The following is a 144179-nucleotide window of genomic DNA, read 5'->3' on the forward strand; positions in this document are numbered from 1 at the left end:
CTTGAAGCTGGCTGTATTTCGGAATCATTTGAATTTCTTTCAACTGAAGATTTCTGGGCCCCACATCAGACTTCATAATCAGAATATCCAAGATGGAAGCTCTAAATATATGTCCTTTATAAACTCCCCAGGCAATTCAGATGGGCAACCAGCATTGGGAACCACCCATAACATTGAACTCTAAGCTGTCATTCCAGATGGAATTTCTGCTCCAGATGCCTACAACAGTAACAGTAATACCTTCATCATCAGATCTGTTTCTTTTTCTGTGCCTGAGCTTTGCTTTCCTTGGTCTTGGCTTTACTTTCAGCCAGACTCTCTCCAAGGGGTGGTAAACCGACAACTAACAGCTCCAGGCTAGTCCCTTCCAAGTAATACTCATTTGCCAAAATCTTATGTTTTGCATAATATAGATGCATGAAACTAGGAAGAAATTTAGGGGATTATGTGCTATTAACCCACAATTATATGAAAGTTTGCTTCCTTACAGAAAGGGAACAGCTGGTCTCATTTCCTCCTGAGAACAACACAAGATAAAATGAGTTGGGTTTAGACACAAAGACAAGTACCTCGTCACTGAAGGTCATCTAACTGCAACTATGTTACTGAGGACAGACACAAATATTCCCTTCCAGGAATCTCTGGAAACCATATGGGTTTCTCCATGCTCAAGAGGGCTAAGTCCTGCCTACAGGTCAGATGCTCCAACAGCACTAGATTCTATATTAACTTTCGGCCCCCATATGCATCTGCAATTTAGACTGCTTCCTCAGGTCTGACTTCAGTGTCTCTCTAGGATAGGGTGTGGCTGTGTCTGGCAGCAGAGATTGTTATAGTGGTGGCCAAGGGCCTGGCTTTAATTTTCACATATAAAAAATTGTTTTTGTCTTTCTTTGAAATCGGGGAACAGGGAGGTGATTGGACTTCATAGTTGTTTTGTTCATTTATTACCTAACTCCCCTGCCTGGAATGAGACAGAACTAATTTGATTGGGTCAAGGATATATTCCCCAATGCCTAGAACTTTCATCGAATAAATAGAAAATAACTGGATTTAAAGCTGGGAAGAGAAGGTAAATATGTGACTAGCCTGTGGCTGCTTCTCACGAGACTTGGAATGTGGAGTGAATGCAGCACCTGACCCAGCATAAGGTCCCCTCCCCTCCCCACCAGAGCAATGAGCACCAAGTAGAGTTGGTGGTCTGCGAGCTATGCTCGCCTTGTGGAGAGGTCACTTGGTTCAGCCTCAAACTGAGTCACAGGCCACTGTGTATCATCCATATGAGGAAGCTGGGAAGGTGGTAGGGAAGAGCGGATGGTGGGCCAGTGCCAGGTAGGGTAGGGCTCTTCACTACACAGCAAGTAGGTGCTTCATGCAGTGTCCAGAGCTCCATGCTGTCAAGTCAGGGAACCAAAGATAGACATTTATTAAGCCAGTGTCAGTGCAATGTGACTTCCTGGGCTAATTGATCAAAAGCCTGCTTGTCTTCTCTTCCTCCTTTTGCTTCTCATTGATCTCTAATAACACTCTCATCTTCGGACAGATCAATGTTACAAATGAAAAGCAGCTATTTTCCCTATAGAAATCCAAATTCACTGGACCTTCCTTGGCCCTTTCTAAGATTGTATTTGACAGAGAATGCCCTGTCTTCATGGCAATCAGTTACAAGAGTGATTGAGGTAGAGACTTGAGTGCCAGGATGGGGATGGTTTGAAGATCTATTCCACAGGTAATCTGTCTTCCCTTGGGAGTGGTCAGCTAGTCTTGACCATGCCCAGCAGAAAAGTTTTTGTAAACAATCTCTTACAATTTACACTTAGGAGACAATGGAGTGGATATCTTGGTTTTTTTTTAACCTAGAATTTTTTGCCACCCACTGTCTAAACATGAAAGACCAAATCTTCTGAAGTGTTTAACACCCACAGCCTGGCAACTTGGAGTAGAAAAACTCACGCACAATATACACTTTCAAGAGTATTTTTAGTTTATTCCATGAAGTGACTTATTTTATTCTTGTAAAAACCATTTAACTGTCAGCAATGGTTCATGTCTGCTAAGTTCTGCAATTCCCACGAGCAACTCAGTTCAAGACAATGAACAGCTTCATCTGAATTTGTTTGTCTCAGTCATAGCAGGCTCACAGACACCTGGTGGGTGTCCCTTGGTTTACCAAGGGAAGCAGTGGCATCTGCTCTCCTAGAATAAAAGTCCAAATCCTCCTCTAGACTAGAGTACATTTAGTTCTACCTGGTGTGGTATATTTGCCTGACATAATGTGTGGGATGTATCATTTTCTTTGGGGGGGAAAAGATGGCAGAGCTAAGCTGGGTAATTTGAAGAGTTTTAAAAACTACTCACAGTGATGTGGGCACAGTGTTAGGAACTAGAAGGAAATTCCCAGGGCTAGCAACAGCAGGGAGTCACTACTCTTGGTCAGAGGGGGGATGGAACAGTTACAGCACCCCAGGAAGAACGGCTGCAAGTGGAGCTGGCCTAGCCCAGAGCTCGCCCTCTGCCCACTCTCCAGTCTCCTGCCAGCAGCTCCTGTCAGCCAAACCCCATCAGAAGCCGGAAGGCAAGGGAGCCCGCTGAGGTAGCCTCCAGGGACACAGAGCAGGTTGGCCACAGCATCCCAAGGCAAGTGGAAGATATGCAGCAAGAGACGAGGATGGAGGGAGACAGGGGTGATCCACTAAATGCTCCCATTCATCTCTGTTCATTCCTTCATTCAGACATGTTACTTGCTAAACACCTTCTATAAGTGAAAGCACCTTGGAAGACACAGGTGAAGCATGGTAAATGGTCCCTTCTTTCAGGGTGCCCTTAATTGAATGGGAAGACAAGGCATCACCACACAGAATGCCAAAATAAGCGCTAAGCTGCCAGGCAGAGCGCTGCAGAGCTCATCGGTGAGACAGGAGTTCGGAGGCAGGAGAAGGCAGTGTGGGCTCTGGAGGAAGGTGGGTGCAGGCGGGAGTGTAAGAGGATTTTAACAGGTCCCAGGTGGGGTGGCAGGAGAGTCCTGAACTCTTCAGTTCCTGCCTCAGCATCTCTGTGGAGTGAGGGACTGGCCTCGTGATTTTTTAATGAGTTCTAAGACTGTAGAAAAATTTTAAATACATATACCTTTTCACTGAGTATTTACAATGTGCCAGGTGATTTACTATAATCTTTTGTCAAGGCCTTACAGCACTGCCTTGATGGATGTTATTTCCTACATTTTATGGATGAGGACAAGTGAAACTCTCAGAGGCAGGGTGTTTTATCTAAGGTCACATCTAGTGGTACAGCAGCTTGGATTCAAAGCCAGTTGTTTCTGACATCAAATTCCAAGCTACTAACCTCCTTAAGGATAAAGGACAATTAGCAACAGTATCAGCCCTGGGTTGAAACATTTTTCTGATATCCTCATGTGCTCTCAGATGCCTGGCAGCTAGAACCTGGTCCCCATTTTAAGAAGCTGTCCAACTCGTAAAATTGGTTTCCACATGAGCTGCCTGCACTTAGGTGTAGTATTCACATCTGAGAAAGTCTGCATGGGCTGCTGTCTCTGTATTAGCCCTGTTTAAAGTCCCCTAATGACTTCTCATTTGCCTGGAAACCATGAACTGTATAGACAGACAATGGCCCCCTTCTTCCTCTGATATGATTTTCTACCATCCACCATGTTCTCACTCAGCCCCAGCCACACTGGCTTTTTCTTTGACAAGTTACATTCTTTCCCCCATAGGTTCTTTGCCCTAGGTCTTCCATCTGGAATCTTCTCCCTGTAGATCTTTACGGATTGGTTCCTGTTATTCACTCAACAGAAATGTCCGAGTCCTTTTTCTGATCATGCCCCATCATGGTTCCCCATTCAATCTCTGAATCACCACCTTGTCTTATTGTCACTGTAAGATTCATCACTGTCTGATATTTGTTATTGGTTTACTCTGTCCACATGAGGGCTGGAAACTTTTGCTGTCTTATGCAATGCTAGATAACTGTGCCTCAAGTAGTATCTGGATCCTTAAATGTTTTTCAAATGAATGAATTCATGGAGATGAAACCTGGCTCTGAAAAGTAGTAACAGTAGGGTATGTTCCTTATTTTATACTGGCCCATGTGTCAAGTGTTATTTGTACTTATATTTGAAGATGAGTAAAGTGAAGTTTAAAGATGTCCAAGGATGGGCATTTGTGTTGGTTCCAAGTCTTTGCTATTGTAAATAGTGCTGCAATAAACATATGTGTGGATGTGTCTTTATAGAAAGACTTATAATTCTTTCATATATACCCAGTAATGGGATTGCTGGGTCAAATGGTATTTCTGGTTCTGGATCCTTGAGGAATCACCACGAAGCTGCAAACCATCATTCTCAGCAAACTAACACAGGAACATAAAACCAAACACCACATGTTCTCACTCATAAGTGGGATTTGAACAATGAGAATATGTGGACACAGGGAGGGGAACATCACACACCAGGGCCTGGCGGGGGGTGTGGGGGGGGCAAGGGGCAAGGGGAGGGAGAGCATTAGGACAAGTATCTAATGCATGCGGGGCTTAAAACCTATGTGATGGACTGATAGGTGCAGCAAACCACCATGGCATATGTATACCTATGTAACAAACCTGCACATTCTGCACATGTATCCCAGAACTTAAAGATGTCCAAGGATATGCAAGCAACAGGACTATAACATACACCTCTTGAAGCTAAGTCATTGGCTTTACAAATCCACTATTGCTGCTTATATGTTTTATGGCTATGACTGGGAAGCTCCCGACCCCCACAAGTACAGTAGCTTAAATAAACACTTTTCTCTCACGTGTTTACAGAATTCAGTGTCCATCAGTCAGAAAGTGATGTCCATCCCTGGATCCAAGCTGGGTGTCCCAGTTGTTGGCATTTCCTAGCCAGTTGAAAGGGGGAAAGAGGGAGTAGAGAGCCCAAAGCTTCCTTAGGAAGACATGATGGGGAAGTTACATACACCGCCTTCACAAGAGATATAGGAGAAGCTAGTTTCGGGAATTTGTGCCCAATTAAAACTTGGTGAGTTTTGTTACGAGAAGGAAGAGAGTAGATGTAGGGGGCAATGAGCAGTCTGAGACTTTGTCACAAGCCATCAGATACAGGTTATCACTGTCTCCATTTTACATAGGAGAAACAGAGGCTCAAAGAAGTTCACCATTGGCCAGCCTTAATGAAATGGTTTTCACCATTAGTGAAAGAGCAGAAATCATAATATTCCACTTTAGTTCCCCATTTCATCATTTCACACACAGACACCAATTCATGTTCTGTGCTCAGATGAGATTTAGCCAATTTTAATCCTGCTACATCATTCAGCCTTGACCTCTTAGAAGTTTAAGAGTGATTAAAACACTCTTAAAAGTGTTTCAATCAAAATGGACAAGTAAGTAAGTAGAGGTGAGAGCCCAGAGGGCTGGGATCCTGTCTGACCCTTTGACAGCATAGCTTGCCTCCTTCTGTATACTGGGCTCCTGGGGAGACTGCCTTCAAAGGCCGTATACCCAAATAAGGTAGGACCCGGGTCTCAGGCAGATGGAATTGAGTGTACATTGGGGGCTTTGTAAATAATGAGAGTCAGGTTCTCTGGTTGCTGAGCAACAAACAGGTCATCAGTAGGTAGAGTAGCCACAGGTTCTTGTTTGCTGGGACAGTCCTTGTTTACAGCTGTTGTCACAGTGTAATCAAGAGCACCCCTCTCAAAACTGCACCAGTTTAAATAAGTTATAATGTACCCTACCGATAGGCCTATGTTACCACTGACACTCAGGCTTAAATGTTTTGGGGCAAAAACACTTTGGAAATGTTGAACAGCTAAGCAGGAGAGACGCCTGACATGCCTGTGGATTTGATTGCAATTGTGAAGTCCCAGTGAGAAATTGCTAGTTATTTCCTAGTTCAAATTAGTGGAAATTCTATTCTGCTGGGTAAACCCAAACAATCTAGTTAGAAAGGTAATTTTGTTATCTGTTCTTAGATTATCAAACAGCATGTCTTTGTTTTATACTGTAAAATTAATGATTAAAATATCTAGAAACAGAAGCATGCATAGTCACAAATTATCCAAACTACATAAGACTTTATAAAAATCTGAAAGACACATTCAATAAGTAACCTAGAATTCATCTATTTCCCATCTATGCCCTTTGGTTTCAATGACACTCACTTTTCTGAATACTGAGTTACACTGCACATGGAATTTCAGAAATGTTCTGAGTTAATCAAAATGTACTCAATTTGTAGCACAACAATTTCATTTCCCAGGGGTCATCACCACCACTCCATATCTAAGAACCTGATAAAAAATCCCAGAGATTTGTAAAATGAGTTCTCAAGGACCTTTGATTTGGGTTAAGAAAGATGTAGCTAAAGATCAACACATAAAAGCATCTGCTTCTTGAAGTTGGAATGAAACACAGGAAATATTCATTATCTAAGAATGGGTAAAAGAACAAAAGCTACTTAAGGTGAATTCACTTACAATAGCAACCAGAATTTCATAGTACGTGATGAAAACAAAGGTTTGATAGAATTAAAAAGCTAGATTTTTGTATAACTTTACAACAAAATTGTAGTTCATTCAGCATATACTATATTTTACTTAATGTTTGATTTTTTACAACATGACCAGAAAGAGGATGACTTAGCCTCACTTTTCAAAGCCTCAGCATGTGCAATTTTGAGCATTTCCATTCACTTCCATCAGACATCACTTCTATGAAATCCTGAATATTTCACAAGATTTACATTTTTATTTTGCAGATCAATTGACATTGTATTAACAGTGCATTGTTGAATATTCCAGACCACCAATCATACTGGAACCTAAATAAAGACACTGATATGATTGGTGGGAATCAACACTAAATGGAAAATATTTGAACAGGGAATAATTTCATGACTGTTCAGTCTATTAGATAATATCTTTCAAGTCCCTCATGTCAACAAGCAACAGCAGCAAGGCCGTAAGTAATGAACTCTGGACTTATCGAGGACACCCTATACTTTAGGCTTGAGTCCTAACTCCAACTTGCACTCTGGTCTTGAACAAGTCACTTTGTCCTCCAAGCCCAAGAAAACCAGATTATTTTTGTGGGATCCAAGGGGTTCTGTATAAACGCTTTAACGGACATGTTCTGAGGGTGTGTGCTCATACATTTCCTTAAATTCAAGAGTCCAAACCTTGAATCTAAGGTCTTTCATGTGGTTTCTAAAGTTGCTCTCAGCACTCACATTCTCTGGTTTCCGATCGAATTCTCAGTGGGGAATAAAAGTAGATTAGATTAAATGTGGGGTGCAGCGGGGGGAGGGCGGTACAGGGGAAGTCTTTGAACTGCTACCTGTAGTCAGTGTTGAAACGTAAGTAGGTAATCCATCTATTCTAATACACAATCTACTCTACAGAAACTCCTTGAAACTTGTTTTAAGGAAATACAGAGGCTGGGTGCAGTGGCTCCCAAAGTCCCAGCACTTTGGGAGGCTGAGGCAGGCAGATCACCTGAGGTTGGGAGTTCGAGAGCAGCCTGACCAACATGGAGAAATCTTGTCTCTACTAAAAATACAAAATTAGCCGAGTGTGGCGGCACATGCCTGTAATCCCAGCTACTTGGGAGGCTGAGGCAGGAGAATCGCTTGAACCTGGGAGGTGGAGGTTGCGGTGAGCCAAGATGGCACCATTGTACTACAGCCTGGGCAACAAGAGCAATACTCTGTATCAAAAAGAAAAAGAAAAGGAAAGGAAAAAAATGGAAAAGGAAAAAAATGGAAAAGGAAAAAAATGGAAAAGGAAAAAAATGGAAAAGGAAAAAAATGGAAAAGGAAAAAAATGGAAAAGGAAAAAATGGAAAAGGAAAAAAATGGAAAAGGAAAAAATGGAGAAGAAAAAATGGAAAAGAAAAAATGGAAAAGGAAAAATGGAAAAGGAAAAAATGGAAAAGGAAAAATTGGAAAAGGAAAAATTGGAAAAGGAAAAAATGGAAAAGAAAAAATAGAAAAGGAAAAAATAGAAAAGGAAAAATAGAAAAAAACAGAAAAGAAAAAAACAAAAGAAAAAAGAAAAAAGATTTTTTTGAGTTTATGGTTTCAGGGGAGTCAGGATGCTGTATGGAATACTTAATGATGTATATACAATTGCAAATCATTAGAAATACTGGGCACTCAGCTGAATCTATTTTTAAGGACTTAAAACATCACTAACTACTATCCTATATTAGTAATTATGACTAAAATATCATTGTACTCACCAGGCTAGGAAGACAAAAATAGCATGTACTATTGAATATGGGTAGAGTGAGTCGGCTTTCTGAGAACAGTAACTTGGCCTCTTATACAATTATTCCAAATCTTGGCATCATCATAGCTTTAACTTTATTAAAGACTAAATAGTAAACTAAGAAAACCTCAATGTGATATTCTTGTAATAGCAAATACAAGAAATAAATTGTTTTGATGGACCAGCTCCACTTTCAAGGCTCTTTAGAATCTCCTTTGATGGATTTACAAGATTTGAGTTGCATTTATTCATCATCCGCTCATCAGGAATGGAGGGACTCAAGATAGGGAAATCTGTCATGATAGTTCTACATTAGTGTATGGCTGAACTCATGAAAGCTTGAGTGACAAGGTTCAGTGGTGGATGGGCTAAAGCCAAGGGTTTTAGGAAGTTGTTATTTTTTATTTAGCACTCTTAGCCAAATAGAACCTGTCTGTCAGTGTGGGGTTTGAGAACTTTATGTAAAAACTTGAAGCAGGTTATGGAGACTGTTAATTCAAATAGAATCAGAGGCTAGGACATGGAAACTTGTTAAAGCAATTTACTGAGCTGATTTCTCAGAAATTTTTGGAATTTTAAAGGACTCCAGGAGATCAAGTTTGTTGGGCTCCTGAGCAGACCATACTTCATAACAGATGGTAAGAGACATGTGAATGATTGAAGCTGTATAGAAGAACAATGAGCAGGCCGGGCACGGTGGCTCACGCCTGTAATCCCAGCACTTTGGGAGGCGGAGAAGGGCAGATCACTTGAAGCCAGGAGTTCTAGACCAGCCTGGCCAACATGGTAAAACCCTGTCTCTACTAAAACTACAAAAATTAGCTAGGCGTGGTGGCACACACCTGTAATCCCAGCTACTCAGGAGACTGAGGCACGAGAATTGCTTTTACCTGGGCGACAGTGGGTGCAATGAGCTGAGATCATGCCAGTGCACTCCAGCTTGGGCAACAAAGTGAGACTGTCTCAAAAAAAAAAAAAAAAAAAGGTGGGGTGGGGGGTATCGTTTACCAATTCAAGTATGTGCCAGTATTTAGATTAAAACTGAACATAAAGTAACTAACAATAGGAATTACTTTCTATTGAACTGCCACGAGATTAAAATCAGATTTTCAAAAATTACACTGAAGTGAAAGTAAATTAACAGTCTCAGAAGACATCTGCAGGTTCTAATGGCTATGTAAGGATGGACATTTTTGTTACTTGCTTCCCCAGCATTTATTTCTCCCTTTTTAGTAGTAGCTCCCATTTTTAATTGGGATCCATCCCTTCTCCACTATCAGCCTATGGGACGCCATCCAAGGCTCCATGGGGTGGACTCTGCTCAAACACGCGACTCTGTATTTAATCACTCCAATCATGACACCATCTCCTTTTGGTTACAGTGACTCAAAGACTAATGGGTGTGACCAGAGTGGATGGTGAGTCACTGGACTTTCTGGGAGGCTACTGAAGAGACTTTCTAGAGCCAAACCTAGGAGGGTGTGAGGATGTAGCTGCTTTACTACCTTGAGAGCAGAACAAGGAGATTTCAGGCATCATCTGGAGAAGCCTGAGGATGAAGACAGTCAGACACTGAAGAGAAACTGAATACTAGAGGCCCCACTTAAGCCCCAAACCCAGCCATGCTGAATGCCAGGTGACCCCTGACTCTTCAGCTCTGTGAGGCAATCAATTCCCTGCTTAGTTCCAGCTTAGACTCAGTTTCTATCACTTAGAATAAAATAATCCCGATTAAATGTACTTGCCCTTGAGTTTTGAATATATTTCAGGATAAGCATATCAGGCAGCTGTCTCTTAGTTGACCAAATTTCAAAAACTGCTGAGAACAACTACAACCGGTGCTTGTGTTGCATGACTCCAGGGGTGCTGTTCAGAGATTCCCCAAATCCTAAGGAAGGTGCAAGAAGGTATGAACCCCAGTTCTCTGGAATCTAATTCCGGTCAATGAGGCTCTGAGAAATCTATCTTCCAAAAAAGCCACTAAAGTAAAATGGGAGAACCACCAGTGAACTAAACTTGGGATTAGAATTGAGGTGTATCCTGCCTGAAAAAGATCTTACAGTTCAAGAATATTTTGTAACCTAAGTATTACTATTTTCACTTAATCAAAACTAAACAACCAGCATGAAACCTCTAAGTGTATTTTTATGAAACTGTGAGACTTGTCTTATTATATGTAGTAAAAATATGAATTTTAGGTCATTGGCCCTCTACTTTAATATGGATAGTTTTGCCTTAGAAAATGCTGAAGGTAGACAATAGTAATGACAGATTTTTCTTTTTCTTTTTTGAGACAGGGTCTTGCTCTGTCACCCAGGCTGGAGTGCAGTGGCATGATCTCAGCTCACTGCAACCTCTGCCCCGCCAGGTTCAAGTGATTCTCGTGCCTCAGCCTCTGGAGTAGCTGGGTTTACAGGTGCATGCCACCATGACCGGCTTTTTTTTTTTGGGGGGCGGGGGGTAGAGATGGAGTTTCACCATGTTGGCCAGGCTGGTCTTAAACTCCTGACCTCAAGTGATCTGCCCCCTCGGCCTCCCAAAGTGCTGGGATTACAGGTGTGAGCCACCGCACCTGGCTGAATTTCTAAGATATATAAGTCCTCCCCATAAAAATCTCACAGATTTGATCCTAACTGGTAAGTTGAGAAAACTCATTGGAAGCTCAGGCTTCTTCAGGAGAGTTTACAAAGCTGGGTGGCAAGGTCTTCCCCATCATCATGCCAGTTACAGGATGACTGGTGGCTCAAATGGATGGCTGAGGACTCCTAGAACCTTCAACAGCTTTCTCCTAGTCCCCAACTACTACCACAAAATGTCCTCCCGATAATCCCCTAAAATGACATCACTTAGAGTTCCCTTTGTGTTGTTGAACAACTGCAGGTTCCTAGCCAGCCAAACTTGAATGTGGTTACTTTAGCCAGCTTGCTGAATCAAGCATGGAACTGGGGAAAGTGGGAGTAGGATATCAACGGAAAGCATGTTCCTCTTTGGACAGGATTAAATTGGTTGAGGGAAGGAATGGAAAAAGCAGCATGTATTCAACTTTCTCTTCTACCATTTAGAGGCACTTACATGTTATTTGATCTAACCTTTCATTCAGCCCTTTGAGGTAGGCATCATTAGCCGCCCCCACTTTTTTTTTTTTTTGAGACGGAGTTTTGCTCTTGTTGCCCAGGCTGAAGTGCAGTGGCGCAATCTCAGCTCACAGCAACCTCCGCCTCCCGCATTAACCCCATTTTTATAGATAACTCATCAGTCATGTAACCCATCAGTTATGTTTGTGTTTCACAGTGAGATATAACTACAGTGGCTTTCTACAAGAAAAGTGTTTATTTTCTCATGTAACCAGCACAGAGGTAGGAAGGCTAGATATAGCATCACCTGAACAAGACTGAAGTAAGAAAGAAGTGGTGAATGGAGAGTGGAGGTACTAGCAGTACCTAGCACAGCTGATTTGAAAGATTAAGTAGGATACTAAATGTGGACAGTCAGCAAAATAAATAAAGCCAGAATTTGAACCTTGGACCGAACCCAAAGTCAGTGTACCCCTGCCCATATTATAATGACTCTGGATGAGATCCTAAAACTGGAAGGCACCGATTACCTTATAAGCCATCAGCATGTAGGAGCAGTTACCAAAATAAGCTCTTCATTTCTACCTTCCTCCTCAGAGCTAATTACCACCGCCATCGCTTTCAGCACCTTATCTGCCCTTACATTGTGATTTTCCTCCGATTTGGTCTTGAGGCTGCTCTGGAGAGTGTCTGTAAACTCTAGCCCTGTCCTGAGGAGGCTCCAGGGGAAGTGGTTGTGCAGTGGCATGATCTTGGCTCACTGAAACCTCCCCGTCCTGGGCTCAAGCAATCCCCCCACCTCAGCCTTCCGAGTAGCTGGGACTACAGGCATGCGCCACCACTCCTGGCTAATTTTTTGTAATGAGGAAGTTTTGTCACATTGTCCAGGCTGGTCTCGAATTCCTGGGCTCAAGCAATCCACCTGCCTCAGCCTCCCAAAGTACTGGATTATAGGCACGAGCCACTGCACCCAGCCAGGATACTTCTTTATCCTCGTAGACGGCCTAATGCCTAAGTGTGACCCATGACCAGGTGCCCCTCTCACAGGAAACACTGGCAGAAGCCCTTGTGGCTCTTTTCTGGCCCGGGTCCAGTTTATTCCTACCAGGATAGTCACTCTCTGGGAGAGCCCTGAGCGGGAGAATTCGATTCGGTTATGTTGGTCAGGTGAGACACAGAGGGGGCCACAAAACAAAATATATGAAATGAGAGAAGCATTTTATTACTTACACATCCCTGAGAGCCGATGGGAAGTCCAGACAGCGGGGCGCTCGACCGGCAGGTGGGAAAGGAAAGTGAGGGCTTGAGACCAGGCCTCTATGAAGGCCCACGGGCTTTCCTCTGGGAGTTGTGGATTGGCCAGTTTAAATAAAACAAGTGTGTACCAGGGTGGGGGTGGGGGGGTGGCTCATTTACCTGACTCCGGTGTTGACCTTAGGTTTCCTCATGGTCAGCAGCTGTGGAGTGAGTTGCGCTTTGGGTTGGTGAGATGAGAAACACATGGGCTCCTCCAGGCATGGTGGCTCATGCCTGTAATCCCAGCACTTTGGGAGGCTGAGGTGAGTGGATCACTTGAGGTCAGGAGTTTGAGACCAGCCTGGCCAACATGGTAAAACCCCATCTCTGCTAAAAATACAAAAATTAGCTAGGCATGGTGGTGCATGCCTGTAGTCCCAGCTACTTGGGAGGCTGAGGCAGGAGAATTGCTTGAACCGGGAGGCGGAGGTTGCAGTGAGTCAAGATGGTGCCACTGCACTCCAGCCTGGATGACAGAGTGAGACTCCATCTCAAAAATAAAAAGAAAAAAAAGAAAAGAAACACACGGGCTCTATCGTGCCCCTCTAAGGAAGAGAAGTCACACCTAGACCAAAGGTGGCAGGGTGCAACTGGGTTTCACACAGCTAATGCTGTGTCTAAAAGTGGACGCTGAGGCAGCAGCTATAGTAGACAAGTGATTGACACCTTGAAGATGACGTTTCTAAAGTTTCTTCCTTCAAGAGAACACATGCGCATTGTCTTGTGCTCAGCACCAGCAGGTGTGGACACCAATCGCTCTTCTCACAAAAGCCATCTTTTTAGTTGCCATTGCCAGGGTTTTGGGGGAACTAGAAAGAAGGTCAGGAAGCTAATTAGGGGAGGGATGCACGCTTATGGAAGATAATCTCATGCTGAACACACGATGAAAATTTATCCCTTGAGTCCTTCTTTGAAGGGGGTTTTTGCTTTTCTAAGTGGTATTAACTTCATTGTATTTAGCCAACACTCTCAGGAAAGCATTACAAGAAAGGGTGGCTGTGATGTTTTTTCCCAGATTAAGTTGTCAACCTAATTTTACGTAAGTCAATAATAAGAAAATTCTGGCAGATGACTTCTATGAGCAGGTAACATTTCCTCTCCTAGTTATCAATATGGCCCAGGTTCAAAATTGCTAAATGTAGGATGGGAACAAGTGTAATGTGCTTCTAAGTTAATTGTTTTATTTTGAAATAATCACAAACTTACAGAAACATTATAAGTATGTTACAAATAACTCCTTTTTTCTGGATCCATTAGTAATTCAACAACCTGATTCCCATCACCTCTAAATACTTTAGTATGTATTTCCTACAAACAAGGACATTCTCCTGTAGAAACATGATCTAACTATCAAAATCAGAAAAGTAACCCTTACATATTGTTGCCATCTAAACCTCAGCCTTCCTTCTATTTTAGCCAATTGTCTCCTACAAGTCTTTTATGGCAAAAGGCTCCAGTTCCGAATCATGCACTGCATTTGTCACGTCCCTTAGGTCAACTTTAGTCTGAAACAGTTTCTCATTTTTGTGTTTTCTGACCTTGAATCTGTGAGGATTACAGGCTAGTTACCTTGCAGAGTGTTCCTCAGTTTGAGTTTTTCTGATGTTTCGTCACAGTCAGATTCAGGTGATGCATCTTTAGAGGGAACATCACAGAAGTCCTAAATGCCTCTTGTCAGGTGGCACAGGATTTCCATTTGATGGAAACATCATTGATGATGTTTCTTCACTTTGACATTTGAGTCAGGTGATGTCTGCCAGACATTCCCATTGTAAAGTTACTTTTCTCCTCTGTAATTAACAAGTGTTGGTGGAGAAATTGTTTGAAATTATGTAGGCATCCCATTTATCAAACTTTATTTTATTCACTTATTTATTTATATCTGAGTGGATTTACGTTTCCTATTTTGTTCAACGGGTTATAACCTTTCATTATTATTTAGTTTGTTGCACAAATTGTCCCGTTTGGCCAGTGAAGGCCCTTTCTAGCCAGCTTCTAGTCTTTGTGATATGTTTCCATCATTCTTTGATCACTTCCTTTTCTGGCTCAAGATGTCCTAGGCTCATCTTTTCTTTTCCCAACCCTGAAATCAGCTATTTCTCCAATAAGCCCTGGTTTCTTTTAGTGGAAGGTGATTTTTAGAGATCGAGATCTGGGTATTAGGATTATCACTACTCCTAGGAATCTCAGCTGACAAAGGTAGGCACTGGATCTGTGTTACAGTAGGTAGCTGTAACATGAGGCAGGCATGAGCAGGGCGGTGGAGGGCACCCCCTCAACACACACCAGGAGTGTCAGGCGACCATCAGGTGATGGTCAGGCGGTTGTTAACTGTTTCTCTGAATAATTGGTCACAGCCGGCGCCAGGGAGAGGCCGTCTCCTAATAGATAGAAAACATCTGAAACTGGTCAGCAGCTTCCCAATAAGATCTCAGGAGTGGGGCGAAGTAAAGCAAGATCCCGGAAGTATGCCAACATATAAAAGCCCTAAGTCAACAGGTCAGGCTGCACATTTGGTTTCTCAAATTGCTCGCTTGGCCCTCTTCCAAGCTGTACTTTCCTTTCCTCTCTGTTCTAAAGCTTTTTAATAAATTTTTACTCCCGCTCTGAAACTTGCCTTGACCTCTCCTTCTACCTTATGCCCCTCGGTCAAATTCTTTTTTCTGAGGAGGCAAGAACTGTGATTTGCCGCTGGTAACTTGGGGGTAACTTGGATACCTGCCACCACTAACATCTGTGTATACACACACATTTAGAGCTACGTTTATACATCTATGGATGCGGAAAACCATGGATTCACACTGATACATTGAATTCCCATTCAACACCGTGGCTTTTATCCCATTTTCTCCCTCTCCACATTTGTAACTCCCTTCACTAATGGCAAAAAATCTCAATTCCATATGATTAATATATTTTGTATTTTATCAAATTCCCTGGATGTAACCAACCTCCCACTGACCCATCGCCATGTGCTCCCCTGTACTCACCTCTTGTGGGTCCTAGCTTTCTATAACTGAGCTGCCCCTACAGGGATGCCTTCCTCACCCAGCTTGGCTCTGACACCCTGCAGCAACCCCCCCGACTTCCACCCTCTCCCTCCCACTGCCTGGCATCCTCAGCTTGGGGTTCGATTCCCTGTGCTGGGCCATTCTCTTCAGGGACACTGTCCATACTTACTTGGGCTCCAATACTCTGTAGGACTTGAACACACCATGCTGAGCGGCCCCTCTGCAGGACTGCCTCCTCACCCTGTCCTGATGCAGGCACTGCACTCTGTGCCACTGTGGTTTCCTTCACCTTGGTGCCCATACTGTCTTCGCTCTGCCCTACCTAATGGTTTTAGCACTGAATTGTTCAGGAAGGAAAGAGAATGATAAGTCATGATTTGGATTAAAATAAAATTTAGAAAATAGCTTTGGAACTCAAAATGAACCATGACCTTTGATTTGAAAGAAAGAAAAAGAGAAGGAATTTTGGAGGCCTCCAGGCCAGTGGTCATTTCCTCTGTTGAGGGCAGTGGATTAAGTGGTATTTATGTGTTTAAAGGAGCAGATCCCTGCATAGTAGAGGTGGTTTTCCCCCTAATAGGTAAAGGAGACAATAGGTCTAGAGAATGCCCACTGTTGGTCTAGCCTTGGAACAACAGAGGGGGTGCATCAGCTTAGTTTCTCAACACCAGCTGCACCCATAGTGGATGACCACGCACATCCTTCAGAGAGGCCTCAGGACCTCCTGGCCCATGGCTCTGGCTTCTGTGGCTGCCCTAGCAACTTGACCCTCAAAGATTCTTTTCTTCCGCTACATAAAAGATAATCTCATAGGAGGCTTCATCATTTATCTTCAAAGTTTTAAAAACAAATTTGGGCATCGTGTTTAGTGCACAACTTACATGAAACTGCCACTGTTTAGGAGAGTGGATTTAAGTATTATTCATGAATTCTGTGAGAATCTAGATGGTTGTTTTACACTAGGCAGAAATTTCAAATGATTATAAAGGAAAACATGAGTCTTTTAAAATAACTTGGTATGTTTATTTAGAAACACAAGAGGTAATGGAAGTTTGTATTAGTATGTTTTAGCAAAGCCTTATCAAGATGGACACTGGGAACTCCTGACAACACCATGGCACAATGACTGGCCTCTCAGGCTGTGTACCTGGCCTCTCGTCCTTAAGCAGAGCACAGCACAGCCTAACAGCCCCTCTCAAGAAATAGCAGTGAGGAAGGAGTTCATGCTATGTCTGCAAATTCCCCGGGGGAAAAGCCTTGGTTTGTTTTAGAAAACATATTTGCTTGTTTTTATATTTCTAGAAAAGATTAGCAAAATTCTTGCCCTTTAGAGTTTTTAAAAAGGTAAAATAGAATTGTAATTGGGGGAAATGTTAGCACTTAGTTTCTGTCTTGAGTAAAATCATAAAGCAAGATTCTCCAACCCATGGCCCACAGGCTGCATGCAGCCCAGGATAGCTTTGAATGTGGCCAAACACAAGTTCATAAGCTTTCTTAAAACATTATGAAATTTGTTTGCATTTTTTTTAAAGCTCATCAGCTATCATTAGTGTATTTTATGTGTGGCCTAAGACAATTTTCCTCCTTCCAATGTTGCCCAGGGAAGCCAAAAGACTGGACACCCTTGTAGGTCAGAACACTCCTCACCTCAGAGCGGCCTCCTTCCTGCAGTGCCAGCGAGGACCTGCGAGGCTCTTCTGGGACGCGGATGCAGACAGGCTGCCCCACCTCAGCCTCACTGCCTTGTGAGCCCTGAGGCCCAGGAACGTGCACGACTAGAGACTCCATTCTTAGTTTGAGGGCTGGAAGCAGTGGGATCATGAGTGGATATTTCCAGGTCCTATAATAATAGAGAATGAAGGAAAACTGAAGCCCTTCGGCCAGCCTCAGGACCCCAGCATCCTGTGTTCTCTGTTGTGATCAAAGAAACAAAGTAAAGTGTGTCCCGAAAAGTCACTCAGCCCTAATTATGGCAGGACTCAAAACAGAGGGAAAGAAAGTAGTGATCCTATGACAGGATAGCTTGCTTATAAGGTGGCTTTCTAAGCAAAAACTGAATAAATTATAATCGAAAATGTCTACACAAAAATCTTTGAGGATAAATGGAAATGTGTTCACTGAGCACTTAAAACACATACACATGAGGCATAATATTGGCAGATTAACTTTGCTTCAAGAAATAACATAGATCGTGCAAGTCCCTGTGTGGTTAAGATTTTTGGCAGAAAAATTAAGCAATCTTTGTCCAAACTTAAGTGTGTGTAAGAATCTCCCAGGAAACTGTTTATAATGCAGATTCCTCAGCTCCACCCCCAGAGATTGCTTCACATGTCCACGGAGCAAACTGTAGTAGACAACAAATTAGGGAGAAAAGAGGAAGGGTATCATAGTCAGCCAGGACTGTTTAGTGTGATGGAGACCTGGGAGCCCAAGTCCCTCACTGTTGAGCTGCAGATAGCCAGGAGAAAGGCATGGGTGTACCTCCTTTGAAAAGAACAAATTTACTAAATTATAAAAGTAATGTATTATATTCAGTTAGAGAAAAGAAACAACTAATACTATTATCCAATTACTCTAACATGTTAACTCTATTATTACCTCATTCCCATCTTTTTAACAGATGCCTAATTTTACACAATCACAGGACATGCATTTATAAATTGTCTCCTCCTTTCCTCTCTGTTTTATTGCACATAAGCCCTATTCCATGTCTCCTCCTGGTCTCCCTAAACATAATCGTAATGAGCTCCATGTTGTCCTATTGGTTTCAAGGTCACTTATTTTATTATCATCCAACTGTTGAATGTTTACTTTGCTTCCAGTGTTGCCATGTTGAATACCTTCATTCCTAGAACCTTTGACCTTCTGGTTCCAATCCGAAGGTAGATTCCCTTCATCCTTTGGATCTGTTTTTTTTTAACCCACTGAATGCTCTTCTCTTGTGATCTTCCTCTCAAGTCAGGGCCCAGGTACAGCCTACTGGCCTTGAGAGCAGTGCTGCAAAGGGCTGGGGGCAGTGGAATTTTCACTGTGTCCAACTACTGAAGGATGCTAAGAAGGAAGGGATTTTTTTTTTTTTTTCTGTGCTAGAGATTGTCCAGATCTCTGGAATAATTGTAAAAAACAAACAAACAAAAATAAACAAGAATCTCTCAGGGACCAAAGAAGAGCTTATAGAATTAAAGAAAGGAGGCTTTTTGGAATGAAAGGAAAGGAGAAAAATGGAAAATAAAACACAATCTGAAAGCTTGAAAAATGGTAACAGCTAATGCTTATTGAGTTCTTTTTTTGGGACTTTGAGGGATCTGAGGAAATGGTGTCCCTCTTTCCTGATCCGCTTCTAAACAGAGGAATAAGAGAAAGGAGTGGCAGATAGTGGCCAAAGCTGCACCTTTGTTACTGATACAGGCTGAGGAAGGAAACGGTTTATTTCTGTAGGCAAATGCTTTTCTCCAGGGCCACTTCTAGGGTGCACAAGGTCTTGGGAAAATATTTTTGTTGGGTTCCTGTCTACATAAACAATTTGACTTAAAAATATATTACAAAATTCATGAGCCCATGTGTGATACTGTGATTTGTCAATGAAGATTTAGATCAAATAATGAGTGAAGAAGTCCTTCTATGTGGAAGGAAACAACAGGAACGGGGAAAACGTGTTCCTACCCAACACTGACTATGTGCCAGATCCTAAGTACTTTACATATGTGAACTCACTCATAATAACCCTAGATAGAAAACCATCTGTCCATGTTTTATAGATGAGGCAACAGGTTCATGGAGGTTGAGTAAGCTGCTCAAGACTTCACAGCTAGAACGTGGTAGGACTAGGATTTAAGCTCAGCCTGGCTGATGAAGGAAAGAAGGAATGAAGGCGAGACAGGAGAGAGGGAAGAAGGGAAAAAGAAAAGTGAGAAAAGGCAAGTGCTTGTCACCTCTAGAGCAACTGGCAGGATTGTTTAGTTCCTTCCAACTTGGAGTCTGTAAATAAATATTGCCTCAGCTTCCCTCTTTTTAAACTCAAGAAAGTTTGCCCAGAACAACCCTAAATTTGTATTCCCATTTGATAGGAAAAAATATTCTTTTTAGGTGCAATCAAGCTTATCTTCACTTTTGTAGAGATCACCTCTGACATTAACAAGTTGCCAGAGAATGCTGTTACTCAATTTATAAGATAAAATGTTCCCTTCATTGTCTTTTTTTTTTTACCCAGCAGGTTTCCTACTTTAAGACCAGGAGGCAATTACCGGCTCCTAGTGATCATCAATCAGTGTTGTCATCCTTAAAGAGCTCAAAATTTCATCTTGTACTTCTATTTTCATAAAGTGCTGGCTGCAGAGCAAGCTCTCAGAAATGTCCCTGCTTCCCCATGCCAAGTTTTAGGTCTTGAAACTGACCCAAAACTGAAGCAGAGAAACTCACAAACAGAAGGCTTGCTCTGCTTATCCAAGTCATTATTTTCCCACTTTGCTGGTGGAAGGGTATCTGGGACAAAGCAGGTTGTAGGCAAACGCTACCTATTCAATGAAGGCCATTTTTTCTGACCTCACCGTAGCTGCTGCCTTGACTCACCAGAGAATTACAGTGAGTACAGGTGAAAGGAAAGCAGGAACAGTATTTGGCATAGTAGAGAAAACTGTTAGTAGTCAGAAGAACTAAATTCAAGTCCTAGCTCCAACACTGGTTGGCTGTGTATGATCTTGGGCAAGCCACTGTTTCTTCCTTAAGGGAGCTAATATAGTGGTTATTTAGATCATTAATTTTTTATTGATTCTCAGCACAAAGCAGTCAATGAACAGACAAGCATCTTTCGCCAAGTGGCTTTGGCAACACTCTCTCAGGCTCCTCTTAGGCGCCTGTTCCTAGAGATGATTAGGCTATGGGTATTCATTAACCAAAGGGATTAACCATCTGGGATAGAGACCAATTAGGACAGAACAAGATCATGTAGAGTGGATTTAGTGTGAGACACAGCATGGACCCGATGTTTATCCCTGGTCAATCACAACTTGCTTTCTACCCAGGCCTTACCAGTCTGTAGAAATACAACAGGCTTCCTTTGACCACATCATTGTTCTTACCTATTTACAGGTGCGGACAGTAGTCACTGATGACACTGTGGACACCACAGGGGCTGGCAAGAAAAAAAATGATGGAGGCAGAATTCTGTCTGCAGTGGATATAAAAGTAACATAAATTGCATCTGCTGAGATCAGGTTTTTTTTCCAGGTAAGAGAGTAAATCAATTTAATGTTCAGGCTCCTCTCCTTAACCTCTTCAGGCTTATTCTCTGTGATTGTTAATATAGATAATTACCAACTTCTAAGTTTTTTGATCCAAATGTTTAGTGTCTTCATCTCCGATGAAATAATTTTTAAAGGGTTATTGAGTTTACAAGGTTAGTCTGCAAGAACTATTAATGATGTCACTAAAATTTATTTTGTTTGTACTTACCTTGAGTATTAACTCACTCACCTATGCAGTAAGCAATATAACAAAGCAGTTAAGGGCATTGGGTTGGAATCCTGACTCCCTTACTTACTCGCTATGTGAGCCTTGGCAACTACTTAATCTTTTGATGTCTTTGGGGAATTATAATAGTGTTTACTTCTAAGTTTTATTAGGATTATATAAGGATTAACTAAGATGCTGCATGTAAAATGACCCAAAAATATTCCCAGCACATAGTATGCACTAAATAAATGTTAACTAGTTTACTGTCACTGTGCTGCAACATTATTTTGTATCTCTTCTGTTCTTTATAACCAAAGAGCTTACTTAACTAAAACAGAGGCTCACTCAAATTCTCTCCAGTACTGGCTTGTGTGTGCTGTTATAAGGATATCCATGTTTGGTGTGGGTGGCAGATCGGGATAGGAAGTAAAAAGATGCCTAAGGAAAGGAAGGAGCTATGTCTACTTCATTCTGGTGTTCCACTGGTCATGAGGCTCAGCTTCCTTCACTCCCACTGCAGTTGGCTTCCTCTTCAATCCTCTCTTAGGTATTTTCTCCCATTCAGTTTTTAACTGTTCTTAGTTTCTGCTTCCTCATCACTTCAGCATGTCATGATTCCTTACGACTTTAATATCCCTCCTCCTGCAACCCTTTTGCTTCACCTCCCCATTTCCTGTTAAGAATTCCCTATTTCCCAACATAAATTAGTGAGAGAAGCTGACAGACCTGCCTTATCTCCAGCACCGGGTCGCTGGTCAGCCTCTGAATGCAGGAGCCTTGAGTCAGGTGCCCAACAGTCCAATCACCTGTGGCTGGGAGGAGTGGGATTTTGAGGCCTATGTTGTCCCATCCCTTTAGCAGGGGCTATGGTGTTGAAACAATTCTTCCTCGATTTCTTGTATTTCTGCACATCTTCTGAGCAAGAAGCATGAACAGCTTTGTCCTGTCCTGTCTTTTCAAAGATGTTTGTCTAGCAAATAGTCTTAGGAGACAGATATATTTATTGTTCCCTCCTCTCCTCTCAGGTCAGAGGACAGATTTGTTTCCTGAGCAAAATGAGGATAATGTCTTGTCCTGGGGCAGATTTCTAGCAGTCCCCTAAGATTGGGGTTTCCTAAGCTCCAATTTCCTCAGCTGTGACACTAAACTCACCCTGTGTGTGTGCAGCACTCCCGAGGGACATTGGGGGGAAGACAAACTGATGTAATTATGAAACTCATGCTGTCCACTGTGCTATGAGAAATGAAGTCCTTTGTCTCTGATCCAGGGGTCTTGTATATACTCCTGGGACCTAGGAAACTTGTTAGCTTGCAAGCAGGGGAAAACCCTGAATCCTTTGCAGTCCTTGACAATGAGAAGGGATATTCTCCTTCAGGTAAAATGGTCCTTGCAGGCACTGTGGTAAATCCATCCAATGCAGCATTCTGTTCTGCTTCCCCTTCTACTGAGTTTCAGCTACATATAAATTAAGCCTTAGGCAGTTCTTCAGGGCCTTAGTTTTGGGAGAAAATGCATTATACAGTAATGGGGGTTGGGGAAAGAAGAACCCAAAGGGTTGTGCAACATTTCTGTCCTCCCTGAGTGAACCTCGGTTATGCTCAGATTTGGCACCTCTGCTATATCATAGTGCTGCTGCTAAGTTGAGAGGGAGGACTGCCTTAACATGGCTGTGCATCTGCATAGCATTTATTTCCCTTAATGTCCAGTGCACTTTAATTTGGCCCATTCAGCTTCTGTGAGAGTCACAATACAGCAAGTCTGACAATTTTATAATGATGCTTACTCCTTATTAAGCCCTTAGTAAGAGTTTGCAGCGTTCATTGTGTTAGTGTTGGTACACCAGCATAGTTACAAAAAAAATTATACAATATTTTGTATCAGAGCCTACATGACCAGCAGAAAAGCAGTGCTTCAGAATTGCCTGCTTTATGTTCTATTTTCTGGATAAAACCACACTGGATGCATATGTGTGAATGCTGTAGCACAGGGAGAAGAGAAAACAAGCAAAAATAAAGCACAGGATATAAGGTCAAACACTGGAGTTCTGGTTCTTCTATTCAACTCATCCCCATCTCTAGAAAATAAACTCTTGGCTGGCACTGGTGGCTCATGCCTGTAATCCCAGCACTTTGGGAGGCTTGAGGCAGGTGGATCACCTGAGGTCAGGGGTTTGAGACCAGCCTGACCAACATGGTGAAACCCCGTCTCTACTAAAAATACAAAAATTAGGGGGGGGCATGGTGGCACATGTCTGTAATCCCATCTACTCAGGAGGCTGAGGCAGGAGAATCGCTTGATCCGGGGAGGCATAGGTTGCAGTGAGCCGAGATCACACCATAGCACTCCAGCCTGGGTGAGACTGCATCTCAAAAAAAAAAAAAAAATCTTTTCAAATTTCCCTGGTTGTAAGACATCATAGCCTGCTGTGGTCCATACGGCACACGACCTCTTAGGAGATGGGTTCAACCCTTCAACCTATAACTATCTCAATATAGCTATAGATCCCTTGGGCTTGAGAGTAGGTGCTGGTAGCTAAAGTCACCTTAGGGGGCTCATTCTTTCCTTGCTTTTGTTTCTAGCTTGGGTAATCACAGAAGAGACACTTAGGCCCCGTGTGTCAGGCATTTCCCAAGCTAAGATGAAATCCTTTCTCCAGCTGTGCTGGGGGTGGGTACGTGTAACAGTCTCTTCATTACAACGGACACTTCAGGAGGCCAGGGATCTTGTCTATCTTGTTCACAGGTTTGTGAGAGTAGGCACTTTGTAAATATTAAATGGACAGCAGCTCAGGTTATACAAATATTTAATTTGTTGGGTTTAATGAAGGTGTTTTTCAGTGGATTGAGAAAGTATTCCCATTTTATATGTCCTAATATACTATTTTCATAAGCTCCCTAATTTGAAAATTTTTAAACATTTTCTTTCAGGTAGTATTTACTCATTTAGATGTGGATTGTAACCAAGGTGCTCACTTGTGAATAGCTTCGTCATCCAACTGAGGCTAGAGCTTGCTTCCCAGACAAGGTTGATCTTGTAAGCTCCTCATCCCTATCTTCATCTGCTTTAAAGGTCAATTTAAACGGAAATAAAAAGTCTAACATTCTAGAATGGCACCAAACCTAGAATACTGCAATACCAGGGTTGGGGGATCCTTGGTCCAGGTAAAGAGGAAGAATTATTTGTTGGGGCCAAAAGCCAGTCGGTATGATGGCATGCAGAGAAGCCCCTTTTAACAGCTGTCTGTAACACTTGGGTTCTCTTCACAAGTCATTGGGACTAGACTAATAGAACTAGGGCACAATGTAAACGGCTGGATTTTTAAAAGAATTCTTTAAAAAAGAATTTAAAATGGCATTTATTAAGGATTGAAATCAAAAGGAAAGCCCCTGTCAAGTGTCTCTTCCTACGAACAAAACAACTTGGGAGTAGGTTCTGTACTCTATGGAGTATTTGCAGTTGTGGAGGGCAGATGTCCATGGCTTCTAGAGGAACTGAAACCCAGACCTTTGGAAAGGGTAGCACAAATTGCTTGTAGAAAGATGTCTGCATAGTTAGCTCTCGATGGCTAAGAGACAACAGGATGCTATACACCTTTCAGGCCTGGGACAGTCTCTGCAGAACAGTTTAAGAATCCCAGATTACCAGGCAAAGGTAGGAAGTTCTCATTAGATCTTACTGGTGACTAAGAAACTTCACTAATCAGGGCCACATTAGAATCTGGGTCATCAGTACACAAATATCTTAACATGTTAGCAAAATAATATAGCAAGGAAAAAATATTTCTCAAAATTCTGAACAGATCCTAATTTTTTCTGATAAAACAAAACAAAAAAACAAAACAGACTGCATCTCAAGCAATGTACTTAAATAATAACACTGATAACACTGATCAGGTAAGCTGTTCCTACTCAGGAAGGCAGCATGAAGTAGACAGAACCCACAATATCTCCTTTAAGAACCAGGGCTCTTTGACCATGTCTGGGGCTCAATTTTTTTTTAATTTGTAAAGTTGAGACAATAAATCAACCCTGCAGACTTATTATGAACATGAGCTAAGACAGCCTACACTATGCCTAATATTTAGTGTTTCATAAGTAGAAACTATTATTATAATGTAAAAATGCATTTAAAAAATGAATCTTCATAAGAAGAAACATTGTTATAATCTAAGGAAATTACTGACAGTAAGAAGTAGTATCTTTCTAAAAAGACAAAGACCTCCTCCCTGTCAATGTTCACTATAAAAACTGTATATTGATTATATACTAAGACGCAATAAATTACCAACTATCTTTATTAGTGTGTTAGGTTTCATAATTAATATTATGAAAATTACATTTTATTTTGACTTAATAAAATGCCCCTGTCAAATTCTCAACTCTTGAAAGGTAATTAATATGTTTGTAAGAGTGTTTTATCTGAAATGTTCATCATTCTCCAAAAAGTGGTGCTATAAACAATGACGGAAACCAAGTATAACATATTTCCCTATGACTTTGCACATCAATGAAAAACATTTGTTTCAAACCCTTATTCATGCACAAATAGTGGTAGTACTGAACCTATAATTTAGATTCATTACTTAATAGAGAAAACAGAAGCAGGGTGATTACGTGACTTTGTCAAGGTCATGTTATTTCAAACACCACAATTTTGAGATGGGAAAAGGTGGACTCCAAAAATTACTAAAATGAGCTTGACATTGATCACTTAAATTCTAAGGCAGATTATTAAACAGATGGCATGTAAGGAGTTAGAAAAAGAGACAGTATGGTTTCACTAAGAATGAGGCGTTATCAGCTGACTTCATTTCCTTTCTTTAATATACTAGCACATTAGGCTACTTCCAAAGACAGTGCATAGTGCATCTGTCTGCCAAACACAACAAAATTTTTAGTGTCCTTTTTAGGAAAGATGAACAAACAAGGGCATATGAAGTGACTGGTAGTTACTGCAACAACTGTAACCAAATTACTAATTAACGGATCACTCACCTTAAGTGCAGTGTATAGTGGCATTCTAAAGAGGGTCTGTATTGCATTCCATTCAATTCAACAAGTATCAACAACTTAGACAAAGCCACTAAATACCAAAGGTATGCTTTATCAAAATGGGAACGGACACAAGGCTAAGACGAAAAACCTGAATTCACAAGAACCTTCACAAATCACATTCAGTAAGGATGAATGCTGTCCTTCAATTAGGTTAATAAGAGATTGTTTAAGTAAAGATTAGGCGGGGACTTGGCTTACCAGCAATACCTTTGAAGCTCAGCAAGAGACAGCAAACAGTATGACAGCCTGGCTAATAATGATGGTGGTAATAATAACATATACCAACCATAACAGCCACAGGAGAATCACTCTGAAGTTGGCAACAGTGCTCCTGAACCCTACCCTAGTTCGACCACAGAACTGTGTTTAATTCTGAGCAACATACTTTAAGAGAAGGAGTGAAAGAGCCAACTCTAGGCTGGTCTGGAATAGATACCATGTAAGATTTCAGAAAGTGTGAAGCCTGAAGAATGATATGAAGAGGTGACCACACAGGAGAAATAGGACTTTGTATCTAATTTCACGTGTGCTGTTTATAGAGAAATTTGGTGACAATCTTCCAACAATGAAATTCATCCCTTGCAGGGGTGCTGAATGGCTCCATCCGGCAGTGGCTGAATGAAAATGATGATGAAATTATAAAAACATCAACAGCAGAGGTATACCACTGATGTTTCCAGCTCTGAGACTATTTTTCTAGTACATATTTAATCTATTAGAGGAGAATCAGAATTCTAAACTTTCTAAGCATCTAAACAAAATTATTAGTTAGATTAGTTTTTATCTAACTATTAGTTAGATTAGTTTTTATCTAACTTTGTAAATTTTTTTGAGACAGGGTCTCACTATGTTGCCCAGGCTGCTCTTAAACTCCTGGGCTCAACCAATCCTCCTGCCTCAAGCCTCCTGAATAGCTGGGATTATAGGTGCACACCACCATGCCTGGCTAGTCTTTGTCTAATTGAATGGCATAATTTATCAGCACCCAATTGACCCTTCTGAAATGACTGAGTTCTCTGAACTGTTTGGGAACCACGAGGAATCTTGCTAAACAGTTAGATTTAATAATATTTCCATGCCTGATTTGGAGAAAACCACTGACGTGAGGTATGCTCCCTTCCTTATTAAGGGTTTCTGCAGTCCGGAGTCAGTGTGGAAATCTGGTTCTGCTGAAACGGGATAGCTAAGGATGTCAGGGAGGAGAGGGCAAGGACTCAGAGACCCTCCAGCAGTAGGAAGTCCATCAACTACTTCTGTCTGGCGCTTTCTTAAATTATAGTTCAAGGACTTTTAACATCACATGCTCAGTAGTGTTATCTGTCATTAACTCTAAATCCTTCAGGGATTACATTATAGAAGTGATACAATTACACAATGAAATATTAGAAATGACCACTGAGTATATCCTGTTTATTGTTTATGATTTACACAGAAAATGATGGGCTGGGGTTATAGAACAATAAACCAACCATTACATTTAGACCTGGGCTTTTGAAAAACTTGCATTCCATTTTAACAATTCGTATGTATCTAACAAATACATAAATCCAGATCACAAATAATCTTAAGAGTTAGAGATAAACAATTAAGAAACACAAAAGAATACCACATAGATCTACCTTTAAATATCAGCATTCATATTATAAGAAATAAGAAAATGTTAAAAAAATAAAATTAGGTTAAATCACAACATAAAATAGAGAAATAAGATAAATGCTATTTTATTAATATTCATACTTATTTCTAATTTACCTTCATATAGTCTTAGCTTTTTCAAAAGGATCCAAGATATGACCAAATAATATTTTAGTATCTGAACTTGCCAGCATTAGCTTATACCAGAGCTTGTTACCATGAAAATCCTAAAACCTCAATTTTCTTTTTCCTTTTTAAAATTTTAAGCCAACTCTTATTCAACTTTTCTCCTTCACAGCAGCTGTTTATAGATAGTAGGGAGCCAAGAATGAAGGACAGTAACAGATGGAAAGCAAAAAGTACAACAGCTATCTTAAGTTCAGCTCTCAATATTGCTGGTTGAGTTTGGAACCAAAACCTCTTAACAACTGGCAGATAATAGCTTAATCTTAACAGACAAAGAAGAAATATTTTCTTTGGGACAGCTGCTATCTAGAAGAAAACCAAGGTCCCTTAATATAGTCTAAATATAATGTGTGGCTTATTATAGAGAAATCTTTAGCAACGTAAGTTTAACCAGTAAGTGTCACAACTGATCAACAGTACTTAAAAGGAAACAAACAAAAATCACACTAGCCACAAATTTCCACCATATACACATGAAATTAATTTTAATCTGTTTTGACTCCTTGACACTAACTGATCATTAATGAAATATGATATGGAAAGATCACAGAGTAGAAAACAAGCAAAGATTAGTTTATACAACAGTGACTATATACATCAGAGGGAAAACATGCTAGCTAATGCAACATTAAGGCCTGAATGTAAGCATTTCCAAAGTCACAGAAGCCCCAAAGAACTCCTAAATTACAAATTCATCACATTACATGCATGCAATGTTCACTTTTGTTTTACCCATAAAAGGATACACAGTATTTTGCTGTAAATACCAGACACATTTACAATATATGCAAAAATTAGAATGCAAGTGTTATGTTTCTTATATTTAAGCCTCATATGTGCCAACAGTGAAAAGTCATTTATTTTTAAGAATGAAAAAAGGAGACGGGATATAAATACTCAGAAAAATTACACAAATAAGATGTAACTCTGCATTTGGGAAGCCATATAAATATTCCTTTTATGTGCCCAAACTAAATTATCAATGTACCAATTAGATGGACGTACACTCACTACGTGCTTTACTATTTTACTTGCTCAAATGTTCTAACAGTCATCATTCTCTAGTGTTAACATCAAATTACATTTGTAAGTGAACTATTATGTCCATGTTTGCACATACTCGTCTACTGTGTGTGATCACCTGGAGACACTGTGCATCTTAGTTTGGGGTTATATAATTAGAAAGATGACCCTGTGCAAGTTTTCAGACCTTCCAAAATACTGTAGAAGCAAAATTACCTTAAACTAACTATATCCAATATTAAACAACTGCGCCATGAGTGTTCTGGGCCTTCAAGTATAATTTTAACCAAGGAGAAACAGGTTGGGTAAGAGGTTAGAAAGAGTTTCATAAGGCCATCTAATTCAGCTCATTGTACCAAGCCCTGAGCATACTAGATTCTTTGTATGCTTTACTAACCTTACTTGTTAAGCACATCCACTGGTTTCCTTAAGGATTTTACTACATAACTTTATTTCAGGGGGAGTTATGTCTACGATTTAAAACTTCTGTGATGTTCTGGCCAAAATTTTAGCCTTCATTTGGCATTCTGAAAAGTCCTAATTTTAAACAAAAATGGACTTTCTGAAAAATTTCTCAGCATATGAACTAAGAGGTTATGATATAGCAAAACCAAAGGGACTAGTGAAAAAGCATACTTTAGAATTTGTTTCATTTCCAATGAAACCAAATTTTACTACTGTTGTGAACACAGTCTTTACATCTGATGCAAACAGGACAGCTTAATTATAATCACTTAGTGGCAGTATTACAGACAAAGCCAATAACATATGCCACACAGATGATTATTTATTCTGGAGAGAGTCAACTGATAAGCTTGGCTTTACAATTAATACAAACATATTCAACTAAAGAAAATGGATGCACTGTCTCAACATTCAGCTTGAAAATGCTTAATACTTTCTGCAAACCTAAATTTAGTTTAGAAAGGTTAATATTCTTTCTAAACTATGGCATATACTATATATAGCATTTTTAAATATATTTATATATAATTATTTGCACATGAGATTTAGAAGGAATTTGCAGATTTACTTCAATACACTGATCTCATTTCAACTGTCAAGGTTTAGGGCGCTTCTGCAATACTGTCATTTGAAGGTGGGGCATCAGGATCAGGCTCAGAGGAAGGAGCTGCAGATGCTTCAATAACCGCAGGTGGGAAATGACGGCGGCACACAGGGCATGTTCCCGACTGGAGAAAAAAAAAATGTTAAGAGCCACCAGAATCATCTTAACTGCCACACAAGTAACTTAATAAAGAAAAAACAGTATCATAATAAGAATCTTAACAACAAAAAACAAACGTCAAATCCACACAATGCAGAAAGACATAATTGTAATACCTTTTCCTCTGTGGCCAATCAGACTCTAGTTTCTTTGAGAGTAAACGATGCCTCTTATTCAGGTTCATATATTTAAGGTCATTCATCCTCCTTCATTTAGTGAGTTTGAATTAAGAGCTGCTAAACTCAGCAGTGATGCAATGGCAGAGGGTGAGCAAAGAATCACGGCACATGTCCACACGGAGGTCAGAGTTTAGCTCAACAATAATCTGAATTATCATTATTTAGTCTATTATGCGTTTATTAGAGAAACCACAGACCTACTTTAATTCACACCAAATCATTTATGATTTATTTATCATTTATGATTTGGTGTGAATTAAAGAAGGTCTACGATGAATTAACATAGGTCTATGGCAAATTAAAGCCTCATTTTAGGGTAGCACAGATATGTCAAAGCAGATGGACTTCAGACTTTCTTTCTAAGCCATGACATTTCTTTCCAAAAAGAGATGAGTGTTAGGTGCCTTCTAAATGACAAAACAATCAACCACAGACCTTGGAGAGAAGGTGGGAAGAGGAAAGCAGTTATACTAGGAGCACAACATTCTAGGACCAATGGACGATTATAGAGCTACATTATCTGATAACAGATTATCCCCTTGCAAATCTGGTCTTTTTCCCAAAGAGAACTCCCTGCTGGAAGGGAGGCTGAAGAGATCATGCTGTTGAAGGCAACAAAGAACTGTATCTTGGGAACATTCTCCCCAGAAAAAAAGCAGGAAAGGTTTCACACTAAGGTATTTCCTGACAGGAGAAAGACTGAAGAGACTGTTACCTTGTGTTACAGCAAAGTCTCAAGTATAATTCAAGGCTGTACAACATATATTACGTTTACCGTTTAAGAATCCATTTCAGGCCAGGCGCGGTGGCTCATGCCTGTAATCCCAGCACTTTGGGAGGCCGAGGTGGGCGGACTGCCTGAGCTCAGGAGTTCGCAACCAGCCTGGGCAACATGGTGAAACCCCGTCTCTACTAAAATACAAAAAATTAGCTGAGCGTGCCAGCGTGCGCCTGTAGTCCCAGCTACTCGGGAGGCTGAGGCAGGAGAATTGCTTGAACCCGGGAGGCAGAGGTTGTAGTGAGCCGAGACAGCGCCATTGTACTCCAGCCTGGGCGACAGAGTGAGACTCCGTCTCAAAAAAAAAAAAAAAAAAAAAAAAAAAATTCATTTCAGCAAACATTTATTGTGTACTTGCCATACAGATTGGGCCCCAACAGTAATATTTTAGAGTCAACTAGGTGAGTGTGGTCTTGGTGAACTACATACTAGCTATTTAAACTTAGACAAGTAACAATCATTAGAAAACAGGAATAAAGATACCAATAAGTCCTAAAGTACTGTGAGGATTAAAGGAGACATCATGAATCATTAAAGAGGAATCATCTAACAGTGACTGACACACAGCAGGCACACAAAACACTGCTTCTTAAGTCTCTGAAGCTATCGTGGGAGTTTAAAAACAGCATCTATTAAGGACAGAAAAGGTGGAATTTAAACTGCACCTACCTATATCATCTAATCTTACAGATGGTATAGGGAAAAATTATGCCAGACTTCAGGAGCAAATGCATAGAAACATGAGCAAGTGTACAGAAAAGTAAATCTGAAGAAACAGGTTGGGGTCTAAATCACAGAAGGCCTTGAATGTCAAGATTAAAACTTCAGATTATTCCACAGGGGACTGGAGGTCCCTCTCTTTCTTTTATGAGAAGGGAAGTACATTATCAGAACTACATTTCAGAAAATGCCTTTAATGATGGCATGATAGATAATGAAGATTTGGAAGAGTGAGGGGATAGGAAGGGGGGAAGATGATGAGAAATTAGTTAATGGGTATAATGTATGTTATCCAGGTGATGGGATATCCTAAAAGCCCTGACTTGACCACTACATAACCTATGCATGTAACAAAGTTGCATGTGTACCCCACAGATTTATGCAAATAAAAAAGAAATGAAAAGAAAGTACCTCTAAAGGAAGTAAGGAAATAAAGTAGGTCACTGCAATAGTAGTTAAGACAACAAGGGTTGAAGGTCTAATGTATAGGAGTAGAAATGAAATGAGGGAATGGACCTCACAGACTCAGCCATGCTCAAAAATCTTAAGAGTTGGTGGCTCTGCATTTTCTGGTTCCCCAATAATTGTAATAACACCTACTTCCACTACTACCACCATCATGTAGAGACAGTGAAAAAGTCATTTTCTACTGAATTCTAACTTTCATTAGTAATAAGTTTACCATTACTTTTCCTATACTATATGTTTACTATGTGCTAAACACTGTATTAAATTCATCACGGATTACCTACTTTAACTCTTATAAAAACACTAGAGGTTGGTATATTGTACAGCACAGCCATCTAGGCTGTATTAACAAAATGCCAGATAAACAGGTTAAGAAAAATCACCTAAAATATTATTTCCCAAATTACGTTCGGGGAGAAGGGAGAGAGCAAGGAAAGCAGTATTTTAAAACTAATTCGGAATCCAGCATTATACCTCAATCCAGAATACCAGGAAGTCTCATGAGACCTGAGACACACATGATCTCTATGCAGGCAATACTCCTCAAATAGTACACATTAGCACGTGCTGTTTACTGAAGACTGCTAGCTGGTCTTTGTAACTTGCAACGTAAGTTTGTATTTGTGATCTTGTTGTTAATAAAATAAAAACATCTCTAATTTCTAATAGCTTTCACCTGATATGATTTGTAAAATATTTACTGGGCACTTACTACCTGACAGGCACTATGGGTTATCTCATACAGAGATATTTTATAAAAGAACAGTGAACATTTCTAAACTGGATTTCAGAGATTTTAAGTGGAGTTTTGAGAAGAACGAAGTGGCAAATAGAAACAGAGGACAGCAAAGAAAGGAAAAGGAAAGAGAGGGAAGGAAAGAAAGGAATGGGAAAAGAGAAGGAGAAAAAAAGCACTGGTTATAGGGAAGAAAGGGAGTTGTATTCCTAAGTAGATAATTTGGGAAAGTGACTTGGGAATTCCTAGTGAGCTGGATGGTAAATATCCTTTATGCAAAAATAGAGTTCACAGAGAAGACTGAAATAAAACACTTCCTTTATTTAAATAATTCAAATATGCTTAAGACTTATTGGGTAAATATTTGAAGACAATATATAAAAACTGGAATAGGAGCTACCTGGTAGGTTATTAAATATCTCTCATATACATGTCAGAAACACCAACCTGTATTAGCGGAATAGCTGTATATTGTTATAGTACTTTGAGTAGTGCCAAAGGCTTCTCTGCTTTAGATACTTTTGAAAACACCAAATTTCAGGGTTATGATTAAAATTCTAATCAGCTTTATTCTAAAATGATCTTTCAGATATTTAATCACTTCCTAAAATGATTAAAAACATGTTATTATTGTCTATATTGTTTTTAGACAATGTTAGTAAAATAAAATATTTCCATATTATCCCTGATCTGTAATCATTAAATGCAACCAGTTTTTAACAATGAATTAAAAAGTACTACAAATTTGTGGCTAAATAAAACAGGTTTAAAAGATACTATTATTGGCTGGGTGTGGTGGCTCATGCCTGAAATCCCAGCACTTTGGGAGGCTGAGACAGGCGGATCACCTGAGGTCAGGAGTTCGAGACCAGCCTGACCAACATGGCGAAACTCTGTCTCTACTAAAAATACAAAAAATTAGCTGGGCTTGGTGGTGGGTGCCTGTAATCCCAGCTACTTGGGAGGCTGAGGCAGGAGAATCGCTTGAACCCTGGAGGCAGAGGTTGCCGTGAGCCAAGATCGAGCCACTGCACTCCAGCCTAGGTGACAAGAGCGAAACTCTGTCTCACAAAAAAAAACAACAAAAAAAAAAACACGAAAACAAAAAACAAAAAGACACTATTATTATTCAGTTGCAGAAGACACTATTAAGGTATTAATTTTTAAATGTTTAAATTAATTATTCTATCACTCACCTTTTGTAGCCAAATTGAGACACAAGGTTTGTGAAAGAAATGGTGACAGGGCAACTCTGTTGCTATATCATCCTTAATATACTCACTGCAACAGATTGGACAGCATTGTTCCTGACCAATAGCTGAAAACAACAAATAATTTAGATCAATCACATGTAGTTCAATTTTAATAAAACTGAAAAGCAACATATTATACTCATAGAAGATACCTCTGAAAGACGAAAGAGCCAGTCTTTGACCAGTTAATTGGCAGGCATTTCTGTCTAATACTTGGCAATTTGGAATCTAATAAATACCGCTTTGTAAAAAAGCTGACAGAGGAACATTTGTCTCAGCCTATCACTTGAAAATTAAAAACATTCTTGTACTAGGGGAAAGTTTGTAAGCATCTAGTTTCTATAAAAAAAATCTAGTGAAAGTTTCTAATAATCAAATATTTAATTATCTAGGTATATTGATAATATACTTAAATGTACAACGTGTTCTTCAACATTTGAGATCAACTTTGCCCTTACCAGTGTGATCTTCAAGAACAAGGGTCTCTGGAAGACCATCAATGCTTTCCTTACTGGCTGGTGGATTGGCCACCTCAACATCCACTGCAAGAGACTCTAAATGTGCCAGAGCAGTCTGAAAAACAAAAGGTACGGTTCTTTGTTAGAAATACTTTAAAACAGTAACAGAAAACTATTTTTTAGCGTATCTCCAAAATTATATCACCATTATTCTCTTTTTGTTAGTTTCTTTTGCTTTAGTGCTTTGCTCCTTTTGCCTCTTCAGAAGGAACTACCACCATCACCAACAAACCAAAACATTAAATATACACGCAGAGCCCAACTTTCTACATATGAAATAAAAATATACCTTGTCTCGGCCGGGCGCGATGGCTCATGCCTGTAATCCCAGCACTTTGGGAGGCCGAGGCGGGGTGGGTCACTTGAGGTCAGGAGTTCAAGACCAGCCTGACCAACATGGTGAAATCCCGTCTCTAGTAAAAAAAAAAAAAAAAAAAAAACAAAATTAGCAGGGTGTGGTGGCACATGCCTGTAATCCCAGCTACTTGGGAGGTTGAAGCAAGAGAATTGCTTGAACCCAGGAGGTAGAGGTTGTAATGAGCCAAGATCATGCCATTGCACTCCAGCCTGAGCAACAAGAACGAAACTCCATCTCAAAAAAAAAAAAAAAAAAAAAGCAGGTTGTGGTAGTGTGTGCCTATAATCCCAGCTACTGGGGAGACTGAGGCAGGAGAATCGCTTGATCCTGGGAGGCAGAGGTTGCAGTGAGCTGAGATCACCATGTACTCCAGCCTGGGTGACAGAGCGAGACTCTGTCTCCAAAAAAAAAAAAAAAAAAAAAAAAACTACCTTGTCTCAAAATAATCATCTACTTTTCTGTATTTGAAGGACTGGTTACTTTTTCCAACTACCGGTTCCTATGTGAGATCAATAACATGAAAGAAAGTAATAAACATTCTGGAAAGGTTCACTTCATGAAAGATAAAATGTGGCTGAGGCTACTAGAAGCTCCAAGTATGGAAGCAAATAATGCACTCCTGAATGGCTACATCTACTACTGGCATGGATTTGGCACACCCACATTACCAGCTCACAAGTATTACTAGGTTATCTGGGTTGTGAATTTCACTTACAGGTTCAAATATCTGTGTCAAATTACCATTCTAAGAAGGATGGAAAGAACATCAGATCATGTGATCATCTGGGATGCGTCATCCTCATCCTTTCTGGCTCTAATTAGACTAGAATGGCAGTTGAGACTTTGTCTTTTTGTCTGCAACCTGTACAATTATTTGCTCTTGGTGCACATGCTGCTTCCCCTGCCTGGTGCTTTCTGTCCATCCTTTAAGTCCTATCACTCCCTCAGGGACTGCATAAGTCCTGTTTCTTCCATGAAGCCTACGTCAGTGGTCCTAGACTGCACTAGTATCCTTCTGAACTGCTACTGTATTCAAAGAATTGGTATTACATAGTTTAATTATTACTTGTTAGTATTATATCCTAATTACAGCATCATAAGATCATGGAGCTATGAAAGACCTTGGCTTCTTTTTAGGGATGAAAAACTTGAAGGAAATTTGACAACTATCAAAATTGGGCCTCCCCTCCTGGTTGGAGTGCAGAATATTGCAGCTGCTACAGAAAACAGCCCAGCAATTCCTCAAAATTAAAAACAGAATTATCACATAATCCAGCAATTCTAGTTCTGGGTATATACCCAAAAAGAACTGAAAGCAGGGACTAAACCAAGTATCTATACACCCATGTTCACTGCAGCATTATTCACAAGAGCCAAAAGGTGGAAGCAAATCAACTGTTCATTGATGGATGGATGAATATGCAAAATGTGATGTACACATACAGTGAAATATTACTCCACCTTGAAAAGGAAGGAAATTCTAACACACGCCACAACATGGATGAACCTTGAAGACATTATGCTAAATGAAATAAGCCAGTCACAGAAGGATAAGTACTGTATGATTCTTATATGAGATACCTAAAGTAGTCAAATTCATTGAGACAGAAAACAGAATGGTGGTTGCCAGGGGCTGGAGAGACGGGAAAATGGGGAGTTACTGTTTACAGCAATGTGAATACACTTAATTACACTGAACTGTACACTTTAAAAAACTGTAGCAATAATAAATTTTATGTTATGTTTATTTTACCATAATAAAAAAAATGAACAAGCCGGGTTTCCCATATAGAAGAAGAATTCTGCCTGATAGCTTAGCTAACACTCTATTCTTTTGGATGGCAAACATAATATTTATACATGCCTAAGGTCCCTACCATAGATATTCCCAAAAAGAATTTGAGATGACTTATAATAGGGATTACAACTTGCCTTGGGCCAAGCCCAAAGCAAAATCAGGACTAAAAAAGGAAAAAGCAAAAGGGTTCACCAAGAGTTAATAAACACAGTTAATATTATTGAACACCAAATTTGACTCTGGATATGCAGAGAAACACTGCAAAAAGAAAGAAACATTGTTCCAGTAGTTGAATTATTGCTTCTCAGCTCCAAATACACCTTTCATTTCTGCCCTTTGAAAACAGATTTGGGCCTTTTAAATATTTTTTCCTTTTGTTAGCTGACATGATTTTAAGTTTTGTCAGTAGAAGGCGCTGGAGAGACACAAGGAAAGGACTTTGCTTCATGGTTCCCTTGGGCTTGCCCCTGCAGTGTGCCAGGCTTCCCTGTGCACAGATGGCTTCTCCACCATCAGGCTCCTCCAGTGTGGGCGGCTTCTCCAGTGCCTGGCTCTTGAAGCACATGCTGCTTATCCAGTAACTGGTAATTGCAGGACAAGGTTGCCAGCAGCTTCTCCTTGTACTCATCTTAGGTGGTCCTTGCAGCAGAGTACCTAGGGGCTTGGTCACATCACTGTGAAGTTTCTCTTGCCCCAGAGGGCAGATTTTTGCCAAGTTCCAGAAGGCAAATTTCCAGCAAGTTCTGCCAGCACAGTACCATAAATACTCCTCCATAAGCCATGGCTGTGTCCTTCCCAATAAGGTCTGGCTCTCAGCTTAGAGGGAAGGGAAGTAGAGTGCTCTATCTCAGCCCTAAAGCTGTTCCTTAAATCTGCTAATCCTATATTCTTTAGAGTTTGCTTTACTTCCTACTAGCCAATCCCTTGGTATTCTAAACTTCTGTTGTAGTTAATATTTACAGTAAATTTTCCCTGTTCAAATTACTGTATTTCTCACTCTTGGAACTGAACTCAGACTGGTATAGAATTCATATTAAGAGTGGTCCCAGGACACATAACTGCAAGAAAAGGATTTGGGCATTGGTTTGGTTACACCTGTTGAGCTTGAGCTCAGTGCTGAGCTCCTTGCCAATGAGAATGGGATGCTATTAATCCATAGTCTGTAGTGGCATCACAATTAATCAAGGTATCACTGTGGTTGAGTGACGAAGGTCCAACTGAAGCATGTGTCTTGACAGCCCAGATAGCTGCTATACTTGACCTTACGGCAACAATGATCTAACAGTAAAAATCGTGATGTGAGATGGATTATTAAGAGTGCCCTTGTGCACTTACAGAAAAAAATTACAAACTCAGGTCTCTTAAACCTCACAATAGGGTATGAGAGCCAGAAAGCATCCACGACAGCCCTAAAAGATGCTCTTGCTCCTAAAAATCAAACACAAAAGGTAATTGTGTGGATTGCTAAATGAAAATTAGAGTTGACTTCTTAGTCTCATCAAATTTCTCAAAAGTTTTACCATTGATTGGTTAAGGAATAAGATTCTGAAACCTGGAATGACATCTGATTGAACTCTGAGGAAACTGATAATTTTGAATCCCCAAGTCACTCTGAGCCTCCTGTTACCAGTGGAAATAGTGTGCCCTCCACAGACTAGGCTTCCTCTGCCTGAAAACCCTGTGATAATCTCACCTGGAGTGTGAATCTCTTACTGCTTTCATGCCCAACAGTAAAGTTACCAGAAAACTACAGCAGACAAAAAAAGAAAGAACAACTGAAGATATAAACAATGTAGGTCTGGGTTACTCTACCAAGTAAAGAATCCTAACCAGCTGAGTGAGCTTCTGGCTGAGGGCAGAGAAAATATGACTGGATCATGGAAGAAGGAAGTTATAGCTATCATTCACAGTCTCATGAGCAAATACAGAACAAGGATCAGTAATTTTGCATATTTTATGTGCTTGTTTTATGTATGTGCTTATTTGTATATGTTAACAGTTTACTTTTCCTCTTTCCCATTTCTATTTCAATATGCCAGTTGTTGGAAGTTAAATTTGCAATTTAGTCTTTATATAAGAGAATATTCAGTGTTACTATGAATGTGTGGAGTAATGCATAACTAGTGATGGATACAATGACTCTTGGAACTAGCCATCTGCTCATTCTGGGGAATGGGTGAAACTTCATTTGTAGTAATAGCTGTATTTTGTTGGGTGGAAATACAATTCTATTGATGGATGGAAATTTAAATGTGCATTGAAAGGTATATATGGAAGCCAAGTTATCAAAGTGCTGGAATGTTCCATTTGTGGAATTATTGCTCCACAAATCCAAATTCACTATTGTGTCAGCTCTGTGAAAATCTGGGCCATTTAAATACTTTCTCTCCTAACAGCTGGCATGATGCTAAGCTTTGTTCACAGAGGATGTTGAAGAACATTGCTGGAGGAAAGGGCCTTCCTTCTGTCCCAGTGTGCTTGTTTGACAGAGCACACTGGGACTAGAGTGATGCTCGTGGCTTTCTCTAGCACTAGACTCCTACAGTGCACACAGCTTCTCTAGCAGTCAGTTCCTGTAATGCACTTAGTAGGTGGCAGCCTCCCCCAGCATCCATGTTGGACAGTTCTGCAGCACAGCGCTTCCAGTTAGACACCTTCCTATGAATAGCTTTCCTCAGCACCCTAAGAGAGCTGACTTCCAGCAAGTTTCACCAGCACATACCAAAGTGACTTCTCTCTCATATAGCAAGCCACAGCTGTGCCATTTCCATCAAGGTGACCTCAGCCCTGAGACGGACTAGGGACTCTTCCTTGGGTTGTCCTAGCTTTGCCTGACAGGTGGTGGCTGCTCCTTATATGCGCTTTTGTCATATTCTTTGTAATTATCTTTATTTCCTCCTAGCCAATCCCTTGTTACTCTACTTCTTTGTTCTAGTTTAGAATGCTTTATATTGAACTTTCCCATTGCAAGATAGGAAATGGAAGGTAAGATCCTGTTATCAGTCCCTTTCCTTCTCACATAGCTATAATGATGAATCTCCTCCAATTCCCCATATGTACTACTCAAGGTAGAACCTGCTTGCAAGAACTCATTTGTGCTACACATAAACAAAGGATGTTATTTATAGTAACTTTCATTTGGGGAGGTTATTCCAGGCTAATTATGCTTTGATATATGTTTGTCCCAATGGGTTCATTATCTCTTTCTAATGATTATCTGCACATTTGCAGTGCTAATAACACCTGAAATTTCATATATGTAAAAATAACTTATTGCCTTGGTACTGTCATATATTTAAGATGATCCAGGATCACTTATAAGCAACACAGCAAAATATAGCATTTTAACCCACTGGTATGAAAACCTATAAAAATAAAAAAAAAACAACTATCTATACCTTTAGGCAGTACAATGTATTTACATAGTTAGTCCAAGAGGCAGAAAGACAACTAGCCTAAATCACCCAATCTAGAATACATGTAGGTTTAAAGTAGCATAATCCTTTATCAGCACAAAATTTTGTTCTAAAGAATAAAATACAATTCAGTTTTTAAAGAATGAAGATAGTAATACCGATTCTGAATGATCACCACTGAATCCAGATTTGTTCACTGATTACACCAGTTAGTTGACTACTGATTTGAATAAACCTATATGAATATACCATTTACTGAGAGCTTCCCAATACAACCAGGTATTTTGCTAAAGGCTTTAACACAATCTCACAATAAACCCATCAGGTAGATTTTATTGTTCCCATTTTGTATATGAGGAAGCTAAAGCTTAGAGAGGTTAAGTGAATTGTCCAAGGTCACACAGCCTAACTCTTTAACACAAAAGCCCACCTTCTTAACCTCCACATTACAGCCTTCCTAGTGCCTACACCTGGGTGTATACAGGTGCTATTGTGAGTATGTAAAGACTTTACAAGAGGCCCATGGGTATGGACAGTCTTAAGATAATCAGTTTCGATAAGCTTTCATAGGTAAAATCTTTCTTCAAACTGATCCACGTAAGAATGCACCTGCAGTATATCATGCTGGTTCTCTGTTCTAACATTCTGTTTATACTTGCCCTTCTTCCACTTTATAAATAAAAGCATACTTCTTACCCATTCAGAGGGACAATCTGAAGTACTGAGGTAGAACTGAACTCTAATGACTAAGTAACAAATCTTTTGGGTGGCTTCCAATCCTTTGCTTTAAAAAAAACGGAAGGAATCTAAAGAATATCTAGACAAGTTGATGTGATTCTGGGCAAATATCTAAAAAGAATTCAGTGACAATGCCATAATAAACTCCTTCCATTCCTATTAATTTATTTAGGTGAATAACGTTTTTCAACCTTACATTCATAAGATGAAAATCAGAAGTAAATTTATGCTGAAATATGTCTCATTCCGGTAATAAATAAAATTCACTCATAACTGGGAAAGGAAAATGCCTCCATCTCATTAGATTCACTTCCTACAAAATACTTATCAAAATTCATATTTTTGATTATTTGGATACTATTAATTGTAACTCAATTTAACCACTTCTTATATTAAAAATTTTAAACATTTTTCTAGCAAAGAAGTATGATAAAGTAACTAATACTACCTAGATTTATGCTGAAAAATTTTAGATGTCAACATAAACATGCAAGGGGATTTTTTCAAAATCCATTTTGAAAAGCAGAAAAGTTTCAAAAAGTTAAAGACGTTTAAGGTTTTACCCTCTCCTCACTCAAATTAGAGACACAGATAGAAGAAGACAAATACATATTGCCAGTATTTTCACCAAAAGCCACTACCTGAAAAGAATGACCAATCTAGTACTGGAAAAATAACAGAAATGAAAGCATCTACTTCCAAAAAGTTACAGGGCTGCTTGAGAAACAAACAAACAAAAACAAGCAGTTTGTTTTGTTTTTGTTTCATTTAAAGAGTGTTAGTGTTAAATATAAAAGAAATAATCATAAATTATTTTTGTTTCATTTTAAAAAATGATTAAATAAATGCATACTGAACACAGAAAAACAGATTTCTGGAGAGTGACAGGAAGACAACTGTATTGATTTTCTAGGAGTGAAACATCTCAATCAAATTCAAATAAATTAAATCAGAGCACTAAAATGTGAAGAAGCTGATAAGCTTTAGAGGAGAGAGATGCTTAAAGCCATTACCAGAGGCAGAAGTATAGACTGGTAGGAATAATGCCACTGAGTTCACTATTGGTAGAAGCCAACAATGTTTGAGACTGCAAGCTCTTGCTTGCCTTTTGTCTTAGTTCACTGCTAGTGCCTTTACCTAGCAAGACCTCTCAAGACCAGTCTCTCTGGCTCTTCTTTCAAGATACCAAATGTCACATTCCCCACTAGTAATAAATACTAAAACATTTTATTCTCACCACTTCTTTTTAAAGTTATCTCCATATTGTAGGAAATCATAAACCACTAGCATAAAATGAAAGACTAAATGTTGTGAAATCAGACCCTAGAACAGATCCCCCTCAAAGAGTTATTTAGTACAAGGAAATGAGTGATCCTTAATCTTTATATATTTCTGATGCAAGTTACCATGCTATACCATTATTTCTTATGTGTCAGAATTTGCCAAGGCAGGTTAAATAATTTGGCAAAAATCCTAAGTGTATCCTATCTCATGATGTTCTGACTTTTTTCGTAGTATAGAGTATTTCTGCTATGGTTACTTTGAGAAAAACATTCACCATAAAGCGTAATTGAAAGCAATCTCCATGGACAGTTACATATGTACAAAAAGTGATGACAAAGCAGAGCTAGCATAAATGTACGTGAACATGTATATGCATGCATGTGTGTGCACAGATGGACAGATATCTAATATCTATAGATATCTATATCAGATATCTGTATCTAATATCTATCGATATTAGATATATTAGATATGTTATATATCTAATATATAATATACAATATATTAGAGATAATTTAAAGACAAATTTAATAGATATATCTAATATATATTATACATTAGAGAGAGGTAATATATTAGATATATAAATATATTATTAAATATATCAATATTAGATAGGTACCTGCTATCTAATTTGTCAATCTAAACTAGACTTTCTGGCTGGGCACGGTGACTCATGTCTGTAATTCCAGTGCCATGGGAGGCCAAAGTGGGAGGACTGCTTCAGGGCAGGAGTTTGAGACCAGCCTGGGTAACATAATGAGACCCTATCTCTACCAAAAAACCCCACAAAAAACCCAAACCAGGTCTGATGGCCCATATCTGTAGTCCCCGCTACCTGGGACAGGCTAAGGTGGGCTGATCGCTTGAGCCCAGGAGTTCAGGGCTGTAGTAAGCTATGATTGCACCACTGCACTCCAGCTTGGGCGACAGAGTGAGATCTCGTCTCAAAAATAAATAAATACATAAACTGGACTTTCTAATCTCAGAAAATTTAAAGACAAAATATAATGCTCCTAAAAGTTCTTGCCAATTTTTCGTTCTCTCACCTGTGGCTCATTCACCAGTCATTTCTGTACCTATATTTTGGAAATCACTTTGGAAATAGTGATTTAAAAAGACTTCTTTTAATGAAATCCATTGGTACAGTAGTAGTTTCCAAACATGAAAATACTTGGGCTTTGAACTTAGGCGAATACATTTAAGAACAGGTTTTTCTGTTCTAGTTAAATAATGAAAAGAAGGCAAGAGAAACTTAGGCAGTAAATATGCCCCATTTATTAAAGTGTGTATATGTTTGTCGGGATAAGGAGGAGCAAATTTCCTAACTGCATTAGGCAGCCGGATAGTATTTAGAAGCCATGAGAAAAAAAGAAAGATTTGTAATATATCCTTAGCTTCGACTACATTTCACAAATATACCTGTGCATGTGTATATAAGATATTCACTCTCATACTTGTATAATTCAATAGAGAAAAAAGTATATTTTCTAAATGTAGGCAAAACATTTTCCATTCTGCAGTAAAAACTGAGAAATACTGAAATTTAAGGCAAACTAGCAGGACATCAAGTATAATTTGTATGCACATACTGGTGACAATTATTATTCAATAACTGTTACCAAACTGATGGGAAAAAGATTCACCTTTTCTTAAGAGTAGTCTAAAAATCCCTTTAAACCTTTATCATTTTGTATCCCATCAACTCATATATGGACATCAGAGTTATGAACATACCTCCATAGCCTGGGCTAAGCGTTCTTCTAGTGCCATGTAGGTAAGGAACTGAGGATCCACATATGAAATAGCTTCAGCAACTCCCAGTCCATCTGCAAAGCCATCAAATAGGCTGAAAAAAATAAAAAATAAGAAACAGAAAAAACTCACCACTATGATTTGGGAAATCTTATGCTGAGGACATAATTATATTAGCATAGTGACAAGCCAATAAACATGCTGTGAACAGAAGACCTTAAAATATTTTAATACCAACTTGTAGGGTTAGGGGCAGGAGGGACCCAACAGAAAAGTGAGGTGCTAAAGATGAGTAGTTAAGATACCACTACCTCATTCAACAGGCTGCCAAACTCAATGCACAGTTTGTAGAAAAATTCTCTTTTGTGTTTCTAGCTCTAATTCTAGAGACTGCTTAAAGGTACAGGTTGAGCATCCCAAATCTGAAAATCTGAAATCCAAAACGTGCCAATGAGTATTTCCTTTGTACGTCATACTGGCACTAAAAAGTTTCAGATTTTGAGCCATTTTAGATTTTGAATTTTCAAATTTGGAATGCTCAACTGGAAGTATATGTAAATATTCCAAAATCTAGGAAAAGAATCCCAAATCCCAAACACTTCTGGTACCAAACATTTCAGGTGAGGGATATAGTACATTTCCCCATCCGATTATTTCCCGCATTTCTCCTTCTGTTTTTCAGTTTCCAATCTGCATGTAGGTGAGAATATGATAAAGAAAATAACTATATTTATTTTAATTCTATCATTACTCACGGCCTCTTTTTTCTTTTCTCATTTTGTAATGCTTAATAACTCTGGATTTTAAAATATTTTATTATTTCAAGCCTTTCTCATTAATCTATCTTCTCCTCTTCTAAGATTAGGCCACCTCCATTATTATACAGCTTGAAAAATATCTAGCTCCTAACTGCTCATTTTTAATTATAATTTTCTCTAAAAAACCATTAAGCTCCTAGAAGAAAAACATGTCTCATTTTGGTCCTGCTCTCCTTCCTCCACCCCTGAACATATCGAGATTCCTCCTTTTCCTCTAGTCTTGGAAATACTAAGTATTTCAAAATTTGAAAACTGTAAGTATGTCCTTGGTCCTCTTCTCTCTAATCTTGCTCCCTTGGAAATTATTAATATATTCAAGCCCATTTTCTTCAATTATCCTCTCTGCAGGTAATTCCTAAATCTCTACCTAATTCTTAAACTTCCCCTGAAGCTCTTGACCTACATTTCTAGTTGTCTGGGGGCACCTTGAGTAGATGTACTCCTACCACCTCTTAAGTCCAAGAGATCCAATACTAAGCTTATTTTGTCTAAAGACAAACTTGTTGACTTCCATATCCTATTTGAATATCATAGTCCTAAACATCCACAAACAACCTAGCTCAAAAATAGTTTTTATGTCAACCCATGTGCCGTAATTAAAATTACCCATCTGTTGCCAAGAGACACAGAAACGGTTCTTAAAAAGAGTATGTTATAGTTTAGCAGCATCTGGAAATCAAGTATCACATGATACAAAGCAACAGACATGCACATATAATCACAGATTTTGGAATTAATATTAAGAATTACTGAATCCATCCACCCTTGAAATACTGAAACTCCCTCATCTAGCAGTAAGATGTAGCACAAAGAGAAAGAGCCTGTAACTGACTCTTCCTTCATCTATAAAACAAATTAAATGAGTAGGTGTGCAAAGGTGCCTGGCACAGAGATGGCACCACAGTAGACATTCAAGAAACAGAAGAAACATTCCTTCCATGCAGAAAATACACTGCTTTCTAAGGTGGTATGTACCAGTGCGGGAGAGCACTACTAGAAGTTTAAAACATATGAAGTATTCCTACTTGTAACTTTTGCTCTGTTGCTGTAATTCTGCCTGCTGAAACAACATAAATTGTGTCTTCCTTCTCTGCAAAAAAACTCTTCAAACGATTGAAGACAACTATCTCCCCATGATTCTTTTCTTCTCCAGGCTAAGCAAATGTAGACACTCAAAGCATAATATCCAGTTGTAATTTGGCCACTACAAATAATCAGTTAAAAATTCTAAGATCATGTACTTGGCAGTCACCATGGTAATAACTGTTTCAGGCCGGGTGTGGTGGCTGTAATCCCTGTTAGGAACAGGCCCCCCCAAAATCTGGCCATAAACTGGCCCCAAAACTGGCCATAAACAAAATCTCTGCAGCACTGTGACATGTTCATGATGGCCATGATGGCCATAACGCCCATGCTAGAAGGTTGTGGGTTTTACGTTTACCGGAATGAGGGCAAGGAACACCTGGCCCGCCCACAGAGGAGAACCGCTTAAAGGCGTTCTTAAACCACAAACAATAATAGCACGTGCCTTAAGGACATGCTTCTGCTGCAGATAACTAGCCCAACCCATCCCTTTATTTCCGCGCATCCCTTCGTTTCCCATAAAGGATACTTTTAGTTAATCTGTTATCTATAGAAACAATGCTAATGACTGGCTTGCTGTTAATAAATACGTGGGTAAATCTCTGTTTGGGGCTCTCAGCTCTGAAGGCTGTGAGACCCCTGATATCCCACTTCACACCTCTATATTTCTGTGTGTGTGTCTTTAATTGCTCTAGCACCACTGGGTTAGGGTCTCCCCAACCAAGCTGGTCTCAGCAAATCCCAGCACTTTGGGAGGCCGAGGTGGGTGGATCACTTTGAGCTCAGGAGTTCAAGACCAGCCTGGGCAACACAGCGAAAGCCCATATCTACAAAAAATACAAATATTAGCCAGGCATTGGTAGCTCATGCCTGTAGTCCCAGCTACTTGGGAGGCTGAGGCTGGAGAATGACTTGAGCCTGGGAAGCAGAGGCTGCAGTGAGTCAAGTTTGCGCCACTGCATTCCAGCTGAGGCAACAGAATGAGACCTTGTCTCAAAAAAAATATAAAACAAAAAACAAAAAATTGTTTCAGACAAGAACCACTAATAGGTGCTAAAACTAGTGGATGAAAGTTTGATAGTTTAAGAAGAAACAAGTTATTTACAGTCTCAAAGTATCTTCACGCTAGAAGCCTACTGACTATAGTTGACCCTTGAACAGGGGCTTGAGCTGGGTAGGTGGGTACCCTTAAACTCAGTTTTTTTTCCACCTCTGCCACCTCTGAGATAGCAAGACCAATCCCTCCTCTTCCTCCTCAGTTTACTACTCAACATGAAGACACCAAGGATGAAGACCTTTATGATGATCTACTTCCACTTAATGAAGAATAAATATATTTTCTCTCTTTATGATTTTCTTAACATTTTCTTTTCTCTAGCTTGCTTTATTGTAAGAATACAGTATATAATACATATCACATATAAAATATGTGGCAATCAACTGTTTATTTTATTATAAGGCTTCTGGTCAACAGTGGACTATCAGTAGTTAACCTTCTGAAGAGTCAAAAGTTATGCTTGGATTTTCTAGGGATCAGCACCCCTAACCCCTGTGTTGTTCAAGGGTCAGCTGTATAAAAGGATAAATGACAACTGTAAAGAAATCTGAAAGATAACACCATAACCAAATCAAATTTTATATCACCAGTAATGGGTTGGTTTGACACCATGTGTTTTCTGATATGTACTGCAAAGGACAAAACACCACTTCTAGGGTGTTTCTGCTAAAAATTCACAACTCAAATCTATTCATGACAGACAAATACAACCTAAGGGACATTCTAAAAAATAAATGACCTGTACTTTTTAAAAATGTCAGAGTTATGAAAAACAAAGACTGAGGAAATGTCCACATTAAAAGAGACTAAAGAAACTTGTTAACTAAATACAATGAAAGATCTAATACAAAGATTAGACCAGAAAAAAATTTCTCTAACAGCACTGGTGGAACAACTACGAACATCTAAATAAGGTCTGTAGATTAGATAATATTGTATCAGCATTAATTTGCTGACTTTGACAGTTTTACTGTGTTATATAAGAAAATGGTCTTGGATGTCGGAAATTCATTCTAGAATAATTACAAGTAAAGAAAGGGACATCATGCCTGCAACTTACTCATAAGTGGGTCAGAAAAAAACCTTACTATAAGTATAAAGAAAGGAAAGACAGAATGGTAACACAAATGTGGTTTTAAAATGTTAACATTTAGGAAACCTTAGTGAAGGATATTCTTGTACTATTTTTGCCATGTTTCTGTAAGTATAAAATTATATCAAAATTATTTTTAAATTCTATTAAGCCACAGTTATATCCACACAGAATTAACTTCTCACAATCTTATTAGATTAATAAAAACTCAATTTCTTATTGGAAGACAGAGGAGTTAAGGAGTTATTAAAGAATAAACAAATGGTAGAGTTCGGATTTGTCTGTATCTAAAACGATGATTTCTCTGTGTCATTTCCTACCACACCAAGCTATCAGGTACTCTTGAGTATTTTGAACACTAATGCAACTTCAATGAAAACAAGTAAACAAACTTGATAGAGGGCTTTTTCCATTTTCCTTTAAATTAAATTAAGGAACCAAAAGGCTTCACTTTTTTCCTAAGCAGTGGCAAAACAAAAAAAAGTGTGCCAAAGTTTGACTTTAGAGACAAGAACTGCTGCTCTTTGCCATGGCTTTCCCCATAGCATGCTATTTTAATATGGAAATGAAACCACATTTTCACCTTATCAACCTTTAGACACTGCCACATAAATTAATATAGTACCACATAAGCAAATAATGAGGTGTTGACATAGAGCAACCTTCAAAATTTGTGTCTTAAAATTAATGCTAAAATGTTTTCTATAATTTAAAAAAAACTACTTTGAAGCTCTGGACATTTTGGGACCACTAGTAAGGTTTCTAAAACCTTAACACAACAGCCATATCTAGAAAGATCATCAGTGAATTAGAACCTAAAGTAATAGTTTCTCAAATTTAAGTTCAAATTATATTCAGAGGCTGGGCATGGTGGCTCACACCTGTAATCCCAGCACTTTAGGAGGCCGAGGAGGGTGGATCACTTGAGGTCAGGAGTTCGAGACCAGCCTGGGCAACATGGTGAAACCCTGTCTGTACTGAAAATACAAAAATTAGCCAGGTATGGTGGCAGGCGCCTGTAATCCCAGCTACTTGGGAGGCTGGGGCAGGAAAATCACTTGAACCCGGGAGGCGGAGGTTGCAGTGAGCCGAGATCACACCACTGCACTCCAGCCTGGGCAACAGAACAAGACTCCATCTCAAACAAACTGTAAAACAAACAAATTACATTCAGTAAAGACTTCCATTATTCCTTCAAATATTTAGGTAAAAAACAACCTTTTTGGAAGTATTTGGAAATATGTATCCATACCTTGAAAAATACTACACATCTCAGTAATGTCACCTCCAATTATTTGTCCTAAAGGAAAAACCAGAAGTATAGAACAAGTTTTATGGAGGATGGGGAAGAAAAAGTTCACTGCACTATTTCAATGAGTCAATAATCCGTTAAATCTTAGTGCCCCTATAGGAAGAAGCATCTTCATAATGGAGCTGTAAAAAATTATTTTTAGAGTCTTGAAAATGTGCAACAGAAAACATTCCTTCATATGTAACCATAATTGCCTCCCAACATGCATAGATGATGCTAAACAGATGATTCTTTCAACTGCTGAACACTTTGAGGAATTACTTTGTATAATAGAGACAGAAGACTTCTGAATTAATAAGGAGTGCAGTAAAAAGGTAATGGGGAGACATAGAGAGGGAGGAAAAGAGAGAAGTATCAAGATCAGCAAGACTGGGACTAGGTAAAGCTACTTATTCTCCATAATGCATGGGAAACCAGAAAATGTGTTTTAGAGTATGAGAATGTTTAAGGTAGAATTACAAATTGCATGGCTGTAATGAAATCCCATTTCTATGTCCCCAAAATGGTGATAAAAGTCTGTTCTCCACACTTTTTTTCCCCCTTGGGGAGTAAGGATAGGAAAAGGCAAGGAAGATCTCAAGAAGATGTTCAGTTTCCCAGCTGGAACAATCTGGAGAAGTACAGAGAAGTAGCTAGCACACACAGAAAGAGAAATTAAAGACACAAAAGAGGCCTTAAAACATATGTTCTGGAAACCTGAAGAGATATCAGGAGATATAAATGAGTTTTTTCTTATTTATTTTTCTGAGTTTTCTGTAAAGGAATTTTAACTGGAAAAACAACACAAATTCTTAAAAATATATTTGCACAGAGAAAGAAACAAGTGTAAATACACCAAGATATCTTTTTTGCCCCAGAAAAAGTAAAAAAAAGGGATCAGTTAGGACATCCTTTCTACATCTCAATAGTTACCTGCTTTCAGTGAGCTACTATACACTTTAAAGAAAAACAGTTAAATTCTGAGCATTGTATCATAAGAAGTAACAATTCCACAATACACTTCACTTACATGTTACTTTCATTTGAAGCTGACTATTCTTTGTCAAGCATAAAGTAAATTAAATGCTTTCGACATCTCCTGGAAAGCAAAATTTTATCTTCCATATTTTACATACAGATAAGGAAAAGGAAGAACAGGGAAGGAAAACTATTCTTACGGTTTTCTGATTCAACCACAGGTTTTTAAATTGAAGTGGTATTCATTAAGAAGCTATTTTTGAAAGAATTATGCTAAGTGCTACAGGGCATATAAAGCAAAATTTTAAACGTCAGAAATCCAAAACTCAAAAAAAGTATATAAGTAACTAGGATGTAAGGTGAGCTTCAAGAGAGCTAAAGGTCAAAGGAAGAGGTCACTGACTGGAGGAAGTAGGAGAGGGTCCAACTAGGAAGGAACATTTGAAATGAGCTTTGAAGAAGAGGAGGACTAACAGATGGGAAAATTATAATATTTCTTAGCTAGCAGAGATTTAATTTTCATAAATTAGAATCATGAGCTCAAAGAGCCTAATTAAGCATCCTAATAAAATCTTGCTACATACCTCCAATCCACATCTAAGTCTTCACTCACACTGGAGTCATCCTCCAGGTTATTGTTACCATCCAACATGAAAGCTGGCTGTGCAAATTCATTGGCAGGTTCATTTCCCTCATCACTGCTGCTTTCATTGACTTCATTGTACTGTAACCAAGGAATTTCTCCCTCTTCCAAGGATGTCTGTTCCCTAGTACAAACATTTTAAAGTAAGAAAAAAATATTATTTTAAAACATACCATAACACTGTCTTTAATTCTATTCCATGCAAGTGGATTCTGTTGCGTTCTAAGGTCTTGGTACTTTTATAATTCTAAAAAACTGTCTTCCTTAACTGCAGAATTATGTAAAAAAGGAAAGAAATCAGTTATAGGGTCATATGTATACAGAAATAGTTCCTAATTACATAAGAACATATTTATTTGATTTACAAATTATCTATGCTGTTTTCTCCTTCTGTAGGAGAAACATAAGAAAAATCCATCCCTGACTACTTGAATTTTGAAACAATGCTCTTGAGTACTTTCCCTTCACAGTTAAAATCTGAATTCCTCAACCTGGCCTTCAAATTCCTACATAACACATGCTTTCTGCTCAGCCCACTTCTCCAACAGCATCTCTCATCACTCTTCCCCAGCTACTACGCTCCTACTGTTCTTTCTACTTTTGAAACACATGGAGATCATTTCTACCTTGGGGCCATTTCCTCTACCTAAAATGTTCTTGCACTGAATTTTTACTTTGCTACTTCCTTCTTGATGTTCATGTCAGATTATAAGTCACCTCCTCAGGGAGGCCTGTCTTGAACATTCAGTTTAAATAGCTCTCCAGTTACTAACTACCACATAACTCTGCTTATTTAAATTATAAAATTTATTTTTGTTTAACATTTTCTTATTTGTTTACTGTCAGTCTACTCCTACTAGCAACTAACTAAACAGGAACAGAGACACACAAATCAATGGTACAGATCAAGAAAATAAGGAGGAGATAAAGGAAGCATTTCAAAACAGGAAGAAAAAAAACGACTCATTAGGCTAGGTGCAGTGGCTCACCCCTATAATCCCAGCACTTTGGGAGTCCGAGGCAGGCAGATCACTTGAGGCCAGGAGTTTGAGACCAGCCTGGACAACATAGTGAAACGCTGTCTCTACTAAAAGTACAAAAAATTAGCTGGGTGCATGCCTAATTCCATCTACTCAGGAAGCTGAGGCATGAGAATTGCTTGAACTCAGGAGGCAGAGGTTGCAGTGAGCTGAGATCACACCACTGCACTCCAGCCTGGGCAACAGAGCGAGACTCTGTCTCCAAAAACAAAAACTAAAAAGGACTCATCAACAAAATGTACTGGGACAACTGGGTATTCACCCGCAGGGAGGTAGGTTAAATCCCTTAAATAAACTTTAGCTATACTTTTTTGAAGTACATGTGTATATGCACCCCCACCCTCACTTAAACAATGAGTACCAGAAGAGTCATGAGGAAATTTTATAAAAATTTCAGTGTCAGTCTAAGCATGACATAAAACCCTGAAGTCACAAACAGACTGATAAATTCTACAACGCTCACATTAAAGAAAACACTCATGGAAAAGTCAAAACACCAAAAATTTGGACACAAAACTCAAACTGAGAAAAGTGAACTATAATACAAGAGAGACAAACGGCTTTTCCTTAATAAATAGAAGCTTAAAATGTAAAAATAAACTGTAAGAAAAAGATCAATATATATCAACAGAAAGGAGGCAAAGGATATAATTAGTTGGCAGAAAAGGAAATTCAAATAGCCCTTAAATATATAAAGAGATGCTCTGCCTCATTTATAATAAGCAAAATGCAAATTAAAACAACTGAACTATGTTTCAACTATTAGCAAAAATAAAAAATTCTGATAATACCCTGTGTGTTGGTGAAGCTTTGAAGAAAGCTTTGAAGAAAGGCAATTCATATAGTGTTAGTAAGAAAGTGACTAATTTAAGTTCTTTGTAGAGAAACTGGCAATAGCTACAGATTAGGTTTATGCATACTCACTGACGTAGTGGTTTGGCTTCCAGTTATTTCTCCTAAACAAGTATGTACAATGTGTTTATTTTTTCTTCAGCATTACTCACAATAGCCAAAACTGTCTACCAAATGAAACTGGTATACTCATGTAGTATTATACAGTAAGTTCTGACTTAACTTTATACCAGCTTCTTAGAATCTGTGACTTTAAGCAAAACAAGGTAGAACTATGCAGACTTAAAATGAATAAAGGAAATCTATATGAATATGGAACAATCTAAAAAACCGATCTATAAACAAAACAAATAACAAAAGCAAGGTGTACACATATGTCTACACGATGTGCTACCAGTTGCATAAAAAAATGAAATGGAATGTGTACACATATATGCTTTTATGTGTACGGAAGATCTTTAGAAGTTCAAAAAGGAAGCTGGTTATAATGGTTTTTAATTGGTCTTTCCATACTGTCTAAACTCACTTTTTATTGTTGTACGAATCCTTATTTTTAAAACAACTGTAATTTCATCTGTTTATCAAGAGAAGTTCAACCAGAAATAGCTACCCAAGCAATAAACTGTTAGCAATTCATTAAATATTTCCAAAGCACTCAAACTTGTGTCATTAATCTGTATTCACTCTTACTGGTATTTCAGAAACCATCCCTTTAATTATGCAAAGTACAATAGTGAAAAGAATTTTTTTAGTTTCATGAGTCATGTGACCAATTATTGAGTCACACAGTTGTTTGTATATTTAGCCTAAAGATAGCTAAAACTAACAGATGTTTAGCGGATGCTTAACAAATTTTAAAACCTTGAAGGTTTTCTTAATTTCAACCAAAGTACAGGTTACTTTCTCCCTTTGGTCAAAGCTCTATTGGTATCTATCTAGACAACTCAAGCTTTTGAAAATGTACTAATTTATTCCCATTTTTTATTCTTCTTTCTGTTCCATCCCAGATATTAGAAGTTTTTTCGGCCTAGATTTAATTAGGTTGTCATAATTATGCAATTGACATTTGGTGTACTACATCATTCTGAATGAAATACGTCATTCTGAATGCAAAATATATTAATTGGAAAGAGACTTGTGATCTACACACATCATGGTAATAAAAAACTACCTTACTAAATAGTCTGAATCACTGTTAGAAAATAAAATCTAGGTTAGAGAAAATAAATATGTAATCATAGATTCATCAAAACAAGGCTGCTAGCCCTAAGAGCAAGTCTAAGGATGAAAAATGTGTGAGTAAAACCGTAATTTGGCACTACAGTAATGTAAAAGACTAATTTTTGAAAAACTGGGCTTCTTAAACTACCAACATTCAATATCTCTGCTCTTGCTTTTTCTTTTGCCTAGAAAGTTCTCTCTGAACCCTAATTCTCATCTTTAAGAACTTAGCTCAAAAGTCAATTCCAAAGAGACGTCATCAATGACCACTTTAATATCTTCATCATTTATCTTCTTTCACATTACTGTTCCCTTCACAGTAATCATCACATGTGTAATGTACTGGGTTTGTATCTTGGTTATCATCTGCCTTTCCTACTACAATGTAAGCTTCATGAAGGAATGTTATTTGTCTTTGTTTACTGATATAACGTCAATATCCAACACAATGCCTGGCACAAAGTAAATGCTCAATAAATATTTGCTGAGTGAGTAATTACTAACACAAATGACATATGAATAATTTATACTTAGTAAACTAAACTAACAGTGATTAAAGGCAATCATATATAAAATCATAAGCCAGGTGCGCTGGCTCACGCCTGTAATCCCAGCACTTTGGGAGGCCAAGGCAGGCAGATCACCTGAGGTCAGGAGTTCAAGACCAGCCTGGCCAACATGGTGAAACCCCGTCTCTACTAAATATACAAAAATTAGCCAGGCATGGTGGTGGGTACCTGTAGTCCCAGCTACTCAGGAGGCTGAGGCAGGACAATCTCTTGAACCTGGGAGATGGAGGTTTCAGTGAGCCGAGATGGTACCACTGCACTCCAGCCTGGGCGACAGAGAGCAAGACTCCATCTCAAAAAATATATATATATATTTATGATATATATATATCTCTCTCATGAAGAGGAAAAAAATGCCACCTCAACCTACCACTGTCGAAACCAATTATGTTTGTGAATTTCTTTCTTTATAGATTTTTCTATATATTTTATTCCTAGATTTTCTTATAGGATTAATCTCAAGCTGAAAATGTATATGCTTTGAGAAGTACAAGTTTTAATATTAGTCTAGACTGAAAAAGTTCTTTTTCTAAAAAAAAAAAAAACATAATTTACCAAAATAGTTTCCATGAGACTAAGAATTAGAACCAATTATCATAGAAAAAAATTAAATTATCAAAAAGATATTCTCCTATAATAAAACAAGAGGCCTAGATGGTTTCACAAGGGAATACTAACAAACTTTAAAGGAATAAATAAGCTATTTAAGCAACAGATGCAAAGGACAGAAAAAGAAAAAGCATACACATCCTTTTAGCAAAGCACGTACCAAACTGATATTGAAACAAAAAACTAAAAGACAATTTGCACCTAGGAATCTCAATATAAAAATCCCATGTAAAATATTAGAATCCAGCAGCCCATTAAAATAACAATAAACGATGACTGTGATCAGATTTGGTTTATTTCAAGGAGCAAGGGAAGCTGAACATTAGCAAATCTAATTATAGAATAATTCTTCATGATCAGGGCAAAAGTAAAAAACCATCATGATCATTTCCATTGATGCTGAAAAGACTTTAATAAAATTCAACAAACATTCTTGCTAGAAACCCATAAAATAGTAAAAGGTTGGAAGACAGCTATACCCATTCATTTACATCTTGTCTATGGCTACTTTTATACTGCAACAGTAGAGGTGAGTAGCTGCAACAAAGACTGGACACAAAGCCATAAATATTTATTATCTAGCCCTTCATGGTATGTTTAACAACCTTACAGTACTAGAGCTTTCCCATTAAAATGAGGAAAGAACAAAAATGTTTATCATCAATCACTGATATTTTGGAGATCTCATCCAATGCAATTAGACAAGAATATGAACACTAGCTTTTGCAACTAACTGTCTCCATTTCTGTGAATGAATCACTGATATCCCTCTTGAGGCTGTCCTTTCTCCCTTGAGCAATGACAGTGCTAATTCACCCATTCCTAACTTAACCAAAATGACATTTTAGGTGCCCAACTTTTCTTATTAAAGCAAAGTGGAGACATATATTGTATCTCAATAGAGGATACTGAAATTATCAGTATTTTCAACTTAATTGTTCTTTTTAAAATACCAAAAGCATAATGAAAAAATCAGGGGGGCCTATTGGTTCTACATAGGCTTATAAATACAATTAATGGCATATCCAACATTTGAATGTAATATATACCACTCTGGTACAATATACAGAAAAATAAATCTCACTGTTGAACATACCCTTCCTGAAGAGATAATTCTTGGTTTTCTTCTTCAGGGCCACTGCTATCACTCTGTAGCTCAGGTTCATTCTCATCTTTTCCTGGCAGAGTCTCCCAGCTTTCATCACTTGAGGATTGATCTTTTTCTGTACCAGAAAATCGATGAGGCAAAGAAGCAGACCATTCCCCATCACTGCATTCAGAACTGCAAATCAGAAGAGAAATAAACTATCATAATGTGTTCAGTTATTTTTATCATTTGGGGTGTTAACTAGATGATAGGTTTGGATCTGTGTCCCCACTAAATCTCATGTTGAACTGTAATCCAAAATGTTGGAGATGGAGCCTGGTGGGAGGTGACTGCATCATGGGGGTGGATCCTTCATGAAGAGTTTAGCATTATCCCCTTGGTACCGTTCTTGTGATATTGAGTTTTCACCAGATCTGGTTGTTTAAAAGTGTGTGGCACCTCCCCTCTCATTCTTTCTTACACCTGCTCCTGCCAAGTGAGAAGCCTTGTTCCTGCTCTGCCTTCCACCATGACTGAAAGCTTCCTGAGGCACCCCCAAGAAGCAGAAGCCACTATGCTTCCTGTACAGCCTGCTGAACTATGAGCCAATTAAACTTCTTTTCTTTATAAATTACCCAGTCTCAGGTGTTTATTTACAGCAATGCAAAGATGAACTAATACACCAGACATCATAGTATAGAGTGGAGTGTTGATGCTACATATGCTTTGTCAGGTGCTAATTCAATCTTCAGACTATTAAACAAATAAATGCATGCAGTAGAGTGTGACTCTTTGAAAAGAATATGGCATATGGCAAGTTATGGAATATATCACTTTACTTTTTCTTTCACTACATCCATAGTACCTAGATAGGGGCTTGTCATATTTTAGACATATTTCTAAATAAATTTTTAAATACAATTTGGTAATCTTAAATGCTACCTGGAATAAATGTAAGTAGACTTACTGCATATCTAACATGACTAAAACAACTTTCAAATTACATACGGACAACTAATGACATATTTTCTATGAATAAATTTCTACTATTACCATGTAATAAAAAGTTAACTGTCTTTTTCCTTCCTTTTTCCCAAAGAACTTTTCAAGAAGTGACATTCAAATGCATAAAAAGCAGTACCGGCAAAACTTTACTGTCCTTAGGTAGGACTATGAATACAAAATAAATTTCAGTTCAGGCCGGGCATGGTGGCTCACACCTATAAATCCCAGCACTTTGGGAGGCTGAGGTGGGCAGATCACCTGAGGTCGGGAGTTCGAGAGCAGCCTGACCAACATAGAGAAACCCCGTCTCTGCTAAAAATACAAAATTTGCTGGGCGTGGTGCTGCACGCCTGTAATCCCAGCTACTCTGGAGGCTGAGGCAGGAGTTCGGCTTGAACTTGGGAGGTGGAGGTTGCAGTGAGCAGAGATCGCGCCATCGCACTCCAGCCTGGGCAACAGGAGTGAAACTCCCTCTCAAAAAAAAAAGAAGCACAGAAAATTATTTTTGATTACATTTAGCTTTAGCCAATTTGGTTACAATTAACTACTCTTAGTTTTTAAAGAATTAGTCCTCTTATACTACCAAAGGCTAAAATATTACTTATCAATGTTGAAAATAAGTCTTAAATGCCCCCTCCAACCATATCAACCATTCTGGTTAAGAATCTCCTCAAAGATTTCTCTATGTTCACCAGACTTGGAAAATCAAAAATAACAATTTTAGTTTACATTTTTGAAATGAAGTGATAATTGGTAGGAAATTACATTTTTTAATGATTATTATGTCATTAATACACAGTTAGTGATTTCCTTTATTAACAGACGCACTCAAAAGATCAAAATGCTATTAACAAACAGTAGCACTAATCTAAGCTCTGAGAAGTTTACTAGAAGCAAAAATATAAAATCAACTGCCAATTTCCAGTAAACAATGGATGGCAGGGCACTAACATCCCGGAGAAGGAAAGCTATAAACCCTAGGCATAGAAACTAAAAGGTGTTCTTTCAGCTGGGTCTAAGCCAAAGTTCCTTGCATTCTGTACAATTTTCTGTGACCCAAAGAATAATCTAATATAAACAATTTCTAGACTTATATAAGTATTAAAATCCAACACAGAAAGTAGTTTTAAAGGAGCTTATTGAGCTAAGTTTCCTTGACTAAGAACCTTCTAAAATTCAAAGCTAAATTACCAACTCCTATTGTAATATGTCTTTAACAATTAGGGTAAGATTTCTATATAAATTTGTGGCAATTCTTAACATATATAAAAGAGAAGCTCAGTTTTAAAAAAAAAATTTTCACTCAGAATATGATCCTGTCCAAAGAGATAACATTAAAAAGTCCTCACTTTTCCATATTAATCAAATAACTCATGGAATATCTCTAAACTTCAATAAAAGAGGAATGTCTATGATCAATAATCAAGAAGCCTATGTTATGGATTGGGAAACTACTACAGGCTTGGGTTCAAACCTGACTCTGCTGCCTGTTTTTTAATGGTTTGTGAGCTAAAAATGGTTTTTACATGTTTATCTTTAATTTTGCCTCTTAGTCACCAAAGCCTAAAATATTTACCATCTGCTCCTTTAAGAAAAAGTTTGCAGACCCCAGGCCTATATCATTATTACTCATGATACCTAACCCTCAATGCTAAGGAGATAACTTTTAAATGTATATCCCCAGCCAGCCCCAACCATCACACTAAGCTTTCGCAATCACTAACTACTCTCTAAGCATTTTAAGATTTTTCACCTTCCTTGTCAAAAATTCCATTATAAAATTCATCTGTCAGATGAATCCCTCTCCTGATTTGTTATCTTTTAATGCTATCACCATGCTCTCATTCTGGAAACACTTATTTTTTGACTCTTCACAAACTCCCCACATTCAAATCCTTTCTTATTTCCATTCTTTCTCTGCACAATGGCTCTTGTAGTCTAGCTCCTTTTTCTCCGTTTCTCCTAAAATGTAAAACCCTAGTTCAAATGCTTTTCTCCAAATTAGACCTATATAGTCAATTATTAATTGGTGTTCCTAAATTTAATTCCACTCCCTCAAAATGCATTCTGAATACTACCATCACTTCAATTTACACATCAAACAGTATGTTTATAGTATTACTCCAAAAAACCTTCAACAGCTCTTTTTTCCTAATGCTACGGCCTTAGTTTCACAAAGAAGCCATTTGCCTATCACTCTCACAATTTTTGCTGCAGTTGCACATTAACCCTCTGTCTTAAGGTACAATAGTTGAGAATACAGGTCCTGGTCAGCTTGCCTGGATTTGAATCTACCACTTATAAGCTATGAAAACCTCTCTATGCCTTTTTAGCCTCACATATCAGGTGAATACAACAACGGTATTTAATAGTTCACTGGGTTCATGTAAAGAGTGAGTTAATATATATAAAACATTTTAACAATGCCTGATAAATAATGAGCCATCAATAACTGTTAGCAAATCTTTTTTTAACATTTTTTTAAACTCAAATACATTTAGTTAGGATAAGCAACAGCCATTAAGTCCTGAATTTGATGTGCTACCTATATTTTCTTAATTTCCATTAACATGAATACGTAATGATTAAATTAAAAACATTGTGTACCACTTAATATATTTTACCCACTTTGGAAATAGTGACCTATAGAATAAAAAGTTAAATGTCTTTGAATAACACTTATAATTTACTGCTATCTGATCCCAGTACTTTCTTGCATCCAACTCATGAATGCTCTATTTCAAATAGTGTCCTCCAAGTGGACATTCTTGCCATCAGGAATATCTTTACAATCACTTCACCTTTTCCCCACTTCCAAGCACAGATCAGACTCTATTTCTTTCAAGACCTTCCTATATAAAATCATTTTTTTTGTTTTTTAATTATTTCATGAACTAGACTTCTTGTTTACTCAGTGCAGCTCACTACAACACAGCTGCTTCTTTAACATTGCAATTATTTTTCATAATAGTGCAGAGAAATCAAAGAAAATGGGTACTGAGAAAAGACAAATGGATGTGGAAATTAGGAGGTCACCACTGACATTAAAGAATATAGGGCCGGGTACGGTGGCTCATGCCTGTAATCCCAGCACTTTGGGAGGTCGAGGCAGGTGGATCACCTGAGGTCGGGAGTTCGAGACCAGCCTAAGCAACATGGAGAAACCTGGTCTCTACTAAAAATACAAAATTAGCTGGGTGTGGTGGCGCATGCCTGTAATCCCAGCTACTCAGGAGGCTGAGGCAGGAGAATCGCTTGAACCTGGGAGGTGGAGGTTGCAGTGAGCCGAGATGGTGCCATTGCACTCCAGCCTTGGCAACTAGAGCAACACTCCGTCTCAAAAAAGAAAGAAAGAAAGAAAGAAAAAAAAATTAGCCAGGCATGGTGGTGCACACCTGTAGTCCCAGCTACTCAGCAGGCTGAGGCAGGAGAATCGCTTGAACCCAAGAGGTGGAGGATGCAGTGAGCTGAGATTGCACCGCTGCACTCCAGCCTAGGTGACAAAGCGAGACTCTGTCTCAATAAAAAATAATACAGAAATAATATTAGGAATTGGATTTCAAGGCAGTAAGAAGAGTGGGTAGTGACAGAATAGAGGCAGTGGGTATGGAAAACTTTTTCTTAAAATTCAGCAGTAGAAAAGAAAATACAAACAGGCAAATAAAAGAGTGAGAAAAAGTAAAAGTTTTCTTCAAGACTGAGAAAAACTCAAGGTTGAGAGAGGGAAGCAACCTATGAGTAAGGACAATTAGATGAAGTGTCAGAAATAACTAGAGGCACAGAATGAGAGGGGCTACCTCTCTTCATTGAATAGGAAATTAAAAATACAAATAAATACTACTATCCCCTAATATGGAGAAGAGGAAAATAAGAAAATTCACATTTACATATTTTTAACTTCTACAGGAAACTAAGAAACGAAGCTAACCACTAGGAGTGACAGGAGTACATGGAAGGAAAAACAAAAAGGGAAAAGATTTAAAACTTACTTTTTAAGGAGTAAGCAACAGAACAAATAGGACACAAAAATGATCATGGAATAGTGAAGATCCATTTGTTCTAGATTTTAAAAGCAGGTGAGTGACATATTTAAAAGTTCTCAAAGTAAAAACTAAATTAAGTACTACTTTGATCTTCATATGATCCTTCACTGGTACTGACCCCTTTTAGCACCTATGAGTTGTATTTAAAAAGCAGACAACTATAATTTACTCAAATGTTACACTCTACACATTCAATTGTGAACTAAAAAAACTTCATATACAGAATGAAATTATAGACAAAATTTATGTGCAAATCCTAGGCAGAAATAAGCTATGGAAACATAAAACCAACCAAAAGTAATCTCTCATTCCACAATTCCCCAAGGTACTTGTTAGTTTGTTCTTCCTGGCATTTATCACAGCCACAAGAAACTCAACTACAGGAGCCTAGGAAAAAGTGAAATTTTAACTATTTTGTTATCTGACATAATCTAAACATTCTGGAACTTTTTACCACTATTAACACTGAACTGTAATGTAATACAGTGATACGAATGGACTATGTCCAAATATTTAAGTCTGCTTAATTTCATTAAGATGGCTATGATTTTTGAATTGTGCCTGCCTTTTGTCACTTTCTGGTCTTTTTCCTTAGTATCAGGTTATTGTAATCCCATGAACTCCCTAGCATATCTGCAGAACAAACACATTTATACCTAATGTGCTCCTTCCAAACTTCTATGAACTTGAAAACAAGATAAAAAGGTTTGCTAAAATGTCAGCACATATGGTTTAAGATCTGTGCCTTGGCTGCATATAGATGTTTTATTTGTTGGGGGTAGTACCAAGTTCTCAGAGAAACTCTTTCTTTGTGGCTCTCAGGTAACCTACACAGAACAGGAAAGGCGCTTAATTCAGCCTCACAATAATAAATATGTATATTTTGTCTTCTTCATAAAGCTAGTGAACCTTGTGGGAACAGGGACCATTATGATTTGTATTAACAGGGCGCCTGGAACAAAGTCTGGCACTTAAGATTTCAACAAATCCTTTAATATATCATATTGAAGTCAACTAAATGGCTAACAATCACTTTATTTCCCAACAACATCAACAAAATAAGTTGTCCCAACATTTTACCTTAAGTAAGGTTTTTTAATTTTAAGCAAAGTTAAGTCCTAAGGCCACAAAAATTCTGCAAGAAACCTCAAATGCTATAAGGAACGGACAGTAGATGGCATGCCTCTCTTCAGAGCAGTTAGGCCCAAGGTTAAGATGTGCTAGTATTGCTGAAAGTTTTTTAAACTCAAGATCTTGTCCTCAAACAGTTACTAAACTTCTCAGGGTATATTTCAAAAGAGCAGGGTACTAACCTTAGCTCTTTGGTCTAATTCTAAGTCTGGTAATTATATGCTGCCTATTAAAATTCCCCTTGGAGTCCTAATTTAATAAGGTGGTGCTCAGTTCCTGTCAAACAGCTCAGAGCAATGCTACTGGCTACAATGTTTATCCCACAGAGTGTAACATTTCAGATGTGATTAAGTGATCATTTAGAATTTTTCAGGGAAGAAGGAAATCATGAATTCATTAAAATACTTTTCTACTTAAAAAGAATATATAATTCATATTTTTAAAAAGTAGCCAAAGTTCCTGTATCTAAAAATGCTGGCCGGGTGTAGTGGCTCATGCCTGTAATCTCAACACTCTGGGAGGCTGAGGCAGGTGGATCACTTGAGGTCACGGGTTCAAGACCAGCATGACCAACATGGTGAAACCCCGTCTCTACTAAAAATACAAAAATTAGCTGGACATGATGGCACGCCTGTGGTCCCAGTTACTCAGAAGGCTGAGGCAGAAGAATTGCTTGAACCTAGGAGGCGGAGGTTGCAGTGAGCCGAGATCACGCCACTGCACTCCAGCCTGGGCAACATAGAGAAACTCTGTCTCGAAATAAATAAATAAATAAATAATAAAAAAATAAAAATGCCACAATGAACTTTAGTTATATTCTTGATTAGTTCTACTTTGGCTATTATAAGCATGACAAAAAAACTTTTCAAGTATATCAACTTTTTAAGCTTTACAAAGAAAACTCAAAGTTCACAGACCCAAATTAAGCAGCAGCTCTTATACTTTCCATCCAAAACCTGAGAAGACTAGCATCACCATTTCTCCAATCTACTAATACAAGAACTAGGGAGGATGACAATGAAACATCAGGGAGATGAACAAGGGCAAAATGAAACTAAATAGGAGTGTACAGCTATTAAATTCCAACCTTTAGCTGGCACCATATTAAAAAGGCACCCTGGCAACTATAATCCTTTGCAGGGAATTAGGGTAGAGGAACAGGAAACGGCAGCATAGAAACAGAGTTTCTGTTCAGAAATAGAATAATCTGTACAGAAAACTGTACAGACAGTTTGAGATCCTAAAACATATCTTAAGGCTGTGGATAAAAATATAAGTACAGTCCTAGGTAGAACCATTATCCTTTAGAATTTTTTTTTTTTTTTTTGTGAAAGCCAATTTCTTTTATTATTATTATTATTATTATTATACTTTAGGTTTTATGGTACATGTGTGCAATGTGCAGGTAAGTTACATATGTATACATGTGCCATGCTGGTGCGCTGCACCCACTAACTCGTCATCTAGCATTAGGTGTATCTCCCAATGCTATCCCTCCCCCCTCCCCCCACCCCACAACAGTCCCCGAAGTGTGATGTTCCCCTTCCTGTGTCCATGTGTTCTCACTGTTCAATTCCCACCTATGAGTGAGAATATGCGGTGTTTGGTTTTTTGTTCTTGCGATAGTTTACTGAGAATGATGATTTCCAATTTCATCCATGTCCCTACAAAGGACGTGAACTCATCATTTTTTATGGCTGCATAGTATTCCATGGTGTATATGTGCCACATTTTCTTAATCCAGTCTATCATTGTTGGACATTTGGGTTGGTTCCAAGTCTTTGCTATTGTGAATAATGCCGCAATAAACATACGTGTGCATGTGTCTTTATATGATTCTTTAAAACAAAACGAAACAAGAAACTTTTAAGTGTTTCCAGCATTTCAATGTGTCTTAAAGAATGATCCTAAAGTAGTTCCATCATTTTGGCATACCCTAACCACAGGCTCTGTAGTCAATACATTACTAGCAATTTAAAAGGACAAAGTTTCTATTAACTGTAAATGTTTTTTCCCATTTATATATTGTGTTTGTAAAAAAAAAAAAAAAAAAAAAAAATCTATCATTGTTCAGAATATTGACATCACTTAAGAAAAAAATTAAAAATCAAGAATAAGAATTACAAATAACTAAGAAAATACCTTATAACTATCAAAAGTCCAGGGTCCTTCAAGGCAAAGAATACATTTCTACAACTGACCACCTCCAAAACAAAGAAAATCAATTTAAAATCAAGGAGCCAGGAAGACTACCTTTCTCTAGGGGTTGGCAAACAATGTAACAATTTCATCAACTTCATCATAAGACATTATAACTGACTATAAAAAGCAAACAGAAGAGAGGTATTTATTTTGCCCAAAATGACAAAGGTATAGCCAAATTAAATGATTCTCCTTAAAGAAGAAAAAGTTTAACTGGAGGAAAAAAATACAAGCACCTTACACTTTCAAAAAAAATAAATTATCGAAGACTGTAAGTTTTGTCTTTCTTAAAAAATAGTAACCTAGAGGTATAATATTAGAGACTTGCAATCTATTTCAAAATCTTAGGGCTAAATGTGTTTTGGAATTTTGATATATATTTCCCAGATTTAGAACTACTACTTAACAAACCCCAACGTGGTCCAGGCCAGCACACAGTAATCAAACATAACTGTATTTCTGCAGTAAAATATACAAATATTTGAAAAAATACCCTCATTTCAATTCAGATCCAGATCTGCTTATCCAGGAAGTTAACATCAGGTCAGGCTTTGTGGCCAATTTCTGTTTTTAAAGTGTGGATACTGAATAAAAGACTGTGGGCTTGAACTGAAAAAAACTTTACCCTTAGCTTAAAAACAGTATATCATACAAAAATTACTTACTAACCCTTAAAGTTTACAGACTTTGACAGAGCAGCAGAAATTATATTTTAAATATTTTGTATAATAAATTACACATTCTGTATTATAGTAGCTTAATTCATATGTCCAAAGAAAATCAAATGAATTGTTTTATGACATGAATTAAAATGCATTCATATTTAAAATGGTAAATTTCTTCGTTTATAGTACTTTCTAGCTAAAAAAAACCCACACAATTATTTCTACCAGCTAATAAAATCTTGCAATTGCACTGTAATTGAGCACTATCAGGGGTGCAACTAGCTTACAAGGACTCATGAAAATCTGGACACTGGAGTAATGGAAATTCAGCAACTGAACAAAGAAATTCTCCATTTTTTTCTTTTTCTGTTGTCTTATGGTTTGGAAAAAAAAAAAAGATACAGATTTGTAAGAGCAATCAGAATGCTTATTATAAGTTTTATGTTGTGTTGAAAATAGCAAAGAATAGTGGTGAACAGTCTCTGGAATACCCAATTAGGTACTCAAAGTCCAGCTCTACCATTAAGTTGCTCTGTGACCTTAGGAAGTTATATAATGCTCTGTGCCTCAGTTTCCTTATTTAGAAACGACGGAAATAATGAACCTACCACACACAGTTGTTAATGAGAATTGAATGCTAACAAAAAATAAGTAAAAAATAAACTTAGTGATAGGAAGAGCCACAGGAAGAACAGATAAAGAGGGAAACAAGTGATATTAGTAACTACTGGCAATGTTAATGAAGTATTACCAGTCAATAATTTGTGATATTAATCACTTTTTAAACCCAGACTGGCTTAATGTAGGTTTTTTAAAAATACAATAAATGTTTATCTTACATTTTATTAATTGAAATACCATGAACTACTATAACATCTCTATCCCTTTATAATAATAATCATTATCTGAACTTACTTCTGTAAACTACTAAAAATCTCAAAAACATTTTTTTGTGAAAAATTCTAATGAGTAGTTTGCATGTATGGTTAGCATTCAGTACATAAAAATATTTGGTAAGTCAAAATGTCTAATTCCCTGATCACATCAAATAGCCCAACCATCAAACATGGTTCTAGAAAGAAACCACTTCATTTACTACACAATCTGAAAAAGTACTGGATGTGACCTTACCTATCTTCATCTTTGTCATAGAGTTGGTAATAATCTCCACAGCCATTCCAGAAGGGGTTATCCACTTCTTGCCTTCCTGCTGTGGCTCCACTTTCTGGTGTCACTTGGTTATTTTCTGTTTCCCTTTGTGTAATAACTCTTGAGTATGGTGGATCCAAGAACATACAGTCATGCTCTCCATCATATTCTTCACATTTTATTAAGAGGTCATCTGAGCCACTTTCCTCAACTTCCAAAGCCTCCCTCCATCTTTGAACACTTCTTTGTTTCGCCTCATGCCTATTAAAACCTGTTTCTTGGTCCACCTGGCTTGAACTGATCAGTTTTCTAACTTTTGGCCTCACTACCTGTTCAGGAGAACTTCCATGGTTCTTTTCCCTATCATTGGTATTTTGTTCACTACAAATACGCCCTGGACCGCAGGCTGAATCTTCAGGTGAATGTTCTGTCTGTCTTTCCTGGCTAGTATTATTTTGTTGTTTCGTACTAACCATTTCATCTTGAGAAGACCTCTGAATTTCCTGGCTATTCTGATGGACAAACTCAGTATCACCAGCAGAACTTTTCACTAATGGTACAGAATCTAACCCTTCAAACTCATCTCTTACTTCACAGTTAAATGAGGGAACTGGTGGTGAAAGACCAGTGTATGCCTCTGCCTCTCTGTTTTCCAACTCAAATAATGTATTGCCTAATGATTCCTGGTATCTACTACCTTCCACGACTTCTGCAGAAAGTTGAAGACGGTCATTATCTTCTCCATGTTTGCCATCTGGATCATAAGAGTCTGTATGAACCAATGCAATTCCATTTTGGACACCTGAAGCATTACAAGCTCCTGGAGTATACTCTCCCTCAGAGTGATTATGAAGATTTGTACTGCTTCCTAAGGTATCCCTGCCTTCCTCACTATGATGTACTGCAACAAAGGATTGACTGCTCTCAGTGGTTTGATTCAATGCTGAACCACAAGTGGGAATTTCTGTTTCACTTTTTTCAAATATAGGTTCGTTGGGTAAAGAAGAATCAACTTGATCCAAAGGACTGGAACCTTCATAAAAAACAAAAGAAAACATATTTTGAAGGATTAACTTAGATAAAATTTTATGTAATAACTATCACTTAAGCGGAAACCATACCAATTATTACTACTTGAATATATGAGTAAATTTATTTACCAAGCACTTCTATGCTCCTTAACTGAGAATGCAGACTGATTACTCTATGAGTTCATTTATGTCAATGTATAGCCTTTCACTATCATCTCCCTCACATGTCTTTGGCAGTTTTCTATCTAAATCCTAATATCTAATGCCTTCTGCAAGACATATAAAGGAGAAGCTCTTGAGAGGCTGTACAATGGGAAGCCTCTCGTAAGTGGAGTCTAGGGTAACCAATCTGCTTCCCAGTGATTTCCAAACTCACCTTCTTTATTACATGCAGGTAAAAACAACAACAAAACGAAAAACCTTCAAAAGTACTTATGACAGATATAATAACTATAGTTACAGATTTAAGAGAAATTAGACCCTATTGTGTTTTGTTGGCAATTCACAAAATTATATCTCAGTATCTAGACAGATTATAATTGAATTGTTATAATACATTTGTAATAAGTTTACTTTAGATGTGTTATAGTTATGACTGAAAAACAACAGAGATCAATATGTTGATTCTTGTCATAATTTAATTGTGAGAATTCTGAAACATGAGTAAAATCATATCTATAAATTACTTTAAGCATAACTATCTTGCATCACCACTAATAATAAAAAATGAAGACATTTGAGATTTGCTGGAATAAAAATTCATGAATTGTAAAATAACTGAAGTTCGGCCATGATATATGGTACGAAGGGTTCTTTTTTTTTTTTTTTTTTTTTTTTTTGAGACGGAGTCTTGCTCTGTGGCCCAGGCTGGAGTGGAGTGGAGTGGCTTGATCACGGCTCACTGCAAGCTCCGCCTCCCAGGTTCACGCCATTCTCCTGCCTCAGCCTCCCGAGTAGCTGGGAACGAAGGGTTCTTCAATGGGATGACCTTAGCTAGTAATTCAGATTCTTACATATGACAGCAAAAATAATCTAGAAATGTCTTGTCAAGTTTGCTTAGAACAAGAGGAAGAAGACAAATCCAGTCCAAAAATGTGCAATTATGGTACATGGATAGCTGCAAAATACTTTTTCAAAACCACTGAATAACTAAGAAATTTTAATTGAATAAGCCTTCCTTGTCGTTTGCATTTTGTAAAATGATGAAAAAATAAACAAGCCAAGTTAAATTTAGGATAAAATTAAAAGAAGAAAAGTTGGCCGGGCACAATGGCCCATGCCTGTAATCCCAGCACTTTGGGAGGCTGAGCTGGACGGATCACTTGAGGTCAGGAGTTCGAGACCAGCCTGGGCAACATGGCAAAACCCCATCTCTACCAAAAAATACAAGAATTAGGTGTGGAGGAGCATGCCTGTAGTCCCAGCTACTTGGGAGGCTGAAGCAGGAGAACCACTTGAACCCAGGAGGTGGAGGCTGCAGGGAGCCAAGATCACGCCACTGCACACCAGCGTGGCTGACAAAGCAAGCCTCCAGCTCAAAAAAAAAAAGAAAAAGAATGCCAGGCGTGGTGACTCACACCTGTAGTCCCAGCACTTTGGGAAGCCAGCCAAGGCAGGTGGATCACTTGAGAGGTCAGGAGTTTGAGATCAGCCTGGCCAACGTGGTGAAACCCTGTCTCTACTAAAAATACAAAAATTAGCTGGGTGCGGTGACAAACACCTGTAGTCCCAGCTACTAGGGAGGCTGAGGCACAAGAATTGTTTGAACCTGGGAGATGGAGGTTGCAGTGAGCCAAGACTGCACTACTGCACTCCATCCTGGGCAACAGAACGTGACTCCATCTCAAAAGAAAAAAAAAGAAGAAGAAAAGTTATTAAATATTATATGCAGGGAAAAAATATCTCTACTTGATCCACATTTTTAAAAATTTCAAAAAATTTATTTTTGATTCAAAGATGATTTCCTTTGGCTGGAGGTTATGACAATGTAATCACTACTATGACAGTGTAGTTATATTTTAATGATTGGCTGTATTCCATTTTCTTCTACATTTAAATATATACATCATTAATATTAAATTCAATAAGACTTTCAAAATAGAATTTCTTGATAGGAAGTGTGCTGCATTTACACTCACAGACATGCATAATACCCACCCAAAAATTTAATTATAAGACCATTTCCTATATAACTATTAATAACCTTTAAATAATTATATGTTACACACCTGAGGAATTTTCCTTTGGAACATCATCTAGTTCCAACACTTCATAGTCATCACCAGCCCGACCTAAGCTTCTTTCATGCCTGGTCATACATGGTTTAAAACTGACATAAGCATGTCTTCTTCCATATCTCCTGCCTGTAATTGTCTGATACCCTCCTGCTGGTTTGGGCCAGACAGCCTTACCAGATTCTTGGTCCATTGCTGAAAAAAGAGTTAAAAAATTAAAACAGGAACAGCAATGAGCTTTATTCTGGCAACCTGTTGGGGAAAACTACTTCAGTTTATATTTTATTATTTATCAAATCATATGCTTCTGAACATGAAGTGTACCTTATTAGTACTATAAAACATTATTCTTCACACACTAGAAAATTAAATATGAAGTACTATATAATAAGAGTTAGTGGCCTCTTCCCTTCAAAAAATATGTTTTAAAATTTGGTTTCTTTAAGGTATTTCAGATTTTTATAATGAAACCTATCAAAAAATATTTTTCATATGCCAAATTATTATACTGCCAAAGCTCTTTACGGATTGGAGATCTTCCAAATTAAGTACCTTATATATTATATTAATATAAGTGCTCAATACATATTTGATGAGTCAGTTACTAGCATTATGATATGATGGTTTCAATTACTTTAAGCATGAAAACATTTATGTCAAAGATAACAAATAACCTCTTTAAATGGTATCTGTACCATGAAGAATCAACTAGACCACAATAAATATGTTCCAAAGATTAACGTCAGATAAAACTATCCAAAAGAAAACAGCAATGAGCCAGGTCAAACACATACTACCCTGCCTTCAAAACTACCAATAAATGGTATATGTTATGTTAAGAAAAGCCATCAACATTTACATGACTTGACTATTAGGTTTTGATGACTGAAGGGTATACAGTATTAAACAGCAGCAACTTTCACTAAGTAGTACATTATTATACACACACATATATATTAAGTGTAAGTTTGCTTAGTCAATTATATATTACATGTACTACACAGCAACTAAACAAAATATTTTCTCACAGCATATGGTATAGTCAATAAATACAACAGTTGCTGGGCATGGTGGCCCACGCCTGTAATCCCGGTACTTTGGGAGGCTGAGGCAGTCGGATCACTTGAGGCCAGGAGTTCGAGATCAGCCTAGCTAACATGGCGAAACCCCGTCTCTACTAAAAATACAAAAATTAGCCGGACGTGGTGGCACATGTCCATAATTCCAGCTACTCAGGAGGCTGAGGCATGAGAATCACTTGAACCCAGGAGGCGGAGGTTGGAGTGAGCCAAGACTGTGCCACTGCACTCCAGCTTGGGTGACAGTTCGAGACTCCATCTCAAAAAAAAATAAATAAATGAATGAATGAATGAATGAAACAGTTACATAATTTCTTAGTTGCATTAAAATAAGAAATGTAATCACTTCCAAGAAGGAAACAGAAACAAACATGTATTTATAATACACGCACATATCAAGTATAAATAATATCAAGTGTTACACTTATTTAATCCCGTCAGTAATCTTGAGGTGGATATTGTATTCTATTTTAAAAATTGAAAAATTAAAGTTAAAATTAAGTGTTGGATAACTTGTCTAATAATCCAGAAGTATGACTCCAGAACCAATGCCCTTAACAATTCTACCAAAAGAATAGTCTCCAAACTGGAAAGCATAAAGCTTTCCAAGCTAAATGGGTATGGAAAGAAAATACCAGAATTTCTATTTTTACCTATCAAAAACTAGAAACTAAGCTTTACAAATATTCAATATATGGATCAAAACCAGCCTTTAGTAAGACCACAGGTCAGATGATCACATGTCACTTACTGGTACTCAAGGTACCCAGAGGGAAAAACAAGATGTACCCAATGTAGAAGAACTGACTTTCCTTACCTGCTGGCTCCTTTTCAGTGTACTGTGACATATATGGCAGCGTCTGTGTGACCAGTTCAGTAGAATTATAGATGTGATTTAGTTTTTATTCACACTATGGATAAGCCGCAAAAGATTCCTACAAAGAAACAATGAATTGAACAATATATTATTAAAAGCACAAAAATAGCAAAACTGATACTTCTGCTCCTCTTAGTGAAGTCTTATATAAAACTTAGAAAAACACAATGTGATGTAGCCAGCATGGCGGCAAATGCCTGTGATCCACCCTAGATTACAGCACTTTGGCAGGTCAAGGCGAGCAAATCAGTTTGAGCTCAGGAATTCGAGACCAACCTGGCCAGCATGGTGAAAGCCTGTCTATGCAAGAAATACAAAAATTAGCTAGGCATGGTGGTGCACACCTGTAGTCCCTTGGGAGGCTGAGGTGGGAAGATTGCTTGAGCCCGGGAGGTGGAAGCTGCAGTGAGCCAAGATCATGCCACTGCACTCCAGGCCTGGGTGACAGAGTGAGATCCCGTCCCAAAAATAAATAAATAAAAACAAGAAAAATACAACATGATTTGACAAGCCAATCAAAAATCCTTAGAAATACCAAAATGGCTATGTGAAATACAGATTTACATCTGCTCTTGATAAACCTTGCTTAAGTATATATCATCCTTAAGACTGCCAATTACAACAACACATACATAATTTATAAGTAAACAAACAAAAATATTAGAAGTATTGACTCAGGTATGTAACCAAACTATCTGGGAGTCTACTACACTGTGCTATCATTGCTTCTCTGTCAAGCAGTAAAGTTCCTTTAGCCCTGGAACTGCTAAAAGGTAACTGTAAGAATACAAACTTCATTTTTTAAAAATGTGTAATGGCTTATAACAATTAATAATTAATGTGTGTAAATAATGATGTATTTATTCTTTGCAATAGTCAATTGATCAGATAATTTAATCCCAAATAAGAACTTATTTTCAATCAGGAAAAACTACAATTTATCATGGAACAAATACAAAAAGAACTTCTGTTTTGAAATTAATGCATTTATTTACTATTTGAAAAGTACTATTCGAGAAGTTGCAACCTGTGGTTCTTTTGAAAGTTTGGTTAAGTTTTTTATTTAAACATCTTATTTATTTAAACACTTGAGCTACTGCTGATTGCTCATCATTAATGCAATAGCTCTGCAAATGACTTTAATTGTATATGCTACCTGTCTAATCACAGACAGACATATATTAACATACGTAAGAGTACAAACCCACATTCACCCATATAAATTATAAATTCAGTAACAAGTTATGATCCTTTAAAGTATCTGAATCAAAAGAGGCTATTAGCAACAGCTAAAGAGAAAAAGAATATAAAAATAATAATAATTTTAACATACTGGCAAAAACATAGGGCTAATTAACAGTGTTTTAATTTTTTTTTTTTTTTTTTGAGACCGAGTCTTGCTCTGTCGCCGAGGCTGGAGTGCAGTGGCTTGATCTCGGCTCACCGCAACTTCCACCTCCCGGGTTCAAGTGATTCTCCTGCCTCAGCCTCCCAGTAGCTGGGACTATAGGCGCGTGCCACCATGCCCGGCTAATTTTTGTATTTTTAGTAGAGACAGGGTTTCATCATATTGGTCAGGCTGGTCTCAAACTCCTGACCGCGTGATCCACCCGCCTTGGCCTCCCAAAGTGCTGGGATTACAGGCATGAGCCACAGTGCCTGGCCGAAATGTGGGTTTTATTCTGAGATGGAAAACCATCGAAGTTCTGACCACAGAAGAGTTATTTGACTTCTGTTTTAAGAAGAACGCTCTGGCTACTGTGTTGAATAGCATGAAGGGGAATGAGGTCAAAAGCAGGGAGCACTGTTAAAAAGCTATCAAAATAATACTGGCAAGAGATCATAGTGGTTTGGACCAGGGTTAAAATAAAGATGGTAAGAAATGACCAGATTCTGGACATATTGTAAAAACAGATTCAACAAAATTTACTAATATAGGATATGAAAGAAGGTCAAGGTTGACTCCAGGTTTTACAGGCTGGACAATGGGAAAAATGGAGTAAATTTCAACTAATGTAGGAAAAATTGTGGAAGAGGCAGATTTGAAGAAAATATATTCAGTTCAGTTTTGGATGAATTAAGTTTGAGATATCTATTAGACATTCAAGTGGAAATATTAAATAGGAGTCTGGAGTTGACTGAAGAATTATGAGCTGTTAGTATAATTTGGGAGTTGTCAGTGTATAGATTATACCAAAACAGGTATGAACTTGGATGAGATCTCTAGGTGTACATGGAGAAGTAAAGTTAAGCCCTGAGAAAATCAAATATGAAGAGGCCAGGGAAAAAGAAGCAGAGATTGAGTATCCCTTTTCCAAAATGCTTGGAACCAGAAGTGTTTCGGATTTGGGATTTTTTCAAATCTTTGAATATTTGCATATACATAATGAGATATCGTGGGGATGACATCCAAGTCTAAACAGAAAATTCACGTGTTTCTTACACATCTTACACACACAGTCTGAAAGTAATTTTATACAATGCTTTTAATAATTGTGTGCATGAAACAAAGCTTCTGTTAAGTACTGATGTGTGGAATGTTAAACTTACAGTGTCATATTGGCAGTAAAAATGTTTCAGATTTTGGGGCCAGGTGCAGTTCCTCACACCTGTAATCCCAGCACTTTGGAAGGCCAAGGCAAGCAATCACCTGAGGTCAGTGAGACTCTGTCTCAAAAAAAAAAAAAAAGTTTCAGATTTTGGAGCATTTTTCAAATGTTAAATTTCTGAATTAGGGATGCTTAACCTATACCAGAAAAAATAACAGAGAGGGCAGTGAGAGAAAAGAAAAGTCCTGAAGTGTGAATGCCAGGTGAAGAAAGTGTTTTAGGCAGAACTGATCGTGCCAAAAGTTAAAGTATGATGAAGGCCTATCACTGACCACTTAGCAACATGGAGGATAATGGCGAATGGCGGCACCTTTGGTAGCATGGTTGGTGCAAATACCTGATAGGAATGCTGCTAAAGAGAGGAAAGGAATTGGAAACAGTACAGAAATCATGGAAATCACCCTGTTTCTTAAACTTTTCTTTAACATGATTCCACTTTTTTTCTTAAAGATACTCTTCGGAGCCGTCTAACATCCTGATGTAAATTTAGTCTACCTGTTTTCAAGGGCTATTACTCAGCTACTTCTGTGGAAATCTTTTGATTGTACTACCCGTTCAGGTAAGCACCCTACTTTGAATTCCATGTTTTTATCATTTTTTTTTTCCTTTACTGGAAGATCCTCAAATAATGGTTTCAACAAGTATATGTTGGAGGCAAACACTGAGTCCTCGGACATCTGAAAATACTATCTCCCTCATACTTTAGTACAGTTCAAGACAAAATCATTTTTTCTAAACTCTGAAAGGCACTGTGTCCTGTCTATTGATTTATCCTCATTCTGTAGAAACACCAAATTCTTCTGTCTGGAATATTTAGGGTCTTATCTAAATAGCTGGTATTCTATAATTTCACAAAGACTTGTTTGGGGCAGGCCATGTTTAAACTTTCCCTACACAGCATTGGAAGAGCTATTTTAATTTAGAGACTCTTGTACATGTCTCAAATACATCTTTTTCCTTACTACTTTTTCTTTATTTGGCCCAAATGGGTTAATCATTTGTCTATAAACTTTTCTTTCATATTTTCACTCTACAGACTGGGAGATTTCACTCATTTTTACTTCTTTCACTTAGCCTTTCCTTATTCTCTTAGCCTGTCATTACTCTCTGCAACAATCTTTTTAATTTCTCATACTTTCTTATTCTGTGATTCTTTATTATTTAATAGTGGTTCTTGTTTTATGAATATAGACTAGAATCTCTCTGTAGATACTAATTATTTCTATTTAATCCGAGACCTCTATATTCCATCTACCACAGTGTTATCTCATTTCTATCTCTAAGTATAAAAAATAAGAAAAAGAGCAAAACAGGGAAGAGATAAGTAGGGAATAAAGACCATAGCTAGGGTCAAGATTAAAATGATTAATCAGTCCAAATTTGTAGCTAAGGTAAATTGGGAACACCTAGTTTTTCTCTAAATAGACATTTCCTTTGCTGATTGGTTGTCTGCTCCGTGTACTATTCACCTAACATGTTTATAACAGACTTCTCTCTACTTGTGACAATTAGTCACTTCAAACAATTCGGGGTTTTTACATACTTCTTACTAATACTAAAACAAATATATAAACGTGTTGCTAAGAATTAAATGAGTCAATCAAGGATGTATTAATTTCTAGATCTCTCAATTATTAACCTAGAAGTAATCACTTTATCATTTCAACCAGGATATTATGCCAACAGCTCTGGACAGACAATAGGAATCATCTTTACAGAATGCAAGGAAGAACATGGACATGCGAGGTACACTTCTCACAGTAAACTAGTGAATTTAAAGACAAAGGCCTTGTTTATTTTTTATTTACATACACTTTGTCTAGTACATTGTCTGACAGTATATTTAAACAGTTACTGAACAAATGAATGAATGAATGAGATAATTCTGTGCTCCTTTCTCTGATGGAAATGTGGTCATATAATGGAAAAAGAGGGCTAAGTATTTGGGCACACATGGATTCAAACTTCATTTAGGCAAGTTAATAAACTGCTCTCAGTATTAGAGCCCTCTCTTGTGACTTGTTTCTAATGAAGACAGTGTGATGGATGTGACTGTGTGTGATGTGCAAGAATAGGGTAATAAAAGGAATGTGGCTTCCTTAATTTCCCTGCTCACTCTTTCTGGAAGAAACCAGCTGTCACATCATGATATCACTCAAGTAGACCCATGGAAAGCCCACATGGTGAAATACTGACTGTTCCTGACAAAATCCACAAAAAACTAAGGTCTTCCGGCAACAGCCACATGGATGAGCAACCTGGAAAGCAGGTATCTCAGCCCTAGTGCATCACCCTTCAGATGACTGCAGTCCCAGCCTACATTTGACTGCAACCTCTTGAGAGCCTTGAACCAAAATCAGCAACCAGGCTGCTCCTGAATTTCGAACCCATAGAGACTGTGTGATGATAAATTTCTGAGTTGCTATGTCCACTGCAGGACAAGAAGTTATTCTCTTATCCTGCAACAGGTAACAAATACAAACAATGTAAATTAAAATGAAGATTTAGGCACAAGGAGAGAAAAATCAGCTAAACTTCCAGAAGAAGGGTTTCAACTGATAGCGTGAATCTACACCCTTATGACTCATCTGCTGGGAGCCACAAATAACTCACTTTTAAAGTATCTTTTCTAGAAAAAAAAGGTTGAGAATCAAATACAATTTGATCCTTACTTGAAGGAGAAGTCTTGGTTACTCTTCCAAGTCCATTAGAATATTTATTTTTTATTCTCTCATATTTATATTTACATATATGCCTCTAAAATGCCCTAAAAACATTTAAAATTCCTCTTAAATCAGTCTTCTATAATTACCTACCCTGCATTTCCTTTTAGTGAATGAATTCCTTAGACACACGGAATTTTGATAATTTACACCTATTATCACAACTGAGATATAAATTAACAACTACAAACTTTATGACAAAATGCATTTATGACAAACTATGACAAATGTTATTAGAAAGCTATTTTACATTCCCCAAACAAATCCATGTTGGTCACAATACATTAACCCTTTTATATCTCATTAGATTATTCTTTTATCTATGTTCATGAGAAATATTGGCTTAAAATGGTCTTGTCATGCTTTTGTCAGGTTTTCCTATCAAGATTATACTAAAGTCATAAAATATGCAAATAAATCTTTCTATCTTCTTCTTGTTCTCTAGAAAAGTCTGTGTAAACCCAGGATTATATCTTACTTAAATGTGAGGCTGATTTGCCAGTGAAGCCATCGGGTCTAGGATTTTCTTTGTGGAAAGGTTTTTGATAAATTCAACTACCTTAATGGACACAGAACAACTCAGATTTTCTATTTCTTTATATGTCAGCTGAGTAAACTGTGTTTTTCAGGGATTATGATCTTTCATTCAAGGTGTCAAATGTATTATCAAGTTGTACATAATTCCCTTTCATTAACAATTTAATATAGAGAGGATCTGTAGTGATGTCTCTTTTTTTCATCCCTGTTACTAGTAATTTGTGTTTTCTCTCATTTTTCTTAATCAGGTCATTACAGGTTTTCATTTTTTAAAAGTTTTCTTAACTAATTGACTGTAAAACTGTCCTGTTTCATTGATTTCTTCTTTTATACTATTTCCTTCTTTTTACTTCCTTGGGTTTAATTCATTGCTCCCTTGAGATAAGAGCTTAGACTACTGATTGTTAACCTTTGTTCTTTACTAATTTATACATCTAAAGCATAAAGTTACCTCTAAGCATTGCTTCAGCTGTATTCCAAAAGTTCTGATATGTATTATTTTTATTATTTTTCAGTTAAAATGTTTTCTAATTTCCACAATGACTTTGTTTTTCATCCACAGGCTACTCAGAAGTGTCTTGCTTAATTTCCAAATATTTGCAGCCTATTTTTTTGTTGTTGTTATTGGGTTGTAATAGAATTCTACAGTGATCAGAAAACATGCATTGTATGATTTAAATTCTTTGAAGATTAATGATACTACTTTATGACCCAGAATATTTTTGCAAATGTCCCATATGCACTTAAAAATAATGTAAAACCTTCAGTTGTTGAACATAATGTTCTATAAATGTCAATTAGGTTAAGCTGATTAATCATACCATTCAAATTTCCTATTCCTTTACTAATACTTTTTTTAATCTTATTGTTCTACCAGTTACTTTGAATGTATTTAAAATCTCCAGTTAGGAATACAGATCTACCTTTCTTTTAGCTATTTTAGCTTCTGTCTTACATATTTGGAAGCTGTGTTACTATGTGAAAACGTATTTAGAATTATGTCTTCTTGATAAATTGGCCCACTTACCATGATTTTTTTTTCTCTTATCTCTCATAACACTTCTCTCCTTAAGTCTATTTTGGCTGGTATTAATATAGCCACATCAGCTTTCTTTTGGTATTTGCAACAATATTGATTCCATCTTTTCATTTTACCTGTGCCTTTACTTGTAAAGTGCTTTTCTTATAAACAGAATACAGGTAGGTCTTACTCACTTATATATAATGTCTGATAATCTTTCTCTTTTTGTTAGAATATTTAATCCATTCACATTTAACATAATTACCAATGTAGTCTGGTTTAAATCTACCATCTTGCTATTATTTTCAATCATCTCACCTGTCCTTTGTTCCTTTATTCCTCCTTTCTTGAATTCCTTGGTAATTATAATTTTTTTATTATTCCATTTCATCTGCTAGCTTTTTTGATACATCCTTTAAGATATCATTATCTTAGTGGTTTTCCTAGAAATTACAAAATGTATCCTTGATGTATGCTGGATGATATTTCCTAGAAGCTCTAAATAACTTACCTTTCTCTAATGAGTATTTTAAGTTTTCTTTTGGCAGGCAATTATATTGCAAGTAGATTGTCTTAACATCATAGAAGTCTGGTTTTGGTTTATGTTTGGGCAAGTCCATTTCAGCTTGTCCTTATATCAAAGTGTAACCTACACTCTTACTGTCTACTTCAAACTACAGATGCTCCTGGACTTACAATGGGGTTATGCCCTGACAAATCCACTGTAAAATGAAAATATCATTAAGTTGAAAATGCATTTAAGACCCTACTAAACCCATTGTAAAGTTGAAAAATCATAAACGAAACCAGTTGAGCACTGTCTGTAGTTCTTTTACCAGGTCCCAAAAAAGGCAAGAAACTCACATAACAGTTTAACTCCTCCATGTCCATGGTTGTTATCTTCATATAGCTCACCCTACATGTAAGCCCCACCAAACATTATCAAGACTGTTTCAAATACCCAATAATCTTCAATATCCCTTTCTGAAAATGTCTACTTATTCCATTTCTATGCCTCCAACTGTCTGATGTTCCTTTAGCCTAAATAACATATTTTAACATTTGTTATGAGTCTGCTGGTGACAACTTCCCTCTCTGCTTCTGTCTAAAACTGTCTTTGTTTTTGAAGGATATTCAAATGAGAATAGTATTCTACATTAGATGCCTTTTTTTTCTTTTTTGGAGCACTATAAAGATGTACCCCTATTGTTTCCTGGCTTCCACAGTTTCCATTAAGAAATCCATGTCATCTGAGCTGAATACACACATACTCAAACACCTACGAAGTGAGTGTGCTTGTCAGTGAATTAAAAATGAGAGAAAATAAAAAGTTTAAGAATTGGAAAGGAAGGAGAAATCTCATTATTCACAGATAACATGATTATATATGAAAAAAAAGGAAGAAAGTACCTACAAGTAAAGTTCTATAGTGATAAATTTTAGATGGTTGACAGATACAAAGTCAATATAAAAATGTATTATCACATTCCAACACATAACTAGAAAACTAAATTTATTACTAATATTACCTTAAAAGGATATCGTTTACAAGAGCAACCATAAACATCAAATCCCTAGAAATAAAACCAATGAAAGATGCAGAATATTACTCACAGAAATTTTAGAAGACATAACTAAGTGGAGAAAATCCCATACTCATTGGCTTGGAAGATTCAGTTTTATGAATTTCAATTCTCCTTAAATAATCTATGGGTTAAATGTAATCCTAATGAAATCCCAGCAGACTTTTTTTTTGGGGAAAATTGACAAGGTGATTCTACAATGTAAATAGGACTGTAAATGGCCAAGAATAACCAAAGTTATCATTAAAAAGAACAAGGTACAAAGAGGTAACTCTTTCAGAAGACAAACCTTAAAAACCTATGATAATAAGAGGCTTGTTAGGAAATAGGCAGACAAATATATCAATGGAATAGGATAGAAAAAGTGTCAAACAGACCGGGCATGGTGGCTCATGCCTGAAATCTCAGCAGTTTGGGAAGCCGAGGCAGGTGGATCACTTGAGGCCAGGAGGTGGAGACCAGCCTGGCCAGTATGGTGAAACCCTGTCTCTACTAAAAATACAAAAATTTGCCACGCATGGTGGTGCACACCTGTAGTCCCAGCTACTCGGGAGGCTGAGGCAGGAGAATCACTTGAACCCGGGAGGTGGAGGTTGCAGTGAGCCGAGACTGCCCCAATGCACTCCGGCCTGGGCAACAGAGCAAGACTCCATCTAAAAAAAAAAAAAAAAAAGGGTCAAACAATAGAACTTTCTGTGATGATGAAATTCTGCCGTGTTCAAGCCTATATTAATTTTAATCTTCAACAGCCACATGTGGCTAGTATCATATAGGACCAACACAGGAACAGAGTCCCGAAACAGATACACATTACATACAATTGACTTATGACAATGCCACATTACAGAGCTCTAGGGACAAGATATGTTTTTTCACTGAACACACTAGATTAATTGGATACTGATGCAGAAACGAAATCCGGCCTGTTTCCCACAAAACGCAAAACTCAATTCCAAAAGCACTGTAGATCTAAACGTACAAGGCAAAACGGTAAATCCAAAGAAAGGAGAAATCTTTATAATGTTGGAGTAAAGAAAGATTTTTTAAAGCAGGGAACAAAAACTAAAATTTCCTAAAGAAATAAGGGGCCAATGAACTGCAAAATGGAATTTAAAATTTCCATTCATGAAATGATACCATTCAGAGACTGAAAAGGAAAGCCACAAATGAGAAAAGAAATGTATATTACATACAAGTATCAAAGTGCTCTCATATAGAATATATAACATACTCTTAAATATAAAAAAGCATAAGATAATCCAAAAGAAATGTGATAACCTGCTGAGACACAGTCCAGAAAAGGTTACCCAAATGGCTAAGAAACATATGAAAAGGTATCAATTTCATAAACTGGCTGAAGTCATAAATTAGAACAAGTTACCATTACACACCAGAGATGAAAATTAAAATATTAACCATATCAAATGTTGGTGTGGATGTTAAGCAACTGGATGTTAGGCAATTTTCATATTACAGCTGTAAATATACATCTCTGCATTCATCTCGGAAAACTTTCTGGAAGCACCTAGTAAACCTGAACATATGCATATGATATGGTCAAGCAGTCCATCTTACAAATGCATACCAAGACATATAAAAATGTTCAGCTACAGTCCCACTTATATGGCAGGCTGTTGAGGGTGAATGCCCTAGCCCAGGAGTTCGAGGCTGCAGTGAGCTATCATCCTGGCACTGCATTCTAGCCTGGGCAACAAAGCAAGACCCCATCTCTAAAAAAATAAAGAAATTTAAAAAAATGTTCATAGAAGCAATGTCCATAATAATTCCAAACTGTAAGCAACCCAAATGTTCAACAGCAAAATGGGTGAATATAACAGAATATATTTGTAGGCAGAATACTATACAACAAAAACGAACTATAGCTACCCACAACAGGAATATTACAAACACAAATGGATCTCACAAAAATGAATGAAATGAAAAACAGCCAAATACAAAAAAATTCATGCTGTATGTTCCATTTTTATAAAAGTTCAAAAACAAGCAAAATTAATCTGTGGTGTTACATACCAAGAGAGAATAATTACCTTTTCTAGAGAGGAGGATGACAAAATGCTGAAGACAAAAAGACTAAGGTATTATAGCAGAAGGATGTCCTAGTAACATTCTAATTCTTTTCTTTTTTTTTTTTTTTTTGGAGACAGAGTCTCACTCTGTTGCCCAGGCTGGTGTGCAGTGGCGCAATCTTGGCTCACTGCAACATCCGCCTCCTGGGTTCAAGCAATTCTCCTGCCTCAGCCTCCTGAGTAGCTGGGATTATAGGTACCCGCCACCATGCCTGGATAATTTTTGTATTTTTAGTAGAGAGAGGGTTTCACCATGTTGGCCAGGCTGATCTCAAACTCCTGACCTTAAGTGATCCACCTGCCTCGGCCTCCCAAAGTGCTGGGATTACAGGTGTGAGCCGCCATGCCCAGCCACATGCTAGTTCTTGACTTGGTTGGTGTTTATATTGACTTCAGTCTGTGGTAATTTACTGAAATTACACACATTTGTATAAGCACACTGCAATAAAAAGTTTTAAAGTCACTGGAAGAAAATATATTCAAGTGTTAAAGTTGTATTTCAGTTTGGGTCTATGAGTGATTTTTATGCCTTCCATTTTTTGTTTTCCAACTTTTCTTTCCCACACTTGTGCTCCTTTGTAATTGGCAGAAAAATGTTTAATCACTTTGTTAGCAACAGGTTTTTATGGACCACTGAAAACTGGGCTAAGACACTTCAGAATGCAAAAACACGCAATTAATTATCAGACAAAAATAGAAGGTGTGAAGTGGAATTATCCTGGGAAACCTAGGACATGAGATCCTTCTTCTAACCACACAGATAAACATTAGAGAATAAGAAACACATGTATAAAACAAGATCTCATGAAAATTCAACTTCTCAATTTCTGTTTCTAACAGTATGGCAGATAAAATTTTTTTTTTTAAACCTCACAACTCAAAGCAAATAAAAATGTCTTAACTCTGGGTAGGGGGTGAATGGTAGAAAAGAGGAGGAATATCTCGCCTAACAATTCAAAGCCACAACTCAACCTCATTAGATTTGTGGCTGCAATTCATACTATCTGTATGAGCCAACAAGCCAGAAAGTGAGAATATTGTTAAGTCTTAGGGAGCAGTGTTCCAAGTACCTGGCAGAAGCAAAGCTAATTCCTCCCAATTGAAAGTCACCTCACTTTCAACCCAGGTCAGAATTCTCACATGTAAAATTTCAAAGAATATGAACTCACAATAAAAAGTATAACATACATGAGAAATAACATTGACAAGAATTAACAAAATAAAAGGAAATGGAAAATGCCTATGAAGACTTCAGATATTAAGATTACCAGATGAATGTTTCTTTAATGTGTAAATCATAAAAATAAGGGCCACTAAAAGTGTAACTTAAAAGGACAGCACTAGGCTGGGCCCAGTGGCTCATGCCTGCAATTCCAGCACTTTGGGAGACTGAAGAAGGTGGATAGTTTGAGCCCAGGAGCTCAAGACCAGCCTGAGCAACATGGTGAAAACCCATCTCTATAAAAAATATAAAAATTAGACAGGCATGGTGGCATGTGCCTGTAGTCCCAGCTACATGTGAGGCTGAGGTGGGAGGTCATGTGAGCCTGGGAGGTGGAGGCTGAAGTAAGCCGTGATTGTGCCACTGCCCTCCAGCCTGGGCGACAGAGTATGACTTCGGGGGAGGGAATAAAAATCTTCCCACAAGGAAAACAATAGGCCCACAGGTCTTAACAGAAATTTCTATCCAAATATACAAATAGATAATTCCAGTGCTAAACCTGTTTGTCCAGAGAACAGAAAAGGATTTCATAAGCTTGTTTTAAAGACTTGTAGCTCATTTTAAGAACAGAGTAAAATCTTCATGAACTAGCCAGACAAGGCTCATGCCTGTAATCCCAGCACTTTGGGAGGCCGAGGCCAGCAGATCACATGAGGTCAGGAGTTCAAGACCAGCCTGACTAACATGGTGAAACCCCATTTCTACTAAAAATACAAAAAATTAGCTGGGTGTGGAGGCACATGCCTGTAATCCCAGCTACTCGGGAGGCTGAGGCAGGAGAATCACTTGAACCCAGAAGGCAGAGATTGCAGTGAGCCGAGATTACGCCACTGCACTCCAGCTTGGGCAAGAAGAGCAAAACTCTATCTCAAAAAAAAAAAAGAAAGAAAGAAATGGCCAGACAAGCAGACAAGTTACAAAAATAAAAAATTAGATGCCAACTCCTGTGATAAAGAAACAAAAAGTCTGAGATATTAGCAAGCCATTACAGCAATATATTTGAAAACAGTATATACCGAGTCTATTGCAAAACAGACTCATCATTAGATATGATTACTTCTATTTTCATTAGTAAACATTTCAGTGGATGGAGAAAAAGCATTCAATGAAATTCAACATTCATTAAAGTTTAAAAGAACTCTCAAGAAACCAAAAATGGATAAGAATTTACTAAGCCTTATAAAACTAATGAGCCCAAAAGGTACGGCAAACTTATACTGAATGGTGAAATGTCAGTATCATTTTCTTCTTAAAATACCAATCATTTACTTCTACTTAACATGTAAAGTTCTTTAGTTTTTTTTTTTTGTTTTTTTTTTTTTGTGAGACAGAGTCTCACTCTGTGGCCCAGGCTAGAGTGCAGAGGTGCAATCTCAGCTCACTGCAACCTCTGCCTCCCAGGTTCAAGCAATTCTCCTGCCTCAGCCTCCTGAATAGCTGGGATTACAGGCATGCGCCATCACGTCTGGCTATATTTTGTATTTTTAGTAGAGACGGGGTTTCACCATGTTGGTCAGGCTAGTCTTGAACTCCTGACCTCGTGATCCACCTGCCTCGACCTCCCAAAGTGCTGGGATTACGGGGATGAGCACCACACCCGGCCTAACATGTAAAGTTCTAACCATCGCAAGACCAAAAAAAAAAAAAAAAAAAAAAAAGGCGGGGGGGGAGGGGTGGGGGAGGAAAATAACCGATACCAACAAAACTAGGAATGTAGAAATAAAATTTGTAAAAAGTAAAACTAAAAGTCTATTAAAGAAAGTGAAAAGAAACATAAAAGAAAAAATTGAGACATACAAGAAAATTTAGTGATATTGTCAGTGCTATGGTTTGAATGTTTGTGCCATCTTCCAAAATTCTTAATCCACATTGCAGTGGTATTAAAAGGTGGGGTCTTTTGAAAAGTGATTAAGTCATAAGGGCTCTGCCCTCATGAATGGACTAGTACCTTATAAAAAGGCTGGGGGAAACTACTTAGCCCTTTTCGCTCTTTCATTTTCTGCTGTGTAAAGACAAGCAACAGGTACCATACTGGAAGCAGACAGCAGCCCTCACCAAACACTAAACCCACTGGCACCTTGATTTGGAACATCCAGGCTCTAGAATTGTGAGAAATAAATTTATTTTCTTTATAAATTGCCCAGTCTTAGGTATTTTGTTATAGCAGCAGGAACAGATTAAGATAGACAGCTGTAACATCAAGATACAAAAGTCACTACAGTAAACAGCTATAAAAAGTTAATTTTAGAAATACACCATTTGTAGGAGTTCCACTTCTACAGGGTATAGAAAGCTGGAGTGTCATTCCCACTGCAGTTGTGAAACGGATTGACTGCCAACAAGGGAAATGAATGAAACTCTTCCTCAACACTTCTCCTAGTAGAAAAAAAAAAGCAACAACTTTATTTTTATTTTATTTTTTGAGACGCAGTCTCGTTCTCTTGCCCAGGCTGGAGGGCAGTGGCGTGATCTTGGCTCACTGCAACCTCTGCCTCTCAGGTTCAAGCAATTCTCCTGCCTCAGCCACCCAAGTAGCTGGGATTACAGGCGCCCGCCACCACGCCCAGCTATTTTTTGTTTTTTTTTTAGTAGAAACAGGGTTTCACTATGTTGGCCAGGCTGGTCTTGAACTCCTGATCTCAAATGATCTGCCCAGCGTGGCCTCTCAAAATGCTGGGATTACAGGCGTGAGCCACGGTGAACAGCCAACAACAACTTTAAACCACTAGGGAAGGGCAGCAATCTCTGTCCTCCATTGCTGCTAGGGTATGAGTAAAAGAATCTACTCATCTGACAAAGGGCTAATATCCAGAATCTACAAAGAACACAAACAAACTTACAAGAAAAAAACAACCCCATCAAAAAGTGGGTGAAGGATATGAACAGACACTTCTCAAAAGAAGACATTTATGCAGCCAAAAGACACATGAAAAAATGCTCATCATCACTGGCCATCAGAGAAATGCAAATCAAAATCACAATGAGATACCATCTCCACACCAGTCAGAATGGCGATCATTAAAAAGTCAGGAAACAACAGGTGCTGCAGAGGATGTGGAGAAATAGGAATACTAGTTCAACCATTGTGGAAGACAGTGTGGTGACTCCTCAAGGATCTACAATTAGAAATACCATTTGACCCAGCCAACCCATTACTAGGTATATACCCAAAGGATTATAAATCACGCTGCTATAAAGACACATGGACACGTATGTTTACTGTGGCACTATTCACAATAGCATAGACTTGGAACCAACCCAAATGTCCATCAATGATAGACTGGATTAAGAAAATGTGGCACATATACACCATGCAATACTATGCAGCCATAAAAAAAGGATGAGTTCATGTCCTTTGTGGGGACATGGATGAAGCTGGAAACCATCACTAGTTCTCAGCAAACTATCGCAAGGACAAAAAACCAAACACCACATGTTCTCACTCATAGGTGGGAACTGAACAATGAGAACGCTTGGATACAGGAAGCGGAACATCACCAGGGCCTGTTGTGGGGTGGGGGGAGGGACAGCATTAGGAGACATACCTAATGTAAATGACGAGTTAATGGGTGCAGCACACCAACATGGCACATGTATACATATGTAACAAACCTGCACATTGTGCATGTGTACCCTAGAACTTAAAGTATAATTTAAAAAAAAAGAAAAGAAAAAGACCTTTACTCCTAGAGCAGAGTTAGGTAACAGTTTATAGTCCAGGCTCCTATACCAGTACATTGAAGATTTGCTGCCACTGGGGAAGGAGCAGAAAATCTCCCCTGCACAAAACCTATCAAAGATATGGGGCCGGGTGCAGGGCTCAGGCTTGTAATCCCAGCACTTTGGGAGGCCAAGGTGGGAGGATCACCTGAGGTCAGGAGTTCGAGATGAGCCTGGCCAACATGGTGAAACCCCATCTCTACTAAAAATACAAAATTAGCTGGGCGTGGTGGCACATGGCTGTAATCCCAGCTACTTGGGAGGCTGAGGCAGGAGAATCACTTTAACCTGCGTGGCGGAGGTTGCAGTGAGCCGAGATCACGCTAATGCACTCCAGCCTGGGTGACAAGAGTGCAACTCTGTCTCCAAAAAAAAAAAAAGATATGAGGCAGAGTTTGGCTACCATGGAAAGAAGGTACAGCATCATTGGCCAATACCCAAAAACAAGAGACACAGGGCTTCTGTAACACTGAGTACAGATAAGGAAGACAGAGAAAACTCTCCCTCCATCTCCAAGCTAGTCAGCATCAAGAAACAACAGTCTACTGCTGGGGATAATGACAGTGTGTGGAGAAACTTCTCCGCTGAGGTATGGGCACACAGAGAAAGCTGTGAAGTAGGAACACTTAGAAAAATCAGGCACTTCAGCTGTCACACTAAGCACAAGGTAACACTAAGCACAATGCACCACAGAAACAAAATCCAAACCCAACTCAATCACGAATTAGATTGAATCAATCCCACACCACACTAAAAGCCTAGCAGATGCAGAAGCAGACTCATATCCAGACATAAGAATTATTTGCCACAATCTCTACTGTTCTGCATATAAAGTCTGCCATTCAGTCAAAAATTACAAGACAAAAAAGCTGAGGAGGAAAAAACCCTCTTTATCAAGAGACAGCAACAGAACCAGATAAAGCAATTAACAGAATTATCAGAGAAGAAAATTAAAATAACTATGATTACCCTTTTAAAGGCTCTAGCACAAAGGTAGAAACATGTATCAACTCATGAGAAATTTCAGGAGAGATGAAAATGGAAATGCAAAAAATAGAAAACACAGTAACAGAAATGAAGAATGCATTCTATGGGCTCATTAAAAAACTAGGGGAGGAAACTTTTAGTGAGCTCAAGGTAAGTCAGGCCAGGCTCGGTGGCTCATGCCTGTAATCCCAGCAATTTGGGAGGCCAAGATGGGTGGATCACTTTAGGTTAGGAGTCCAAGATCAGCCTGACCAACATAGTGATACCCATCTCTACTAAAAATACAAGAAATTAGTGAAACGTGGTGGCGCACGCCCATAATTCCAGCTACTCAGGAGGCTGAGGTACGGAGAATCGCCTGAAGTCGGGAGGCAGAGGTTGCAGTGAGCCAAGATCACACCACTGCACTCCAGTCTGGGTAATGGACTGAGACTGTCTCAAAAAAAAAAAAAAAAAAGATAAGTCAAAAGAAATGATCCAAGCCTAGATAAAAAGTGATTTAAGTGAAAAGAAACACATGTTAAAAAACAACAACAGCAACAAAAACCAAAACAGAGCCTCCAAGAATTGTGGACTGCATTAAATGAGCTGCCATGAGTTTAACTGGAATCCCACAAAAAGAGAGCAAACCAGCGGTGGGAGGGAAGGGACGGGCGGGGGGGTGCAGTGGGCAGTGGAAACATTAGAAGAGAAAGATGCTGTGAATTTTTCATACATTATTTAAAAGATCATAAATCCCAAGAAGCTCAGTGATTCCCCCCTACAAAAGCAGTATAAATACAAAACACACAAAAATGTACACATATCCCAAGATGTAACATCTTCAACCTGCTATAAAAAACGAATGATATGGCCAGGCATGGTGGCTCACACCTGTAATCCCAGCACTTAGGGAGGCAGAGGCGGGTGGATCACGAGGTCAGGAGATCGAGACCATCCTGGCTAACACGGTAAAACCCCGTCTCTACTAAAAAAATACAAAAAAAAATTAGCCAGGCGTGGTGGCGGGTGCCTGTAGCCCCAGCTACTCAGGAGGCTGAGGCAGCAGAACGGCATGAACCTGGGAGGCGGAGCTTCCAGTGAGCCGAGATGGCACCACTGCACTCCACCCTGGGAGACAGAGCAAGACTGTCTCAAAAACAAAAAACAAAACAACAACAACAAAAAAACCGAATGATACATGCCTGTAATCCCAGCACTTCGGGAGGCCAAGGAGGGCAGACCACTTGAGGCCAGGAGTTTGAGACTAGCATGGCCAACATGGTGAAACCCTGTTAAATACAAAAATTAGCCAGGCGTGGTGGCGGGAGCCTGTGATCGCAGCTACTTGGGAGGCTGAGGCATGAGAATCACTCGAACCAGGGAGGTAGAGGTTGCAGTGGGCCGAGACAGCGCCACTGCACTCCAACGTGGGCGACAGAGTGAGACTCTGTCTCAAAAACAACCACTACCACCATCAATGACAGCCTGGGCACAGTGGCTCAGGCCTGCAAACCCAGGATTTTTGGAGGCTAAGGTGGGAGAATTGCTTGAGTCTAGAAGCTCGAGGCTATAGTGAGACAAGCTTGTACCACTGCACTCCAGCTTGGGCAACAAAGCGAGACCTTGTCTCAAAAAAAACACAAATAAAATAAAATTTAAAAACCACTGATAAAACATATTTGATACTGACAGCAGAAAAAAGGGACTAAATAAGAATCACAGCCAAATTCTTATTTGAAACTGTGCAAGTCAAAAGATAATAAATAGCATCCTTAATACTAGAAAAACACTGTGAACAATACATTTATATCCAGCAAAATCTTTCAAAAGAAAAAGTGAAACAAAGTATTTGTGAAACAATCTTTGGAACTTTGTTACCAGTAGAACTGAAGTCCAAGAAATGTGAAAGGAAGTTCTTCATGCAGAAAGAATACGCACTGGAAAAGAGGTCACTATAACAGAGAAAATGAATTTTAATTTAACTTATACTAACTACTTTAAATTCAAATTTAAATAGCTACACTAGCTAATGACTACCATACTAGACAGCACAGGAATAAAACAAACATTACAAGGTATTATGCATTTATGGCATTTGTAAAAGGTAAAACAGTAATAGCACAAAAGATAAGGAGAAATTGTAAATATACATTGCAAATATACTGTTGTAGAGCTCTGACACTATATAAAATGTGGTATAATATTGCTTCCATATGGTCTATTATTAAAGATGTATAATATAAATCACAGAGAAGCCAATAACTTTTTAAAAGAGAGGAAAAGTGTAAGTAGTGAGCCAATGGTGAAGATAAAATGCACTCAAAAACAGGGATTAGAGAGCACATAAGTAGAAAACAATTAAGATTGTATATTTAAATCCAACTACATCAAAATTACATTAAATGTAAATAGTCTAAATACTTAAATTTAAAAACAGATTTTTCAAGATGAATTTAAAAAGGCTGTCTAGAACAAACCCATTTTAAATAAAAGACAGATTAAATGGATGGAAAATAATATACAAACACTAAAAGGAGGCTGGAAAGGCAGTATTAATATTAGATAAAGTAGACTTTGGAATGAGGAATACTATCAGAGATAAAGAGGGCATTACATAATGATAAAGGGGTTCGTTCATCAAAAAGTTTTAACAATCCTAAATTTACATGCACCTAACAGGAGGTTCAATACACATGATGCAAAAACTGAAAAGGAGAAATAAACAAACTCACCATTATACTTCAAGACTTCAACTCTTCTCTCAACGATCAATGAAACAAACAAAAACTCAGTAAGGAAACAGAAGGCCTAACAAGCACCATCAATCAACTTGATATAGAATACTCCACTGCTAAACAGCAGAATACACATTATTTTGAAGTGTACATGGAACATTTACTGAGAGTAACCATATGCTGGTCATAAAACAAACATCAAAGAATTTAAAATAAATTATACAAAGAAAAAGACATGCAAAATCACCAAATATTTGGAAATTAAACAGCAACCTTCATGGGTCAAAGTGGAAGTGACATAAGAACTTTAAAAAAAATCAGTGCATCGAATTTGTGTAAGCACCTCAGGCAGTGCTTGGAAGGAAAAGAAAAAAGGTCTCAGGTCAATGACCTAAGCTTACACCTTAATAAATTAACATAGAGGAATTTAAACCCAAAGCATACAGAAAGAAATAGTAAGAAGCAGAAATCAATAAAACTAAAAATAAAAAAAAAAAGCAATCAAATAAAAAGTTGACTCTGAAAAGATTAATAAAATAAACCTGGAACCAAATAAAAACAAGAGAGGTCACATTGCTAATAACAAGAATAAAAGGAAAGACAACACTACAGATGTTATAGGCATTAAAATAATTAAGAAACAACTTTATGACAATGAATAAATGAAATAAGACAAATGCCTTGAAAGACAAAAACTACTAACGCTCACTTAGTGAGTGAAAGTGACTCATACAAAGACCGAAAGCTTTCAAGAAGAAATAAATAACCCTAATAATCCTGTATTTATTAAAGGATAATTGGACTTATCCTTTGAAGCCTTCCAACAAAGAAAACTCTAGGACCAGAAGAGTTCACATGCAAACTCTAAAAAAAATTATAAAACAAATAATACTACTCCTAATAAAATTTTTTTCAAAAATATAAGAAGAAACACTTCGCAACTCTATGAAACCAGCATTACATGAAAAAGTATCTTTCATGAACACAGATGCAAAACAAAAAAAAAATATTTCGCCAATTTATAAAAATGATACTGGATAATACACCATCACCAAGTGAGATTTAACCACAGAATGGAAGATGATTCAACATTCACAAATAAGTTAACGTAATTCATCACGTTAACACAGAAACAAACCATATGATCATCTCAATAAATACAGTAATAATACCTGACTAAAATCAACATCCACTCATGATTAAAACAAAAAAAAAAACTCTCCGTCAGGCGCAGTGGCTCATGCCTGTAATCCCAACACTTTGGGGGGCCAAGGCGGGCGGATCACGAGGTCAGGAGTTCAAGACCAGCCTGGCCAACATGGTGAAACCCCATTTCTATAAAAATACAAAAAAGTGAGCCAGGCTTGGTGGCGTGTACCTGTAATCTCAGCTACTCAGGGGGCTGAGGCAGAATAATCACTTGAACCCAGGAGGCAGAGGTTGTAGTGAGCTGAGATGGTGCTATTGCACTCCAGCCTGGGCAACAGAGCAAGACTCCATCTCAAAAACAACAACAACAAAAAAAAAAACCTCTCAGCAATCCAAGAACAGAATGGGAACATCCTCAATGTGATAAAAGGCCACTTGTCTTAGTCCATTAGGACTCCTATAACAAGCTCCCATAGACTGAAGTGGCTTATAAACAGAAATTTATTTCTCGGCTGGATGCGGTGGCTCACGCCTGTAATTCCAGCACTTTGGGAGGCTGAGGCAGGCGGATTACCTGAGGTAAGGAGTTCGAGACCAGCCTGGCCAACATGGTAAAACCCCGTCTCTACTAAAAATACAAAAATTAGCCAGGCATGGTGACACACGCAATCCCAGCTACTCGGGAGGCTGAGGCAGAACTGCTTGAGCCTGGGAGACCGAGGTTGCAGCGAGCTGAGACTGTGCCACTGCACTCCAGCCTAGCCGACAGAGCAAGACTCTTGTCAAGAAAAAATAAAAATTAAAAAAAAAGAAATTTATTTTTCACAGTTCTGGAGGCTGGGAAGTCCAAAATCAAGGCACTGGTAGATTCAGTGTTTGGTGAGGGCCACTTCCTGGTTCACAGACTGCAGTTTTTTCACTGTGTTCTCATATGGCATAAGGGGATAGGAGCTCTCTGGGACCTCTTTTATAAGCACACGAATCCATTAATGAAGGCAGAAGCCTCATGAGCTAATCACCTCCTTGAGACCCCCCTCACAATGGGGATTATGTTTCAACACTATGAATTTTGGAAGGGACATAAGCATTCAATCTATAGCACCACTCTATCACATTCAATAATGAAAGATTCAAAGCTTTCTTCTTAAGATCAGGAACAGAGAAGGATATCTGCTTTCACCACTGCTATTCAACATCATACTGGAGGTCTTAGCCAGTCTAATAAGAAGAAAAGGTGGAAGGAGTTACATACAAATTCAAAAAGAATAAAACTGATCTATATTTGCAAATAACATGATTGTCTACATAGGACAATTCCAGAGAATCTACAAAAAATTTACTCGAATAAATGAATTTAGCAAGGTTGCAAGCATCAAGGTCCATATGCAAAAACCAACTGTATTTTTACATATAGCAGTGAATAACTGGAAACTAAAATTTAAGAAAATTACCACTTATAATAGTATCAATTATTAAATACTTAGATATAAATCCAACAAAATGAGCAACATCTTCATGCTACAACTACAAAATGCTGACAAAGGAAATGGAAGAAGACCTACATAAATGGAGACAACCTGTATTCACGAATTGGAAGACTCAAGATGTCGATTCTTCCTAAATTGATCTATGCATTCAACACAATCCAAATTAAAATCCCTTCAGGTCTTTTTGTAGAAACCAACAGGCAGCCTCTAAAAGCTTTATGGTAAAGTGAGAATAGCCAAGGCAATTTTGAAAAAGAATAAAGTTCAAGGATTCATATTACCTAATTTCAACACTTATAAGTAAAAATAACCATGACAACTCAGTATTGGCAAAATTATAGGCACAAAGATCAAGAGAAAAGTACAGCAACAGATTTACATATATGATCAACTGACTTTTGACAAAGTTAATTCAATAGGGAAAGGAAAGTAGTCCCAATAAATGGTGCTAGAACTATATATACATTTGAAAAGAAAATGAGCCTTGACCCTTACTACACACCATATACAAAAACTAACCCAAAATGGATAATGTGCCTTGACATGAAAGCCAAAACTAGAAAACGTATAGAAAAATCGTAAGAGTAAATCTGCACAACTTTGGATTAGGCAAAGAGTTCTTAGAACACAGAAGCACAAATCATAAGAAAAAGTTGGTAAGATGAATTCATCACAATTAAAAGCTCTTCTTTTAAAGTTAGGAAAATAAAAAAAAAACAAGCTTCAGATTGCAATGTGTGTGTTTATGTATCTCTGTGTGTCAAATGAGTTGTATAAAGAATGTATTAAAAAGTGCTTACAACTCAATAAGACAAACCACCCTTTTTTTTTTTTTTTTTGAGACGGAATCTCGCTGTGTCACCCAGGCTGGAGTGCAGTGGCACGATCTCAGCTCACTGCAAGCTCCACCTCCCGGGTTCACGCCATTCTCCTGCCTCAGCCTCCGGAATAGCTGGGACTACAGGCGTCCACCACCACACCTGGCTAATTTTTTGTATTTTTAGCAGAGATGGGGTTTCACCGTGTTAGCCAGGATAGTCTGGATCTCCTGACCTCGAGATCTGCCTGCCTCGGCCTCCCAAAGTGCTGGGATTACAGGCGTGAGCCACCACGCCCGGCCCACCCATTTTTTTTGTTTGTTTTTTTTTAATGAGCAAAAAATGTCAACGGATACTTCACAAAGGAAGACATACACTTGAGCAAATTCTCAGCACCATTAGTCATCTGGTAAATGCAAATTAAAATTCCAGTATGATACTACTACATACCCACTAAAAGGACTAAAATTTAAAAGACTGAAATAACCAAGTGCTAAGGATGATGTGGAGCAACTGGAACTGTCATACACTGCTGATGGATATGTAAAATGTGACAACCACTCTGGAAAACAGTTTGGCAGTTTCTTATAAACATCCATGTATCATACAACCCAACAAGTTCCATCTCTAGGTATTTACCAAGAAAAAAAGACGTTCACAAAAATTCAAAATAAATGAATGTTCACTGAATAAAGGAATGTTCAATAAATGAAGGTTATTTATTAATAACAGCCCCAAACTGGAAACAATCCAAGCATCTGTAAATAGGTGGAATGGTCAACAAACTAGTAAATCAATACCAAGGACTTCTATTCAGCAATAAAATGAGAACTCGTTAAATACAGAAAAACATGGATAATCCTGAAAAACATGCCAAGAGAAAAAGCCAGATACAAAAGAGTATGTATTACATCATTCCACCTATATGAAATTCTAGACAAAATGATACCAATTTATAGCAAGAAAAAGAGGATGAGTGCTTTCCTAGTCCTGAGGGTGAAATTGTGATTGACTGCTAAAGGGAACTTTGGGGGAGATGAAAATATTCTATATCTTAATTGTGGTATGAAAATATTCCACTCTTGACTGTGGCGGTGGTCACAGAGTACACATTTGTCAAAACAAAATACACTGTACATTTTAAATAAGTACATTTTACTGTATCTAAGTTATCCTCAATAAGGTTGATTTTCTAAGAGGGTGCTCACACAGGAAAATATAAACCAGGGAATACTGGTGATGCCCACATATACCCACCTCAAAAGATGTCAAAAATATATATATAAGAAAACTCATTTATGGTTTTTAAAAATGTCAAAAACAACAACATAAGCATCCTGGAAAGCCAAGACTAGAAGGAAATATTTTAATATCAGCAGCTTTACCAGAAAGCTTCACCAAACATCATAATCAATGCTAAAACATTAGAAGCATTCCCCTTTAAAGTCAGAAACAATGCCATGTTTGTTTTTAGCTATCAGGGCTATTAGATTTTAATCTATCAGTGCTCAACATTTTATAAGATGTATAATTGCAAAAACAATGAGAAAAACACATAAGTTATAAAAACTGAAAAGGAAACCACAAAACTGTGAATATCTCCTGATAACTCAATAAAATAATCTGATACATGATGGAAAACTCAAGTTTTGCTATAACCAGAGAAAACAGAGAGAGAGAAATGTTACTGAAAGTTTCCATCCACCACACGAATCAAACCATAAAATAGGAATACTGGGAATGAATGTTATACGTATGAAGAAAAAAAAAAAACTATAAAAATTTCCCTAAGAATATAAAACAAGATGTGAATAAAATGGAGAGGCCATATTTCTGAGGAGAGAGACTCAATACTATAAAGATCAGTTGTTTCCAAATTAATCTAAAATTTCAATATAACCTTATTCAAAATAGCTAAGGATTTTTAGTTGAGTCTAAAGTTTACCTAGAAGAAGAAATGCATAACAAACATTCAAGAATATTTTCAACAAGAGTAATAAAGAGGGAGAAAGGGTTACCAAAATTTAAAATATGCATAATCTTTTAACTGAGCAACTCCATTCTAGGAACCCATGTTCCAGAAATAATCACACAGAGGAAGTTTACTGAATTGTTAACAGTGGCTGACAATCAAGATGCAAGCAGGACTAGAAGTGGAAGCGGTAATTTTTACCTAACATTCTTCCATACTGTTTAATTTTTTAAAATCAAGGATGAGTTAAAATTTGTAATTAAACATCGATCAATAAAATAGAAAGTTATTTTCATTATAAATCATTATTTGTGATAGCAAAAAGAAACTGCAATTAAATGTCTTTCAAAAAGGGAATAGAATAAATTATAGCCCATTCAAACTGATGAGATACCAATTAGCCTTTTAAAAAGTATTAGGGAGACCTATATGTAAAAAGTAAAAATGTTTAAGATATGTAATTAAGTCAATAAGCAAGCGGTATGCAAATATGCTTGGTATATGGTATAGCCTCCCTCAAAAAAAAAAAAAAACTTTACGTGTACGTGTATGTGTCTAGAAGTGCATTTGTAAGAGGATTTTGAAAAACGAACACTAAACTGTCAACTTTCCACCGGAGTGGGACTGGTGGATGAAAAGAAATATTTAAATTTTACCTAACAGTCCGTTATTTATATTGTTGAAGTGTACATCAAACTTGCATGTCTGTAATGAATTTTTAAAATTAAGTGGTTATCTCATATAAAAATGACATGAATCCCAAAAGACAATTACAACACTGAAAAATACAGTTTAAACGTTTATTACTGTTATCCTCAGGTTTATTCACATACACTTCAAATGATCTGTAGCCTTCAGCAAAGGTGACTGCCATTTTAAAGAAATGTGACCAAATATTTCATGATAAAACAGAATACATTAAGCCTGTAATGAAAATTTTAAACTTCACAGAACCAGCAGACTCAAAAGAAGCGCCTATGCGGATGTAAATTTTTTTTTTTTTTAAATGTCCGGAGAAGGAACTCTCAAATTACTCTCCTCCCTGCAAAATGACTATTTACCACCTTCCCTTTGCTTCAACTTGGTCTGAGCGTTTTTAAGCTCACCATTTTGAATGTGCGCAAAATGATTAACAGTCATCTGAGGGAGGCCAAATTAAAGGTGCATCTGCAAGAGGAGCTCTGGCCTGACATCGCTAACTGAGAGCAGCCCTGGCGGAAGGGTGCTGATCTCGGGAGTAGAGCGACTGCTGCGGCTCAAGCTGGGTGTCTGCGCGCCGAGCCTCACTGACAATTGGGGAAAATGCAGACGCCCAGCAGAACGACGACGGCAACGGAAGGCTCCTCGGGGGAGGGGGGCTGCAGGCCTGTGGCGTAAGATGGTTCCGCTCTACGCGGGGTGACGGGAAACCGCAGAAGGTGGGTGTGAGGTGTTGGTTGGGGGACAAACTCTTGGACAGTGGCGAGTGTAGGGGAAAGCCAGCGGGGTCTTTGGCCAAGTCACCAAGGACAGCAGAAGAGGCAGCAGGAAAGAGCGGCAGCGGAGACCCCGATACCAACCAATGTCATCCGTCGGGGGGCGGCGGGGGCGACCGTCCCGGATAGGAGCGCGGCCCGGGTCCGGGCTGGACAGGGCCGAGGAGGCGAGGAAGGCCTCCCATAGCCATCAACCCCACCCACCATGGCCGGCGCAGCAGGCCAGGGACAGGCCCCGCTCCTTCCGAAGCTACAGACAGAGAAACTGAGGAGCTGAACGCAGCAATTTCCTCGCCCCGACCCCCACACTCCCGACAGCGGAACAAGCCAGACTGAAAAAAAAAAAAAAACCCTCACCGAAATGTGCAGCGGCTCCGGAGCGAGAACAGCGCTCGAACCTCCACCCGCCACCACCGCCTTCTTCTCCGCCTCCAACTCCTCCCCCGCCGAACGCGCAGCGGCTGGCGGCTGTGGCGGCGGCGGCGGCGGTGGCGGCGGCGGAAGCAGAGGCGGTGGCGGTGAGTCCCGCCCCTTGCGCCGCGGTGGAGGCGAAGGAGGAGAGTACGCAAGCCCCGCCCCCATACCAGAGATGACCAATCAGCTTACACGGCCTCTGCCGGGGGACAATACATACGCCCAATCAGACCCTGAGGAGTGGGCTCACGTCAATGGTTGGGACGTGGCAGAAAAAGGGAAAAATACTTGGACCTTCTTTACAGCCCGCTCCCCCATCTGCCTCAGGGAGAGTTCACCAATTGGCTGAAGAGCGGAAAGACGAAGCCGACTCCGTCCCCCGCCCCAGCCGAGCCCACCTCCTTTCCCTGCATTACTGCGACGTTTGGGGAGGGGGCGGAGCACCGTGTAGGAGCTAAAACTGCGCGGCCTTTTGTGGTTTGGGCTGAGAGAAAAGGGCGGGGTCTCAGGGAAAGGGAGGGGGGTGGGGAGAACTAACAGAAAGACTGGCGCAGTTAGGCTTTTTCGGAAATTCCAACAGCAATAACCAAAATGGAGGCATTAAAATCGATCCTGATTCGACTGGAAACCTGATTAACAAGGTTAAGGTCTCCTGGCATAAAGTTCAGTTACAATTCAGATATCGGTGAGAGAAAAAAAATCATACGAGGAAGGGCTTGTTTACCCACCCTGACCCTGGGCACTATATGGCGCTTTCCACCCTCCCTCTCCGCGCTGACCCTTACCCCTCGCTTATTCTGCTGGGTCGGGGTTCAGAGGAGGCCTGCCTTTCCTCTCTATAGCCTTGGGCTGACCACAGCCTCCCAGCTTGCATTTTGAGGATGTTTGTCGAGACGGGAAGTAACAGCTCCCATCACATGCAACCAAAATAAATACAACAGCTGTAGTCCCCGGACACCTTGCTTAATTTAAACCTGGGTAACAGTTTAGTTAATTATGTCAGTGATACAAAATTGTTTCTTCGTTCCGCACATGTTCTCTTTATTCGTCTTGAAACGTGTCCGCTTATCTGATTACAGTCCCGCTGTCTTCTCTTATTCCCCACCCCCGACCCGTCGCCCGATGCCCAGGATATATTCATCGCGACCGCTCCCCCACGAATTAAGAGCCCCACTTCTTGTGCTGTCCTCTTAACAACTGCAGACTCTCTTGCCAGTGAACTGAGACTAATTTTTTTTGCTGTTGGTGGAAATAAATTATCCAAAATTTACTGTAGAAATTTAGGTTTACGAGAATTTGCCAGACATTTTGTGAAATCCAATCTGAATCCCAGCCCACTCCTGTAGTACGTTTCTTACCAAAAAACCATTCCTTGCTTGATATTACTCTGCCTTTACACGTGTTGCTGTAGGAGTTCTGACTCTAACCATCCAAGTACCTCTTTGAAAAAAAACAAAATTCATATTTTAATTACATTTCCCTAGTTTCCCTTTAGGGTGTTCCAGATTGGCCCAACTGGATACATTAACCTGTTCTGGAAGGCAGGGATTCCCAAATTTCAACCTTTTTCATACTGTATCTGTGTATACTACTCACTATCCTTTTTTCTTTAAATAAATGTATATTTTCTTTAATTTCTTTAAGAAGGAGACTTTATAAAAGTACTATAAATGGAAAACTAGCATTACCTATTATAAGTTGAAAGTAACTGTAAGAAAAATGAATGCAAAACAATGTTTTTAAATTGTGGCTAGAAACTGTTGCCCACCAAAGGCTCTCAGTCTAAAGACAACTCTCTTTGTTAAAAGGGCAAGCTACCAAGCATTAGACACACCTTAAAGATACAGCACTCAAATGGTATTTTTATCATGATGTCATCAAAGGATAGAAAAAATAGAGCCAGAATAGCAATCACTTTCTCACTATATGAGTCATTGTTTTTAATCCTGCATGCGTGTCCCAACTACAGTTAACCAAGGCATCATAAATGATCTGTGTTACTATAAGAAACACTGGCATGGAGGCTGAAAAAGCCTGTACTCTAGAATCAAGCAGACATATTCACATACTGGCTCCTGCATTTGTAGCTGTGTGCCTGTGGGCAATCTACCTTGTTCTCTGACCTCGATTTCCAGTTTATTATAAATATGGGAAAGTAATAATACCAATTCATGAGTTGTATAGATTAAATAACCTAATCAATGTAAAGCATATCGTACCTACAATGAAGTACTGAATACATATTAGGTTATGTATTGTATTACTATATAGAGATAATAGTATGTATTATTTGCTTATATGTATTATTGTTCATTCCAGGGTTGGGAAGCACTACCTAAGGCAATGGATTGAAGGTACTACATGATATACTGCAGTGGTTCCTAAAGTGTATTATAATCCCTACACCAACAGCATCAGCATTACTTAGGAACTTTTTAAAAATGCAAATTCTGGCAAGGTGTAGTGGCCCATGCCTGTAATCCCAGCACTTTGGGAGGCCGAGGTGGGCAGATCACTTGAGGTCAGGAGTTCAAGACCAGCCTGGCCAACATAGTGAAATCCTGTCTGTACCCAAAAATACAAAAATTAGCTGGGCGTGGTGGCACATGCCTGTAGTCCCATCTATTCGGGAGGCTGAAGCAGGAGAATCCCTTGAACCCAGGAGGCAGAGGCTGTAGTGAGCAGAGATCACGCCACTGCACTCCAGCCTAGGTGACAGAGTGAGACTGTCTCTAAAAAATAAATAAATACATAAAACGCAAATTCTCAGGTTCGACCTCAGACTTGAATCAGAAACTCTAGGTAGGTTGCCCAGCTGTATTCTTACAAGCCTTCCAGGTAATTCTGATATAAGTAAAGTTTGATGACCACTAATTTAAATAGAAGAAGGCTTGGTCAAGGAGTGAGAGGATCTATGTTCTAATCATAGCCTTAAAGTGATGTCAGCCAAAATGAAGGTGTAAGGACCTCTGAAAATTCTCTTCAGCAATGAGAACACTGGCAAAATTGTCAGGACTAACTTTTTTAGAACTCTGAAAATTTACCAAAGGTTTGCAGCAATCCAGGGAGTATTTGTTCAAACAGCTGAATCTCTAAGAACAGCCAGTTTTGTGTCATTTTGACTTGCCCTACTCTAACAGCCACATGTCCAGCTCCACTGTAGCTTTGAAAACCAACAGCCCACAATTGTGAAAACGAGCAGGCTGGTAGCCAGTAGGGGAAGTAGAATGGTGTTGGAGCTCCTTTAAAGAGCCTAATTTCCAGAGAACTGTCATTATTTGACCTATCTGGTGGTTCTGCAGATTTTACAAGGCTGCCTTTATTTGATTTCACTCCAGGCTCACCCAGTGCAAAGACTTTTCCCCAGGGGTCATTTGTCAAAAACAAAAAATTTGATTAACTTTGCCACTGTCTTAGGCAGTAGAAACAGTTGGGGCCAAATACAGCTTAACCAAACACTTGAAAGTGATGCAGGGCAAGGGGGCCCCAAAACTGGGGCTTAGCCCAGGAAGGTTCTTGGCTTCACCCAGGGAAAAATTCGATGGCAAGCTGCTGGTGTTAGACAGCAATTTTTATTGAAGTGGCAGTGTACAGCAGCAGCAGAGATACTGCTCCTTGCAGAGCAGTGGTAACCCATGGGCAGTGTGCCCAGAGTAGCAGCATATGGGCTGTTGGAAGCTGTATTTATACCCACTTTTATTTATATGCTAATTAAGAGGTATATTATTAGAACTTTCTAGAGGTGAGGAATTTTTAGATCCATATAAGGTAACTTTCAGGCCGTTGCCATGGCTTGTTGTCATGGCATTTGTAAACTGTTATGGTCCCAGCAGGAGTGTCTTTATACTAATGAACTGTGTGGGCAGCTAGAGGTCACTTTTGTTGCCCTTTGCTGGTTTCAGCTGGCTTCTTTACTGCACTCTGTTTTCTATCAGATCCTGCTCTGGTAAGAGCAGTAGTGACAGGGGTATTGACTAGTGCTCAAAAAACAAATCCTGCTGATCTCCTACCTCAGAAGGAAAAGCTGGAAAATGAGATGTCCACAGGAACTTTGGAAAACTCTGATATGGTTTGGCTGTGTCCCCACCCAAATCTCATCTTGAATTCCCATGTGTTGTAGGAGGGATCTGGTGGGAGGTGGTTGAATCATGGGGGTGGATCTTTCCTGTGTTGTTCTCATGATAGTGAATAAGTCTCACAAGGTCTGTTGGTTTTAAAAAGGGGAGTTTCCCTGCACAAACTCTCTTCTCTTGTCTGCCACCACGTGGGACATTACTTTTACCTTCCACCAGGATTGTGAGGCCTCCCAGGCCACATGAAACTGTAAGTCCAATAAACCTCTTTCTTTTGTAAGTTGTCCAATCTCAGGTATATTTTTACGGCAGTGTGAAAACGGACTAATACAGTGAATTGGTACCAGTAGAGTGGGGCATTGCTGAAAAGATACCCGAAAATGTGGAAGTGACTTTGGAACTGTGTAACAGATCAAGGTTGGAAACAGTTTGGAGGGCTCAGAAGAAGACAGAAAAATGTGGGAAAGTGTGGAACTTCCTAGAGACTTGTTGAATGGCTTTGCCCAAAATGCTGATAATGGTATGGACAATGAAATCCAGACTGAGGTGGTCTCAGATGGAGATGAGATTCCATCTGAGGTGGTCTCAGATGGAGAAGGGTGACTCTTGTTATGTTTTGGCAAAGAGACTGGCAGCATTTTGCTCCTGCCCTAGAGATTTGTGGAACTTTGAAGCTGAAAGAGATGATTTAGGGTATTTGACGGAAGAAATTTCTAAGCAGCAAAGCATTCAAGAGGTGACTTGGGTGCTGTTAAAGGCATTCAGTTTTATAAGGGAAGCAGAGCATAAAAGTTTGGAAATTTTGCAGCCTGACAGTGCAATCGAAAAGAAAATCTCGTTTCCTGAAGAGAAATTCTGACCAGCTTCAGAAATATGCATAAGTAACAAGGAGCCAAATGTTAATCTGGAAAATGTCTCCAGGGCATGTCAGATGTCTTCATGGCAGCCCCTTCCATTCGTAGGCCTGGAGGCCCAGGAGGAAAAAATGGTTTCCTGGGCCAGGCCCAGGGTGCCTACGCTGTGTGCAGTCTACTGACTTGGTACCCTGTGTCTCAGCCACTCCAGCTGTGACTGAAAGGGGCCAACAAAGAGCTCAGGCCATGGCTTCAGAGGGTGCAAGCCCCAAGCCTTGGCAGCTTCCATGTGGTGTTGTACCTGTGAGTGCACACAAGTCAAGAACTGAGGTTTGGGAACCTATGCCTAGATTTCAGAGGATGTGTGGAAACACCTTGATGCCCAGGCAGAAGTTTGCTGCAGGGACATCACCCTCATGGAAAACCTCTGCTAGGGCAGTGAGGAAGGGAAATGTGGGGTTGTAGCCCCCACACAGAGTCCCTACTAGGGCACTGCCTAGTGGAGCTGTGAGAAAGGGCCACCATCATCCGGACCCCTTGGAGGGTAGCTCTCCTGACAGCTTGCACCATGTGCCTCGAAAAACCACAGACACTCAACGCCAGTCCATGAAAGCAGCTGAGAGGGAGGCTGTATCTTGCAATGCCACAGGGGAGGGCTGCCCAAGACCATGGGAACCCACCTCTTGTATCAGCATGACCTGGATACAAGACATGGAGTCAAAGGAAATCATTTTGGAGCTTTAAGATTTGACTGCCCTGCTGGATTTTGGACTTGCCTGGGGCTTGTAGCCCCTTTGTTTTAGCCAATTTCTCCAATTTGGAATGGCTATATTTACCCAATGCGTGTACCCCCATTGTATCTAGCAAGTAACTAACTTGCTTTTGATTTTACAGGCTCATAGGCAGAAGGGACTTGCCTTGTCTCAGATGAGACTTTGGACTGTGGACTTTTGAGTTAATGCTGAAATGAGTTAAGACTTTTGGAGACTGTTGGGAAGGCATCATTCATTTTGAAACATGAGATTTGGGAGGGGGACAGAATGATATAGTTTGGCTGTGTCCCCACCCAAAACTCATCTTGGATTCCCATGTGTTGTAGAAGGGACCTGGTGGGAGATGGTTGAATTATGGGGGTGGGTCTTTCCTGTACTGTTCTCATGATAGTGAATAAGTATCACAAGATCCAATGGTTTTAAAAAGGGGAGTTTCCTTGCACAAACTCTCTTCTCTTGTCTGCCACCATGTGAGACATGCCTTTCACCTTCTGCCATGACTGTGAAGCCTCCCCAGCCACGTGAAACTGTGAGTCCAATAAGCCACTTCATTTGTAAATTGCCCAGTCTCAGGTATGTTTTTATCAGCAGTGTGAAAATGGCCTAATACAAACTCCAACACATTCCTGGGGATCTAGAAGCTCACACATATGCCCACAGCTGTGTGAAACTGTTCATACACTCAGGAAAGACCTGAGAAGACCCTAAGCATTCACCTTAGGCTGATCTTGAGGCTCTACATAAGTAGGAAGTGAAGGCTAAGGGAGAGTTATTAACTGCCTGCCTTAGTGTTGAAGCCATGCTCCAGTACACACACAGACCCTCAGTAAACCCTGGGAGATATATTGTTTCCGGGTCTTTAAGAAAATATGTCTACTCATTAGCAGAACACTAAGCTAAGCAAGCAGAAACATTAAACCAACCAAGCAGTGCAAGTAGCCACACAGGACAAAGACTATAGACTTTATAGAAGTAGTTCAGAAAAGTGACTAAACAAGCAACAATAAATGGTAGCAACAACAAAAAAAGCCCAGGAAGGAGAAAGACTCCATTTTCCAGAGCTGCCATGTCATATTTTTTAAATGTCTGGTTTTCAACAGAACCAGAAGTTGGATCTTCAAAAATATATTTTTTTAAATGATGAGCCTTTCACTAGACTGAACAAGAGAAAAAGAAAAAAGACTCAAATTCCTAAAATCAGGAATCTTAGAGGAGACATTACTACTGACCTTACAGAAATAAAAGGTTAACATAAGGAAATACTGAGAACATTTGTAAGCTGACAGGCTAGAAAATCTTGATAAAATGACAAATCTCTGGAAAGACACAAACTACCAAAACTGACTCAAGAAGAAATAGCAAATCTAATCTTAGCCTTTTCATGTATGACCTTTGGTTGATTATCTACTTTTCTTGAGCCTTAGTTTCCTGAGCTAGAAAATAGAGATAATAACATAATATGTGTGTCATAGTATTTAAATGAGGTGGTGACTACAGAGAGGTTTTATTTGTTATATATTAGTCACTGTAATAAATCAACTTCTCAAGTCTTAGTAGCACAACATAATATTGCTTATTATTAAAAAGCCATTTAGCAGAATGAGCAGGATGCTCTGCTTCACATTTAGGAAACTGAGGTCTACCATCTTTAATACGTGTCTTTCATGATCAGTCTGAGTATCAATATCCAGCCAACAGAATGGAGAAAGCATGGAGAAAGTAAGTTTGAAATATTTCTGAGATTTCTTTCTTTTTTTTTTTTTTAATAAAGAAAAAGAGTTTTAATGGACCCACAGTTCCACACGGCTGGGGAGGCCTCACAATTATGGCCAAAGGCGAAGGAGAAGCAAAGGCACATCTGACATGGCAGCAGGCAAGAGAGCATGTGCAGGGAAACTGCCCTTTATAAAACCATCAGATCTCATGAGACTTATTCACTATCCTGAGAACAGCATGGAAAAAGCCTGCCCCCAATGATTCAATTACCTCCCACCAGGTCCCTCCCATGACATGTGGGGATTATGGGAGCTACAATTCAAGGTGACATTTTGTAGGGGACGCAGCCACATCATGTCAATACCTCTGTTGCTCTGGCTATCACGCAAACTCATGTGATAAAAACATTCTGGCTTAAGTAGACCCCAACATGGCATTGGCTGCTGTGGTAAGAGCGCTTCTTTTGGTATGCTGTGGTTTTAAGCAGAAATAATATCTTCTTGGTTGAGAGAGATTTTTCTCCATTCCTCAAATATCCTTTTGTGGGTTGCTTCTAGCCTTCTCATAGACTTGGGGGATCTGAGCCAAATTTTTTATTTATTATTATTATTATTATTATTACTATTATACTTTTAAGTTTTAGAGTACATGTGCACAATGTGCAGGTTAGTTACATATGTATACATGTGCCATGCTGGTGTGCTGCACCCATTAACTCACCATTTAGCATTAGGTATATCTCTTAATGCTATCCCTCCCCCCTCCCCCCACCCCACAACAGTCCCTAGAGTGTGATGTTCCCCTTCCTGTGTCCATGTGTTCTCATTATTCAATTCCCATCTATGAGTGAGAACATGTGGTGTTTGGTTTTTTGTCCTTGCCATAGTTTACTGAGAATGATGATTTCCAATTTCATCCATGTCCCTACAAAGGACATGAACTCATCATTTTTTATGGCTGCATAGTATTCCATGGTGTATATGTGCCACATTTTCTTAATCTAGTCTATCATTGTTGGACATTTGGGTTGGTTCCAAGTCTTTGCTATTGTGAATACTGCCACAATAAACATACGTGTGCATGTGTCTTTATAGCAGCATGATTTATAGTCCTTTGGGTATATACCCAGTAGTGGGATGGCTGGGTCAAATGGTATTTCTAGTTCTAGATCCCTGAGGAACCGTCACACTGACTTCCACAATGGTTGAACTAGTTTACAGTCCCACCAACAGTGTAAAAGTGTTCCTGTTTCTCCACATCCTCTCCAGCACCTGTTGTTTCCTGACTTTTTAATGATTGCCATTCTAAATGGTGTGAGATGGTATCTCATTGTGGTTTTGATTTCCATTTCTCTGATGGCCAGTGATGATGAACATTTTTTCATGTGTCTGTTGGCTGCATAAATGCCTTCTTTTGAGAAGTGTCTGTTCATATCCTTCGCGCACTTTTTGATGGGATTGTTTGTTTTTTTCTTGTAAATTAGTTTGAGTTCTTTGTAGATTCTGGATATTAGCCCTTTGTCAGATGAGTAGGTTGTGGAAATTTTCTCCCATTTTGTAGGTTGCCTGTTCACTCTGATGGTAGTTTCTTTTGTTGTGCAGAAGCTCTTGAGTTTAATTAGATCCCATTTGTCAATTTTGGCTTTTGTTGCCATTGCTTTTGGTGTTTTAGACATGAAGTCCTTGCCCATGCCTATGTCCTGAATGGTAATGCCTAGGTTTTCTTCTAGGGTTTTTATGGTTTTAGGTCTAACGTTTAAGTCTTTAATCCATCTTGAATTAATTTGTGTATAAGGTGTAAGGAAGGGATCCAGTTTCAGCTTTCTACATATGGCTAGCCAGTTTTCCCAGCACCATTTATTAAATAGGGAATCCTTTCCCCATTTCTTGTTTTTCTCAGGTTTGTCAAAGATCAGATAGTTGTAGATATGCGTCGTTATTTCTGAGGGCTCTGTTCTGTTCCATTGGTCTATATCTCTGTTTTAGTACCAGTACCATGCTGTTTTGGTTACTGTAGCCTTGTAGTATAGTTTGAAGTCAGGTAGCGTGATGCCTCCAGCTTTGTTCTTTTGGCTTGGGATTGACTTGGCGATGTGGGCTCTTTTTTGGTTCCATATGAACTTTAAAGTAGTTTTTTCCAGTTCTGTGAAGAAAGTCATTGGTAGCTTGATGGGGATGGCATTGAATCTATAAATTACCTTGGGCAGTATGGCCATTTTCACGATATTGATTCTTCCTACCCATGAGCATGGAATGTTTTTCCATTTGTTTGTATCCTCTTTTATGTCATTGAGCAGTGGTTTATAGTTCTCCATGAAGAGGTCCTTCACGTCCCTTGTAAGTTGGATTCCAAAGTATTTTATTCTCTTTGAAGCAATTGTGAATGGAGTTCACTCATGATTTGGCTCTCTGTTAGTCTGTTATTGGTGTATAAGAATTCTTGTGATTCATTAGCCTTTTTTTTTTTTTTTTTTCCAGACGGAGTCTTGCTCTGTCACCCTGGCTGGAGTGCAGTGGCTTGACCTCGGCTCACTGCAAGCTCCGCCTCCTGGGTTGATGCCATTCTCCTGTCTCAGCCTCCCGAGTAGCTGGGACTACAGGCACTTGCCACCACGCTCGGCTAATTTTTTTTTTGTATTTTTAGTAGAGACGAGGTTTCACCGTGTTAGCCAGGATGGTCTTGATCTCCTGACGTTGTGATTCGCCCATCTCGGCCTCCCAAAGTGCTGGGATTACAGGCATGAGCCACCGTGCCCGGCCTAGCCATATTCAAACTTCTTTCTAGATTTAATTCTCAAGTCTGGTTTAATTCTTTGCTTCCTCATTTCCGTGTCTCTCTCTTTCCATTTAATGGTGATTATGCCTTGATTCCATCAGGCTTGGGTGAGAAAGCCATGCTCTTAAACTGAATTTTTTCATAAAGATTGGTCTTAATTGGTCTTTGTTGATCAAAACCTTTCTTGTTTTTTTTAGCTCACAGTTTAGGGTCTAGTAGTGGAAGTTCACTTTCCCAGTCATTTGAAGCCCCAAACTTCTGGAATTTCTGTTTCATTTCTATTTGTAAATAGCCATTTCTCACCTGAGCTTATCTCCTTCATCTTATACTTTGCTAAGCAGTCAGTAACAATAATACACACCTCTAATGTTCTATAGTTTTCAAACCTTTTCCCCTGGAGTTACAGACTTTGCAGGCACAAGTACCACAGTGATAGACAATCAGAACTGGCTTCTTCAACCTTCGTTACAACTTTTTAACATGCCTTTAAATATGGGAGACAGCACTTGTTAGGACTCAATTTCTTGGATTCCTTAGCTGTTAGACTGCCAGATATCACATAGGTTCTGCCAATTACATGCACCCACATGAGATTTGGAAGGTGAAGTGAATTTCATAAGTCAAAGCTACCATTCTGCTGTTTTGGCTGTTTCTGCTGCAGACCCAGTTTGGAGGAATTGGAATTATCTCTAGCAGCTGTGGCAAAGATCTAGTATCTGATATTGAGTTCTGTGGCAGTCTAGAGTCAGGTTGGGACATCATCTTGTTAGTATGAATTGTGCTAGAGATTGTGTGGTACTGGAGCTGGGAGCGACAGTGAAGTTTTCCTTGAATTGCCAAGCAGCTCTTGGTGCTTATGGTAAGGGCACAAGTTCTTTTGTCCTAGTTTTGCAGTGTGACTTTAGGGGTAGTTCGTGGAAGCTCAGATTAGAGCCTGTTTCATCAGCCTTCCCAACAGTAGTGTGAGACATTTTGTAACAAATAATACACTTTTTTTCTGACCAAACTTGCTAGAGTGGATTAAGTTCTCTAAAACTATTTCTAAATAAAACAGTAGGTAACCTGATTTTTTTTCTCTCAGAAAAGTTTTAGCACATTTCTTCTTTGTGTTTTAAAATTTTGCAACAATTTGTTCTAAATGTGTTTCTTTTCTTCCTTTTTTTTTTTTGACTCATGTGCTAAGCATTGGGTAAATCCTATTCTGTATAAATACTTAAATCTTTGAGCCCAGGGAAATTTTCTTGTATTATTACGTTAATAATTTCCTCCAATCTCTTTTCTTTCCTCTCCAGATATCTTCCAATTGTTTTCTCTCACTCTTTCATCTTCTTTTTGTTCAAATTTCTTGGAGAATTCTTAAACTTTATATTTTATTACTTGTATTGAATTTTTCTTTTTCTTTTTTTTTTATTTGAGATGGAGTCTCACTCTGTTGCCCAAGCTGGAGTGCAGTGGTATGATCTCGGCTCACTGCAACCTGTGCTTTCGGGGCTCAAGTGATTCTCATGCCTCAGCCTCCTGAATAGCTGGGATTGCAGGCGCATGCCACCACGCCCAGCTAATATTTCGTATTTTAGTAGAGACAGGATTTCACCATGTTGCCTAGAGTGGTCTCGAACTCCTGAGCTCAGGCGATCTGCCTGCCTTGGCTTCCCAAAGTGCTGGTATTACAGGCATGAGCCACCGCACCTGGCCAGAATTTTTCAACCATCGTTTTTTTAATTCCTATGATTTCTTTTTCATGCCATATTCCTGTTATATTATGGATATAATCTTTTCTTGAATTTCTCCAAAGATCCTGTTTTTGTTTTTTTTTTTTTTTTTTTTTTTTTTTTTTTTGAGACACAGTCTCACTCTGTCGCCCAGGCTGGAGTGCAGTACAGATTCTAATTAGAGATTTTTTTTTTCCCTTTGCAAAGATTCCTATTGTTCCTTGAACTATGCTGGTTTCTTTCGGTTTCATTTACAGCATTTTTAAATTTTAATATTTCTCTTTCTTATTGCAAGCTTTCTTCAAATATATGATAATCCTTCATTTGTGCTCTTATTTGAATAATAAATTAATTGGAAGGTCCATGAATATGTGTGGGACTTGCTGATTGTCAGGCTTTACTTCAAGGGGAGCTAACAGTTTTGCTGGGAAAACCATAAATACTAGAATGCCAAAACTTTGCTTCAGGGCTGGTACATTTCTTTTTGTCTTTTTTTGTTGTTTGTTTCATTTTTTGTTTTGTTTTGTTTTGTTTTTTAGATGGAGTCTCACTCTGTTGCCCAGGCTGGAGTGCAGTGGCACAATCTCGACTCACTGCAACCTCCACCTCCTGGGTTCAAGTGATTCTCCTGCCTCAGCCTCCCAGTTAGCTGGGATTACAGGTGCACGCCACCATGCCTGGCTAACTTTTGTATTTTTAATAGAGACAGGGTTTCACCATGTTGGCCAGGCTGGTCTTGAACTCCTGACCTCAGGTGATCTGCCCTCCTCAGCCTCCCAAAGTGCTGGGATTATAGGCGTCAGCCACTGCGCCCGGTCTAGGACTGTTACATTTCTTTAGAGAAGAAAAACACCTTTAACTTCTCTGTATGGCAGAATAGACACTTAGCTGTTGTATTTTTCTACGTAGAATTTCATATAGAGCTATTTTCCAATATAGTAGCCACTAGCCACATATGGCTACTGAGCACTTGAAACATGGCTAGTCTTAATTCAGATGCAAGGAAGTATAAAATACACACCATATTTTGAGGGTTTAGTGTGCTCTCTCTCTCTCTATATATATATGTATATATAATGTCTCATTAACAATTTTATATTGATTACATATTGAAATATTTGTGTCTTATATGTTAGTTAAATAAAATATATTAAAAATTATTTCACCTGTTTCTTTTTACTTTTTAAAACTGGGCTACTAGAAAATTTAAACTTATGTATGTGACTTACAGTATCCATTGCTCAGTTTGATTAAATCTTTCAATAATCTCTGTGTACAGTTCTGTATCTTACTTCCGCCTTTTGTAGTGCTAATACCTAGCTTTCTGAAATCCTGACTATCTCTAGTGTCGTTTAAGTTTGCCACTTTCCCATCTCAGCTATAACTCTTCCTAAGAATCCTTGAGTTTTTAAGTTTTTCTGCCTGGCCCTATCAGTTATAGTCCTCCATTTGAATTGTTTTCTTAAAATTTCATGAGAGAAGTCTCTCATGTGCTGATATTATTCTTCCCATTATGTTTGTTACTTAGGGTTTATGCTTTTAAATTTTTGAAATATTATTTTAATGTAGATTCAGGAGGAAGAAGAGATAACACGCTGTCTTGCACACACTCTTTGATTTGTAGATTATTTAAGCCTAGAGGACCTTCTCTAGGCTGTATGTCCAGGTATGTCGTTAGCACTACCTAGCACAGAGTACTGTGTGAACAGAAAAGATTCATTTAACTTCTAATGAATCTCACACTTGTATGAGAAAGAGACTGTAAAATCAAATTGACAGTGATGAATTCTATTTGTTTATGATGGGAACAGTATCTTTTAGGGTTGTAATTAAAGAAAACCAGCTGATTAAATAAGAAAACAAAATTATTGAAAAAATATTAGGTAGCTTCCAGAAGACTGAAAAATCAGACTTGGGAGACTTACAGGAACAGAGGGAGGCTAGGTACATAGACTCCTAGCTTGAGGCAAGCTGCCTAACGAGGCTGGTGAGGACACTGCTGCCATTCCACTGAGCACGGCTGACACAGCCTGCACCAACGCAGGATGGTGCTTCTGGCAACTCTGCCACTCAAAACTGGCTGCTGCTTCCGCCAAAACAGTCTTCCCTGACCACGCTTCCTTACACCACTAGCTTTTGAGTAAAAGTCCTTGGAGGGGTGTCTGATTACTCGAGCCTAAATCATGTGCCAGTGGAGGGTAGGAGAGCATGTAGTTGACATTTTCTGCTACTATACAGTAATGGGAAGTTCTGCTTCCCCTTAAGATTTGTATGGTAGGGAATTCCTCAAACAGGAAAGAAGTTCAGATTCCAGGAAGGCAACAGGAATGACAAGTGTCCATGGCAGGGCATGTAGCCAATATCAGAACAAACAATCAGCATAACTCTTAAAAATATGAATGTTTAATACCTTTAAAATATATATTCTAGGCTGGGCATGGTGGCACACGCCTGTAATCCCAGCACTTTGGGAGGCTGAGGTGGGCGGATCATGAGGTAAAGAGATGGAGACCATCCTGGACAACATGGTGAAACCCCGTCTCTCCTAAAAATACAAAAATTAGCTGGGTGTGGTGGCATGTGCCAGTAGTCCCAGCTACTTGGGAGGCTGAGGCGGGAGAAAGGATTGAACCCGGGAGGCAAAGTTTGCAGTGAGCCGAGATTGCACCACTGCACTCCAGCCTGGTGACAGAGCGAGACTCCGTTTCAAACAAACAAACAAACAAACAAAATATATATATATAAATTGTAGTAATTGCAAAATGCCAAGACAAATAGGCTATGAGATCCATAGCACGATATCAGCTGTTAGTGAAAAGACAAATTCTGAAGAATTCGAAGGAAGAATCAATATTGATTGGTCCAGCTTTTTACTCAATGCAGAAATCCTTTCCCAAGGTCTAGTCAACACAGCAATATTTGGGGAGCTTATTGAGATAAGGTTTTATTCCATCTCTGAACTGTTAGAAGTAGAATGTTAGAAATTTCTTACTTAGGTAAGATAAAATCTTCCTCCTTTATTTATTTATTAATTTTTTTTGAGACGGAGTTTCACTCTTGTCACCCAGGCTAGAGTGCAGTGGTGCAATCTCAGCTCACTGCAACCTCTGCCTCCCAGGTTCAAGTGATTCTCCTGCCTCAGCCTCCCAAGCAGCTGGGATTACAGGCGTGCACCACCACGCCCAGCCAAAATCTTCCTCCTTTATGTCATCCACACATGAGTTTTAGATCTGATGGCTCTAGTTATTCAGAATAGAATATAGTAGTTAAAAGTTTTGTCTGGCTGGGCATGGTGGCTCACACCTGTAATCCAGCACTTTGGGAGGCCGAGGCGGGTGGATCACCTGAGGTCAGGAGTTTGAGACCAGCCTGGCCAACACAGTGAAACCCCATTTCTACTAAAAATACAAACATTAGCCAAGCATGGTGGCACACACCTGTAGTCCCAGCTACTCGAGAGGCTGAGTCCAGAGAATCACTTGAACCCAGGAGGCAGAGGTTGCAGTGAGCCAAGGTAGTGCCACTGCACTCCAGCTTGGGAGACAAAGTGAAACTCTGTCAAAAAAAAAAAAAGTTTTGTCTGCAGTCCGTATTTGTTTCTTACTAAATGGGTGACGTAATTCTTGCTTTCTACATGTGGAAAATGAGGAGACTAAGAGCACCTACCCCTAAAGAATTATTGTGAGGAATAGTGCAATAATTAGCAGTTAGGTCAGTATCCAGCACATAGTCAGCATTCAATAATTAGTGACAATTATCACTGATTAAATGATAATTATGATGATGATGACTGAGGAGAGCAAAGATCACCTGGTGGCCATCAAGCAGACCATCCAGAGGCAAAACTCCTTAACTGAGGAATTCAGAAGTAATTAGACTTTCCTATTACCTAAAGCAGGGATCTGGTTCCAGACTTCTTTTCCAAAAGTTTTTAAGTTACTAGAATTTCTTTTTTCTTTTTTTTTTTTTTTTTTTGAGATGGAGTCTCGCTCTGTCGCCCAGGCTGGAGTGCAGTGGCACGATCTCGGCTCACTGCAAGCTCCGCCTCTCGGGTTCATGCCATTCTCCTGCCTCAGCCTCCCAAGTAGCTGGGACTACAGGCGCCGGCCACCACCAGGCCCGGCTAATTTTTTTTTGCATTTTTAGTAGAGACGGGGTTTCACCATGTTAGCCAGGATGGTCTCGATCTTCTGACCTCGTGATCTGCCCGCCTCGGTCTCCCAAAGTGCTGGGATTACAGGCATGAGCCACCATGCCCAGCCAGTTACTAGAATTTCTGTACATCTCCAGAATGCATGCATGTCAAGACTTGTTGTGCAACCCTTGCTGACACCAAAATGTCTACAAATGTAATCATTTGTCATGACCTAAATGGCTAATATGATTCAAATTACTCTTAAGCTCCCACTTTAAGGTCTATAAACACCCCTAAGGAAAAATCCACTGTGGCATGCTCAGTCCTCTCTTGCTGAGGTGCCCTGCTGCACTTTCCTGCAGCATTCTTTCTATCTTGTGAAACCGCCATTGCAAAATTGTAACTGAGACAGTGAAAGAGATCTGACTTAACCAACTCCATCTTGCTTCTAATCACTAAGCTGTCTGTTCATTCCTGGGCATAAACTGAACTAACTTTGGGAGGAACTTAGTTTATACTTTATAGTTTAAAACAAAGATGATCACAGCTCTTTCCCAAAACAAACCTCCTTCTTGGCTGGGGATGAGACTGCCTTTATAGGACTATCAAATTAAGCGTAAGATTAGAAATTATGGTTTAGGAGTCATGCAGCTAGAGGCTATAAGTAAGATTCTGACTCTCCCAAGACTATTCCTAAGATCAGTGCTTGAGATATTTTGCAGACCCTGCACTTAATGGATGAGCTGTCACCACCTAAATCCATAAACTGGCTCATCTGATCTTGTGACCTCCACCCAGGAACTGACTCAGCACAAGAGGACAGCTTCAACTCCCTGTGATTTCATCTCTGACCCAACCAACCAGCACTCTTGACTCACTGGCCGTTCCCCCACCCACCAAATTATCCTTAAAAACTCTGATCGCCAAATGCTCAGGGAGACTGATTTGAGTAATAATAAAACTGATCTCTTGCACAGCCGGCTCTGTGTGAATTACTCTTTCTCTATTGCAGTCCCCCTGTCCTGATAAATTAGCTCTGTCTAGGCAGTGGGCAAGGTGAACCCATCAGGCGGTTATGCTAATAAAACTTTCCTTTTCAAACTTATACTGTTGTTGGTAAACTCTCACCAATTCATGAGTCGACGACTTTCTAATGCTGGGACTCTGACACCTTGCCCAGCATCTTGGTAGTCTGTATGGGGATTTTACTGAGATTTCTCCCTTCTTTTTTCTACCTGCTTCCTTCAGTGCCCTGGTTCTCTACTCATGGGAGTTGATGGTACCTGGCTGAGGCCACTCTTTGGTGGGATCCTGAAGCCTAGAGAAGGGATACCTGTCTGTCGCTGTTCTTAGAGGTGAGAGACTGGCCAGGGTTCTTTTCTATTTTCTGACTGCCAGTGAGCTAGCTTGAGTACTCTTTGGGAATCGAGGGTTTCTGGTCCAAGTCACTCCCTGATGTTACCCAAAGGCCAAGACAAAAGAACGAATTTACTATTGCCTGTCTGGGTAGCAAGTCCACTTTCACTTTATTTATTTATTTATTTATTTATTGAGACTGAGTTTCACTCTTGTTGCCCAGACTGGAGTGCAATGGCACGATCTCTGCTCATGACAACCTCTGCCTCCTGGGTTCAAGCGATTCTCCTGCCTCAGCCTCCTGAGTAGCTGGGATTACAGGCATCCACCACCACGCTCGGCTAATTTTTTCTGTATTTTTAGTAGAGACGGGGTTTCACCATGTTGGCCAGGATGGTCTCGATCTCTTGACCTCGTGATCCACCGGCCTCAGCCTCCCAAAGTGCTGGGATTATAGGCGTGAGCCACCACGCCCACCCACTTTCACTTTAACGCTCTGTAAACTGTGCCTTGGAAATGAGCAGCAGCGATCTCAACTCTGTGCAGACACACTCCACTGGTGGTGCACCCAATTTTGGATTCAACTTCATCACAAACACTACATCATAAGTTATGGTGAGTTCTCCTTCACATTGGGTTTGAGCTGACCACTCAAACAAGGACATGCTGGTCTGCTCATACAGGCAGGGGCAGGCCCTCTATCCATCGTGGGATGTCCCCGAATAGAGTGAGACAAAAGGATGCCCTAGGGCTCTAGCACTCCCTTATTCATTCCTACTTACCCTTAGATCATATTCTTAAAAATTAATCCCATTTTGACTCACAAACTCTCAGAAAGAAGCATATAATTTTCTTTTGTATTCAGAGGTTCCATATGTTCAGGTCCTTTTGGCTTTATCCCAAAACCCAAAATTATGTAAAAATTGTCATGCATGCTTCCAGGGAACTTCCTCTGTCCCTGATTTTGATGTCTTAGATGATCCTTCCTTTTGCCTGTCACACTCTTTTCAGCCTGTCCCCACTTCACCTACCCCTTCTCCATCTGCTCCATCCCCCAGTAAACCCCCTATCCCATATCCAGATACTTTATCCACCTTACATACTGGCATGGGAGTCACGAATGCCACTGGTACAGAGTCCTCAGAAAATCCCTGAAATGTTTTGCCTGTCTTCGAGGTGGCAAATGGAGATTTAGGAACAATTTGAGTTCGTGTCCCTTTTCCAATGTCTGATCTTTCACAAATTCAATCCCAGTTGGCTTCATTTAGCCAGGATTCTTCTAAGTTCATTCAAGAATTTCAGGCTTTAAATATTGCCTTTTATTTAACCTGGCAAAACATATTCGTGGTATTAACTACTTGCTGTTCCCATGAAGAAAAGTCACGCATATGGTCTTTAGCTAGAGCTTAGGGAGATGAAGCTCATGCTTGTAATCCTAATGAAAACAGAGCTGGGGCAAAAGCTGTTCCCGACACAGAAACCAATTGACAATATCAGGCTGCCAATGCCGGCCCAAACAGAGGCAGGGGCAGACGAGATTATATGATAACTTGCTTGTTGGAAGGAATGAAAAAGGCTGTAATAAAACCTGTTAATTTTTCTAAACTATGACAAATCACTCAGGAGCCATCTGAGAACCCTGCCCCTTTCCAAGTTAGACTGGTGGAGGCCATGCATAAATATACAAATTTAGACCCTGAAAGCCCTGAGGGCCGATCCACTCTGGCCATACATTTCATAAGTCAGGGTTCCCCAGACATTAGACAAAAACCCAAAATATTAGAGCAAGGACCACAAACTCCCTTTCCTACTTAATTAAATTGTAGCCTTTAAGATTTTCAATAACTGGGAGGAAACATCAAAAATAAAAAAGGCTCAACTGGAGGAGGAAAAATGCTGTCACCAGCTAATTACATGGCAACAGCATTGGCACATTCCTTTTTGTTAGCAAATAACCCCAAAGCTAGGCCCTATAATACTAACAGAATGGAAGCCTGTCACCACTGCGTGAATCCAGAACAGTGAAGTAGAGAATGTCCAAAACCCTCGGGTTGCAAGCTGCTTCTGGGACCCTGTCCTCATTGCAAACAAGAGGATCATCTGAAGAGTGAGTGTTCCTCTCTCCCTCATGAGGGGGGCCACCTCTTACTTCTGGGCTGTCACATCCACAACCTTGCCAACCTACCCAACAAGGGGGTCCTGCAGAATGAAGACTAGGGCAAGGGCAAGGGCAAGGAGAAGCACCTCTAACTCTATTCCTGGATTATGACCAAGCCTCTGAAAGTCATCCTCTAGATGACTGATGGGGTCTTCAGGCCATCCAGGCCCCATCTTTTCCATCTCTATGGATGAGCCTCAGGTAAATCTGATTGTGGCTGAACAAGAGATAATGTTCCTCTTAGATACAGCATCCAGTTATTCAGCTTTAAACATTTACTATGGCCCAATGTGCCAGTGCTCCATTTTCCTCATGGGTATCAATGGAAAACCCCAATGAGGCTGTTTCACACCTCCACTCCCTTGTAAAATGGAAGATTATTCCTTTACTCACTCCTTTTTAGTCCTGCAAAGCTGTCCTGTCATTATTAGATCATGACTTACTCACAAAATTACATGCTAATTTACAGCTAAGGCCTCCACTTTCTAGCTGTATTAGCACACTTCCCCAAAAGAGCCACTACAGTCTATAGAACCTCACATTCTAGAACAAGTGCCATTTGAGGTCTGGAATATTTCTCTACCTGGCCATTCAATATCAGCTACTCTTGAGGTTATTCAGTTTAAAAATCCCAATAATTCCCAATAAACCCCTGAATACACCTTTGGAACCAGGAGCATGAAAAGAGTTAAATCCCCTAATCACAAACATTTTAATCCGTGGATTATTGTACCCATGCAACTCACCTTACAACACTCCCATTTTAGCTATAAAGAAACCAGACGACTCCTACTAACTAGTACAGGACCTTAGAATTATTAATGAAGCTGTTATATTTATTTATTCTATTGTCCCAAGTCTGTACACCCTTTCTGGACAGATACCCCCCATCACAGCTTAGTTTACTGTGCTCGATCTTAAGGATGCCTTTTTCTGCATTCCTATACACCCAGATAGCCAATCTTTGTTTGAATTTGAATGACGGGACTGAGATACTCAAATGACTCCATAGTTAACTTGGCCAGTTCTGCGCCAGGGATTCAGAGATAGTCCCCACTGTTTTGGACAGGCCCTAGCTAAGTACCTGTCCACTCTGCAGCTTTTTCCAGATAGCAATCTGTTCCAGTATGTGGATGACCTACTATCTGTAGTCCTAACAAGGCTATTTCAGACCAAGACACAGTATTAGTACCAAATAAACTTGCTGATTTTGGGTGCAAAGTATCTCCTTCTAAGACACAAATATCCACACAAAGAGTTCAATTTTTGGGGTCCTATTTTAACCTCTGGTACAAAAAGCCTCTCTAGTACTCATAAAAATCTTATTGTAAACATGACAACTCCAGTAACTAAACAACAGCTGCTGTCCTTTTTGAGTATGGCCAGGTGTTACAGAATATGGACTCCTTCCTTTGGATTAGCAAAACCCCTTTATATGAAGCCCTCAAGGGAACTGAGGAACAACCTCTATCCTGGACTAATGATGTGAAGCATGCTCTAAACCAAGCTAGTCTAACCTGTGGCCCACGGGCTGCATATGGCCCAGGATGGCTTTGAATGCAGCCCAACGCAAATTCATAAACTTTCTTAAAACATTATGAGATTTTTTCGCTATTTTTTTCTTTTTTTTTTTTTTAGCTTATCAGCTATCGTTAGGGTTAGTGTATTTTATTTGTGGCCAAAGACAATTCTTCTTCCAATTTGGCCCAGGGAAGCCAAAAGATTGGACACCCCTGGAAGCTTAACACTTTTTGTTTTTTTTTTTTTTTTTTTGAGACTGAGTCTTGCTTTGTCACCTAGGCTGGAGTGCAGTGGTGCAATCTTGGCTTGCTGCAGCCTCCACCTCCCAGGTTCAAGCTATTCTCATACCTCAGCCTCCCAAGTATCTGGGATTACAGGTGCATGCCACCATGCCTTGCTAATTTTTTGTATTTTTAGTAGAGTTGGGGTGTTGCCATGTTAGCCAGTCTGGTCTCAAACCCCTGACCTGAAGTGATCTGCTGGCCTTGGCCTCCCAAAGTTCTGGGATTATAGGAATGAGCCACTGCACCTGGACAAGTCTAAACACTTTAAAATAGGATTTAATCTCAGCCCTAGCCTTAGCCCTACCAGATCTGACTAAGCCTTTCTTTTTGTTTGTACACAAAAAAAGGGGAATAGTTTTGGGAGTCTTCGTTCAAGATCTGGGGGTCCTCTAATTTGCCTTACAGCATATTTTCCAAAACTTTAAACCTAGTATCCCAGGGATGCCCCCGTCACTACTTAAGAGCCTTAGCAGCAGTGACCATCTTTGTCCAGGAAGCCTCAAAAATATATTATCTTCCCCTCTTGGGCTCTTATAGTTTTTTGGCATTGCTATTAATAATAATTATTTAAACCCTTTTCAAGCTTTGGCCCTATCCCACCTTGATAATTCTCTTCATTATTGTGATTGTACTCTGGGAACAACAGCTCCCACCCAAATCACTGTTTTGAACATAATTTCCAATCCAGAATTTCATTCTAGAAGAAAAAAAAAGCCCTAGGACTTACTGTGGCTGGAGTTGTGGAAAGTATCACAACTCTTGCCCCTTGAGAAGGTTTTACTCACCATGAAATCACACTGTGGGGACTTACTGCCTCCCTTGAAAGAGCCTTACCAAAAACTGGTGCAAAGTCTATTGATGCTAGAAAAGTCTTAGACTCACTTTTTTTTTTTTTTTTTTTTTTGGAGAAGGAGTTTCACTCTTGTTGCCCAGGCTGGAGTACAGGAGCATGATCTTGGCTCACTGCAACCTTCACCTCCCAGGTTCAAGCGATTCTCCTGCCTCAGCCTCCTGAGTAGCTGGGATGATAGGTGCCTGCCACCACGCCCAGCTAATTTTTGTATTTTTAGTAGAGACAGGGTTTCACCGTATTGGCCAGACTGGTCTCGAACTCCTGAAGATGTCATTCACCATGACCTAGTGGGATTTATCCCTGGGATGCAAGGATGGTTCAACATATGCAAACCAATCAATGTGATACATCATATCAACAGAATAAAGAAAAAAAATATGATTATTTCAATTATTGCTGAGAAAACATTTGATAAAATTCAATATCCCTTCATGGTAAAAAAAAAAAAACCTCAAAAAACTGAGTATAGAAGGAATATATCTCAACATAATGGTCGTATATGGCAGACCACAGCTAGTATCATACTGAATGGAGAAATGCAGAAAGCTTTTCCTCTAAGATCTGGAACACAGCAAGGATTCCCACTTTCAATACTGTTGTTCAATGTAGTACTGGAAGTCCTAGCTAGAGCCATCAGACAAGAGAAAGATATAAAGAGCATCCAAATTGGAATGAAAGAAATCAAATTATCCTTCTTTGCAGATGATAGTCTTATATTCAGAAAAACCTAAAGACTTCACTAAAAAATATTAGAACTGATAAACAAAATTCAGTCAAGTCACAGGATACAAAATCAACATACAAAAATCAGTAACATTTCTATATGTCAACAGTGAACAATGTGAAAAATAAATAAGCAATCTTATTCATAATAGTCGCAGATAAAATTAAATACCTAGGAATTAACCAAAGGAGTAAAAAATCTCTATTATGAAAACTCTAAGACACTGATAAAAAATTGAAGAGGTCACCAAAAAATGGAAAAATATTCTATGTTCATGGATTGGAAGAATCAATATTGTTAAAATGTCCATACTGCCCAAAGCAATCTACAGATTCAATACAATATACAATTCCTTTCAAAATACCAAATGACATTCTTCACATAAATAGAAGTAACAATCCGACAATTTATATGGACCCACAAAAGACCCAGAATAGCCAAAGCTATCCTAACCAAAAAGAACAAGACTGGAGGAATCAAATTACCTGACTTCAAATTATACTACAGTGCTAAAGTAAACCAAAACAGCATTGTCCTGGCTTAAAAACAGACAAATGGAACAGAATAGAGAACCCAGAAACAAAACCACACACCTAAAGTGAACTCATTTTTGACAAAGGTGCCAAGAACATACATTGCAGTAAAGACAGTCTCTTTAATAAATGGTGCTGGGAAAACTGGATATCCGTGTGGAGAAGGATGAAACTAAACCCCTATCTTTCACCATATATAAAAATCAAATCAAAATGGATAAAAGAGTTAAATCTAAGACCTCAAACTATGAAACTACTACAAGACAACATTGGGGAAACTCTCCAGGACATTGGTTTAGGCAAACATTTCTTGAGCAATAGCCCACAAACACAGGCAACCAAAGCCAAATTGACAAATAGGACCACATCAAGTTAAAAAGCTTCTGCACAGCCAAACAAACAACAAAGTGAAAAGACAACTCACAGAATGGGAGAAAATATTTGCCAACTACCCATATGACAAGGGGTTAATAACCAGAATATAGAAGCAGCTCAGATAACGTTATAGGAAAATATCTAATAATCTTATCAGGCCGGGCACAGTGGCTCATGCCTGTAATCTCAGCACTTTGGGAGGCCGAGGTGGGTGGATCACCTGAGGTCAGGAGTTTGAGACCAGCCTGGCCAACATCGCAAAACCCTGTCTCTACTAAAAATACAAAAAGTAGCTGAGCCTGGTGGCACATGCCTGTAATCCCATCTACTCGGGAGGCTGAGACAGGAGAATCGCTTGAACCTGGGAGGTGGAGGTTGCAGTGAGCCAAGATCCTGCCATTGCACTCTGGCCTGGGTGACAGAGCAAGACTCTGTCTCAAAAATAATAATAATAATAATAATAATAATCTGATAAAAAATGGGCAAAATATTCAAATGAACATTTCTCAAAAGAATACATACAAATGACAAACAGGCATATAAAAAGGTGCTCCACATCATTGATCATCAGAGAATTGCAAATCAAAACTACAGTTAGATATTATCTCACCTCAGTTAACATAGTTTCTATCCAAAAGACAGGCGATAACAAATGCTGGTGAGGATGTGGAGAAAAGAGAACCCTTGTACGCTGTTGGTGGGAAGGTAAATTTGCACAACTACTGTGGAGAACAGTTTGGAAGTTCCTCAAAATGATAAAAATGGAGCTATTATGTGATCCAGCAATCCCACTGCTGGGTATATACCCCAAAGAAAGGAAATCAGTATATTGAAGAGATATCTGCACTCCCATGTTTGTTGCAGTACTATTCACAATAGGCAAGATTTGGAAGCAACCTAAGTGTCCATCAACAGATGAATGGATAAAGAAAATGTGGTACATATGCACTATGAAGTACGATTCAGCCATAAAAAGAAATGAGCTCTTGTCATTTGCAACAACATGGATGGACTGGAGATCATTATGTTATGTGAAATAAGCCAGGCACAGAAAGACAAACATCACATGTTCTCGCTTATTTGTGTGATCTGAAAATCAAGACAATTGAACTTATGGGCATAGATAGTAGAAAGATGGTTATCAGAGGCTGGGGAGGGTCTTGGGGGAGGAGGAATGGGAGGAGATGTTACCAAAAAAGTTAGAAAGAATGAATAAGACCTAGTATTTGATAGCACAACAGGGTGACTATAGCCAATAATAATATAGCTGTACATTTTAAAATAACCAAGAGTATAATTAGATTGTAATACAAAGGCTAAATGCTTGAGGTGATGGATACCACATTCCTTATGATGTGATTATTACACATTGCATGTCTGTATCAAAACATCTCATGTACCCCATAAATATATATACGTACTATCTACCCACAAAAACAAAAAATAAACAAATTAGAAAACTAAATAAAGACTGGTGCATAAAGTATGCAAAACCATGTTGTGAACTTAACCTCACAGTTGAAAGGCACTGAATACATTCTTTTTTTCTTTTTCCTTAGCCAATGTAATATTAAAGACTATCTTTTCTTAAAAAAAAAAAAAAAGCAGTGGCAGGGTTTGAGAGGATTGATTCAAACTTTGAAAGAAGTTCTACTTTAGGTTAAATGTTATCAAATGGCATTGCATGCTATGGACAAATATTTTGTGAAAGGAAGAGTCAATCAATGTGGCAAGCTTCATTTTTGTCTTATTTTAAGAAATTACTGCAGCCACCCCAACCTTTAGCAACCACCACCTTGGTCAGCAGCCATCAACTTCAAGGCAACACCCTCCACCAGCAAAAAGATTAGGACTAGCTGAAGGCCCAGATGATTGTTGGCATTTTAAAGCAATAAAGTATTTTCACTTAAGGTATGTACTTGGATTTTTTTTTAGACACAATGATATTGCACACTTAATAAACTACAGTATAATGTAAACATAATTTTATATGCACTGGAAAGCCAAAAAAATTGTGTTATTCAATTTATTGTAATATATACTTCATTGCCATGGTCTGGAATGAAATCTTCAATAGCCCAGAGGTAAGCTGTGCATACTGAAGAGCAGGCAGTGTGTACACAGTGTGGTTCTGCTGCACAGAGGATGATTCATGTCCTGGGCTGGATGGAGCAGGAGGGCACGAGATTTTATCACACTAGTCAGAACAGTATAAAATTTAAAATTTATCAGTTGTTTATATCTGGAATTTTACATTTGGTATTTTCAGACCTCCTTTGACTGCAGGTAACTGAAACGGTGGAAAGTGAAACCATGGATCAAAGGGGCTACTGTATACCTTATCTAACTTGTATAGGAAACTGAAAAGGGAAAGAAACTGTTTCTTCTATACAATCAACATTTCCAACATTTCTGTGACCAAATGTATCAGGGGTTTTCCCACACTGATCAATTCTCAGGCACCAGCTGGTATCCTACACGTCAATTCAATTCTGACACTATCTACCTGGAGTTAGTGTCAGATCCCACAGGGTTAAGAGTTCAATCCCACAAGACTGCTCCCACATTCAGATGACAACTGAAAATTGTGGGTCTCTAGGACACCCACACTTCTGTCTCACAGAATGCAAGATTTGGATGCAAATCAGGGTTCCAGAAACCCTCTCCTCATGTTTATTAATTTGCTACGATAGCTCACAGAACTCAGGGAAGCATGCTTGCAGGTTAAATATAAAGGGTTTGATGAAGAACACAAATGAACAGTCAGATGAGAAAGTACATAGGGCAAGGTTCAGAAGGGTCCTAAGCTAAGGAGCTTCCATCCCTGTGGAGCTGGGCTGCATCACTTTCCTGGCATATGAATGTATTCACCACCCTGGAAACTTTCAAACCCTGTACTGTACTGTAATAATAAAAATTGTATTATTTTTATGGAGGCTTCATCACGTAGGCATAATTAATTCTTTTTTTTTTTGAGATGGAGTCTCACTCTGTCACCCAGGCTAGAGTGCAATGGTGCAATCTCGGCTCACTGCAACCCTGCTTCCCAGGTTCAAGCGACTCTTCTGCCTCAGCCTGCCGAGTAGCTGAGACTACAGGTGCGCACCACTGTGCCCAGCTAATTTTTTTTAGAAATGGGGTTTCACCATGTTGGTCAGGCTGGTCTCGAACTCCTGACGTCGTGATCCACCTGCCTCAGCCTCCCAAAGTGTTGGGATTACAGGCACGATCCACGGTGCCCGGCAGGCATAATTAATTCTTAATACCCTACCCTTCTCTCCTCTCCCTTTCCTGAATAATGGCTGGGGCTAAAAGTTCCAAGCTTCTAATCATGAGTTAGTCTTTCTAGTGACCATTCCCTATCCTGAAGCTACTCAGGAGCTCATCAAGAATTGCTTCATTAGAACAAAAGATGTTCCTATCACTGAGGAAATTCTAAGGAATTTAAGAGCTTTGTGTCAGGAACCAGGATTAAAAGACCAAATATTAGAAAAAAAGATGCTCCTAGCACCTCTATCACTTGGGAAATTAGAAAAGTTTTAGGACCTGTGTGACAAGAAGTGAAACAAATACTAAATATTTATATTACAATATCACCTAATTTGATTACAGATTCATTATAACCTTTGTCAGTTTTCCTCAGCAATGTTTGTATCACTTTTAGGATGTAGTATTCAGGTTATCATTGCATTATTAGGCTTGCTTCTTCAAATAACTGAAATTCTTATCCATATTTTTAAAATTGAAAATAAAGCTATAATAAAAAATACAGCAATATAAAGCAATGAACTATATAGCTTGCATTAGTTCTTTATGAAAGAAAGTAATCTTAGATAAGAAAGACTTGATTATATTACAACATGTTAAATACAAGTCTCATTCCTAGAAATATATGTACCTTTTACATGCAGTTTATATTTTTATCCCAATCATCCATAAACTCTATGAGGGTAAGATATATGTCTATTTCTTCACAATTGTATCTTGCTGTTTAGTAATAGCAAACACATGTGCACGTGCGTGCACACACACACACACACTCACACACACAGTGTGGAAAATGCATCATTTGGGTAACCTTAATTTTTACCTACAAGCAAAAACTGGCTTTACCTTTTCAAGTGTTGACCTTGCTTTTGGGAAGTGGTGTTATTTAGAATTCTGATTGGCACTTTAAAACAAACAACAAACAAACCTTATGGTGCTATTTATTTTATTAATTAATCTAATCCAGGTTTCTCAGCCATTACCAAACCTCAGAAAATTAACATTGGCCAGGCATGGTGGCTTATGCCTGCAATCCCAGCACTTTGGGAGGCCAGGCCTGGAGGATTGCTTGAGGCCAGAAGTTCAAGGTCTGCCTGGACAACATAGGGCCACCCTGTCTCTACAAAAAATAAAAAAATTAGCTGAGCATGGTAGTGCATGCTTGTGGTCCCAACTACTCAGGAGGCTGAGGTAGGAAAATTGTCTGAGCCCAGGAGTTTGAGGCTGCAGTGAGCTACGATTGTGCCACTGCACTCCAGTCTGGGCAACAGACTGAAACTCTGTTTAAAAAAAAAAAAAAGTTAATGTTGCCTGGAGTTTCTATTGCCAAACGTTTGGAAATGTTGACTTAGAGATGGGAATAAGTAGCCAGAAATTGCTTTTGTAGAATACCCCCTAATTCTGTTTTGGAAAGAGACTAAGTGTAGATGAGGACACTGAGAATGAGAGATATTTTGGACTGTATGGCCATTATTGTGCAGATAATATTCAGCTTTATTCAGCCATACATCTTCCTTTCCTTTAGCCCAGATGGTGAAATGACTCATCTCTTCCACTGGCCAGCAAAACAAGGGAGACAGAAGAGAAGCTGTTATAATCCAGATTAAAAATGATGTTTCAGAGGCAAGGGGAAAATATTTCTAGGCAATGATGGTAGTACATTGATAGTGCTTGTTAATACTTTATATTCCTTTTCAGATTCACAGCTTGAGTTTCACATTGCTTCCAGATTCCCAAGAGTAGTTCTGACCAATAGTTCTTTTTATCTTTCTCATGTATGTAAATTATAAACATTTTTGGCCTTCAAATAATTTATTTTGGTCACTTCTTTTTGTGAAGATGAAAGATTATCCTTCAAACCTGTGACTTTTTTTGTTACTTTCCTTGAAAATCACCTAGCAATTTTATATGAAGTATGTTCTAATTTACAAATGTGACTAGGATTAAAGTATAGGTCCTTCACTGAATAACTGGGAAAAATGCCTACTGGATAGGAAGGACAATGAGATAGAAAATTATGGGGTCTGATAGACAAAAATAAACAGTAGGAGGAATAGAGTTTTATGTATGTCTCTTTCTGTGGTTGTCTAGGTGAGGTTATGGTTATGGTAAGTCTGTGTGTAGAGGCTTTTAGGTATGTAGTCACAGATAGTTTTGTACTTCTTTCTTTTTAAAAAAAATTATTTTATTTTTTCTGGGGTACATCTGCAGGAAGTGCAGGTTTGTTACATAGGTAAATGTGTGCCACAGTGATTTGCTGCACCTATCAACCCATCATCTAGGTATTAAGCCTAGCATGCATTAGCTATTTTTCCTGATGCTCTCCATCCCCAACCACCCTCCCCCAATAGGCCCCAGTGTGTGTTGTTCCCCTTCCTGTGTCCATGTGTTCTCATTGTTCAGCTCCCACTTATAAGTAAGAACATGTGGTGTTTGGTTTTCTGTTCCTGTGTTAGTTTGCTGAGGATAATGGCCTCCAGCTTCATCCATGTCCCTGCAAAGGACATGATCTCACTCCTTTTTATGGCTTCGCTACATAGTATTCTATGGTGTGTATGTATCACATTTTCTTTAACCAGTCTACCCTTGATGGGCATTTGGGTTGATTCCATGTAGTCATTGAAGAAGTCATTGATTTCTAGGAAAGTACTAGAGTTTGTCACTAACCAGAATTTCAGTTTCTAATACAAGAAAGAGTTTGAAATATTAACAAACAGGGAAGATTTGTTCGTAGCTATTAGTGGCATAATTGTACCTCTGAATCTAACTTCTGATTCCATTTGCTAATAAAGCCATCAACCTGAATTTCCTAAATGACAGTTCAAACCATATTATTCCTCTATTCTAAAATGTTTGATAACTGCCCATTCACTCTAACATTGGGAAAAATCTTTCCCCTGGGCATTCTGGGACATTTCCTGTTGTTATCCTGTGAGGGCTATTTATGTGTACTATGCTAGCCAAACTAAACTTGTCTATAGAATATATAATTTATTAGGATTCCACTACAAACTTGCTGATGCTGCTCTTGTCACCCAAAATGCCTTTCTCCAGTATAGTGGGAATTTCTGTTTTGTACCTGCCTGACATAAACTTTCTCTTCCTTTGGTAATAATGTCTAGATTTTCCATTGAGGATGAACCTCCTCCCATTGCAAACAATTTTGGTTGGTATCTCATTCAAGGTGTTCATTCCACCCCTGCCTGGTATATAAAAGTGGATCCATTACACAAGATAAGCCAGTCCGATTCTCTCTCTTCCTAGAATTTGAATCTTGAGCAGCATAATAATACAAATGGTTTCAGCTGATTCATCAAGATAGTCGTGTTTATTAAGAGATTGCCAATTATCTTCTACTTTCTAGATATCCACATTTCACATGCTTTCCAACATAAAATTATTCAGCTTTTCTGTAATCCAATGAGCTGAGCCTTTATACACCTAATAAGTTCCCTATCTGCTTCAGTTAGAGATACTTTCTGTTGCTTGTAAACAAAGAATACTGATGGACCCTGCGGTAGGCAGAATAACAGCTCCCTAAAGACTCCACATCCTAATCCCCAGAACCTCTGAATATGTTATGCTACATGGCAAGGGAGAATTAAAGTTGCAGATAAAATTAGTTTACCGCAGGGTGCGGTGGCTCACACCTGTAATCCCAGCACTCTGGGAGGCCGAAACGGGCGGGTCACCTGACTTCAGGAGTTTGAGGCCAGCCTGGCTAACATGGTGAGATCCTATCTCTACTAAAATACAAAAATTAGCCAGGCTTAGTGGCGTGCTCCCATAATCCCAGCTACTCGGGAAGCTGAGGAGGGAGAATCGCTTGAACCTGGGAGGCGGAGGTTGCAGTGAGCCGAGATTGCGCCATTGCACTCCAGCCTGGGCTACAAGAGCGAGACTTCATCTCAAAAAACACAAAACAAAACAAAAATTAAGTTTGCTAATCAAATGACTTTAAGATAATGTGTCCTGGCTTATCTAGGTGGCCCAATGTAATCACACAGCACTTAAACAGGGAAGAGAGAAGCAGAAGAGTAAAAAGTGGAGAAGGACACGTGATAAAGACATGACCAGCCATTGCTGGCTTCGAAGATGAAAGGGGTACCATGAACCAAGGAATGTGGGCAGCCACTAGAAATGCAAAAGGTGCCTGGCATGGTGGCTCACGCTTGTAATCCCAACACTGTGGGAGGCTGAGGTGGGCAGATCGCTTGAGCCCAGGAGTTTGAGGCCAGCCTGGGCAACAGGACAAAATCCTTTCTGCAAAAAAAAAAAAAAAAAAAAAAAAAAAATATCTGGGTGTGGTCTTGCATACCTGTAGTCCCAGCCACTTGGGAGGCTGAGGTGGGAGGATTGATTGAGCCAGTGAGTTTGAGGCTGCAATAAGCCATGATCGTGCTGCTGCACTCCAGTCTGGGTGACAGAGAAAGACCCTGTCTCAGAAAAAAAAAAAAAAAGCAAGAAAAAAAAAAAAGCAAAGAAAAGAATGCATTCCTGCTAACATCTTGATTTTAGCCCAGTGAGATCTATTTTAAATTTCTGAATTCCAAAACTGTAAGATAACAATTTGTGTTGTTTTAAGTCACTAAGTTTGTGGTAGTTTGTTAAAGCAGCAATAGGAAATTACTACAGATCCACAAAATATGACTGCATATATCCTATATTTCCTTCAAAGCAAATACCACTTTCTCCCTGAAGGCTTTTATTTTTTATTATTTTTAATTATGAAATATTCCAAAACTTAAGAAAATTTAGATAAATTTATCATTAATACATATGTTTGCCACCCAGTTTTGTCAAATTATGAAATTTGCAATATTTGTTTTAGTATTTTAAAAAGTAAATAAAACATAACAAATCTAGTTTCTTGAGTACAGTTTTCTTGATCTTATTTCCCTTCCAATTTCCCTAGATTTAATTCCTAACCTGAATTTGTCATTCCTGTGCGTAGTTTTATAATTTATTTTAAATTTATTATGTTATAATTACAATGATAATTTTATAATTTAGTTATTCATACATAAAGAATATATATTTTTCACATTTTCAAATTTATATAAATGATACAGTTTCATATAATCATTCAGCAACTTACTTATTTTCACTGAAAATTGTTTTAAAATATTATGCATATAAAATATATAAATCTAATTTATTTCTACTAATTTTGGTATCTAGTAGTGAATAAGCTAAGTAGCAGTAACAAAATCCCTCAAAATACAGTGTTTAAACCAGATAAAAGTTTTCTTTCTTATGTAATAGTCCGGCAGTGGATAGTGCAGGGTATTCTGCCATCCTCAACATATGGTTTCCATCTGAGGGATGAAGATGGTTCTGCTCTAGCTCTTCCCATTTCCTGGCATGAAAGGGGAAAGGATAAGAATAAGAGTCTCTTTCTTTTTTAGCGTGACTAGGAAGTGACATATATCTCTTCAGCTCACATCTCATTGCCAGAAGTTAATCACGAAAGTACATCCAGCTGTATGGAAGCTAGAGAATGGAATGTGACTTTTGGCAAGGCAGCAAAATGCCCAACAATAATTTGAAATTTCTGTTATTAAAGAAAGCAGGGAAAATTTTGACACTCCTCTTTCAGTAAGATAGGCCTAGTAGTCAGAAAATCATCAAGAACAGAGAAAACCTGAATATTATCAACCAACTGAATCTGGTTGACATGTATAATGCATTTCACCCAACAACCGCAGAATGCACATTCTTTTGAAATACACAAACATTTACTAAGATAGACTTGATTCTGGGTCATAAAATAACTTTAACAAATGTAAATAATTGAAGTCATGGAAAATATATTCTCTGATTATAATGGAATTAAACTAGAAAGTAATTTTAAAAACAGAAAAATCTTCAAACACTCCTAAATAATCCATCAGTCAAAAAATAATTCTCAAGGGGAATAAAAAATGTTGAACTAAATAAAAAGGAAAACACAACCTAGTAAAATCTGTGAGATGCAGCTAAAGTAGTGCCTAGAGGGAAATTTATAGTATTAAATACTTACATAAGAAAAGTTTCAACTGAATAATCCAAGCTCTCACCTCAAGAAACAAAGGAACAAAGTAACCCAAGATAATCAGGAGGAAGTAAATAATAAATTTAAGGCCAGTAATCATGAGACTGAAAGCATAAAAAGAATAAATAAAATCAATTAAAATAAAAGCTGTTGTTTGAGAAGATTTTTAAAATTGATAAACTTCTAGCAAGACTGAGAAAGAAAACAGAGGAGGCAACAATTACCAATTTCAAGAATACAAGAGGGAATATAACTACAGACCCTGTAGAAATTAAAAGGATAAAAAAGATCCACTACAAAAAACTCTACATACATAAATTCAACAACTTAGAAAAAATGGAAAAATTACTTGAAAACCATAAGATGAAATATATAATCTGAGTAGTCCCATAACTACTAAATAAATTGAATTTATAGTTGAAGACCTTCCAAAAAACTTTATGCTCAGATGTTTTCACTGGCAAAATCTCCCAAACACATAAAGAAGAAACAACACTAATTCTACACGATCTCTTCCAGAAAAATAGAATAGTAGGGAAGACTTCCCAACTTATTTCAAGGAGCCGATATTACTCAGATATCAAAACCAGACAAATACATCACAAAAAAGAAGACTGCAAGTCAATTGTATTTATGGGTATAGACATAAACATTCTCAACAAGTTACTAGCAAACCACATTCAGCAACATAAAAAATGGTATATTTGGCTATATACCATAGCCAAGTGGGGTTTATCAAAGGCATGCAGGGTTGGTTTAACACCTAAAAGTTAATTAGACTGGGCGTGGTGGCTCACACCTGTAATCCCAGCACTTTGGGAGGCTGAGGTGGGTGGATCACTTGAGGTCAGGAGTTTGAGACCAGCCTCGCCAACATGGTGAAACCCCATTTCTACTAAAAATAAAAATTAGTAGGGCATGGTGGCGTGTGCTTGTATCCCAACTATTTGGGAGGCTGAGGCATGAGAATCTCTTGGACCCGGGAGGCAGAGGTTGCCGTGAGCTGAGATCACACCACTGCACTCCAGACTGGGTGATGGAGCGAGACTCCATTTCAAAAAAACAAAACAAAACAAACGTTAATTAATTTGTTTTTTCTTTTTTGAGACGGAGTCTCACTCTTTCACCCAGGCTGGAGTGCAGTGGCACAATCTCAGCTCACTGCAACCTCCGCCTCCCAGGTGCAAGCAATTCTCCTGCCTCAGCCTCCTGAGTGGCTGGGATTACACGTGTGTGCCACCACGCCCAGCTAATTTTTGTATTTGTAGTAGAGATGGGTTTTCGCCATGTTGGCCAGGCTGGTCTTGAACTCCTGATATCAGGTGATCCACCCGCCTTGGTCTCCCAAAGTGCTGGCATTACAGGTGTGAGCCACCAAGTCCAGCCTAAAAATTAATTAATGTAATATATCATGTCAATAGAACAAAGCACAGAAACCACATGATCCTTTCAATAGATGCAGAAAACTCAGATTTTCAGAAAAATAATGAATAGAATTGGCAATGATAAAGGTTTGGATAAAGCCCGAAGACTGCATTTGCCTTTTTTTCCCTTAAGTTTTTGTTAAATTTTAAAGAGATAATTTCAGGGTTATCATATATGTAGATCTAATATATAACAACTCTAGCTTACTAAATGGAGAGTGAAAGTAGATCAATAAAATTGCAAGAAAATAAGATTTTACAGCAAATTGTACATTGTTAACTATGGGTGAACTGTGAGAGGTTAAGGGTATATATTATAATCCACAAAATATCAATTATAAAATAATTCAAAAAAGTATATCTTAAAAGCCAACTGAAAAATTAAAGCAGAATTCTAAAGAAAACTAATATATTAAAATTAATAAAAGAAAAAAAGCAAAAGAGATAAGTAGAAAATAAAAAAAAAATACTAGACCCAAACCCATGTATATTAATAATTACATTAATCATTAATGGACTAACCCATTATTTAAAAGGCAGAACTTGTCATAATTAATAAAATAACATATTCCAAATTTAAACTGTCTACAAGAGATGCACTTTAGGCCGGGCGCAGTGGCTCACGCCTGTAATCTCAGCACTTTGGGGGGCCAAGGTGGGTGGATCACTTAAGGTCAGGAGTTTGAGACCAGCCTGGCCAACACGGTGAAACCCCATCTCTACTAAAAATACAAAAATTAGCCAGGCATAGTGGCAGGTGCCTGGAATCCTAGCTACTCTGGAGGCTGAGGCAAGAGAATCGTTTGAACCTGGGGGGTGGAGGTTGCAGTGAGCCAAGATCGTGCCAATGCTCTCCAGCCTGGGCAAAAGAGTGAGACTCTGCCTAAAAAAAAATGCACTTTAAACAGAAAGATACAGAGAAGTTGAAAGTAAATGAATGGAAAAGATACACCACGTAAAGAGTAAGCATAAGAATGGAGTGGTTATGTTGATGTCAGATTAAATAGATTTAATAACATAATATATTATTGGAGAAAAGGAAGGATATTTCATAAAGTCAAAAATGTCAATTTATCAGGAAGGTATAAAAAGCATAAGCATTAGGGCCCAATAACAGAACTTGAAATATATGAGGTGAGAGATGCAAGAATTAAAAGGAGAAATAGATAATTCCACAATGATAATTAACGAATTATAACACCCCCTTCTCAAATTTGTAGAACAACTTGAAAAAAATCAACAGAGACATAGAAGACCTGAGCACTATCAACCATCCTAACTTAGTTGATATTTTGAGAACACTATACCCACTAAAAGTAGAATATACATTCTTTTCAAGTGTACGTGGCAAGTTTCCCAGAATAGATCATATTATGTGCCATAAAAGTAGTCTCAATGAATTTAAAAAGATTACACACATGCAGAGTATGTTTTCTGATTAAAGTGGAGTTCAATTAAATTTAAAATAAGTTGACAGGCCAGGTACAGTGGCTCACACCTTAATCCCAGCACTTTGGGAGGCTGAGGTGGGAGGATCACCTGAGGTCAGGAGTTCGAGACCAGCCTGGTGAACATGGTGAAACCCCATCTCTACTAAAAATACAAAAATTAGCCAGGCATGGTGGTGCATGCCTGTAATCCTAGCTACTCAGGAGGCTGAGGCAAGAGGTGGAGGTTGCAGTGAGTAGAGATTGTGCCACTGCACTCCTGACTGGGTGACAGAGCAAGATTCTGTCTCAAAAAATAAAATAAAATAAGTTGACAAAGAAAATCCCAACTTTTGGAAGTTGAACACCATACTTCTAAAGTACAAAAAAGTTAGAGATGTATTCTAAACTTAATAGGAAAAATAGGATATATTAAAAAGTCTGATATTCAGCCAAAGCTGTTTTTTAGAGGGAACTGTATAGCATTAAATATTTATATTCAAAAAGAAGAAACGTCTCAAACCAATTATCAAGAAAAAACTTCCCCCCTCAGAAAATAAAAAAAAAATGGAAGAGGAAATTGAACAAAAAGCAAGTAGAACAAAGGAAATAATAAGGGAATTGAAATCAATAAAATAGAAAATGGTAAAATGAGAAACCCAATGAAACAAAAAACTATTTCTTTAAAAAATAAATACAATTGATAATGCTCTTGCCAGAATTATCAAGATAAAAAGAAAGACATAAATTATTGATAGCAATAAGAGAGAGTTATTATTGTAGATCATGGATCCCATAGACATTTAATATATATTATGGTGATCTTATGAAGAATGTTATAATACTTTAATAAGTTTGGCAATCTAGATGGAATATACAAATATCTTAAAAGAAGCACTGTCATTAAATTCAAATTACTTAAAATATAAAACTTTCCCAAAAAGGAATAGAAAACTTAAACAGCTCTATATCAGTGAAATAAATTGAATTCATAATTTAAAACTTTACCCCAAAGAAAGCTTCATGTCAGATTAGTCACTGGTAAATTCTATCAAACAGTTAAGGAAGAATTCATACCAATTCCACACAAATTCTTTTTGAAAGTAGAAGAGTATGAAGCCAAAAAAGTATGAAGTATGAAGCCAAAATTACTTTGACGTCAAAACCAGACAAAGAATAGAACTATGGAGAAAAATATCTTGTAAATAGAAATAAACATCCTCAGCAAAATATTATCAAATCAAATCTAACAACATATAAAAAGAACAATGCATTATGACCAAGTAGGTTTATCTGGAAAATGCACGGTTGGTTAAACATCTGAAAATCAATCAATGTAATTCACTGTGTTATTAAAATAAAAGGAAAAAGCCACATAATCATCTCAACAGACACCAAAACATTTTTTAAAATTCAAGACTATTTTATGATTAAAAACTTGCAACAAACTGAGAATAGAAGAGGCTTTCCTCACATTAACTAAGGTCACTTATAAAAAACCCTACAATTAATATCATTATCAGTGGAAAACAGCCCAATTCTTTGTATCTACAATTAGGAACAAACCAAGTTATGTCCATTTTTACTACTTTAACATTGCACTGAATGGCCTAGCTGATATAATACAAAAGGAAAAACAGAGTTAAAAACTGTAGAAATTGAAATGGAAGAAGTTAAACTGTTCTCATTTGCAGATGACTTGATTGTACATGTAAAAAACCCTTAGGAGTTTACAAAGAAGGTACTAGAATTATTACAAGAATTTAAGATTTGCAGAATACAAAATCAATATTTGTAAATTGGATTTCTATATACTAGCAAACAATAAGCAATGAACAAAAAATTTTAAAACTCCATTTACAATAGAATTTAAAATATTGTGGGACAACGTTAATGAAAGCCATGCAAGACTTGTACATTGAAAACTATAGAACATTGCAAAGATAACTTAAAAAGACCTAAATAAATGGAGAACTCTAATTATGTTTACAGAATGTAAGACCCAATATTGTTAAGATGACAACCTTCCCCAGGTGATCTATATCTTCAGTTTCATCCCAATCATAATTCTACTTGGCTTTTTATTTTTGAAGAAAATGAAAAATTGATTTAAAAACTCATATAGATTTATACGTAAGAAATGAAACTATACAAATACTGAAAGAAAATATGTGTGAATTACTTTTTAGCATCAGTATTTACAAAAGCTTTCTGTGAGGCAAAATGCAGTAACAGGAAAGACTGATATATTTTATTAGGTGAATATAAAATGTTTACATACCAGAAACATCACAAATAACCTTAAAAGATAACTGACACACTAGATAAAACATATCGGAGAGATAAAGGACTTATCTCTCACATATAAAAATCACTCTTTCTGTAAAATAGAAGGGAAAACACACCAGTATCAAAAAGCACACTTAATAACCAGATCATGGTTTCTAATACCATTCTCCAACAAAAAAACCCAGAGCTCCTTGGAGAAACGGCTGATTCTACCACTTGGGCAAGTACTATACAAGATGAGCCAGGAGCATCTTATAATACCAGAAAGTAAGGAAATGCTACACACACACACACACACACGCGCACACACACACACACACACACCCCCCAAGCAAAACCTGAAACCCATATTGTATGAGGGTGTGTCAAAGGTGCGTAGGAGCCAACTTGAGAGAGTTCTTACTGGCTGAAGCTGAATCAATTTGAGAAACAAAATAAATAAAAGGGTATTGGATTTGGATTATAGCCTAGTACAAAATACATATTCATGAGTCTATACTGATACAAATAAATGATTGAATAAAGTAATAAATGGATGAGAAGGAGCAAATCTTCTGTACAGAAGAATTTCAAATAATTTATGTAGCTAATAATATGTAGCTAAATAATTTATGTAGCTTCACCCTCAAGGAGATGGAACATAATTCCCCATCCTGAAGGTGTGGGCTGTGCATAGTGACCTCATTTCAAAGAGTACAGTATAAAAGAAGTGGGAAGAAGTAATTTTACAGTAGTTCTCTACTGACAAACACTACCTAAGCCAGGTTATTGAGGTCAACATTGATATTCATAAATCACTTGTTGGTAGAATGTACCCTACGATGTGATGAGAGTGGCTCTCTACCTGTGAGGTCTTCCCCCCACAAAACCAATAACCCCAGTCCTACAATGAGAAAAACAACAGACAAATTCTAATAGCGCAGCATCCTACAAAATACCTGACCAGTTCCTCCAAACTGTCAAGATCATCAAAAAGAAGCAAAGTCTGAGAAACTGCGCAGCCAAGAGGGGCTTAAGTAGATACACCACTAAATGCTATATCGTATCCGAGAACAGAAAAATAATTAGGTAAAAACTAAGGAAATTGTGATAAACTATGGACTTTATAACATTAATATATCATATTAATAATAATGTATCAATACTGGCTCCTTAATTGTAAACTATGTGCCATACTAATGTAAAATGTTAATAATAGGGAAAACTGGGTGTAAGGTATATAGTAACTCTCTGTACTATCTTCTCAAGATTTCTATAAACCTAAAATTGTTCTAAAACATCTATTTCTAATACTATTTGGAAAATTAAATAAAATAAAAAACAGGGGGAAGAGGATAACTAATCATTAGAAAAATGGGAAAAAGACAGAAATAGACAACTCACAAAGAAGATGTAAAAATTGCCCTTAAATATCTGAAAAGATGTTCAGTTTCACTCATAATTAGAGAAATGCAAATTAAAACCTTTATTTTGTCTTTGCAAAACCTTTTCTATTTTGGAAACAGCACCCTCTTTTGTTGAAAAGGTGCTCTTTCACCCCACTTGATCCCTCTGGTTCTAGTTAAAACTATCAGTTGTGCCAGGCAGAGTGGCTCATGCCTGTAATCCTACCACTCTGGGAGTCTGAGGTGGGAGGATCACTTGGGGCCAGGAGTCTGAGGCTGCAGTGAGCCATGTGCTCCAGCCTGGGCGACAGAGTGAGACCCGGTCTCAAAAAAATTAAATAAAACTATCAGTCATAACCATTTGACACACACTAATCACTCAGTTATTGTCAGCTAGTAACTTGTTATCTGGCTGTGGTAAAACCTACACTTGAGAAAATTTCTATTCGTGCATCTATTACATTAGTATGGTACACAGCTTACAGTTAATGAGCCAATATTGACACATCGTTATTAACGAAAGTCCATAGTTTATCCAGGAATTGAAACATGGTCCCCTTGTAGGTCTGGAAGATTGAAAAGAGGTTAATAGTCAGTATGGTAGGCATAGTGGAAACAGCCATGTTGCTAGAAGAATTTATATGCCAATTAGGACATACAAGTTCTTTACTGGGTCAGGCCCAAGACATATGCTATGTAATTAGATTGAAAGTTCCCCTGACTCTACTCCCTCTTTCCTACTTGCATGATCAATATGTATCATATCAGCCACTGCAGTGACATGTTTGAGCTGCTATTAATTTCTAAGGTAATCATCAAGAAAAACCATTAAGAGAGTCCCTTTCTCTGACACACAATACTTGTTCATCATAAAATTGAAAGTGTGTGGGGAAGAATATCTTACATCAGAGGCCATTTGGGCCTCATTCACCTCTGTCCCTAGCTCTGAGAAGATGTTCATTTGTAGGTTTTAGATGATTGGGTCCTCTGTATAGTGGTGGATGGTGAAATCCAGCTTGTGATATCAGCCATTTCCTGATTACTTTATTCTTAGTAAACTGTAGATTCTCACTTTGTTTACAGATCTTTTCTGGTTTCTAATATTGTAGCCATGGTGGCTTAGTTTCTGATCTCAGTGTATAAATCCCCAAACAGACAAGCATTTATAAGTGGGCTTAGGCAGAGTCTGCTAACAATTGTCAATTTCTAGGAGTCCTGTGTCACTGATTAAACCTGAACTACCCAGGAGACCACAGGAAACACTGGAATGTGAATTTATTAAATTAAAATGAAAAATATCATGGGAATAAGAAGACTCATAATCAGAGTGAAGAACTTATTCTTGCCTTTAAGGTACATGTGATTAGAAGGTTATGTGGTAGACATAGAAATCTTAACAATAGGCATTAGATAAACCAAATGTTTGTTACTGTCAAGGCGGATAGGTCCATATCTTTATGGACATAGTCTTGCTATAGGGATCAGGGTACTCAAAATATGATACCCAAGATTCCCTTTACTGAAGAATCTGCTGAGATGGATAGTGCCAACATTATTCTCTATAGCTCTCATTTATGTGTGCTGGGAAGGGTACCAAACTGTTTCCATGACTTTCCCTTTCTGGATTTCTTTAGCTGATATGACAGGTATATGCCTGACAGGTATCACCTTTATGTGATGATTCTGAAGGTTTAGGAAGTTGTCCCTTTTGTAGGAGATTGTGTCCACAATTACTAGATATTTTTGTAGGAGATTGTGGACACAAAATATCTAGTAATTGTGCTTATTTTGCAGGTGAAGTCTAATAAAGAATTCTATCACTATCATTTTTGAATTCTTGAGGCCCACTGGTATATACAATTCTCAATACACACCACATCTAGCTTCTCATAAGCACAACATTTTTAATTTGTTGCTATATGGAGAAAAACTTGTAAGAAATGGATAGATGATAGCCTCAGAAATTTTTCTTTATATTATAAAATGTAATAGACAGGTAAAAAATGTTGAGTTGTCAAATTAAATTAACTATAAAAGATATATCTATAAAATAATCAAAGGAGAAAGTTGTTCTTAGCCTAGATAGGGAGCAATACTTTAGTACCACTCATTGTGTTTTCTGTGACTTAATTAATTTTTAACATTTGATAAATTTTAATCTTAATAATTATAGTGATCAGCATCAGATAAGGATAAATTTGTTTTTAGAATGCATAACTAATATTCTAAAACTTTTTTGGGAAGACCACAGCCTATATTGGAATGAAAAATCCAAACATAATGTTAACAATACCAAAGGAATTATATTACCAACTAAGAACTGTTCATATGCTGGTGTCTATACATTATTTTTCTTTCCTTGAACTTTCCATGTAAGAGGTAGTGATGAATCTCAATTATTTTTTAATTAGGTGAAGTTTAAATGTATGAAATATCATCAACTCATTGTCATGTTATTTTTTTAATGTACCAAATATATTTACATTTCTTTTTTTTAAGCAAATGACAAAGACCCAATTTACCAGCCTTATTTTTTTAAACTTAAGCTTAACATTTCATAATTAAACAATTGTCAGAACTTACTAAGTTGCCAACATTCATGCACAAATGGAAAACATCCTTAATTTATATTAAACCAGAAATATATTACCACTAATGCATTAGTATTTCTCACTACTAAATACTGAAAAAATTTGAAATTATTTTTGTAGAAGATATGACTTGCAATGTTAACTTCACAGCAGGCTGACATTACTTGGCTCAGGTTTCAGACACAATGGAAAAACAGATCCATGCTGGTGTTAGTGTACAGTCTTGTCCAACCAGTACTAAAGATCATGGCTCACTTTGGAGTATTTGTTTTTAAAGCAAAGTGCATGCAGAGATTCACAACTATTTTAAAGACTGAATAAATGGTCGTATTATTACAAGTAATGGCAAAAGCTGCAATTACTTTTGCACCAACCTAATATGTGGTCCAAACAAGAAATTCAAAAGTCTGTGACAAATAGGGGCTCTGATAGCTGTTTGTAAGTACTTTAGGTGAAATTATATTGAAAGCTGAGTTCATTTGAAATCTTCAAAAAATGTTTCTGTTAATCCTCAAATAGTGCTTGTTATAGTTTAACATTAAAGGAGAGCATTGAATTACTTGTTATTCAAACACAGCAGTTGTTCCTTACTATCTTTCATGAGGACATTAACTGGCCATCTTTTTTCAGCTTCTACTCTTTCTTGACTATTCTTGACAGTTCTCTTCATAGTGATCTTTCTGCCATTAACTATTTTAGTAGAAGTTGCTATAGATTTGAAGTTGTCCATACCATTATCACTTCTTGGCCATATTTTTCACAGATGTCCAGTTTTTTAGCAGCTGACAGCACTTCATATACCTCAGCTACTTGTTTGCATTTTCTTTCTGCTGCTTCTTTATTCTCAAGATTTTTATCTGAGTGCCACTTCAGTGCCAGTTTCCGATATGCTTTTTTTTTTTTTTGAGATGGAGTCTCTCTCTGTCGCCCTGGCTGGAGTGCAATGGCATGGTCTTGGCTCACTGCGACCTCCGCCTCCCAGGTTCAAGCGATTCTCCTGCCTCAGCCTCCCGACTAGCTGGATTACAGGTGTACGCCACCATGCCTGGCTAATTTTTTGCATTTTATTTATTTATTTTTAGTAGACATGAGGTTTCACCATGTTGGCCAGGCTGATCTTGAACTCCTGACCTCAAATGATCTACCTGTCTAGGCCTCCCAAAGTTCTGGGATTACAGATGTGAGCCACCGCACCCAGCCCGATATGCCTTTATAATATCCTCGGGTGAGGCCTGTCTCTGCATGCCTAGAACTTCATAGTGACATATCATGCTGTAACAGATTGCTGGATCATGTACAAAATTACAAATAAGACAGAACTTATATCAAACAGTGTCTTATTTTCAGGTGCACAGGGAACATTCATGAAAATTTACCATATCTTAGGCCACACAAATGCATACACACACACACACATCTCAGTAAAGTGCAAAGAATTGAAATAATATCAATAGTACTTTCTGAACATAAGGCAATAAAATTAGAAATTAATAATAAAATTTGTTATTATGTTTTGAGACAGGGTCTTACTCTGTCACCCAGGCTGGAGTGCAGTGGCATGATTTCAGTTCACTGCAGCTTCCACCTTCCAGGCTCAAGCCATCTTCCCACCTCAGCCTCCTGAGTAGCTGGGATTTCAGGTGTGCCCCACCATGCCTGGCTAATTTTTGCATTTTTTGGTAGAAATGGGGATTCATCATGTTGCCCAGGCTGGTCTCAAACTCCTGGGCTCAAACAATCTGCCTGCCTCAGCTTACCAAAGTATTAGGATTACATGCCCAGCCTAAGCTAGGCTGGAGTACAGTGGTGCCATGGCTCACTGCAGCCTTGACCTCGCAGGGGCAAGTGATCTTCCCACCTCCAACTCCCAAGTTGCTGAGACCACAGGTGCTAGCTGCCACCTGGCTATTTTTAATTTTTTTAAATTTTGTAGAGACAGGGTCTCCCTATGTTGCCCAGGCTGGTCTTGAGCTCCTGGGCTCAAGTGATCCTCCTGCCTTGGCCTCCCAAAGTGTTGGAATTACAGGCTGAGCGACCATGCCCAGCCAATAACAAACTTTTAAAAGGCTCTTCAACATTCAAATTTTTAATAATTACACTTCATTAAACAACTATTGGGTCAAAAGAAAAAATCGCAGATTTTTCAAAAGAGAAATAAACTAAAATTGCGCAATAATAGCATGTGAATACTTCTTGAATTTAAGCAAGAGTAACCAATTCTTCAGTTTTAAATTGTTGGTATATGTTAGAAGTATTCTAATATGTGAATAATCTGATTGTGTTTTTTGTTTCTCATGTTTTTAGGTGGGTTTTTCAATGTGCAATTTTTAAAATGTTTATTATAATGTGAGCTTAAAAACAGTTCACCCGCTATCACTTACTATCTCACTTACGTTTTAGTGTGCAAGAAGAAATAAAATTGAACATCGTGGTGTATGCATATATTATATTATACATATATATACACACACCAACAGGCATATGAAACAGTGTGAGGTGGTGCCACATCCTTCTCAGAAATGGCTCTGAGTAGAGCCATCAACATCTGTTCTTTCACCTCTTTCTGCTTTTCTTTCTTCCTCTTTTGCAAAGGGCCCTAAATACGTGGGTAAATCTAGAGTAGAACAAGAAAGTAGATAGCCTAAACCTTTGCTACTTATGGAAGGGAAAGCAAAAGCTCTGTCTTTAAGAAAAAAACTTTTCATTCTTTCTCTTTTTTGCCCCTTCAGTTCTCATTTGCCCCCAAAGTAGTTCCTCCAAAGGAATTCTCTTCTCTCTTCCTACCTCTGTTATCTTTTGGTCCCAGAACCCAGGTGGCAGAATAGGTACAATTTGCATAATGCTGCTGTTCTGGCTCTGCAGGAGTGTGGCCAGAGGTCTGCAGACTGAATTAGTCATAAATTGTAGTTCAGTGAACAGCAGGGAGGAGCAGGTAGAGATGACAGGCTCAGGGGCTTGGTGGAGCCCTGTAAAGACCAGGGCGGGGTTTTGTGGTGGACACTGGGTGATTTTGCTGTCAGTGTCTATTCTTCCTTGACTGTCAGTTCTATTATTAGCTCAAATGGGACTGGCTGCAACATCAAGCTCTAGGAGTGGGCGTTATGACGAATCAGGGGTTCCCAAATCAGGAGAGTGATTGCTAAGCTATAATACATGACTTTTGCCAGGACCATAAAAATTAGATCCGAGAGTTTTGGCGGAATACATTAAAAGATTCTCTCTCTCCTGGAGCTATTCTTCCAGACATTCCTCATGCTTTCTGGCCCAGCAACTTTGAACAAAATTCTTAAGTTTCAGAGAATTTTCTCCACATGAGGCTTGTCTCACCAAGGTAGAACACAGAAAACTTGCTGCTATTCCCATCCTTTTCGCTACAGGAAACAAGTCTGTGAGTTAGA

The 144179-nt window shown here is 38.5% G+C and overlaps 1 protein-coding gene across 4 annotated transcripts; it reads right to left on the reverse strand.

Annotated features, from left to right (window-relative positions):
• Positions 1 to 27564: 27564 nt before the first annotated feature.
• On the reverse strand, positions 27565 to 98671 carry PJA2 (praja ring finger ubiquitin ligase 2). Of its 4 annotated transcripts, XM_063723848.1 has the most exons (12): positions 98466 to 98615; positions 81006 to 81127; positions 74552 to 74668; positions 71942 to 72059; positions 70040 to 70240; positions 66763 to 67813; positions 56595 to 56780; positions 51149 to 51331; positions 44227 to 44338; positions 34836 to 34950; positions 34321 to 34442; positions 27565 to 30208 (listed from the first exon to the last, which is right to left on the reverse strand). In XM_063723848.1, exons 4-12 carry the CDS (start codon positions 71970 to 71972, stop codon positions 30083 to 30085), a joined length of 2127 nt encoding a protein of 708 aa, XP_063579918.1. In that variant the 5' UTR covers positions 71973 to 72059; positions 74552 to 74668; positions 81006 to 81127; positions 98466 to 98615; the 3' UTR covers positions 27565 to 30082.
• Between the last annotated feature and the right edge of the window lie 45508 nt (positions 98672 to 144179).

Source organism: Pongo abelii, chromosome 4 (genome assembly GCF_028885655.2).
Source record: "Pongo abelii isolate AG06213 chromosome 4, NHGRI_mPonAbe1-v2.0_pri, whole genome shotgun sequence".
Classification (NCBI taxonomy): Eukaryota; Metazoa; Chordata; class Mammalia; order Primates; family Hominidae; genus Pongo; species Pongo abelii.

Bases quoted from the DNA above. Each gene is read 5' to 3' on its own strand.
- PJA2 (XM_054554993.2), bottom strand. From the start codon at position 71,972: ATGTCACAGTACACTGAAAAGGAGCCAGCAG. The intron at 70,241-71,941 runs GTAAGGAAAGTC...CTCTTTTTTCAG, and splicing joins CACTGAAAAGGAGCCAGCAG to CAATGGACCAAGAATCTGGT. The intron at 30,209-34,320 runs GTGAGTGATAGA...TTTTTTCTCCAG, and splicing joins TCTCAATTTGGCTACAAAAG to TCGGGAACATGCCCTGTGTG.